Source organism: Engystomops pustulosus, chromosome 7 (genome assembly GCF_040894005.1).
Source record: "Engystomops pustulosus chromosome 7, aEngPut4.maternal, whole genome shotgun sequence".
Lineage (NCBI taxonomy): Eukaryota > Metazoa > Chordata > Amphibia > Anura > Leptodactylidae > Engystomops > Engystomops pustulosus.
The window spans coordinates 67,784,873-67,929,051 of NC_092417.1; the positions used below are offsets into that span (position 1 = coordinate 67,784,873).

The 144,179-nt window shown below is 42.6% G+C and overlaps 2 protein-coding genes across 6 annotated transcripts; both read left to right on the plus strand.

The window, feature by feature from the left end:
• The first annotated feature begins 2,034 nt into the window (after positions 1-2,034).
• CLMN (calmin) lies at positions 2,035-88,872 on the plus strand. Of its 3 annotated transcripts, none has more exons than XM_072116261.1 (13): positions 2,035-2,314; positions 59,385-59,446; positions 64,724-64,819; positions 65,205-65,288; positions 66,996-67,088; positions 70,181-70,371; positions 72,538-72,731; positions 72,931-73,013; positions 73,354-74,553; positions 76,328-76,479; positions 81,306-81,366; positions 81,447-81,502; positions 83,735-88,872. In XM_072116261.1, the coding sequence occupies exons 1-13, from the start codon at positions 2,050-2,052 to the stop codon at positions 83,919-83,921; spliced, it is 2,724 nt and encodes a 907-aa protein (XP_071972362.1). In that variant the 5' UTR covers positions 2,035-2,049; the 3' UTR covers positions 83,922-88,872. The 3 variants fall into 3 exon arrangements, with proteins under 3 accessions (XP_071972362.1, XP_071972364.1, XP_071972363.1); XM_072116263.1 differs by lacking the exon at positions 2,035-2,314 and adding an exon at positions 30,138-30,294; XM_072116262.1 differs by lacking the exon at positions 2,035-2,314 and adding an exon at positions 30,149-30,357.
• An 8,703-nt stretch (positions 88,873-97,575) lies between these two features.
• Positions 97,576-126,830, plus strand: DICER1 (dicer 1, ribonuclease III). Of its 3 annotated transcripts, XM_072116264.1 has the most exons (29): positions 97,576-97,731; positions 99,411-99,470; positions 99,722-99,784; positions 99,989-100,159; positions 101,278-101,440; positions 101,961-102,091; positions 103,348-103,482; positions 103,866-104,026; positions 105,008-105,176; positions 105,722-106,197; positions 107,510-107,642; positions 110,343-110,585; positions 110,665-110,819; positions 112,622-112,754; positions 112,901-112,976; positions 113,664-113,803; positions 113,992-114,171; positions 115,076-115,289; positions 116,321-116,474; positions 117,119-117,301; positions 117,527-117,632; positions 117,716-117,891; positions 118,610-119,294; positions 120,570-120,725; positions 122,203-123,034; positions 123,209-123,477; positions 123,762-123,924; positions 124,381-124,456; positions 124,578-126,830. In XM_072116264.1, exons 4-29 carry the CDS (start codon positions 100,046-100,048, stop codon positions 124,741-124,743), a joined length of 5,589 nt encoding a protein of 1,862 aa, XP_071972365.1. In that variant the 5' UTR covers positions 97,576-97,731; positions 99,411-99,470; positions 99,722-99,784; positions 99,989-100,045; the 3' UTR covers positions 124,744-126,830. The 3 variants fall into 3 exon arrangements, with proteins under 3 accessions (XP_071972365.1, XP_071972366.1, XP_071972367.1); XM_072116265.1 differs by lacking the exons at positions 118,610-119,294; positions 122,203-123,034; positions 123,209-123,477; ... (1 more) ...; positions 124,381-124,456; positions 124,578-126,830 and having other exon boundaries at positions 120,570-120,664; XM_072116266.1 differs by lacking the exons at positions 115,076-115,289; positions 116,321-116,474; positions 117,119-117,301; ... (7 more) ...; positions 124,381-124,456; positions 124,578-126,830 and having other exon boundaries at positions 114,056-114,171.
• Positions 126,831-144,179: the final 17,349 nt, after the last annotated feature.

Sequence of the window (144,179 nt, forward strand, 5' to 3'; positions counted from 1 at the left end):
CTCCTTTTAAGGCAGGCCTGCAATGAAATTGAAATGTGTTTTGGGGGAAAAAGTTCATTAATTAAGCTGTTAAGCTGATCATTCTTTATAACATTCTGGAGTATATGCAAGTTGCCATTATAAAATCTGATGCAGTAGACTTTGTAAAAATTAACATTTTATCATTCTCAAAACTCATGGCCATGACTGTACAGCCTGCAACCTACCCTTCCTATTCATTTCAACTGAAATAATAATGCAGTTTTTCTAAGTGACTGGTGATGGCAAGAATCATGCTTTTATGGAGATTTAGAGGAAATCTACTCCAAGCATTACAATCTGTTGGTAAAGAAATGCAGTGTGGTTTAAAATAAATTAGTTTTTTTATCCATTATGTTGTTGCTGGGAAATTCACATATTAATCCATATGCTAATCAGGCAGTTGGTGCACCAAGGTCATGTCCTTAGCATGTGAAGCTCTGTTATTCCTGCCTAGACTACAACCTCTCTGTCAGGTAAGCAGGAAATGTATCTAATGAGAAACATGGGGCCACAGTGGGAGAAGAGGGAGGTGATCACTGTACTGAGCCCGGGCACCATAGACGCCTATGGTGGACGTATATCCAGCCGCAAATTTGCACCCTAAAATAGAAGTGTCATAATGGACACAAATGATAACTGTATATTAGAAATCACAGTGCATCTTTCTACAACTGTGTTTCTCAACCCAAGTCGACATCTTTGGGGGTTAAACGACTGTTCCACAGGGGTCTTTAGAACCAAGACAGTGCATCACACATGTGGTAGTGGAGCACAGGGGGTTTCAGCTGCTCTGTGCCTAGATGTGGCACAGGCAACATGTGATGACTCATAAGCCTGCGTCAGATCTAAGTCGGCAGATGCTGATGGCTAGAGATGACCCAGCATCGGAGAGCAGAAGGTGGCAAGAGCAGAGAAAAAATGCAGAGAGAGACAAGGTATTTTTTTCATATGATACTGGCGGTATCACGGTATCACTGTGACTGCTGGCTACTGGGTGCATGCCTGTGACTGGTGGGGGCAATCCTGTCACTAGTGGCTACTGTGGGGGATCGCTAGTGGGAGCATTCCTCTGACTGCTGGATACTGGGGGAACTCCAGTGACTTCTGAGGGCATCACTACGAATACTGGCTCCTGGGGGCAGGCGCTGTGACTACTGGAAGCATCATTATGACTACTGTAGGCAAAACTGTGACACCTGGGGTCATCACTGTGACTACTGGGGGCAGACACTGTGACTAATGGGGGGATCGCTGTAACCACTGGCTATTGGGGGCTCACGGGGACTATGATTACAATTCATTACAGTAGTCATGGTCATCTAGTAATATCTGTTTTCTTTTATTATTTAGCTTTTTACCAACATCTCCTTTCCAAGCTCATAAATTAATAATGCGACTCAAATGATGCACACAGAATTCTGTATTAGGCTGTGAGTGTGGTTTTTACCTAACCGGTCTGCTTACTAGAAACCCTCAGTATCCTCCATCATGTGCACATTAGAAGGGCTTGCTGGGAGTTGTGGTGTAACTACAGCTAATGTCATTTGCTGTGACATTTCAGTGTTTATGCCAGGAATGAGCCTGTCCTCTCTGTGTGATACTGCTTCTGACTTGGTAACAGCTTGAGCAATGATGAGGGTGGCAGCTTATAACACCTGAGGTAGGTGTGCATGATGTGGGGGGATCCTGTACACACAGGAGCTGCACTGAATCTTTGGCAGGTAGGTAGTTGTCAGCTAATGACCACTAGTTGCCATGCAGCAAAAGCCTCAGCTCCACACAGACATGTATCCCCATGATGTGTATCCCCATGACGTGTATCCCCATGATGGGTATCTATGCCATGCTGGAATCAGATAAATTATGGATGAACACGTCTCACACATAATGGTAGAAGAGCTGGAGATGGCAGAAGGGTGACCCCAGGGGTTTCTGTGGGCACATGGGTTCCTTCCGCCCCTGAGCACATGCCACCCCAGGGTTCAGTGGGCATCCTGCTGTGTGTAACGTGTTGGGCGCCGGTGTGTGATGGCACAGCTGGCAGAGGAGGCCGGGCACACGTGGAGTCTCCCCTCCTCCTGCCCACTCAGGGCTCGGGAGGAGGAGCCGCTCTCCCTCCGCTCTGCTCTCCACTTCCTCGGTGAACTTGTCGGCTGGAGAGTCGCCCTTGCTGCCGGCGTGTGTGCAGACACCGCGGGGGACCCTGCGCCCATGGCCGGCCACGAATGGGACTGGTTCCAGCGAGAGGAGCTGATAGGACAGATCAGTGACATCAGGGTGCAGAACCTGCAAGGTACAGACCCCCGAATCTATGGGGTGGGGGGCACATTATCCCGCCCCCCGGGGAGGGGGCGCATCATCACTACCATGCAGATGGGCACGGCTGCTGCAGAACCTCCAGCCCTGTCACAGATTCTGTCAATCAGTATTCATCACCTTCACTTATCTTCTACTATGGATGAAGCAGATGATAGCATCAAGCCTCTGCCACTTGTAGCAGTAGTACGTTGTCATTCTGAGAGTTGTTGTTCCCCAAGAACTAGGGAATTTCCACTATTGTATTTGTATAATTCCACTGTATCTAGTTACCTGGCACAGCTGCTGCAGAGCTCTTTAGTATCTGGTCTGAGATAATAACTTCCACATCACTTGGGACTGTCCATGTTAAGGCTGTGTTTCTATACTAATCCATGTGGAATATGGATATATGGTTATATTGGAACTGTTGTCCCTACATCAACAGGTTTCCTACCCTGGTATACAGACAGGTGCACAGAATACAGTCACATGTTTTGAGTAAAGTTTCTGCCCCTGGGCACCGTGTTTACATGGATCTGGTGCCAAGTGTGTAATGCAGGGAACCAGGACACTTATTCCCAAGATAGCAGTAACTTCTTCTAAAGCCTGTAGTAAGAGGATATTTTCTGACAGAATACGAATATGAATTTTTAATTTCTTCTTAATGTCTGTGTCTGAAAAGCGGGATGTCAAACATTGTGGCCGGAGACACCGTGACCTGTAAGGGGGGTCTATTTCACTATTCTGATACTCACTAACAGCAGACCTGCCAAAGTCTGGAGTGATCTGGGGGACCAGACTTTATGTTATACCAAAGCAACTTTTGGGTCTACTTCTGGAAGCGTTTGGTTACAACCAATATCCAAAAATTAATTGAAATCTTCCTTTCCCAAGCACTGAAACAGATTTTATTAAATTAAGGAAATACACCCTGTGTTGCTCTATTACAGCAATACTAGGGAGATATGCAGATCACACATTTGGGAAAGCTGGGTATAACTTCCATAGACGCTGTGCTGATGGCCCTGATAGCAACTGATTGAACCGATTGCCTTTTTAGTAGCAGACTTTGCTGTGTCATGTGCTCCATATGCTGCAGCAAAGGGTTAACCAAGCCAGGACCTTTACTATCTGTTTAGTACAGTTTGTTCTACAAGACATCAAACAGCTGAAGGTTGTGGTTGAGTGTTATAGGTTGGGTGTAGAGGGACCGACATCCCACACCTAGGTTATTACTGGCTGACCACAGTCATAGGGCCTCTACGAGAACAAAGCAGGTGCGAAATCATGAAAACCAACCAATGGCGTAAAGATTTTATCACGACAAGAAGAGGCATCAAAGTGTATTCTACCTTGTATTGACTCATATTGTCTACATTAATTCCCTAGAGACAACTGCAGTAGTGGATTAATACAGAGGGGGCTTCAAAGCACTAAGTGGTAGGGGGCTTCCTCTGAAGTTGTCATGCTTTCACATCCCACAATCCTGGGATAGCATAGCCCTAGGGTTAATGGGGTATTCTCATCTGAGCATTCACACTCAATTCCATTAATCTGCCATATATATACATTTCTTCAATTAGATTTTGTTAAAATTTTTTACCTGTGCAAAGATAATTTCCCATAAATGTAGTGATATAAACAAGACTGTGTCCTTGGATACGGCCACCTCTGCTGGGCTGATTGCACAAAGAAACAAAAGGTTTTGAAATGTCTGGGAGTTACTGTATATCATACAGCTGTCATGTGGTAATGAACGCTGCAGCCAGGAGATCAGGCAGGACTCTATAGCGCAAGTCTGGCCACCGCTGCCAAAATGTGAGGTGGTCGTATCCGAGGAAGCTGTCTCGTTTCAAAGGGACAACATGACTACATTTATGAGAAATTATCTTCACACAGGAACATTTTTTTTAATAACATCCAATTGAAGAAATGTTTACATTTGGAAAATTAATTAAATTAAATGTGAATGCCCAGATGGGAATACCCCTTTAAGAACTGTAACCCGCTGGTTGTTGCCCTTTTTTGCATGGCAACTTGGCCACTGTTGTTTATATAAGGAGCCAGACAAAATGGGGAGTGGTGAGCCTGAGTCGGGTTCCAACTTTTGATGGGCCTTGAGGGTGGTTTCACATTGCTGTTTTTTTCACATCAGTGATTTTTCCCTGAACCCATTTTGGTTTATGGACACATACAGTTATTTTTCACTGATGCCCTACTTACCCATTTCTTTCAATGGGCTTTTTCACACTTCAGTTTTTCAGTGATCAGAATCTGTTCTTCTGACAACAACTGATCAGTGGAAAAAAACCAAAGTGTGAAAAGGCCCATTGAAAAGAATGGGTCAGTAAAGCATTAGTGAAAAATCATTGGAGCTAGGAGGAAACCCTGAAAAATCACTGGTGTGAAAAAAAACATCCACCCTAAAGCATCTGTATTGACTATATACACTTAAAAACACGCCTTGAAGGCTGTGAATGGAGGTTTGTATGAAGTCATTACCCATACATGGCCTGTGTGGTACTCTCTCCTTGAAATAAAGTTGTTGGGGGGCATTTGTCATTGGCTTTCCGATAGTTTTTTGGCCTGGTTTGTGTTGGTTTTCCACTCTATGAGGGTGTTTATCAGGGCTTCTGTGTCACGCCACCTTATTGCTAGCACTTGCAATTATTTTCCCCTTTCCAGCAGGGGAACGTAGAAGGAACATGAAGGGTTGGCGCGGACGGCTCGTGGTGTTCCTGTCCCCAAATCTGCGCACTTGCTGCAGCCGGTGAATTTTCATATGTGAAAAATTTTTATACATAAAACTACACTGCGCAGGCCCTCTCTGGATACATGAAGAAGCCAGAGCCTCCTGATGTATCTGGATGGGCCAGCACAGGGGCAAGGCTGTCATTCGCCAGTGCATGATAAGTAACCCCACCATCAATGTATCACCTTGTATGGGGTCTTGTTATGTATGGGGTCATGTCATGTCATGGGGTCAGGAAGCTCCATCGGGCCAATGTTGTATGCCGGGATGGCATCTGATAAAGTTATTGTGTGTGAGTGGAAACTACGGTAGAAATACACTCACCGGCCACTTTATTAGGTACACCTGTCCAACTGCTCGTTAACACTTAATCAGCCAATCACATGGCGGCATGTAGACATGGTCAAGACAATCTCCTGCAGTTCAAACCGAGCATCAGTATGGGGAAGAAAGGGGATTTGAGTGCCTTTGAACGTGGCATGGTTGTTGGTGACAGAAGGGCTGGTCTGAGTATTTCAGAAACTGCTGATCGACTGGGATTTTCACGCACAACCATCTCTCGGGTTTACAGAGAATGGTCCGAAAAAGAAAAAACATAAAGTGAGCGGCAGTTCTGTGGGCGGAAATGCCTTGTTGATGCCAGAGGTCAGAGGAGAATGGGCAGACTGGTTCGAGCTGATCTAACAGTGACTCAAATCGCCACCTGTTACAACCAAGGCAGAAGAGCATTTCTGAACACACAGTACGTCGAACTTTGAGGCAGATGGGCTACAGCAGCAGGAGACCACACCGGGTACCACTCCTTTCAGCTAAGAACAGGAAACTGAGGCTACAATTTGCACAAGCTCATCGAAATTGGACAGTAGAAGATTGGAAAAACGTTGCCTGGTCTGATGAGTCTCGATTTCTGCTGCGACATTCGGATGGTAGGGTCAGAATTTGGCGTCAACAACATGAAAGCATGGATCCATCCTGCCTTGCATCAACGGTTCAGGCTGGTGGTGGTGGTGTCATGGTGTGGGGAATATTTTCTTGGCACTCTTTGAGCCCCTTGGTACCAATTGAGCATCGTTGCAACGCCACAGCCTACCTGAGTATTGTTGCTGACCATGTCCATCCCTTTATGACCACAATGTACCCAACATCTGATGGCTACTTTCAGCAGGATAATGCGCCATGTCATAAAGCTGGAATCATCTCAGACTGGTTTCTTGAACATGACAATGAGTTCACTGTACTCAAATGGCCTCCACAGTCACCAGATCTCAATCCAATAGAGCATCTTTGGGATGTGGTGGAACGGGAGATTCGCATCATGGACGTGCAGCCGACAAATCTGCGGCAACTGTGTGATGCCATCATGTCAATATGGACCAAAATCTCTGAGGAATGCTTCCAGCACCTTGTTGAATCTATGCCACGAAGAATTAAAGCAGTTCTGAAGGCAAAAAGGGGTCCAACCCGTTACTAGCATGGTGTACCTAATAAAGTGGCCGGTGAGTGTATTCTCCTACTACATCTCCCTGCATGCTATCTATAAACTGTGTTTGTAGGATTTTATGAGTAGATGAGTCATGTTGTGCATTGTACTTCAATGAGGTTACCAGTGATGCCCTGTGTTGGCAAAAGTTTTGTCTAGTGTTAGCAACACCCTGACAAAATTGCTGTAACCCCTTCATGGCCATACAGGTTCTAGTACAATTGTTACGTAATGTGTCTCAGGGTACACTGAGGATTCTTATTATGTTAGAAGTCATGTTATTATCTTAGGTGTCAAGGTAGATGGCACCAATTCAGAGTTAAATGGGCTCTTACTCCTTTGTTATTAATGGATAGTTACTGATTACAATAGAGACAATACGCTTCACCTCACCTACTCACCAGCTGGATCGCCACATGGTCTGCTGGCAATATTGAAAGGTCAGTAACAAGACAAACTTTAAAAAGGGTTTCAGTACATTAATAGAGACATGTACACATGAGATTTCACTGCTGTTTATATATTTAGTGGAATTTATTTTGACTGAATAATGAAAATAATTCAGTGCTTTTAGCATGCAGTATAATATTGACAAATTATCGTTATGATCAGTAAGAGTGCAGCATAAACAATAAAGAGAACATAGGGGAGGATTTATCGTGCCGGCGTATGATGAAAAGCACATGGCATGGTGGTGGCGTAGTCGCTGGATAAAACTAGTGTAGAAGCACTGATAAATCTCATCCATAGTGTCACGGTTCGGGGTCAGTGGACCTCCAGGACCTCCGCAGGGGATGGTACTAGCCGACACCTGGGACCGAAGTCTAAGTGGCACCTGGTGTTCACCAGAGCCCGCAGCAAGACCATCCTTCTTTGCGGCGGGCTCTGGTGAACACCAGGTGCCACTTAGACTTCGGTCCCCGGTGTTGCTGCTGCGCTGAAGTCCGCTGGAGTTCGCCGGTGTTCACTATCCTATCCTGGGTGCAGGTAAGCGCGTGTCAAGCCACACATTTTTTTTAAAATACAGCGTTTTTTCCGTATCCGTTAGGTTTTCCGACGGCCACGCCCCCCGATTTCCATTGCATGCATGCCGGAGCCAATGCACCATAATCCGTGAGCCAAAAACCCGGGCAATTCAGGGAAAGACGGCACAAATCGGAAATATTCGGGAAACCCGACGAAAAAGACCTTAGTAAATGACCCCCATAGACTCTATTGAAAGATAAAATATTTAGTATTTGGTGTTTATCCAGGGGTTTTAGAATCAATGACATTCCTTAAAATCTCTTAAAAATTGCTGAACTTCTCCAAAAGGAACATTAGGGGAGAGGTATTAGTATGATTTTCACAATATCTCTGTGGTCTTGTTACAAAAAACACCATAATGAGACAAAAAAATTTTTTCGTGCATTTTAGAAAGCTGAAAAATAAAATGATGTGAAAAAGATGAAATCTGGCATCAATTTAGTAAATGTTCTAGAATATCGGACAACCACAGAAAATCAAATGAAGCCGTTCCCCAATACACTGTGGGGCAGATTTACTTACCCGGTCCATCCGCGTTCCAGCGGCGGCTTCTCTGACGAGGATTCGGGTCTTCCGGCGATTCATGAAGGTCCTGCGCCCGATGTCCACCAGGTGTCGCTGCTGCGCCGGGGTCCGCTGAGTTGCGTCGGAGTTCACTGATCTCTTCCTGGTGCATGTGAGTATGGCCCGTGCGACCAATTTTTATTTGATAAATGCGGCGGTTTTTCCGAATCCGTCGGGTTTTCGTTCGGCCACGCCCCCCGATTTCCGTCGCATGCATGCCAGCGCCGATGCGCCACAATCCGATCACATGCGCCAAAATCCCGGGGCAATTCAGGGAAAATCGGCGCAAATCGGAAATATTCAGGTAACACGTCGGGAAAACGCGAATCGAGCCCTTAGTAAATGACTCCTTGTGTATCAACTAAACATATCTGCGGACATATCACTACCTTATATTGATTTGCTGCTCTTCCCATATGTGACAGATTTAGGCTGGCATCACACAGCCCTCAATCACTGATTGGGCATATTTCATGGACCCACCACAGTGCAGGGGAGGGGACTCTGAGCAGCTTTGTGATATCTGATGTTAGGAATCCCTGCTTCCCAGCAAAACAACAGCACTGTACTAGGATCATGAAGCAGGGACTACTTGTATATGATGAGTACCTTCCTCTGTGCTGTAGTCAGTCCATGCAAGTCCTGCATCGGTGGTTGGGGCCATTCTGCACAGTATATGTTTCTGCAGCATTGTCTGCTCACAACATGTTGTCATTCCACGTCTGTATAGTTTCCTGGGTGGTAAGAGGGAATGTTTGTATAAGAAAGAGCTGACAGCAGTCTAGGCCTGGAGGTCACAGAGCAGTCAGCAGGAGCCTCTACTGGGGTGGTGGTGATTATCTGTAGCCCCCTAGGTCACCCCAAGGCTGGAGGCCTATTGAAGTCAGTGACCTGTGACACCAACATCTATGGAGGAAGGGAGAAGGAGAGTAGGAGTAGGAATGTCCCCAGAAACAATGAGGTCTGTTTGTGATGAGGAGGAGCTTGTCCTAAATAGCTCACATTGTTCCAGAAGCCATGGATCCCATGTATAGTAACTTCAGATAATCAGTAGGGAATTGATTGTTGTATCATTTGTTTGCAGGACATATCCATAAAAGTAATGATCCAGAATTCATTCTTTATACCAGCAGCTACATATATATATATTCAGCAGCTACCAAGAACAATATTCTGCTGGTGGAGTCACTATGTACTGTACTTAGATTATATTATATGTCCTGTACTGATCCTAGGTTACATGATGTATTATACTCCAGAGCTGCACTCTGTATTCACGGAGTTCATACTTCAGTGTACTGAACTGTGTGAGATGTCATTTTCTGCAGGCTGAGCTGACGTTTTCTTTGCTACCATTTTGGTATGACATTTCTATTACTTTTTTATAAATTTTTTGATTTGTTGCAAAATGGTGTAAAAGTGTTGTTTGTGGAAGCCCTGAAATAATTGCAATTGCTAGCGCTTGTGTTTATTTAGAGCGACGTGTTACTGTCCCTGCGCCTGTGCACTCGCTGCTACAGGGCGACTTTTCACATGGGATAAGTGCGTTAATTTCTACGCCAGACATGGCCTCTTGATGTATCGCGCTGTGAAAAAGCACGAGCGGGGGCGTATGATAAATATCCCCACAGACTCTATTTTCCGTGTAACGGAAAGGTTTAACGCGAGCTATAACCATTACTGTATATTTTGATAGATCAAACATTTGGGATGTGGCGATAACTAACATGTTTATGATTTTATTTCTTTATTTTTATATCAGTTCTTGGGAATGGGGGTGATTTGATATTATTTATTTATTTTTTTTACTATTTTTTATACCCCCTAGAGTACTTTAAAGGGGTTGTCCTAGACTTATTAAAAAAACAAAAGGATTCAGCTTCCAGCCGGAAGTTGAATCCAGCATACTCCTGCCCCCTCCCGGCCACCTTTTGTTTTTTTTAAATAAGCCTCGGACAACCCCTTTAAACCTAGGAAGTCTGATAGATCCTACCATATACTGCCATACTACAGGGTCAACACCTCTGATTGGTGCTAGCACTGATTGCAGGTGTAACCGGTGTGTTTGCTGCTATATGCAGCAAACACTGGCTTGTATGTAGAGGGCTGAGCCCTTGAGCCTTCTCCATATTCTCTTAACCAGCATTTAGGGCTTAGGGTGAACGTTTGCATGGTCTTTTTAGTGTGTAGGCAAAGGGCAGGAATGCACATAAATTACTTATCCTGTACTCATCCTGAGTTGAATCCTCTATTATACCTCAGAGCAGCACAAACTATTCTGCTGGTGGAGTCACTATGTACATACATGCCATTATTTATCCTGTATGGATCCTGAGTTACATAATTTATTATATTTCAGAGCTGCACTCACTATTTGCTGGATTGGTCATTTTGTGCATACAGTACATTACCTTACCTATGCTTATATCATCCAGCCTACAGAGCTACAGATCAACTTCAGAGCTAAAATGTCTCTGGATAACTCATTGGATCATGTTTTCCAAAGCAGTAGTATGCAGACATTACACTTTTTACATTCATTCCAATACTTCTTACCACATCCCATGCCCCTTTTCATTATTATCTGTTGAGTTTAATAATATTTTCATAATGTGGATGTTGAGGGCTGTAATTAATTATATTATTATTATTGTTGAAGGTATAGAAGTATAATGAAGGGAATTGCCTCCAGTGTCATCCCACACTTCTGTTTAGTCAAGTTCATACATCCTGGTTATACCTGTAGGTACAATGTAGGATAAAATACACAGTTCTGATATCTGCTATATAAGCCTACAGGAGGAGGAGGAATTTCAAGTTATTTTGATGAAAGTCTATCTTATTAGGGTTATTTGACATCTTTGTTATTTGTCAGTGAATGGAAACAGTTTTATATAAACAGAGTGAAACTTATGCCTGATCTGGTCCTGCTTTTGTTACCATTATATCCAGTCTGATACATGTATTAACTACACAAATCTCTATTGATCATTTTTTATAATGTTTTTATGTAGTTAAAATGCAAATATTAGGTGTAAGCAAATATTATTTTATTGCAGAAATGAATAGTGCAGGTGAAAATAGTAATTAAGTAATAAAGCTTCTCTGTCCCACTTTCTTCTCCTATAGTGAGCAGTGTTTTTGAAAGCCTTCTCAAATCTGCACACAGCAGATAAGGAAATGACTGAAGACGAACTCTTTTCAGACCTAGAGCATATTTTACTTTAATTTAGCTCATTAAGTAGTTTAGACTACAGTATACAGGGACTGTATGTAAAAAGTTAAGCCATTAGACACTTTATTAGGTACCTTTAACTCTGATCTGTCAGTAGAGAACAGGACAGAAAGATGATTTACACAAACTGCTTAAAGGAAAACCTGAAATCCACCTACCAGAGTAGATCCAGTGGCAGATTCCAATGCAAATGTGATCCAAAGGTTGTCTTTGATTGCACACAGTTTTACTAGGTTTTCTGGACGATTTTGTGGTTGGTTGTTGGGCACCAATCACATGGCCTTATGGGCTGGTGTAGATCAATCACAGGAACACAGATTACAAATGGATCAACTTTGCGGACGTACAGTTGTGACACGTGTAAAATACAGATTACACATGGCCTACAAATACGACCACTGCAACTCCAGATTGTTGACAAAGAAAGACAATGGAGGAGATTTATCAATCTGTCTATGCCAGAAAACTGTTTTCCAACTCCCACTTACGAAAAAGGGCGTGTCCTCGATAAAAGGGGGCGTGTCTGCGCCAGAACTAACACGTGCACCACAAAATTCAGTCTATGACCAGAAAATTCAATATCAGATCAACTTTGCAGATATACAGTTGTGACACGTGTAAAATACAGATTACACATGGCCCACAAATACGACCACTGCAACTTCAGATTGTGGACATAGAAAGAAAATGGAGGCTATCCCTCCCCAATTTACATAAATTACTGGACTACTACGGCACGCTATCGGGATACATAATATGAGCAAAACTGAGGCACTACCTATTAACATCTCGAAAGAGACTCTGGCTCAGCTCCGCTCTTCTTTTAACTACAGATGGCAGACATCCGCCCTGACATACCTTGGGGTTAAGATTTCCACCTCCTATAGAACCCTATTTAACCAAAATTTCCCACCCCTCTTTACATCCCTGAGACAGCTCCTGAACAGATGGGATAAACTGCCCCTCTCGTTCTTTGGCAGGATCGCAGCGGTAAAGATGACAATCCTACCAAAACTCTTATATTACTTTGAAACTCTTCCGGTTCCTATCCCCATGCGCATATTAAAGACCTTTCAGAGTTCTTTGCTACAATTCATTTGGAATCATAAATGCCATAGATTATCTATGGGCCCCATGACCCACACTAGATCAATTTGGGCATGCTGCGCCTCAAAATTCAAATTACAGTTGGAGCGCTCTCCAATGACTTCCTTCCTCCTTAACCCGGGACTACGGTCCAGCCTAGAGGGACAAATGATCAAACCATGGCATGACAAATGCTTATTTATATTTGCAGACATAGTGGATTATCAAACGAGGGAGATAATAGACTTCCCAGATCTACAAAACAGGTTCTCCTTACCTTCCTCCTCCCTATTCAGCTATATACAAATCAAATCCTTCCTATTCACTACATATAGGGCAACATCAGTCTCAGTGCCAACCGAGTTTGAAAGACTATGCAAAGCAGGTACCTCTACCGCAGGCCTTATATCAGCAATCTATAGGATATTGTCTGACCCTTACACTAAAGAACCACCCCGTCATAAGTATATGATTAAGTGGGAACATTTCCTGGGCAGATCCCTACCCCCTCCTGTGTGGAACTCCATATGGGATAGAGCAGCTAACAGTACTGGGCAGCAAAATACCCATGGACCCTGCAACGTATTTACTTAATGTCTTTCCTATGGGTCTGCGGAAACAAAACGCCAAACTTTTACTTCATCTTCTAACAGCGGCAAGATGTCTCATTGCTGCCAAATGGAAACAAGCTGCCCCGCCGTCACGGCTCGATTTAGTTACGCGTATTAAGGAAGTGAGAACAATGGAGCACCTGGCGGCGCTTTTACAGAATAGAGTTGACAAATTCGATTTGGTTTGGGCTCCCTGGGATGAGTACTGGTCCAACAAATCCCAGGTATAAGTTAGCCTTTCTCATTGGCGTGTCCGCTCCCCCCCTCCACGCGGCAATAGTGAGATCCAGGACCTGTATTACTTTCCCTATTGTTTGTCCCCTTGTCTTGTGATTGTAAGTCTAATGTTTCACCTGAAGGCAGGTTTCAGGGGTTCTAAAGTTTACTATATTTCTTATGTTAGGTCGCAGGCTGAGCCAACTGCCTCTAGCCCCCCCAGAGGGGATATAGAGATTAGAGAAGTAGATTGCACAGTGCTAATGCTCTATTATATGTTCCTCTGACATCGATGTAATGTTCTACAGAGTGGGTACATTATATGTTACATGTCTTATGCTATTGTATTCAAAAAAGACAAAATTCTTCAATAAAAATACAGTTGACTAAGAAAGAAAATGGAGGAGATTTATCAATCTGTCTATGCCAGAAAACTGTTTTCCAACTCCCATTTACGAAAAAGGGCGTGTCCTCGATAAAAGGGGGCGTGTCTGCGCCAGAACTAACCCGTGCACCACAAAATTCAGTCTATGACCAGAAAATTCAATATCGTGGTTCAGCAAACTAGAACAACTAATAGAAGGTGCAAAGTACGACTCATCAGTCTTATCCTGCACCAGATTAATAATCCAGCATCAAACACAGGAATTAATCTGGCGCAGCAGAGAATTTACTTCTACTCTGCACTGGTCTAAAGACCAACACATTAATACATCTCCCCCAAGGAACGTGTGCAGGTAGCCTTAATGTATATAACAGTTTACTCTTATCGTCTGCACTTAAAAGTTGTCAACTACTACAAGTATTAAGTTAGAATGGGTGGTAACAAGTACAACATTTTAGTGCTGCAGACAGAGTGTTCCCATTCCAACCAGAATGACTGGCCCTAGACTCTCAAATTCATCTCAATATAACAATAGTAGTAGGTACAGCCATGTAGAAAGCACAAGAAGTTATAGGTAATATGGATATATCCTATAGGACCCTCGTGTTAGAAGACATACAGGTAATTGTAACATCTTATTTGTCCAAGTTATATCACATTTGGAAACTAAATGTCCTGACTATATACATCATAGCTAAATGTAGCTCCCAAATCCAGTGACAAAGAGTTTGTATGTTCTCTGCATGTTTGTGTGTGTTTTCTCACGGTCCTCTGGTTTCCTCCCACAGTCCAAAACATACTGGTAGGTTGATTAGATTGTGAGCCCCATTGGGAACAGGGACTGATTTGGCAAGCTCTGTGCAGTGCTGCGTAATCTGTGTGCACTATATAAATAAAGGCATTATTATTATTATAAAGAAGGCTATATGACATGTCCACTGAAATAACGAACCAGAGAAGGGTATATGATGGTAAAATGCATCCTGTAACAGCCACACAAAGCTATAAAAGCAAATACCTCACTGGTAAGGTATACAAGGATAACATTCAGAAGGACAGCATACTACCTGGCGTCCCTCACCGACGCACGTTTCAACCGCAGCTGATCTTTGTCAAGAGGTCATTGTATTTTTGATAAAATTTATGATTAGACTGGTTTTCTCTCTAAAACTGTTTGGGTGTATGGGTGTTAACAAGTTTCACTGACATCTAGCAGAGATCTTGAAAATGGTTATAAAACCAAAAGTACCTGTATTATGGAAATCATAGGGCACATATACAAATATAATATTACATTACAGAATGCAAACAGTCATATGGAAAAATAGGAGTGAGGATGAGGAGGTGACACAAAAGGTAAAGTATAATAGTCCGGTCATTCTTTATAAGGGAACAGTATATAATAGTTTAATAAATAAAAATTCTTCTGCTTGAACCAGCCATCAGCCGCCATCTTATATACAAGGTCCAAGGCGAAGGTGAATGCAGAGAAGCCTGGAGCTTGGTATATATTTGGTGTTTGCTGAATAACAGACGGGAGATAGGACATAGGATGGATTAGTAAAGGGAGAGTTGACATTTACTGATGGGTTTTAAGAGCATGTTTAAAACTTTGGAGGTTGAGTATTAGTTTGATAGTCCGGGGAAGGTTATTCCAGAGAATTGGTACAGCTTTGGAGAAGTCCTGGAGCTGTGCATGAGAGGTTCAAATTAAAGTAGAGATTAATTTTATATTACTGGCAGACAGAAGAGCATGTGTTTGGCGACTGAGAAGAGAGATAGGGAGGTGTGGCATTGGGCAGAGTTTTGTGGACAAGGGTTATTATTTTAAACTGAATGCGGATGTAGAAGGGCAACCAGTGCAGTGATTGGCACAGACAGGAGGCATCTCTGAAGCATTTGGTCTGAAAGACATGCCTGGCTGCTGCCTTAAAGGAAACCTACCATTTCAAATGGTAGGTGTAAGCTGTAAACACCGAGCACCAGCTCAGGGTGAGCTGGTGCCGGTGCTTAGTTTCGTTAGTGTTAAAACCGCGGTATCGCGGTTTTAACACTTTTTAAACTTTATAGCAGAAGCTGCTTCGGCGCTGCGCGCGGCCGTGTGCGCGCAACGCCTGCGGCATTTCCTATGTAAGCGCGCGCACGATCGTGCTCACGCAGCACCGAAGCAGTTTCTGCTCTAAAGTTTAAAAAGTGTTAAAACCGCGATACCGCGGTTTTAACACTAACGAAACTAAGCACCGGCACCAGCTCACCCTGAGCTGGTGCTCGGTGTTTACAGCTTACACCTACCATTTGAAATGGTAGGTTTCCTTTAAGAATAGATTGAAGAAGAGAGAGTGCGTGAAAGAACGATTAGTAGGGCGTTACAATATTCTAGTCGAGAGTGAATCAGAGCAGCAATTAGCATTTTAGATGTTTCAATTGTAAGAAATGGGCGGACTCTGGAGATGCATGCGGCACGACCGAGCGAGAGATTGAATATGTGGTGAATAGGAGAGGTCGGAGTCCAGCACAACCCCAAGACAGCGGGCCTGCTGCCTCAGTGCTATAGTGATCCCACAGACCAAAATAGAGAGGTCAGAGTTGGATCGGTTAGTAGATGGTAGAAAGATAAGAAGTTCAGTCTTAGAAAGATTAAGTTTCATGAAGAGAGAGGACATGATCTTAAAAACGGCAGAGAGACTATGGCTAATGTTCTGGAGTAAGGCAGGGGTGATGTTATGTGCAGCTTGGTATCATCAGCATAGAGATGATACTGGAATCCAAAATTGCTGATGGTTTGTACGATGTGGGAAGTATAGAGGGAGAAGAGAAAAGGACCTAGGATTGAGGAACCCCAACAGTGAGTGCAAGAGAAAAAGAGAAAAATCCAGAAGAGGACACACTGAAAGTGCTGCCAGAGAGATGGGAAGAAAAGCAAGAGAGTGCAGTGTCCTTTAGGCCAGTGGAGTGAAGCATCCAGAGGAGGAGCCACATCATCAAACGCTGTGAATAGAACCAGAAGAATGAGGAGAGAATAATCACATTTGGATTTAGCAGTGAGGAGATCATTGTAGACTTTAATAAGAGCAGTTTTAGTGGAAAGCACAGTAAAAAAAAACAGATTGTAGGGGGTCAAGGAGGGAGTTAGCTGAGAGAGTGGGTTAGTCCAGAATAGACCAAGCGTTCCAGGAGTTTGGAGATGAAAGAGAGATTTGAAACCAGTCGGTAGTTAGCAGCTCTGGAAGGGTCCAGAGAAGGTCTTTAGTAATTGGGCAACAACAGCATGCTTGAAAGAAGAGGGAACAACACCAGAGATTGATGACTATAGTGAGGTGAGAAGTGACTGCTGGGGAGAGAGACTTTACGAGATGTGAGGGGATGGGGTCACTGATGCAGGTAGTGGGGCGAGCAGAGGAAAGGAGCCTGGACACTTCTTCTTCTGTGACTGGTTCAAAGGAAGAGAGTGAACAGAGTGAGGTACTGGAGGGAAGGGAATTAATAGAATGAGTGGATTGAGAAACTATTTCCTGGCGAAGGCAAACAATTTTATCTTTAAAGTTGGTGGCCAGATCTTCAGCCCCAAGGACTGTGACAAGTGGCTGTACCTTTGGTGTTAGTAAGGAGTGAAAAAGTATCAAAAAGCCTTTTGTTGTTAGAAAAGGGGGATATTAGATTGGTGAAATAGACCTATTTAGCAAGGGCAGAGTTATAGGTTTTGAGCATAAATGTGAAATGTAGAAAATCTGTAAATGTGTGCAATTTTCTCCACAGACATTCAGCAATCCTAGACTACTACCAAAGGAAACAAGTTTTGTCTTTGTGCCAAGGTTGCCTGCGTCTGTGTTGAAAATTTTGGATAGAGAGTAGTGCAATCTTATCTAGGGCACTTCTGACAGTATGATTATAATGGTTAGTAGCCAGGTTTGGACAGGACCTGTAAGGTTCTGTGAGTTGGTGAGCATCAATGGCACATGAGTTCCATTATGAACAGTGGCTGTAGGGTTTCTGAGAAGTTTACGGATTATTGAAAGTAAAAGAAGGTTATGGTCTATGGTTATGGTTGGAAAGTGAGGGAGCCAAAAGGCAAAGTGGTCAAAGAACTAGCAGGGTGAGCCAGGAGGACGGAATACTACAGCCACATGAAGAGAGAATGGGCGGAAAAGTATGAGGGAGTGAACCTCAAAAGATGGGAAAGTGAAAGAAGGTACAGGAGGAATGACCTGGAAGGTGCAACGTGGAGAGAGGAGTATGCCTACTCCTCCTCCCTGCCTATTTTCAGGTCTGGAGCAGTGAGAAAAGTGAATGCCACCATAAGACACAGCCGTGTGGGAGGCAGAGTCACCCTGCTCTATCCATGTTTCAGTACTGGCCTGCAGGTCGAAGGACTGAGAAAGAAAAAGGTAATGAACAGATTCTAGTTTATTGCACATAGAGCGGGCATTCCATAGCGCACATTTAAAAGGGGTTACGGGTGGAGGGGGAGAAAAGGAGATACACTGAATCTTGACAAGATTACCAGGATTTCTGTATGAAGTGTTAAAATAAGCAGAAGTTGGGTTAGGAGAGATGTGCCCTGCAGCAAGCTGGAGGAGAAAGAGAAGAGCTAAAGATGCTTGAGAGATTTATAAGAATTTATTTCTTGCTTCATAGATAGTTTCTTATACAGGCAGTCCCTGGGTTACATACAAGATAGGGTCCGGAGGTTTGTTCTTAAGTTGAATTTGTATGTAAGTCGAAACTGTATATTTTATAATTGAAGTTCTAGACAAATTTTTTCTTTTGCCCCAGTGACAATTGGAGTTTCAAAATTTTTGGTGTAATTGGATCAAGAATTATCAATAAAGCTTCATTACAGACACTTTACAGATGATCATTGCAGTCTGGGACTATAGTAAAGCTTCCAGAGAGCTTCACCAGAGGTCAGAGTGGGCAGAGGGGTCCGTCTGTAACTATGGGTTGTCTGTAAGTCAGGTGTCCTTAAGTAGGGGACCGCCTGTACGTGCATATATATTATGAGTTCAAGTGTGAACATGTATTATGGTGTGAATGCATTTGATATGCACCAGGGCTGGGATTAGACCTAGAAATCTGGTCCATGCGTCAGGTGCATTTCCCTGGATGCTAGCAGTATTGCTTCAGCTATACAGTACAGCATCATAGTACAGCACTGTGTACAGGATAACTGTGGTAATTCTGAAGCTCACACCATGGATTGTAGGTGTTTGTTATGTTTGTGTTCACTGTGTGTATGTTATGTCCATGTAGTTATATTATGTATGATGCAGACTTTCCTGCAGAGTGAATTCTGCTCAGTGATTTGGAAGCGATTGTGGTCCTTCAGGGAACGTGTTTATTTTTAGTCTGCCTGTGGATCAGTCGCTATTGCCCAGCGCTGCTCTCTCTCTTCTCAGCCATCCTTATTCTCAGGTAGGAGCAGCACAGGCAGATCTGACAGCCGGGGAGACTACAGCTAATTGGAATACATTTAGGAGAGGAGGATGAATAACATTTAGGTTAATAAGAATAAAACTGCAAATAAATCTTGTACTGGTTGGCATAACAAGGTCACCCAATGAGGGGTGCAGGCAAGTCTAGGGGTTATCTCATTTGTGGGATGACATGTCTTGTTTGATCTTGCTTTTTCCCCAGCAGATAAGCGGCTTTAGAATAATGGTGGCTAACACATTCTCCTTTGGCCAGGCCAAACATGCTTTGGGTGAAGTAGGGAGCTACAAAACCAGGAGTCTATAGAACTAGTGATAGATCATTCCCAAACGAGCCGCCTCTAAAAGCCGGGCCCATCAGCTGAATGACAGGAGCTGGCTATTGCCTGAGAGATGATGTCTCACTTACCACCACCTCAAACTAGATAACCATGCCACTTATCATGTGACCATGCCCCCTTAAAATTTTGGGTTAAAAGTGGAATGAGGATGAGTAGCTAACTACTGGAAAACCTTAATCTATATCATTACATAAAGAAACATTCTTTTAAGTACAAGTTTATTTATGAAAGCAACATTTCTAGTCCCAGCAGTGTTGAAAATCTGAATTGCAAGACAGAGACTCCATACTACCATTTCACTATAGGGATTTTCGTTTCTGTGATCATATTCTGACTTCTAACCAAATGGTCCATTGGCCCTCAGAAAATGTGGAGGCCCATATGTGTGTGTGCTTGGGCTTGCGGCACAATTTGAAAGTTAAATCATGTGCTCAGTCCGAATCAGACGGACTGTCTGACGACATGCCCCCTAATGTGTGTTGTGTGTCAGTGCGCCAAAATCCAAGCGCACACTCTTTTTAAATACCCGTGCAAGCCGTGTAATCCCCGAAAAAGGTGAACAGTCCGACGAAAGTGAGCAGCATGACCCTTAGTAAATGAGCCCCACTGTTGTAATGTTGCCCCAACAACAGCACCACGGAGTGCCAAATCATAGTCTTACCATACTATGTTTATGTAATAACGCCATACAGTTCCTAAGTGACACCTCTACCTTTTTGTTTAGACCTTTTTGGGAGCAGGGTTGTGTGAGCTAAATGGCACTGTTATACATCTGTCTAGCTATACTTCTACACTCAGGGAGAGATTTACCAGTGTGTCGCACAGTAGACAAGTGCAGAGTGTGAATATCTAAACTGTCTGGTCGATTATAAATCTTGTGTAGTATAAGGCTATATTCACACTGCCACAAGGGGGACGTAGATGCGGCCGATGTATACGTCCCCCCATAGACGGCAATGGGCGCACCTGCGGCATCGTACCGCTCCGTACCCAGGAAAAAGATAGGACATGTCCTATCTTTCCCCGTATTACGGCGCCGTGCACCATACACCCCAATGGAATGGGGCAGGGGTGAGCAGCGCTCACCTCACTCCCCGCACGCTTCTGTCTGCCCACCGTGCTACGGTACGGCGGGCAATGGCAGTGTGAATATAGCCTAAGACTGTCGAGTCGTACTTTGCACCATCTATAAGCTGGCCTAGTTTAATGCACCAAACTAATCAATTTTTTGGCTCACAGACTTTTGGAGTGGAAACATGCCCCCTATTCAGAGGTCATGCACCTACAACCTTGAATAAAGGTGATGCATGGTATTTTGGTGCAGATTACTCCAGAATTCTGTGCCAATAGCTTGATCTCCCCCATAGTGTCCAAGGCCCCAGGGAATTTATTGATGTGTAACAATGTAGTTCATGCTGGCAGAACATGCTGAGATCTGTAGTACACAGCTGGAGAATAACAGGTCTGCCTTTATTGTAGGTCTTTGCACGTGGTAATGCAATTTTACTCAGTCCGAGTAGATCAATATTTGCTTCCAAAGTTCAATCCGGATGTGACTGTAGATACATATTTTGCTTTATTGTCCTTTTGAAGACTAATTGAGTGGAGCAAATCCCCTGGTAAATGCTGAATGTTATATGTACGCAGATTCCATGCAGACCTTGGTGTCTCCATGGTTACAGACTCCAAACAAGCCCAGTGTCCCGCCAGCAAGTACTTTATGTGTTACTCCACATTCACTGCCTCTTTCTCTTCATATTCTATAGACAGTAGGAGAGGGGCTGGGGTAACCTATGACAGCAGGAACATATAGATTTACATGAGGGCTGCATACACAAGATGAAAGAGAATTTGATCAAGATTTATATTGATTCTTTATTATTACTGTACTACAGTAATAAAAGTTTGCAGATGTCAACACACTAATGACAATGACAATATATTATTATTTTTGTATTTTTCTTTTCCATTATGCATTATTATTGTCCATCATGTGTAGTTTCCTCCTTTTTTGTGGAGTTGGCTCCTTTCACTTATAGTAAGTACTAGTGACATCTCGTCCCCTGTGATGCCAAAGATAGAAGTTGGCACATCATTTTAGAGAACCCTTCTACACCCACTTAATGAGCGGATAACAAAGAGAGCAGACATATTCAGTGTCAGCAGTTTATCCTGCTGTGCTGACAGGAGGCTACAAACATCTCCAAGCGTCAATGGCTGCGGAGGGGACTGTTTATCTATGGGGAGTACACATAATAGAGGAGGGAGGGGAGTCTGTCCTGCTTCTGATGTAAGTAGGTGAAGTGGAGGAATGAACTGGGTGACAATAAGTATGGCCACCATCTCCCACTCAGATTCTCACCCAGCTTTTCCAGTTTTCTCAATAGAAAATCATTTTCCTTTCAGGAGTTTGGACAGGGGAGGGGGACTCTTTGCACTGCAGAGATATTGGGGCTCATTTACTTACCCGGTCCAGTTGCGATCCCGTGGCGCGTTGTCCGACGTGGATTTGGGTTCTGCCGAGATTCACTAAGGTTGTGCGCCCGATATCCACCAGGTGTCGCTGCTGCGCCGAGGTCCGCAGGAGTTCACCTGCTTCTTCCCGGTACATGTGAGTGCTTGATCTTGCAGCACAATTTGGTTTTTAAATTTTCCGAAAATTTCCGAAAATTTTTCGGCCACGCCCCCGATTTCTGCATTCTGATTGCACTGCAATCCGATCCGGTGCGCCAAAATCCTGTCTGAAATCGGAAAAATTCGGGAAACCCGACGAAAGTGCGGCCGCGGAGCCCTTCGTAAATGAGCCCCATCATCACCCAGCTTTCCAATTATAAAACGAATGGAATTAAGAGCAGCCCATGCGCTATACCAGTGGTCTCTAAGCTAGAACTCTGTACGGCTAAGTTCACACTACTGTCAGGATTTCCGTTTATTTATCTCTGTTACAAAAAGATAACGAATGGTAAATAAAAGGTAACACAACAATACAAACACTTTACTTTCACTTTCAAGATGTTGATCTATAGCTTCTATATCTGTATATCTATCCATTCCTCAAATATATCTGTCTGTCTATCACTCATAGATGTCATGTATAGATTTCTCATTTCTACCTACCTATCGATCTCGCTTGCCTGTTATCTACTCATCTATCTACCTATTGATCTGCTTACCTATCCTTCTCTCTATACCTCACGTTTATCTATAATCTATCCATCATCAATTTTTTTATCTATATATTAACTATTAACTTCATCTAAAAAAACATAAAAACTGACACTTCGTATGCATTGACTTCAATTCAAAAGATAACTTAAAGAAAACCTACCATTTGATTTGATGCATTATGAACCAAACATACCTTGAGAATGTTGTAGCTACACTGATGCAGAATCATATGTTTAATCCCTGAGTTGAGTGGTTTTGCTGAAAAAACAATTATAAAAATAAGGACCTTGGGAAAGCTGAATCCACATTACACACTGAGCTTTCTGAACAACCAAGACAGGACTAATCAACCTGAACAGGATCACTTATACACAGCAGCTGGGGGGATGGTGCAGCAATTGATTATTCTGCCTGGCAGGGAGAACAGTAATTACATCATCCTCTGGTAAAGTGCATAACTAATGTGAAAGGAAAAGCTCAGAGCCCAGGCACAGAAGCCACAGAGCTTCATTGTCATCATTGTATAATTGTTTATTCGGCAAAACCACTCAGCTCAGGAATTAAGATCCTGCAAGATACACTGATCCTGCATCAGTTTAGCTACAGCATTCTCAAAGTAAGTTTGGTTCATAATGCATGAAATCAAATGGTAGGTTTTCGTAAATGTCATCTGTTATGGTGAGTTAGGCATCATCTGAATATTTTTTTTTTTTATGGAAAAAAGTACTTCAAACTCCATAATCTTTTTCCGTACAAAAAAATCAAAGAAAAACAGATGACAATGGAAAATATCAGGAAGGCGCTGTTTTTGACTCGCACGGAGATGCGGTGTAAAAATGAGCTACTTTATTATAAAAAGATTGCGGCACGTTTCGGCTCTGGACTGGAGCTTTCGTCAGGTATAACATAACACAAGTAACACGCTGAAATGCGTCGCGATCTTTTTATAATTAAGTAGTTCATTTTTACGACGAATCTCCATGCGAGTCAAAAACAGCGTCTTCCTGATATCTCCTCCGGGTTGCTACTCATCTGCTCCACACCATTCCGGGATCCTGGTTCCTTGCCGAACGTGGTCACCTAGGATCGGCAGCTGGACTCCTTTTCTTGGAAAATGCCTTTTATCATCTGAATTCAGGCGAGAGTCCAGATTTACAGTGAAATTTTTACCATTTATATTTAACTATACCACCTGATAGTTGCACTTTTTTCTTTTGTCCATCTTGCACCCTTGCTTTCTTGATACCTTGGGGTGCTCTGGTTTTCCTCCAGCCCTCCATCCCAGGTTCTGCTAACAGATGACATTAAAAATTGCATTGATTTAAATGAGATCTATAACGGATCCGTTCAATTTTAGTTTCTTACTTTTTTAAGCAGAAAAAGAAATATGAACGGTAGTGTGAACTGAGCCTAACTGGGACTACAACACTCATCATACCCTGGCAGTTTGTTATGAATGGCTAGATGATTCATGCAGTAAGAGGTACTAAAAGCCAACCATGAACAATAAGCTACTGAAAAGTTACTGGAAGAATGGAAGGGTTTTTTTCAGACACATTCTTGGTTAGATGTTTAGCCAAGCAGAAAGTGAACAGGGCAGGTCCAAAGGCTTCCTTACGACAATGGTCTTTTAAACTTTCTTAAAGAGACAACAGCTCTGTATGCAAAGATGCATAATAAACCTAAAAACATCCTCCTATTGGGGTATGAGTAATATATCAATTCATCCAGGGCTGCCTGGTGCATTAATTAATTGAATACAGTATAGACAGGAACGAAGTGGATATAGATCTTTACCACTAGATTTATACAGATTTATATTCTTGGTAGAAACTTTACCTTATTTGCTGGAATACAGCATATTACCCTCTTCTTTAATCATCTCACATAGTATAATGCCTCCCTAATTGGACCTAAGGTTCCTTTTTTATGGTCCTCTACAAACCCCCTTTTAGATAGACAGCCCCAAACTTCACCATTGTGCTGTCAGGACATATCCCTCCCCCTCCAGGACAGCGGTACAGCATTCAAAACCTGGCATTGTCCTGCTGAATCCAGGATAGTGGAAAGGTAGGTTGCTGTATGTCTTCTTGATGTTTGTAGCCTCTGAAGCTTTTAGGTCAGTGCATTCTCTGAACAACTTTGCATCTTGATAACAGTGACACCTGCAGGCCAAGTGAGGTACTACATACTCCTTGATCCTATGCATAAGATTTGTAACATCTGACATCCCACCACTGGAATAATTATTTTCTCCACCACCGCTTGACATTTCCTTATTTGTCCTTTTCATTTACTTGCACTCAGTTTTAGTCATGGTATCTTGAGACTTGTAAACTGCAGAAATTTGTTTCCACAACAAGATTTAGTATCTGTTTATTAGAATCTTGCATTGGATGTGCAATATTATCTCCACAGTATGGGCCTGGAATGTGACATTATGTGCGGCCATTTATCTGAATGAAAACGGGATTAGTTGTGAGGCATGAAATCAGATTATGTATTATGTTGTTTTAAAGGACACCTGTCATCAGGTCTCTGCCACTAGTCCTGTCACCTCTACCTGTAGGAGCAGCTCACAAGGATCACATCCCAGCCTTTATCTAGTTATTTTATACATTATTCATTGTAAAATCATCTATTCTTTATCATATAAATGAGGCTGGTCACATGATCAGAGGCAGTGATGTCACCCCTGTTACCCCTCCCCTCTCCTCCCCCTGCTCATGTCTGTGTGTAATGTATAGTAAAGCATGGCTAGTGTCTGTGCTGCATCTGCTGACATGCTGCATCCTCCTAATACACAGGTGAGAGACACAGACACCAGCTACACATGAATCTGACATGTTCTGCTATAACATGGCTGCCTGGAGCTGCTGTATCTCTCCTAAACACACACACACATGCACACACAGGCTGCAGGGGGCGCCAGCACCAGGAATCACATCATTATACAGCCTTACATCATTATACAGGCTGTCAGTCATGCACTGGGGGAGTGGCTGTGCCTCCCACTCATGAATAGAGTGGACAGCTTGAATATGCTAATGCTTCATTGGACATTTCACAGGTCATTTGCATACAGCTTTAGGACCTCATTGCTTAGGTTTACAGGCATGTAGAGGGGCAATGAAGGGATAGAGGCAATGCTCTCTAATGGCAGTTTATGAAAATATATTTAGTTTAAGGGGGTTATTTTGCATGATGGGTTCTCTTTAAGATATTTAACATTGGATGAGCACTTCCCCCACTTTAAGCTCTGTTCCTTCTTTAAAGCAACGGAAGCCTGAAAAAATTATAAATTGTAAATTAAAAAAAAAAAAAAATTCTTTTAAATGTTTGTTCTTTTCTTGATCTAAGGATTTAGGCCAGAAGTGAACACCATTAATTGGTCCAAAGGCCTCACTAGATACACCAACAACCACAATACAGTACAAAATGCCAACCCAGAAATGATAAATGCAACAGTACAGCAATAAATAGCCCCCCACAAACCAAATACTGCATTCAGATAAGATAATAAAAGTGCAGACCCCAGAGAAGATAATAATAGTACGAGAGATCGCAGAGCAGACTTACAAGAGATCCCCAGAGCATAAAACTACTAATAATGGATACCCCAGAGCAGGAAAATACTGGAGACCCCATAGTAGATAAAAATACTGAAGACCCTCAGGGCAGACAGTAAGCAGGTCCTGTGATCCCCTGGAAATTCTGCTCCCTGTTATCAGCCACTCTCATGCTGGAATGTGGCAAAGTGCTGGGAGGTGAATGGAAGCTGTTGTTCTCTATCATCCGCCATTTTAGTCTAGGTAGAGATTGGCAGTAAAAACATTGAATTTCACTTGTGCCCATGCAAAACATGCTTGTTCCCGATCACAAGCATTTCAAAACACAATCTACCGCTGCGTGTGAACACCGTCGCAGGCAGTGAGACTCGCTATAAGGAGATAAGTGTATAAAGTTGGTACCTCTCATCTACCAGTCTAGGCTGGGGAGATCCTATAGTACAAATGACCTGCAGAATATTGTTGGTTCACTCTGTTTCTGGGAATGCTTAGTAGTAAACAGTATGACCAGTATTTAGTGTAGCTCCTATGTGGTTTGCCATAAAATTTTACAAAACACATGAATGTCAGTCAGTATTGTCTGGTTATGCAGTGATATATCTTCCTGTTCCACTTTAAAGGACATCTACCATCAGGATTATGGATTGGAAACCTAGTACTTTGTTTTTACGTAAAAAGGGTTCAAAATGAGCCCGAGGGGCTCCACACTCCTTAGAAGTTAATGGAGCCTTGAGCCCCTCAATCTCGTTTGCACAGTTTTTAAAGCATATTTTCTTAAAAATCAAGGGCATAAAAAGTTAAAAGAAGAGCGGATCCGGACAAAGGGGGCACACACCAGTATGTAAGTGTACTAGGTTTATAATCCATAATCCTGATTGTAGATGTCCTTTAATAGTTAATAAAGTGTAAATATATTGGTAGATTACTTTAAATGCAGTTCCAAATGGATTTGTTGATCAAGAGGATAGAAAAGCTGGGTACAAAATCTGTGTATGGGCTGACTGATCACCCAGCTTTCCTATAACCAGAAGAGGCTGCTTAAATATTCTCCTGCTTTTTACTAAATACGAAGACCATCCTCTGTGATAAAATACTATTTTCCGCCACGAAATACTGTGAAATCGTAATTCATCAATATCATCACTGTCATCATTTTTCAGCTTTTCTAAGATTTTTAAAGGGATGGTGCCTGTGGCAACAAAATCTGTTTTTTCCCAATAATTCTTGGATATGTGTATTATTTTCCTTCCCAGGCTGGGTCAGGACCTTCATTCTGACTGTTTCCATGGTAACACATATCTTCTAAACCAGGGCCCGATGAACATGGGGAAAACAACCGCACCAACCTTATAGGGACATGTGTATGGGAATGTTCCCTTCTGATGTGCTTATAAATAAGTGCAGGCTCCTGCCCATCATCATCATCATCTACCCTGCAGTCTATGACAAACACAGAAACATTCTTTCCCCTGTCAGCCATCACATATTGTAAAATACAATCCTTACTTCCTACTTTCTGGAGGCTAAGATTGTCCTTTTATGAGGACTTATATAAGTATGTGAAGGGTTAAATCCAAATACATGCAACCGCGTCATCCTTTTAGAGCAAACAACGCCTAATTTTTTGTAAAACATCCGGCTGCAGTGTGCAAACATTGGCCCCAGCAAAGGATTATGGGAGAGCAACGTAAATAGATATCAGTTATACAGAGTCCACATGTCTGATGTGTACTCATTTAAAGGGGACACGCATAACAAAGGATATAGATCTTACCTGTGTAGGATGTAATAGGAGCAGTATTATAGTAGTTATATTCTTGTACATAGGAGCCAGTATTATAGTAGTTATATTCTTGTACATAGGGGGCAGTATTATAGTAGTTACATTCTTGTATATAGGAGGCAGTATTATAGTAGTTATATTCTTGTACATAGGGGGCAGTATTATAGTAGTTATATCCTTGTACATAGGAGCCAGTATTATAGTAGTTATATTCTTGTACATAGGGGGCAGTATTATAGCAGTTATATTCTTGTACATAGGGGCAGTATTATAGTAGTTATATTCTTGTACATAGGGGGCAGTATTATAGTAGTTATATTCTTGTACATAGGGGGCAGTATTATAGTAGTTATATTCTTGTACATAGGGGGCAGTATTATAGTAGATATATTCTTGTTCATAGGGAGCAGTATTATAGTAGTTATATTCTTGTACATAGGGGGCAGTATTATAGTAGTTATATTCTTGTACATAGGAGCAGTATTATAGTAGTTATATTCTTGTACATAGGAGCCAGTATTATAGTAGTTATATTCTTGTACATAGGGGCAGTATTATAGTAGTTATATTCTTGTACATAGGGGGCAGTATTATAGTAATTACATTCTTGTACATAAGAGCAGTACTATAGTAGTTATATTCTTGTACATAAGAACAGTATTTTAGTAGCTATATTCTTGTACACCGGGGTCAGTATTATAGTAGTTATATTCTTGTACACAGGGGGCAGTATTATAGTAGTTATATTCTTGTACCTAGGGGGCAGTATTATAGTAATTACATTCTTGTACATAAGGGCAGTATTATAGTAGTTATATTCCTGTACATAGGAGCAGTACTATAGTAGTTATATTCTTGTACATAGGGGACAGTATTATAGTAGTTATATTATTGTACATAGGGTACAGTATTATAGTAGTTATATTCTTGTACATAGGGGACAGTATTATAGTAGGTATATTCTTGTAAATAGGGGGCAGTATTATAGTAGTTATATTCTTGTACATAGGGGGCAGTATTATAGTAGTTATATTCTTGTACATAGGGGCAGTATTATAGTAGTTATATTCTTATACATAGGGGCAGTATTATAGTAGTTCTATTCTTGTACATAGGGGTCAGTATTATAGTAGTTATATTCTTGTACATAGGGGCTGTATTATAGTAGTTATATTCTTGTACTTATGGGTCAGTATTACAGTAGCTATATTCTTGAACATAGGGAGCAGTATTATAGTAGGTATATTCTTGTACATGGGGGGCAGTATTTTAGTAGTTATATTCTTGTACATATGTGGCAGTATTATAGTAGTTATATTCTTGTACATAGGAGCAGTATTGTAGTAGTTATATTCTTGTACATAGGGGGCAGTATTATAGTAGTTATATTCTGGTACATAGTTGACAATATTATAGTTGTTATATTCTTGTTAATAGGGAACAGTATTATAGTAGTTATATTCTTGTACATAGGGGGCTGTATTATAGCAGTTATATTCTTGTACATAGGGGGCAGTATTATAGTAGTTATATTCTTGTACATAGGGGGCAGTATTATCATAGTTATATTCTTGTACATAGGGGGCAGTATTATCATAGTTATATTCTTCTACATAGGGGGCAGTATTATAATAGTTATATTCTTGTACATTGAGGAAGTATTATAGTAGTTATACTCTTGTGTATTTGGTACAGTATTATAGTAGTTCTTGTACATTGGGGGCAGTATAATCACAGAACAAAGCTCGTTCCTGGGTAATGGGAACATAAATGTTGGGTATCCTGAGGCATGGTGTGAAGGTCAGAGTAAATAATTGATAGTATGTAGTTTATAGTGTCTTCTCTGTATCCATGTTATAATAGGTTGTGTTGCCCTTTTATAGCCGGCTCAGCTCTGCTGTGTCCTGTGCACGCAGCTGCTTATTTTCTGTAGCAGTGTGACAGCTACTATCAGCCCGTTTGTCCCCATTGCACTAATTACTATTACATAAGAGATGAGTTCCTGTAGCATTTATAGAGCAGAGGATCCTGGGAGCTGCTCCACTTTATTAATGTGCAGTAGCAATATTGTCTCTACTCATTACCCCTGATATATAAACAGCGAGGTCGGTGCTGGCTGCACATGGTCTGTGACTGGTGTTGCACAGCTATGGTGTATCACTGGGTGTGGATGCCCTGATTAAAAGCTCCCTTCTACATGGGCAGGGTTACAGCGGGTGTACATTAATGTATGGTATTTACCTGGCTGACAACACCTTCATTCCAGGCACATTACTTGTGCACATTACATCTCTGCTGCCTGGCTATGGACCACGGGAAAGCTCGCTGGGGTAGGAAAACTCAGTCTTACTATCTGCCTGACGTTCCTGAGCACCATGGGGGTTGTAGTTCAGGTATATACAAATGTATCACTGGTGTATTATTCCTCTCTTGGATTCTACCCTGTGAATTACTGGCCTAATAGTAGAGTGTGTGTGTATCATAGGAGTTGTGGTAACATATAATAGTAGAAGTAGGGCATATCTAAATATCATAATAGTTGTAGTAACAACATACATAATACTGGGATTGTTTAAGCAGTACAGACAGTCCCTGGGTTACATAGAAGATAGGTTCTTTAGGTTAGTTCTTAAGTTGAATGTGTATGTAAGTCGGAATAGGTATATTCTGTAATTGTAACTCCAGACAGAATTTATTTTTGTCCCTGTAATTGACAATTGTATTTTCAAAACTTTGGGTTGTCATGTGGAATAATAAATAACAATAAAGCTTCATTGCAGACACCTTTGATAACTGTTACAGTTAATTATTGCAGCTTAAGGGTAAAGTTCAGTAAGCTACCAGCATCCAGAGGTCCTTCTGTAATTAGGAGTTTTCTGTAAGGTGGGTGTGCTTAAAGGACATCTACCACCAGGATGAAGGATAGTAAACCAAGCACACTGACATACTGGTATGTGCCCCCTCTGGCAGGATCCACTCTTATTTAGCTCAGTGTGCTTTGAGAGAAAAGGGCTTTAAAAGTATGCAGAAGAGGAGCTTCAGGCTATGGACCCCGTAACCCCTAAGAATCATTTGCATAATTTTACATTTAAAAAAAGCAGGGCCATAAATAGATAAAATAAGAGTGGATCCCGCCAGAGGGGAACCCAATAGCATGTAAGTGTGCTTGGCTTACAATCCTTCATCCAGGTAAGTCAGGAATTGCATGTATTGTAGTTGTATTATATGTACAGAGATGAAGTATCATGGAATCTGTAGCTAGGACACATTATAAAACTATACCTAAAATGCAAAGTCTTTTTTATACTGTTGTTAAAAACCTGGAAACCGTGTCAGGTCTTGAGACCAAGCCTTACTCCAAAAACGAGCACAGAAAATGAGCGCAGACCCTTGTGTAATACTGTGACATAAAAAATATATCCAGAAAAAGAGATGAATTGGACTCTCACCTTGGAATGAAGATAGATAAGCATTTAATTGGTCAGCAGGCAGACTCCATAGTACGATTGGCTATACTGGTCCCAGGTCTCAGGATAAACCATATAGATTAGCGGTGATCCCACAAGGTAAACATGCTCCTCAATACGGGGCTGAGACAGAACAACCAGGGCAAGTCCAACAAATACATTTATCTAATTATTGATGATAAAAACACGCTACGCGTTTCAGTCCCGTACCAGAACCTTCCTCAGGCACACATATATGTTTTTCATACTGTTATGTATCATTCCTTCCAATAATATGGTATAGGATTAATTATTGCATCTGTAGTAAAGTAGTTGTGAATATAATACAATAACTTGCATGAAAACACATTTATATAACATATTTTTCGGATTATAAGGCGCACCATCAATAAATGCCTGCTAAAACATCTAGGTTCATATGTAAGGCGCACCAGATTATAAGGCGCACCTGATTATAAATCAGATAAATGACTAGTAGGTGGCAGACCTGAGCAAAGTTCAAGGCAGCTGTTGTCTGTATGTATGGTTTTTATGTAAGGCGCACCGGACTATAAGGCGCACCTTTGATTTATGAGAAAATCAAAGGATTTTTTGTGTGCCTTATAGTCCGAAAAATATGGTAGTCCTTTTTTATTATACTGAGCTGTCTTTTTACAAGTTGTAATATAGAAGTCCCAGGCAAATGACCCCGTATAGCTTAAGGTATCGCCAGTCTTGTGATCTCTATGTGATAACTAGAGACTGTTTCATGTAGGTCACATGTGCTCTGTAGTACATACTTTCAGCTATAGTCAGCTTCTTAAGATTCCACCTTGAAGTTTAGTATTAATCTTCTGGATGGCACAGAATTGTCATAAAAACTAATGAATGAGCATCAGCGGAAAAATATTTACAAAAGTTAGAAAAGAAATCTTGCATAACCGTGCGCACATAGTCAGAGGCGACTGCCTACTTTACGCAGGAATTTCTGTTACGAAATAATACGTTATACTCGAACTTTTCTTCCAGAACTATATATACAGGCAGTCCCCGGGTTACATACAAGATAGGGTCTGTAGGTTTGTTCTTAAGTTGAGTTTGTATGTAAGTCGGAACCGTATACTTTATTATTGTAACCCTAGTCAAAAATTTTTTGGTCTCTGTGACAATTGGATTTTAAAAATGTTGGGTTGTCATAAGAACCAGGATAAACAATAAATGTTAATTACAGACACCATTGATAACTGTTAAAGCTGTTTATTGTAGCCTAGGACTAAAGTACAGTAAATTACTAAAATCCAGAGGTCCGTTTGTAACTAGGGGTCGTATGTAAGTCAGGTCTTCTTAAGTAGAGGACCGCCTTTATATTGGATTGCTCTTCCTTTTAATAGAATAGTGAATAGACTCAAATGGTAAATTAGTAAATATATAAGTGGGAGACTACGCAAGCTGCAAAATGGCACCCATAATAATTATTCATGATCTTAATAAAAGTAAAAGCTGCCTAAAATATTCCTGGGATATTAGTGAGGGAATAAACAGCCTATAAACCAGCATAAGTGGTAAATAGTCATGAATATTAATAAGAAAGCTAACAGTCAATATATTAACATGAATAGCAAATATTTCCGTATATGAAGAAGAAATCGGTAAAAATAAATTATATTTTGGAGTCTTTATAAAAGTGTTTAAAATGACATTAATAGAAAATAGTCATGAATTGATTAACCCACCCATTAACCATTATAATTAGTGCATATTGGTAAATATTTCATAGAGAACAGCACATTTATAGTTCTCAGCCTATAACATACATCATGGAAATTCTGGAGATTTGCTGCTACATATTTATTTTATGTTTAACCCTATATTAATAAATGCAATGGGGTGGTGGACCTGTGAATGATGGTGTGCTGGTGGACCTAGGCCCAACGATGTATCCTATGGATAGGTCATCAGTATCTTAAAGGGTTGGTCACTTGGCCTACCTCATGTTTTCTTTGTAATGTGTGTGTAAGTATAGGGGGACGGATATTAGGTAGTTTACCAATATACATCTATTAATAGTTCTGCTCTGCTTTTTTGATGTGTAAAGTGAAGCCTCCAGTCTTTTACCTCTTCAGCCCGAAATTCCTGACCATTAAATGGCCACAGATGATGATGTGATCTGTCAGTCCATGAACAATCTGGCAGGACGATTGTTCATGGACATGGACTGACCCTCCATCTGTGTGACATCACATGACCAGGGACAGATTTCTATCCACAGGAAGTAAGCAATGAAGCTTCCAGTTGAACGGCTGCAAGCAGGGATCTAGAAAAACATCAGGAATTGATAAAGAAAATTGTCTAATTTTTAATTACGCAAACAATATTAATAATTTGCTGCAAGTGGACAACCCATTTAAGAGAGCAGTGCATAAATGATTGGCCACAAACCTTTGAACTGAAGTAACGTTGTAAAGAAGAGTGGCACAGAATTCCTTCACTACGGACATTGTCAGAGTGATCCAGAAGATGATGGTCGCACGATATAACTGTAGAGGTGGTCCTACAAGCTCTGCATTCATGGGGTGCACTTTTTAGTAAATAATGATGAGTGTATATATCAATGGTGATGGGAGCTGTCCCATTGCTTCCCTCTAATGATATCCCTGCTAGTATCCCTGGTGAGTCACACGGCTCAGAACAAGATCACAGGAGAGAAGCTGCTCAGGGTGTGGAAATGTGGGTGTAGCCAGAATATTTAATAATGTCTAAACATAACTCGACTAAAAATACAAGTATTGCCAAACAATACCAACGAGTACAGTGCCCTCCGATTGTTCAGGGTTCAGTCCGAATATTTATTTTGTGTTATCATTCTCTATTACTCACTGTTATCAGTCTCGCTCAAGAACAGGTGAAAATAGACTATTGCTTCCTGTTATCCGTCATTACATTCTGTTGCTTCCTGTTATTAACCATTTAAGGCACGTTCAAGGCCGACTGTTGTACAGGTGAAAACAATTGCTTTCTGTTATCAGCTTTTTCAAGCTGACTATAATATTCTTAAATTCCTTACATGATCAATACTATGTCAAATTTTCTGTACTGTACTGTAAATCTACCTAAAAATGCATATGTTGGGTGATAGTCTTTTCGGAAGCTATAATGATGGCCATACTGATTGTCAACCAACTTTGCTAAATCTGATATAGGTAAGAAACATGTACCAAATGTATTTTTAAGAGCCTGAAAATTTGGAAGGGGGTTAAACCATTGCATGGCCCCACAGTGTCAGGGGGCCCTGTCTTCCGACCTGACACTAAAGAATGGAGGAAATGTACCATTTCACATTGTAAAGCATAACATGTATATAACATATATATGATGTGTACATGCTGTATATGTGTGTATCTGTGATGTGTATGTGCTACATGTGTAGATGGTGTATGGTGGGTATATACTGTATGTGTGTATATATGCTGTAAATGGCACTTTATGTGTGTGTATATGCTCTTTATGCATGCAAGTTTGTATAAATGTATTTATGACTGTATAAATGTGTGTGTATGAGTGAAGAACTGTATGTTTGTATTCTTTATGTAAATGTGTGTGGGTGTATGTATGCATATAATATGTATATTTTAAAGCAGGAAGGGAGCCCCATTCAGAAGTCTGCTATGGGCCCTGCTTCTTCTAGTTACGCCACTGGAGTGGTTTGCTGTTATGAGTGACAGGCGCTCTACAACATCTATCTCTGTTGGACATCCTGATGGTGACAGATCCTCTGCACTACTGTGGCCCCCAGCACTGTAAGTCTCGGCTTTCGAGTGGCCCGAGGGTGATACTACTGCATAGACATTTACATTCCTATTACGTACAGCTGAGATGTTTCATCTTACATTTTGTACAGCTGTATACTGTACAGTACCTACAACTCATACCGTTTTTATCTTATTTGGCCTGTGATCATGTGATCAGTCTGTCCAAATAACTCTCCTATCCCCATGACCATAGAGAGGAATTTCGGGGGAGCCATGAGATCGGAACTATAAGGGTACATTCACACAGACGTATGCTGTGGCCGGGAATAGTGCTGTGCGCTGGAGAGTACAGCGTACAGACCCCTACATAGAGAAAAGCGCGGACACGGGCGCCCAAATGGGGAAAGATAGAGCATGCTCTTTCTTTTCTCCGTGTACGGCACCGCCATTGCCTTCTATGCGGACGTATATGCAGCTGCAAATTTGCGAGCCCATATACCGGTACATCCCCCCAGACGGCCGTCTGAATGTACCCTTAACTGAAAGACACTGGGGTCCTGCCGTGGATAATATTTACAGGCTGCTGCATCTAGATAACCCCTGTTCTAGATACCATAGTGATTAGGGATCTCCATGGGTGGATTGAGAGAGATATATCACCTATTTATGAAAGAGAAATGCAGTGCTTTCCCCCAGGAATTTACTGTAGTGCAGCAGGTGAGGCCAGGGGGTTCAGACTCACTTCAAGTGGTTGTTAGGCAATTGAAAAACATGGCTGCTTTCTTCTGAAAACTGCGCCACACTTGACCATGGTTGGTGCTGATTTTGCTCTTAAGTTTAATAGAAATGTTGCAACACCACACATGCCTAGGTGCCTAGGTGTGGAGCTGTTTTTTGAAGTGAGCAGCCATGTTTTTAAAACCTAGACAACCCCTTTAAATCTCACACCGGTTTTTCTATGCCTCCTAAATGTGTTAAAGGAGTTGTACCAAGTTTTAGTAATATCCCACAAACACAGGCTGTAGGCCAGTCACATTTCACAGAATTGAGCATCATAGTTCTACATGAATCAGGGAGAATTTGCATTCCTGCATTTGGACTCCTGACACCAGCTCAGTGTTCAGTTCTGTGAAATGTGACTCTACACCTCACTGGGTCTACTAGCCCTGGGTCCATGGAGAGAATGTGAGGCACTCAGGGGAGATTTACTTCATCCAACAAGAAATGGTGTCCAAACAAAAGAAAATGGCCCACCTTTCCAAGGCAGCCATTACATGCAAGACAGGAAACATTTAAGAGTATAACAATACCAGAATAAGGGGTGGGTGACACATGTGTCTTATCTCTGCATGTATGGTTGGGTGCTCTAGAGCTGCTCCTGGCTGGACATTACACACTATGCTGTATATCCGAACAGGTGAAGGTTTCTCTGTATGTGAGACCTGTTCCTGCTGCACAATAACCCTCCCCCCCCCCCCCCCCGCACCCCTTGGGCAGGGGAAGGTATGGATGGGGTCCCGTTTTTTTTCTCTTTTCTAACATAAACACTTCTCCACTGCTCCCTTCAGCTGGCTGCCCTAGGCACTGTGTCCAAGGTGCCTATCCATAAATACAGCCGGCACAGGGCAGTGCCTGCGTACTTACTATCAGGACCGACTCCAGATTTTAGTGGGCCCCTGGGCGACAGAGCCTTAGTGGGCCCCTTTGTGTTTTCCCCTCAAGTAGCCACACTCCCCCCCTACCCAACGTAGCCACACTGCCCCCCCTCCTTCCCCTGTGGACACACTGCCCCCCCACTGCTCCCCTTGTGGAAACACTGCCCTCCCTCCTCCCCCTGTGGAAACACTGCCCTCCCTCCTCCCCCTGTGGAAACACTGCCCTCCCTCCTCCCCCTGTGGACACACTTACCCCCCTCTTTGTAGACACACTGCCACCCTCCTGTAGACACACTGCCCTCCCTCCCCCTGTGGACACACTGCCCCCCCCCTTCTCCTCCAGCTACACTGCCCCCCCTCCGGAAAAGAAAAATAACTCACCTTTCCTCGTTCCCCCGGCGCAGCACCTGCAGCCGCCTTCCTTCTCAGGCATGTGCCTGCCATACGCGCCAGCTCTTTTGATGAGTAGTTACGAGAAAAGGTGAGTTTGGATTCTGCTTCTATGCTGCACTCCCGACGAGCACAGCATAGGGGCAGAAAATTAATCAAGCCAGATGGTGATCATTTTTACCAGTGTCTTGAAGCGACACTGAAGCGACACTGGTACAATTGAGTGGGCCCCGGCACTTGCCTAGGTTGGCTGGGTGCTGGCACGGGGCCTGCATACTATAGCCTGTGCCAAGAACCTGCATAGGCTATACTGCAATTCTACGTCAGGCTGGACCTAGCATAAATCTGCCTAATGGCACAACTCCTGCCTTATATATCACAAGGCCAAAGCCAATTGAAAGATGGGGGGAGGCTTGGGGGGGGGCGGGTTTCACATGTACTGGCACATGATGATAACCCAAGCTCCCCCCCCCCCCCCACCGATATGTTAAGCTAACAGAGGCTTGTGTAGTAAACCTTCAACTGTGAGAAATGTTACAATTGTACAACCGTAAATGGAGTAACATAACAGAGTAATTGGCAAAACATGAGAATTTAGCTGTTGGTAACAGAGATTCAGAATTGGGAGGGGACACTGTACAACACCATTGTGGCTGGCATTATCACAATGAGCCACTAAAAAGTGTGTCTCAAAACAGAAAAGGATGTGTTGAACATGACTAAATGACTCCATCCAATAGTCCACATGATGTATGTGCATTACAGCCCCTGACCTTTGAATGATATTATTAGATTGTGAGCCCATTGGAGACAGGAATTGATTTGGCAAGCTCTGTGCAGTGCTGCATAATCTGTGTGCACTATATAAATAAAGGAATTATTATTATTATCCTGTGTTTACAGACACAATGGGGGGGATTTATTAATTGTTGTGCAACCTGGACAGTCAGCATCTGATATCCAACTACGGAAAGCATAGCCCGATACTTTAACCCCTTAAGGACGCAGGGGTTTTTCGCTAATTTCTTGCTCTCCACCTTCAAAAATCCATAACTTTTTCATTTTTTCCGTGTACATGTAAAAAGGTGTAAAAGTCACGTTTCGGACATTTGGGCACCATTTCCCGTCTCGGGGGTCACCGCCGGTTATAACCGTTTTTATATTTTGATAGATTGGGCATTTTGGGACGCTCCGATACCTAAGGTGTTTGTGATTTTTACTGTTTATTATATTTTATATGAGTTCTAGGGAAAGGGGGGTGGTTTTAACTTTTAATATTTTATACATTTTTTAAACTAGATTAACTTTAGATGGTCAGATCGTTCCTACCATATACAGCAATACAACTGTATCGCAGTATATGGCATTTCTGCACACTATACATTACAATGAGCCACTAGCTCATTGTAATGAATAGGCAGAAGCCATTCAGCCTCGGGTCAAACGAAGACCTGAAGCTGTCATGGCAACCGATTGGTGCCCCCTGATGACATTCGGGCGAGCGGCGATCAGAGGTGCAAGCAGGCGATATGCAACCAAGCCCATCTATGTATGAAGAGGGCTCAGCCCGTGAGCCCTGTTCATACACCCTTCATAGCTCTGTGGCTGATGAAAGTAATTAATGCGCAGACGGAACTAATCAGTCGGGCAACATAAAAATGGCGACACTGATGAGATGTTTGCCAAAATCGTACATGGGCTGCGCCTGTTTTTCTTTTGATTTCAGACCATGTTTTCCTGGTCTGTTCTGCGCAAAAATTGCGCCTAAAAACAAACTCCACATAAATGTAGCAGCTGATGTGGAAAATATAGGCCAAAAAAAAAAAAGACAAACAAGTCGGAATAATCAGAAACATCTATTCTTTCTGGCGCAAACGCATTATAAATGATTTACAACACTTTTGCGCAAAAAAAACCATGAGTTCCCCAAACTTTTTTGGCGCATATGCGATAATACATCTGCCGCAATGGGGCACATTTACTTACTAAAGCTGCATGCGGCAATTCACTAAGATCGTGTGCTAGAAATCTTGAATGTGTCGCTTCCCCACACTGGTCAGACAGGATTCACCATGTTTTTTGTGGTGCACCTTTAACAATTTGCAAGCTAAATAAGGTGCTTGGTCCGAATTGGTTGGACCGACCAGCGTCACGCCCCCTAATTTGTGTCGCATGGAGGCCAGCGCAGCTGCGACACAAAAGTGTCACGGGCAACACAATAGCAGCGCAGACACTTCTTATATACCTGTGCAAGCCGTTTAAGCCATGAAGAATGTGCACAGTCTGAATGTGCAGCGCAAAGCCCATAGTAAATGTGCAACAAAGTTCCACATTTGCTAAAAACAGAGTGCACCAACTTTTTTTGGTGCAACATTAACATAGGGAATGCGACATAATGCTGTCTGACTTTACAAGATACATTTGGCGCAAGGTCCGACTGAGCAGCAGAATGCCCCCCTTAGGTGCACACATGTGTAGCGGACACTTCTTAAATACCGGTGCAAGCAGTTTGCACTGAAAATAGCTTGCAAGGACCTTAGTAAATGTGGGCCAATTTAGTGTTATTTACACTAATGCGCCTATATCTTGTGTATTTATATTATCTTTTCATCCTTTTGGGATTGTGTTCCCCGCAGTCAGAGTCTCTGTGTGCGACGGCTGTGACTGTACCAGTAAACTATGGATAATTTTATGCAGGAATCAATATTGTATGAGATTAGCGAGCGCTGTGTGTTTTGTGATATCATTTAGAATAACAACATGAAACTTTGCAGCAGCTGTAGCTGAGGTCTAGACGGTGAGCAGATCATATAGACTGAACATCTGCCGCTCTCCCAAAATCATTACGTGAATAAAGAGGCTCATATGATCATCAAAACATAAATTGAAGCTACTGAACCCCAACTCAAAACTGTAAGGGTGCGGTCACACGTCGCAGTTAAAACTGCATCGCAATTAGTTTTGGGGTGGTTTTAGGTGATATTACTTATTTTAACAAGTGAAAGACATCAAATCAACAGGTGAATGACATTTTTGGAACAGCTTTCTCCTTCAAAATCAAGTTCACCCATTCAGCTCATGTCTTTCACCTGTGAAATTGACAAAACTGCACCTAAAACCACCTCAAAACTAATTGCGATGCAGTTTTAACTGCAACGTGTGACTGCACCCTAACAGGGGCCCTCGCCTGTCATGTGTTAATGATAATAATGCTGGACCCTATATGGCCCAGAGGCTATTTGACCCAATTAAAGGAAATCTATCTTCAACAAGTCAAGCATGATAAACCAGGGACACTTACTCATGGTTCTGGGCACCATGAATGTAGCAATCTTCTTACATTTTATCTATGGCTATCTATATTTATCTATGACCTCCTTCCTTCTAAAATCAACTTTTAAAATTATGCTATTGAACCTGAAGGGCTATGGGTGTTATACAGGAGACCCCTGTGCTCTGGCTTCACAAGCTGTTGTTACACTACAGCTGCATCTACTCCTGCACTTCCTGTTATTCTACAAGGGGGGCAAGTGCTCCTTCAGAATGTCTATTAATCTGCAGCATGGAGGGGCTCTTGTAATGTCCCCCAGATCCTTTCTGGCTCAGTGGCATAATTTTAAAAGTAAATTTTTAGAAGGAAGGAGACCATGGATAAAGCATATAAGATTACCACAGCCACAGTGCCTGGATCTATGAGTAAGTGTCCCTGGTTTATCATGATGGATTTTGAAGGTAGATATTCTTTAAGCACTATTCTACCTCTGCCCTGCTACACCCAGAGATAATCTTCAAGCAATAAATTGTAGAGAGGGGGTCACTGGAACTATTTGAATAAAACTAAGGGGCAAATTTATAAAACTACACTATATAAAAGATAGACTAGTTTTGTTGGCCATTACAACCAATTACAGATTTCATTTCTTATTCCAATTCATTTCTTATTTCATTTCTTATATTTCTTTATATTTCATTTCTTATGAAGAAATTTCATTTCTTATAAAGCGCTGTTGAAAAATGAAAGACAGATTTATAAATCTGGCCAGAACTAATCCTTAGAGAGTTTTACAGTATTTACTCCAGGCTGATGCATGAAAGCAACGTAACAAACTCAGAACATGAGAGAGATTCTTTAAATTTGGCTCACAAATGATTGTTAAAGGGATCTAAATCAATCAACCATCTTCTCCTCTTCATGTCCCATAAATCTTCTCAACAGTCAGCGCTTAATGTCATGTGACGACGGTGATGTCATCCAAGGTTTCTGGGGTCGCACTAACATTTTTCCAGAAGGGTAATAATACTCCTTGTACTATTTTTGAGGAGTATTTTTAGGAGGAGTTTGAAAATTTCAATAATACATATATAGCTGTATATAATGTTAATTATATTGTTTATACAAAAAAAATAATTATTTATTTATAATTATTACATCATGCAGTAAACAAGGGGTACACAAGCTTTTTCTTTGTCTCCTCAGTTTTCAACAAACAGACTATGTCTGACCCTGTCGCTGGTGCCCTGCCACCCTCCCCCTAGTGGCTGATGCCACCAACCACCAGCACACACTCAGTGCACACAGCACTCACTGCACACACTCATTGCGCACACTCATTGCACACAGCTCACACTCATTGCGCACACTCATTGCACACAACACATACACTATACATAGAGTGCAGTGTACCCCCGGCCGCAGCTCACACTCACCCGGCACAGCTCTCAGGTCCCGCCAGGATCACAGACATCGGGGGCTGCGCTCTCGCTCCGGGTCTCTCTGGTAGCGATTGTGCTTATGACATTTCCCTCTTTTGCAGGACGCACCAGACCGCTCAGCCTGCGCGCTACAGGAAATAATTGCCAAGCGTATCTTTACGCAATTATTTTGGGGAGTAATGCCTCATCATGTGTCTATGATGCATGTGCAACACCCTCGCCGATGCAAGGCAGAGCTGTGTTTGCAAATACGTCCCACCATGTAGCTTGCAGCCTGTGTAGGGTCTGATTAGCCTCACAGCATGTCACTACATAACACTAGATAACACAGATGAACTCTGCAGTGGTAGATCCTGCCTGGTAAGGCAGGAGTTAATTGCTTTATGTGATGTAAAATTCAGTTCAGTCAGAGAAGTGAGTCTGACAGGATTCACTCAGAAAGACTAGCCAGTCAGACCAAGCAGTGAGACAGTAGAGTGGAGTGAATTAGTCAGTGAGAGGAAAGGGGTATCATCCTACCTTCCAGGGTGATATCTGAAGCAACCCAGGACAAGCTGAAGCATCCTTCTAGGACACAGCTATCTCCCAGCCTGCCATTGCATCCAGGCTGATGATCCCTCCTGTGGCTCCCTCCGACTGCATCTCAGCACTCCACCATTTTGTTAAGGCACGTTGCTGTGGTTCTTGTCGGTTCCAATAAAGAACTGTAAGTTGTTTTTGTTCAACCTCTGCCTCTGTCTGGTCCCTGCTACTTCAGCTGCCATCATCACAGGCACCCTGTCCACCACACAGAGACTAATACTCTAGACACCAAAGGGTTGCCCCAGGGAGAACCGCTATAGCAGCCTCTCCCTCATCATTTCTTGCCAACACCACCCTGCTGGAGACCTGCCAGGCTGTAGGACAGCCCTCCGGTTCCCCCATACCAAGCACCGTGACACTAGCGTGCCTAGGCCGCAACCGCCAGCCACTCAGGTACTGTGGGCCCCGGCTGACTCCAGGCCCCGAGAAAAGGCTAGGCCCCGGTGGGGGATGTTGCACATGGTAAGGCGTTAATGCGACCTCTGCAAGGTCCTTTTACACAGCATGTCCTAGCCAATCGGGAACAAGGAGGCAGGGCAGTGCAAGTAAATTTACTATGCAGGGATCACTTTGTGTGATGGACTCACATCAGGGGATTTGCATACAAGTTTGGTCAGCCTTGTTTTGGCTTTCATTGGCACACATGGGCAGATTACGCATTTATGCAGGCTGGTAGGTGGACATTCACAGAAATGTGAATGTATGTTATAGTGACTCCCTACATCATCATTACAGATTGAAGCCTAGGACAAACCTCCTGCTGCCTGGTTCATGTTAGCTTTGATCTTCCATTTCGAGCCCTTGCCAACTGAGCTGACCTATCATGTTCAGTTCTGATGCTTAGGGTTTGGCTTGTAGATCTGGCTGATATATTAACTGAGTTTCACGCTGTGAAGATGACTTGCATATGTTACATATATATCTATAAGATGATGATGTTGGACTAGGGACATAGTTTATACCTTATTATGGGTTGTATGGCTGACCCTAGCCCCTGTTAGATAGATTTATTCTCCATTCTGACAGATGTTGCTTCCTAGAAGGTATTCAGTGCCGCTTTAATGAGCGCATCCTGTGTCTGAGAAGAGCTCAGGCTCTAATCTCTGGAATCATGCAAGCCCCATGACAGCCAGTCAGACCAAAATGAGGGTCAAGCGAGGCGCACTGTGCAAATCCAGGATTGTGTGGAATTTAAGCAGAAGGATAAAGATTAACAAAAAAAATCCTTTCGGCTGCAGCAGCGAACGCAGAGTCTGGTCATTTAATATAAAAGGATGAGGATGTTCCCCCGGAGTCACCTACACTCACTCCTACTTTCCAAACACAAGTCACATGACTTTTTCTTTAGTTTTCTGTGTGTCCAATCTGTGAAGCGCAATGTGTGAACACAGTCTGAGTAGATTTCCTGAATTGTCCTTTACCAAGTTCAAGTGGTTTTTAAGAATATCTCACTAGAATGGCTAGAGATGCCTGTGATTAGGGAAACTGCATGACTGTGCTGCAGTGTATCTGGAACATAAGTTAATGGACCACTCTTTTAAGTGAACGGTTATGTCCCTTTCTGAAACTTAACAAAATGTTATAGCTGCAGTGTCACCTTTCCAAATGTTTTACACTACACATCCCAGCACGCTTTGCACTGCTGTCATTCCAAAATCTGGAACACACATGTGACATAAAAGTCTCACAAAATTTAATCCCCATCCCCCGAGTGTTCTCATAGGTGCCAACTGCAGTAAAACCATTACAGGATCCTATTCCCACTAATTCTGTTATTTCAGGTGTAGTAAGAGGAGGAATTTTTGTAAAATAAACATTCTGCGCTGAAGATTTACAGTGGCAAAAAACTGGACACAAGAGACTCGTAAAATGGACCATGTCAATGTCCACAATGCAGGTGTAAGGATGTGAAATATTAATGGTGGTCACCAAAGGGTTCAAACATTTCCAAAACTCAGGTGTTTTATATGATTTTAAATGCTTTATTTATTTAATTTTTTGTCAGTCATTATGTATTTTTTAATTTCTTTTTGCTTTATTTAAATATTTTATGCTTTAAATCATTTTATTCTGCTTATTATCTTTTGGAACTTTTGTAAAGTCTTTTGATATTTAGTCATTGGAATTGGTTTGATCATGGAATAAGAGATGATTGCCTGCCTTCACATTGCCAGGGAGGACTTTTCCCACACCCAGAATATAAACATATAAAAAAGTGCATATAAAAATGAAACTTTGTCACTTACCGAGATGTGAGTCCAATAAGGCACATCAGACTGACATCAGAAGCTCCTGTATTGCTGCCTCTTCTCACAATGCAGTATCCCAGCTTCACTGCACATGTGCCATACCTACGACACTTGCCCAGTGAAGCCAAGGTGTAATTCTCTGGCTTCACTTGCCGGAACGAGGGAATAGGTGAGTATTAAGTTTTGGGGTTTTTAAAAATCAAACTCTGCGATTTTGGACACTAAACCACCAGTACATAATGACCTGCGGGTGGTTTAGTGTCCCAAATCTCCCTTCCATGTTCCCTTTAAGTTACACATTTCACAAACACAATTCAATATCCTAAGCCTAAGGCCCCGCACATGAATTGGCTTGGTCCTTGGAAACTTGTATCAGTCCTTACTGTGTTCTGGGATTCTATTCAGTAATATACCATAAACCAAGCCATACATTTGCGTGTCAAGAGTATTTGTAATGGTTTTGCCTCAGATACAGCCACATTTTGTTTTTCTATTTGGTCAGTCACCTCTATGTATTGTGATTTGTAGCTTTGTTTTCCCTCCCTTCATGGAGGTATCTTATCGGTTCACGCTGTGACTAACATGGAATGTGCAGGATTTTGTTTGGTTTTTCTATGCTTTCTATAATATGTAAATTTAGTAACACATTCCAGGCTTCTGATTACATAGAAATTCTAGAGATTGGAGGTCACGGTTCAGTCACGGAACAAGTAAAAAAAATCTAGTTGCGCCTCTCTCCAATGTGTGTATAAATGGCATAAAAAAATTGCACAGCCAGGAATTGCGCATTTCTTCCCACTCTCACCACCGCCATCCCAATTTTTTGAAAAGTGATAATGGGGTAGCCGGACGGGCCAGGGTGCAGGGACAATCCGCTCCCAAAATTTTCATTAACCATTAATCAGGATTGCGGCACAGGTAATAGCTGATTTCTACACCAAGCAGGACCCTTTTAGTATGTCTGGCTCGTCGTGCGCTGGTGGAGAGAATATTAAGACGATGCTGCAGCCTTAATTAATCCCCCCAATGTGTTTATTCCCATTAAGGTTTTTTTTGTGACGGATCTGTGGTCCATGGAAAAATATTTGGAGCATGTTCTTTTTTTACATAGAAATCCAGACTCCTATAGAAATCTATGGTCCCACAAAAAAACTGACATTTGTGCTGTCAGCTTTTTTGTCAGTTATTCTTAATTAATATAAATCATAATAATTTTTTTGTGAATGTGGAAAAAAACCTACTGTACAGCAGATGCCACATGGACGTGAAAAGAAACCAATGTAGATACAAAACCAATAGATGGATCTGTTTTATTTATTATGGACATGTCTGTGTGAATTACCCTTCATGCAGTGGTATTCGTAATACTCCGGCCACTTCCAGATCTGTAAATATAATTCTTCTGTTTCTACAAAGATTGTGCGGATTATGACAGAATAGATTAGTTTTATAAATGTCATTACAACTCCCGCACTCCACCTGCGTCTAGGTCACAGGTGACTACAGTAAAACTTACAATTTATTTCAAATGATAATTAGTGTAATTATTATTCTTATATTCATTATGGTGTGGAGTGCATATATCATTATAAGTTTGGCTCAGGATCATTCAGTCATGCTTTAGTAGTAGACTCCACCTAATTTTGCCAGACTTATAAACAATTGCCTCATAAGGAGGACACCAGACTATAGGAGCTTAGTACTAAGGGATATCAGCTTCATGATGTCATCACATGCAGCTGGGATATCTGGTCCGTAAGAATATAAGAATATAACTACTATAATACTTCCCCCTATGTACAAGAATAAAACTACTAGAATACTGCCCCCTATGTACAAGAATATAACTACTATAATACTGCTCCCTATGTACAGGAATATAACTACTATAATACTGCCCCCTATGTACTAGAATATAACTACTATAATACTGCCCCCTATGTACAAGAATATAACTACTATAATACTGTCCCCTATGTACAAGAATATATCTACTATAATACTGCCCCCTATGTACAGGAATATAACTGCTATAATACTGCCCCCTATGTACAAGAATATAACTACTATAATCCTGCCCCCTATGTACAAGAATATACCTACTATAATACTGCCCCCTATGTACAAGAATATATCTACTATAATACTGCCCCCTATGTACAGGAATATAACTGCTATAATACTGCCCCCTATGTACAAGAATATAACTACTATAATCCTGCCTCCTATGTACAAGAATATAACTACTATAATCCTGCCTCCTATGTACAAGAATATAACTACTATAATACTGCCTATATATACAAGAATATAACTACTATAATATTTACCCCTATGTACAAGAATATATCTACTATAATACTACCCCCCATGTACAAGAATATTTCTAATATAATATTGTTCCATGTGTAGAAGAATATTTCGACTATAGTACAATTAGTGTCCTTAGACTTACAGTGACTGTAGGAAACTTATTTGGCACATTCCCCCTTTTTGTGATCTTCCATTTCCAAAGGTAAGGAATGTGTCTAGATGGATTTTTCATGGCGTATTCTCGAATTTTTTAAAATGTGCTTTTATGGAAAATCTCTTAAGGAGGGGGCAGTGGGTTTGTACAGAGTTAATTAATGGCTCATGGTGGGCATTGACTGGTTTTAATGTAGTTCTGGATTATAATAGTTGATATTGCTGCAGCCTCGCTCTCTATATGGTCTGCCATCATAAACACCACTCCTTCCACTGAATGGTTGGCAGCTCTGGGCAATCACTCCTCATATGAGCCATTTATGAGAATCATAATAATAATGTGTGGTCTACTGAGTCCTGTGGGCACAGGCGGGCACTTAAGGTATTGTTGTCTGTGTACGTTTTTCCGACTTTATGAGATTTTCTTGCCATAAAGTTTACTGCCCTCTCCAAATGCAGGTTCCTCTGGTATGGCTCTGCCATGTACTATGCAATATGTGGGACATAAAATATAACAGTGTGATATTCCCTGCTGGCTTCTAATACTCCATCCATGAAATGCAAACACATTTGTGGGAAGTTCATGTTACTAATGTTACTGTAATATTGGAACTTGGAGGTCGTGTACAGCCTGGACTAGTCAGACTTTTCTACGCCAGGTGGGCTGTGTGGGGTGATGGGTACAGGCACAGGATCTGTCATTGGGAAAGCTGGGTGACAACCAATATGCTTGCTATTATTGACTTCCCTACACAGATTTGCTGGTAGATTCCTTAATATTAAATTTGCCTAACTAGTCAATAATATTTCTCATACTTGAGTCCATCTAGAAATATTTGCCATTTTAGAATCATGAAAATCTTGGTAATGACTGTTGTAGCTCCTTACAGCCATATTGATTAACACCCCGCTTACCTAGAAGGCGGCTTATCTTATTAATTACATTCCTGGCATCCCGCATGTTGCGTCGGATATACTAGGAGGCCCTGCCGGGAATAGAAATGTGTTGTAATCTGGAGCCCTCCCTATAGTCCGGCCCTGCCCCCCCTACCCATTTCCCCCATACAATATTATATCTTTTTGGTTGAACTGTAACAATCTTCCATGTGAGAATTAGTAGGTTAAGCCTTAGCTTGTACACAAAAACGATCCCCTTCACTGATGTGAAAATAATGACATTTTTAAGATATCAATTTGCTGTCAATGAACTGAATTTAGATAATCTGAGTGCTGAAAATGTCAAGAGATTGCATTGTAGTTTACCTTACACTATATGAAATCTAGAAAATTCTTTGATTATCCTTATCAGTTTTTTTTGTCCTATACTATTAATGAGTGGAATGTGAGCCGCGCCTGTAGGACTGCTGGACAGCCAATACGCCATGGATGGAGCTGTGCTCTTCTGTCTCTGGTGGGAGTGTATAACAGGGGTGATCTGTGTCATACACCCCACCAGATTATTAGCAAAGATGTTTGTAGATACAAATGTGGCAAATACTCAGCTGTGAGAAGTCCTACACGTTTTGAGATGTGAACCAAAAATTCCAAATCACTTGCAATGGAAAGCACCTAGACAAAACCAAGATTCATGTGCAAGGAGTTAAAAGACACAAACATAAAGTATATTAGAGAATATGAAGATGAAAATCAGATCACTGTATATATTCAGTTGCATAGCTCTCTGCTAGGCTGGTGTGACAGTTCACCAGGCGGCTGCACTTTACACAGGGTCAGTGGCGTGCCGCAGATATAGGTGATCAGTGACATCTAAACAGCGTCTTTGTGTGGAGAATGAAAGCTTCCATTGTCAGGAGTTGTCTAATGTCAACATGGGCTGGTATTGTGGGTGCAAACACTTCCTAGGCTGTAACGCTTATCACACAGGGCACTCCCAGTCCTGCCCGTCTCTGGTAGTTGGGGAGGAAGGAGTCTGGAGGAAGCTAAGCTCCATTAGGCAAAAAGTTCTATGGATCCAAAAGTACTTCTTGCTTCTTTGAGAAGCTGCTTTTTATTGGGTGTCCTTGGATAATGATAAGCGGAAAAACTGTTTAATATTATCTCAGCTCTCTCTATTTACTACTTTCTCCTAACAAGAAACCAGTGGAAGTCTCAATTTTCCTTGAGATATTATTTAACTAAAAAAATTTGGAGTGTAATTTATCATTAGACTGGATGACCGCAATAGCATGAAGTTCTGCTGCAGTCAGACTCATGAAAGTGGCTTTGGCCCTTAACAAATCTGCTTATTCTCCGTGGGTTGTGTGATAAGTCACAACATAGACCAGGGTGTGGACTGGCGTAAATATGCTCCAGAACTTCTACCTTAAAGGGAACCTGTCACCGCTGTTCCAAAAAAATGAAACTAAGACAGGTTCCCAAAGGGCCCTTTAGTCCTGAGGGCACCCATTTATCAACTAACACTGGCGATGCATAGAAAAGCAAAAAAATCACATTTTATTCTGTACCTGGTAACCAGGGAGAACTCAGCGAGTCCACGTGGGAGGATCACCGCGGCTCGAGTCCTCGCCCTCCTCTGTGCACATCAGCCAGCGCACGCCTCCTGTATGATTTTTCCTACATCGCACAGCCGAGTTCCCACGCACGCGCACTGGCTGCTCTCAGCTGTGTCACTGCTTATCAGCGAGCAGGAAGCCAGGGAGCCGCGTGACGTAGGAAAGATGGAGGCGTGCGCTGGCTGATGTGCACAGAGGAGGGCGAGGACTCGAGCCGCGGTGATCCTCCCACGTGGACTCGCTTGGTTCTCCCTGGTTACCAGGTACAGAATAAAATGTGATTTTTTGCTTTTCTATGCATCGCCAGTGTTAGTTGATAAATGGGTGCCCTTAGGACTAAAGGGCCCTATGGGAACCTGTCTTAGTTTCATTTTTTTGGAACAGTGGTGACAGGTTCCCTTTAAAGGAAATTTTGCAATCTTCTATGTTCATTTGGCGCAATGGAAAGTCGCAAAACAGCATTTGAACCACAAGTGCGCCAAAACAACGCCAAAGAGACAAGAAAAACAATGATAAATTACCCCCATGGATTTTTTCTTCTATAAAAGTTTGTAGCTATATGCACTACTAGTATGTAGTCCATGTGTTATCAGTGTGTTCATGGTCACACCAGATCCTTGTCTCATCTCTGTGCGTCTCGCCCTCATGTATAAGCAGATAACTGAGTGTATACACATCTGCTCTTGAGTTAGCAAAATGTTTATGGCTTTACCTGTTTTAGCTGTTTTAGAGGCGGAAATCCACACACATTCCTACAGAATATGTATAGGGGACTATTGTGTGACATATAGAGGTATAGCAGTGCTGAACATGAGGCTATGAACTGCACTATGTGTACCTAGCTGTTAGGATACATCACATTTCTGCTTTATGGGCGGCACGAAGCTGAGTGGGTAGCACTACAGCCTTGCAGCGCTGGGGTCCTGGGTTCAAATCCCATCCAGGTCAACATCTACAAAGAGTTTGTATGTTCTCTCCCTGTCTGCGTGGGTTTCCTCCCACACTCCAAAACATACTGGTAGGTTCTTTAGATTGTTGTGAGCCTCATGGGGACAGGGACGAATTTGCCATGCATTGTGCAGCTCTGCGTAATCTGTGTGTGCTATATAAATAAAGAATTATTACATATTATTATAATATCAATGGTCATTGCGTCAACTTATTTGGCATTTTCAGGGCTCTGCGTTGGTAGCTAGTTTTGGGTATATTAATTATTAGTTTGATCTAGTCTTGACATTATGGGGGGGGGGCATTCATTATTTTCCGCGCTAGTTGTTCTTATTTTGTACCCGATTTTAGCAGTATTTAGCACTGTGTTTATATATTGTATACAGGCCCTTAAAGGGGTTTTCCCACAAACAAGTGTCAGAGAGATTTGCATCATTTAATTTGAGTCACAGAAGTGCAGAGCTCCAGGAAAATATAGATGTAATTGTGACTGGGTTTGAGAAATGTGAGATGTTTCTTCACCTCCTGCAGAGCCGAACGAGCTGTTCCTCAGTTTTTAGTTTTATCTTTTTCTGGATACTCATCTCAAATCAATGAGTTGTATTCACCCACTAACCACTGGGGGCAGTGTGTAACTTTCCAGTAACCTATTCATTGTACAGTTATATACATGAGCATGTTTCTTAGTACTGACACTCAGTGGTCATTGTTGGTACTGAATGTGATTTGTTAAAATTTCTGTATAACCAGAAGTCCACATTCAGAAAATCATAGCGCATCCACGTTATAACTGATGTAGTTTTGTTCTGACCATAAGTCTAATGACCCGAACTAGAAGAATTATAGGGAGTTATGGCATTGCAGGTTTGGAGTATTTGACCTGCGGTCAAACTGTACCAATTTCCTCATATAATCCTTTTTTCTTTTAATAAGGCAACCCATAAGGATTTGTAACAAGCATTTGGCTGTGTTTCGAGGCCCCTTTCACACTAGCGTCTTTCATGCACGTGTTCTTTGCATGTTTTTGATGTGCAGAACTCGCATTGCACTCTGTCCCATTGTATTCAATGGGTTTTGTCAGAAAAGCATTTTTTTTTAAACACAAATGAAAATCTCAGCTTGTTCTCATAGACATACAAGTCTATGGAGACGCATCAAAAACGCATGGAAGTGCGTTTTTCACTGATCAATTGCCATAGAATAGATACACCACGGTGATGAATGAGTCTTTTTCTTGTGCGTTGTCTGCGTGTGAAAAATGCATAATGCATTTATGTATTTGCGTTGATTTCTGCACTGGAATTCACAGCAGATAAATGACTGCAGATCATAAATCCACACACAACAATAAAAATGGTCTACAGTATGGGGGAGAGTGATCAATCTGTCTATGTCAGAAAACCAGAGAAATTTACACCTGAAATACTGTGCACCACATTTATTAGAAAATTTAGACCATTTTAGGCAGTTTTTATAACTTGACCAAAAATAGGAGTGTGTCCATGGCCTAGCAGGAAATAGCCCACACAGCTGAAAAGTTTGCACCAGAAAATTTTATATAGTGGTGCAGCAAACTAGAACACCTAATAAGAGGTGCAAAGTACAACTGCCCAGTCTTATACTGCACCAGATTAATCATCCAGCATCAGACACAGGGACTAATCTGGTGCAGCAGAGAATTTACTTCTACTCTGCACTGGTCTAAAAACAAACACATTAATATATCTCCCCTATTGTGTATAGGTGGATTTTTATCAAAGGTGATCTGAGAAGTGGGAAGCCTTATGATGGGCAGTCATATATTTTGGCACAGGGTGCGCTGGAACCGTGCTATATTTTTCAATGGGATGTAAGTTTTTGGCACATGAGATTAATGAATTGGCGCACGGACTAAAAGGTTTTAAACTCCCTAGACCAGATTTTTGTTGCTCTCTTTTTGTATCACAAATTGTGCAAAAAAAGTGTCGAAAAAATAGACGTAGATTCACCAGCGGTGCCAAGATTTAGAGTTTTGTGACTTTTAGTGTGGTAAAAGTGAAAAATTCTGACATGAACCATCTCCCACATGAATTTAATGAGCCTTGTCCTCCAAATCATCCAAGATGAAGATTAGAAATCCTTATATTTTGGGGGTCATCTACAGCGTCTATGCCACATGAAACATTTATTTCGATTCATAGTGAAGCCCAAATATAAGATTACAGAAATGCTCCTTTAAGCTCGTATGTTCAGGTGTTGACATCACTGACACAATGGACTGGGTTGGATCCCGCAGCGACAGCAACCAATTTGGTTTCAGAGGAAAACACATTATCAGTTTGTTCATCTTCAGGAGAAGCTTTTTGTTGTCTTGATTTCCTTGGAGACGCTCATAACACAGAGTTAAGATCAGAAACTCATGAGAATCTGGGTAGGGAATCCCACAGGACCCTTCTGGAGAGGCCTCCTTAATTGTACCTAACTCTTTCAAGCCTGGCAGAAATTCTTTACTAAGTGTCCTTCCTAATGACTAGTGTGCTTCTTCATTAGGCATATTTAGGGTGCCTAATGCCATAATTAGGCATAAATACTATCAGAGGCGTAACAAGACACCATTGGACCCCGATGCAAACTTTGAGGTCCCATATACACTCACCGGCCACTTTATTAGGTACACCTGTCCAACTGCTCGTTAACACTTAATTTCTAATCAGCCAATCACATGGCGGCAACTCAGTGCATTTAGGCATGTAGACATGGTCAAGACAATCTCCTGCAGTTCAAACCGAGCATCACTATGGGGAAGAAAGGTGATTTGAGTGCCTTTGAACGTTGCATAGTTTTTGGTGCCAGAAGGGCTGGTCTGAGTATTTTCAGAAACTGCTGATCTACTGGGATTTTCACGCACAACCATCTCTAGGGTTTACAGAGAATGGTCCGAAAAAGAAAAAACATCCAGTGAGCGGCAGTTCTGTGGGCGGAAATGCCTTGTTGATGCCAGAAGTCAGAGGAGAATGGGCAGACTGGTTCAAGCTGATAGATAGGCAACAGTGACTCAAATCGCCACCCGTTACAACCAAGGTAGGCAGAAGAGCATCTCTGAACGCACAGTACGTCGAACTTTGAGGCAGATGGGCTACAGCAGCAGAAGACCACACCGGGTGCCACTCCTTTCAGCTAAGAACAGGAAACTGAGGCTACAATTTGCACAAGCTCATCGAAATTGGACAGTAGAAGATTGGAAAAACGTTGCCTGGTCTAATGAGTCTCGATTTCTGCTGCGACATTCGGATGGTAGGGTCAGAATTTGGCGTCAACAACATGAAAGCATGGATCCATCCTGCCTTGTATCAACGGTTGGTGGTGGTGGTGGTGTCATGGTGTGGGGAATATTTTCTTGGCACTCTTTGGGCCCCTTGGTACCAATTGAGCATCGTTGCAACGCCACAGCCTACCTGAGTATTGTTGCTGACCATGTCCATCCCTTTATGACCACAATGTACCCAACATCTGATGGCTACTTTCAGCAGGATAATGCGCCATGTCATAAAGCTGGAATCATCTCAGACTGGTTTCTTGAACATGACAATGAGGTCACTGTACTCAAATGGCCTCCACAGTCACCAGATCTCAATCCAATAGAGCATCTTTGGGATGTGGTGGAACGAGAGATTCGCATCATGGATGTGTAGCCGACAAATCTGCGGCAACTGTGTGATGCCATCATGTCAATATGGACCAAAATCTCTGAGGAATGCTTCCAGCATCTTGTTGAATCTATGCCACAAAGAATTGAGGCAGTTCTGAAGGCAAAAGGGGGTCCAACCCGTTACTAGCATGGTGTACCTAATAAAGTGGCCGGTGAGTGTAGTTCTTGCTGCCACCTGGTCCTGCACATTACACTTGAGAATACACATATATGCCACATTGACATATACTCACAGCACCATACTCATATACCTTATATATACTGTCCAGCAGATTCCTCCCTTAGTAATATACTGCCTTCCCTTAATAAAATATACAGGCACATTTATTAAAAATCCTTTTGACTTTTAACAAATCCCCCACTTTACCAGCACCAAAGCCACCCCAGACCATCACATGACCTCTACCTTGCTTGACAGATGGCATCAGGCATCTTCTAGTATCTTTTCAGTTGTTCTGCATTTCACAAATGTTCTTCTGTGTGATCCAAACACCTCAAACTTAGATTCATCTGTCCATAACACTTTTTTCCAACCCTCCTGTGTCCAATGTCTGTGTTCTTTTGTTCCTATCTTTTCCTTTTATTAGCCAGTCTCAGATATGGCTTTTTCTTTGCCACTCTGCCCTGAAGGCCAGCATCCTAGGGTCGCCTCTTGACTGTAGGTTGTAGGTTGACACTGACATTTGAAGGGTTATATTTAATAAAGCTGCCAGCTGAGGACATGTGAGGCCTTGGTTTCTCAAACTAGAGACTCTAATATACTTGTCTTAGTTGTGTAGCGGGGCCTCCCACTTCTCTTTGTACTCTGCTATATAAAGCGGCCTTAATTGGAGAAATCTTACTTCCTGACCCTACTCTAGTTAGAGTCTGTTTGTTCTCTCCTGTGAAAGGAGTAGTACACAAGAAACTTCAGTTTCTTTACAATTTGTCGTATGGAATGGCCTTCATTTCTAAGAACAAGATTAGACTGTTGAGTTTCACATGACAGATTTTTTTTCTGGCCATTGTGAGAGTTTAATTGAACAAACAAATGTGATGCTCCAGATTCTCAACCAGCTCAAAGGAAGGATAGTTTTATAGCTTCTCTTATCAGCCAAACTGTTTCCAGCTGTGCTAGCATACTTAAGCAAGGGATTTCAAAACATTAATTAGCCTTATTACACAGTTAGCAAACACACTGGGGCACATTTACTTACCTGGTCCTGTCGCGATCCAGCGGCGCATTCTCAGTCGAGGATTCGGGTCTTCCGGCGATTCACTAAGGTAGTGCGCCCGATGTCCACCAGGTGTCGCTGCTGCGCTGAAGTCCGCTGGAGTTCGCCGGAGTTCACTATCCTATCCTGGGTGCAGGTAAGCGCGTGTCACATATTTTTTTTTTAAATACAGCGTTTTTCCGAATCCGTCGGGTTTTCTGTCGCATGCATTCCCAAAAACCCGGGGCAATTCAGGGAAAGTCGGCACAAATCACAAATATTCGGGAAACCCGATGAAAAAGAGCGATTCGGGCCCTTAGTAAATGACCCCCAGTGTACCATTAAATCACTAGTTGTTGAAAATGGGCCTTTAAATGACCCCAAACTATTGAGCGACAGTGTATCTGCGTATTAGCCCTAGATTTTTGCAAACTAGCCCTTGACCTCCTCTCACATGTATCTTGGAATCTGATGATACAGTGTATCAAAGGTTTAATTTTCAGTTGTTAAAATTTATTTCCTACATAAATATACCCTATTGGTAAGTTCCCCATAAAGATGCTGACAAACCAGGTGAGCAAAGCAAGGGTTTGAGACTTATCCTACGACTCGGCTTTGTACAGTTTACGGTGCCCTGTGGAACCTGTATCTACATCCTGGACTATAATATGATTTATAGGAAGGAAAGAGGTTTTCCGCACCGGCAGCTAGACGGCGTGATCCCAGCTGTGTCGCTGACACCCGCACTTAACAGGAGTGATGACGTCATTGCGAAATAAATGCTGCGGATGTATGAGGACCCTGCTTTTAAGCTGTATTCATCACCTCTGTGTGACTAAGATCAATGTTTTGGGATACAGGGTTTTTGGATACATAGAGTATTTACCTTTACCTGCAATGTGTTGCAGTCTCGGCCAGTGCAAACCAGCAAATACAAAACCTTGAATTAATAGACCTTCTGTTTAGCTGCATTATCTGTCTTTTTCTGGAAAACCTGTGCCTGTAATAATAGAAACTAACATAAGTGAGGACTCCTGGAGACAAATTTAACTATTTAAGTGTAACTAAACTTTTGACAAAATTGCATAAATCAATTGCAGATGATAATATTCAACTTTGTAATATACCTTATGAAAGAAATATGTTCCCGTGCCCTTCTTTTTCCACAGCTTTTTTTTGTTATTTAAAGGAAATCTACTATTAAAATAAATCATTATAAATCAGGGGCACTTACTCATAAGTCCAGGCACATTGACCGTTATAATCTTCTTTTCATTCTAAAATCTTATTTTAAACTATGCTGATGAGCTCTGAGAGGCATAGCAAGAGCCCCTCTACATTCTGCAGCAGCATTTCCCCCTCCCACTCACTGCTGCAGAGATTTTAGGAAGTGCTAAGGGAGGGTGAGACTGAGACGTGCTGCTGCACAGTGTAAGAAAAGCCTGTGAAGCCAGGGTAACATGCCCATAGCTCTTTGGAATATAGAAAGATTACCACAGTCACCCTGCCTGGTTCTGTGAGTAAGTCCCTGGTTTATGCTTGATCTTGATGGTAGATTTCTTTTAGAGGGAACCTGTCACTACAACCCCCATTTTTCACAATGCACATGTTCCAAAAGCCAATAACATCACAATTGTACAGTTGCTTTGGTCATGTTTGTAAGTAGTATAGGTGCACTATAATCATAGTGGATTTTACCTGGCTCCCTGCAAAGTTGCCATGCTGAGTCCTAGGGGCGGGAATTCAAAATTGAACAGACGTCTGCTTCTAGATCTTTTCCCCAGCCCACTCGCTCTAGTCCCTTTCCTCAGATATCACGGATGGGCAGAGGAAGCAGACATCCCTTCCCTGATTTCTAGCTGCCGCCCATCCATTAACCTAACAAAGTGATTTTGAGATTGTTTTTTTCATGACAACTTGTATTTCATGTCTGTGGTAAATTTTTGATTGATGTGTTCAAAATTTTAAATGATCTCCTTTTCAGACAGATAGTTACTAATTTGGGTGGAAAAATTAACATTACCCTTATGTCTGCTTTATTTTTTCATAATTTTTGGAATGTCTTTATATTTTATCACAATGTCAGATACCTTACAAATGCCTTACGTAATGCAGAAGGAAAGGAGGGCCCGGTAGTAGCCACTTTTGTCTCCTATGATGTAATGGTTTTTAGTAATCTATAAAATATTTGATTTTCCCATTCATGTGGACATGTGAGGGGGATGAGATGCATTTTTCAGTGATACTATTTTGGGATGGCTATGCCCTAATGAAGAAAATGTATTCACTTTTTTGTGGGGGTGGTCAGAAAAACATCAATTCTTTCTTCCTTCAGTGGGATTACGGTGATATCATATTTCTACATTGTTTATCACATTTTACAAATAGAACATATTGGCCCACATATAACAATAGTGATGCACGAAGTGCCGACATAAATGTGGTGCACAGTGCGAATGCACGCCGGAACGCCCCTTTATGTGCACAGTGCAGCCGCAACACAATACTGCCGCACAAGCTTTATAGAAGTTTGCACAAGTATTTATGTGAAAAGACTGCAGAATACTGGTGCAAAAAGCATAATAATTGTGGGCCAATGTTGGGAAAAATCTATACATACATATATCAAAAGTAGTGAAGTTTGTATATGGAGTGTGCAGGGTGCACCAGATTCATCAAAAGTGGTGCACGATCTTCATTAATCTGGCGCACTCTGCACTGCTCTGAAAGTGTGAATACATTAATTAGGTGCACCTTCAACAGAGAGCAACATGATTCTGTTGAGTCGCTGTATGAAATGTGGTGTACCGGAACACCCCTTTAGGTACAGAATTTTGTGGCATGTTGGGCATAGTGCAGCTGTGGCACAATACTGGTGCAGACACTTTATAAATATATGTGCAACCAGTTTGCAGCAAACAGTATAAATAGTCTTCTCCTCAATCCCTCCTCCTCACTCAGGGAGCTGGAGAGAGGCTGAGGGAAGAGAGCGGGTGGCCAAGAGTGAGCAGTAGGAGATTAAAGGGGTTATCCGGTTATAAAAAATTACTTATGGCAGGGCTGGGGCAGGCTATTTAAAAATAATAAACTTTTATTTACCTCCTCCGACGCTGCTGATGTCCCGCGCCGCGGACTGTTTGCGGCCGGAGAGGTGGCCGACTCCTCCCATCCGTCCCTATATCTCAGCGTTGTAAGCGCTGGGAGATGGTGTCAGATGCGCCCCTGTATACAAACCGCCGCACATAGGAGAAGGACCATCGCGGGACATCAGCAGCGCCAGACGAGGATAGTACACGCCCGGCCCTCAGTAAATTTTTACACCCAGATAACCCCTTTAAGGAGAAGATGACTTATGCTGTTTGAACTGCCCCTACCCCAGGACTCACTACACGCTGCTGTCAGGGAGCTAGGTAAGGTAAAATAATTGAATAAAAAGCATTGGATTTATTTATATTGCTGACAAAGCAATTTTTATAAGACATAGACTATTGGAATCTATCAACAGGTAAAAATGACCTCCCAGATGACAGGTTCCCATTAAAGAGCCTGTCTTTATCTGTATGAAGTAGATAGACCTCAAAAGGCTTGCAGATGCACTGCTCAGTGAAGGAAAAAGAAACAGCACAGAAAAAAATTCTTAATACTGAATTTTAATCTTAAAATTACAAAGTTTAATATTGTCACCTGCTCTTTAAATTTCTGGAATAAAAAAAATGCTTTAGAAGTTTAGTTACAGAGTAAACTGTACCTCTGCTTTTTTTGGAGCTTGACAAATATAATTGTATTGAAATTGCTTAACTAAATGTAAATTTCTTTTATGTCTTTAAGTTGAACGGGAGAATGTGCAGAAAAGAACGTTCACCCGATGGATGAACCTGCACCTAGAGAAGGTAAGAAACATTGGTGACTGAGGGGGCTCGGAGACTCCTCTGCCGAATAGAAATGATTGATTAATACAACAAATTAAGTACAACATAGCTGAAGACCCTACCGTATATTTTTGACTTGGAGCCTCAGAGCTTCTGGTTAAACAAATTACTGTAGAAATCCCTCTACTGGTTCATGCATGTGCCAGCAGACGTGTAAGGGTATCACTAAATCATTCACTTCAAAAATCTAACATGATTCTCTTCAGATGTAGAAATTAAGCAAAACCTCTTATAGAGTCCCTCAAAACTGGACAATTTAATGTTAATAGTCAACATATCTTGCGCCTTCAATCTTTTGTTTCTCTATAAGGTCTATAAGGTCAGTTGAAGGCCCTTTGCAGATTGTTTTGTATCTTCCATGTAGAGTTTTGAATGCAGCTTTGGATCTAACTACAATATGAATAATGATATAATTCTACATGTTACAATAGACAGTTGTGACATAACTGTAAATCATATCCTGGAGGAGATCTCCTTCAAGAACCCTGTCCTAGGCTTTGCTGCCTTCTGCTGCTTGGTGGTTTAAGGCTTTATGGTGAGCAGGTCTGTGCTCCGGTGTCTACCTGTTGCTGACGGCTGTCAAAGGTTTATGAAGTATTTGGCTTCTGTAAAAGCCATTAGTGAATGGATGATAATTAGATCATGCAGAAACACTCTGCTCTGCTCCTTCTCTCATACCAGGTCCATGACGTCTCATGAACATTGCAAGCACAAAAGTTGTTTTGTTTGGATCCCCCTAAAAAAAAACGTAATTTTTTTTTTAGCCAATGCATTGCATAGTGCCCCTCCCCCATCACCTCTGGTACCCTTCAGCTGTCAAGTGAAATCATTTATTGGAACTTCTACACTTGGGATCGGCCAGAGCCAAAAACCTTTGCTTCTTTTGGCTGTGCTGATGAAATGGAACATAACGAAGCATTGAGCATCCGTTTAGAATACCAGTGGGACAGGTTGTTAAAGACTGAAGGAGTTAATAACGCTCCTGCTCCACGGGAAGAAACAAAGCAGCTTGAGGTGTGTGCGGGTCCATGAGTTATGGTCTCCTGCACTAATGACAGCAGCAGGTCACTTGTTCTTGACTATTGGTCTACAGTCGTTGCAGAACTTCAACTCCCAACTTACTATAAGAACATAGTGGGTTCAGCAACAGCAGGATATCATAAGGATAAATAGTACGGTACTTGGTTTTTCATTTTCTCGTTGTCATTAAGATATGCTTGCTGTCAATGAATGAGAACTTTTTTTCTCTATTCAAATGCTGAAATCCCACCACAACCTAGCATGACTGCTCAGCTGAGACTAAGCTGAGATAATTACGTATATCTCTGGTTCTGTAGCCCGATCTGAAGGATGAGATTCTTATCTTTAATATTACACCAAATGTGTATTTGTAGGTGCCATAGACCCGAAGAGAAGAGTGTCTGAAATTACATTTCCCCTGCAGCCTCTAAGAGTGCATTCACACTTTGCAGTTAAAACCGGCATTCACACGTGGCATTTACATTTTGTTTTGAAACGCTATACAACAGGAGAGAAGCTTTATTTCCAGTCACTGAAAAGTTTTTAATAAACAATATGGCCGTTATTCATAGCTAACATGTTTAGTTATGGTGTATAAATACATAACTTGGCAGAGATGTCTGGAACCCTAGGGAAGATGGAGGACGATCACTGGCTATAATGGCGGCCATATTGGTTGAAACCCAGCAATATGTATTTTGAAGGGCGCCATGCACCTGGGTGCCTTTGAAGCCATGACACTTTTTCCGCCATTACTGTAAATGGAGCTGGTGGTCTGTGAAGTCTCACATTTACTAATAGCTTTCTCCCCAGCACAAATACTCAGACCCAGGCCTCCTGGACTGTGTCATCTGCAGGGTCTCCGCACTGAGGCCCATTTACCCCATGTTTACACAAATGTCACATGACATTATTGTAGGCCGCACTCCGCTCCGACGGACAGTGATTGATCACATTAAGAGCTGCAGTATTTAGCATGATAAAGCGACCATGTCAGCGGGGGCCTGGGATATGTGAGAACAGTGACATATCTGCCGCTGCAATGGAGTCATATGTTATAACTGTTTACATCACAGGCGCGCAGGTATATCCCAGAATTTACGCCAAATGTAAGGAAAACATAAGTATGTGTGTAATAAGCCGTTGTTTTACTGATGAATAACTGAAGGAGAAGATTAACCCCTGTCTTAAAGGAGCTGTTGATTCTCATGCAAATAAAGCTTAATCACTGTACAATGAAAAACTTGCAGATATATTTCTCAAAACTGTATCAAGTTACAATCCAGGTTTAATTTCTCAAACTACAGATAGTCCCCGGGTTACTTACAGGATAGGTTCTGTAGGTTTGTTCTTAAGTTGAATTTGTATGTAAGTCGGAACTGTATATTTTATAATTGGAATCCCAGACAAATGCTATTGGTCAGTGAATGGAAGCATTCTTTTTAAGGGTGCCTTCACATGATTGTGTTTTGAAACTGAATCGTAGCCCCGGTGTCTTGTATTGTCTAAATGCAAGACATTGGGGGCTGGTTACCAATTGCACACGTTCCCATAGAAACGGATATGCGATCGCCCGTGGAACGCCTCTGGGCACTTAGATTCTGTGGGATAAGAGTAGTCTCTTATAAGTAGTCTAGTCGAGAGTGAATCAGAGCAACAATTAGCATTTTAGATGTTTCAGTTGCCAGAAATTTGCGGATTCTGGAGATCTTTATGAGATGCATGCAACAAGAGCGAGAAAGAGATTGAATATATGGTGAATAGGAGAGGTCGGAGTCCAGCACAACCCCAAGACAGCGGGCCTGCTGCCTCAGTGCTATAGTGATCCCACAGACCGAGATGGAGAGGTCAGGGTTGGGTCGGTTAGTAGATGGTGGAAAAACAAGAAGTTCAGTCTTAGATTAAGTTTTAAGAAGAGATAAGACGTGATGTTAGAGACAGCAGAGAGACAATCACTAGTGTTTTGTAGTAAGGCAGAGGTGATGTTAAGTGCAGAAGTACATAACTGGGTGTCATCAGTATAAAGATGATACTGGAAACCAAATCTGCTGATGGTTTGTCCAATGGGGGCAGTATAGAGAGAGAAGAGAAGAGGACCTAGGACTGATCCCTGAGGAACCCCGACACTGAGAGGGAGATGAGAAGAGAAAGATCCAGAAAAGGAGACTCTGAAAGTGCGGTCAGAGAGATAGGAAGAAAACCAAGAGAGTGCAGTGTCCTTTAGGCCAATGGAGCGAAGCATCCTGAGGAGGTGCTGGTGGTCCACAGTATCAAATGCTGCCGAGAGATCCAGGAGAATAGTAGGAGAGAAAAGTCCTTTACAGAATAGAACCTTTGGATTTAGCAGTGAGGAGATTACAAAAACCAAATTGTGGGAAGTCAAGGAGGAAGTTAGCTGTTAGTGGAGAATAGACCAAGCGTTCCAGGAGTTTGGAGATGAAAGGCAGATTTGAGACTAGTCAGTAGTTAGTAGCACTGGATGGGTCCAGGAAAGGTTTCTTTAGTAATGGGGTAACAACGGCATGCTTGAAAGAAGAGGGAACGACACCAGAAGAGAGAGAGGTTAAAGATTTTAGTGAGGTTTGAGGTTGTAACAAACTTTCAGAAGAGGGAGATTTGTGTTCCTGGTATTTTTATATACAGGCAGTCCCCTACTTAAGAACACCGGACTTACATACGACCCCTAGTTACAAACGGACCTCTGGATGTTGGCAATTTACTGTACTTAGACTACAATAAACAGATATAACAGGTATCACAGGTGTCTACAATGAAGCTTTAGTATTAATCTTGGTTCTAATCACAATCCAACATTTTTAAAATCCAATTGTCACAGAGACCAAAAAAAATTTGGCTGGGGGTTAGAATGACAAAGTATACAGTTCCGACTTACATACAAATTCAACTTAAGAACAAACCTACAGACCCTATCTTGTATGTAACCCGGGGACTGCCTGTACCAAAAACTTTCTAGATTGGACACAACGGTGGCAAACCTTCAGCAACAGGATTGATTTGCAGACTGTAATAAAACAAAATGTTATCAAGTAAATATATCACGATGTGAGGTTGACTATATAAAAATAAGAAAAAAAACTAAAGAGGGCATCCTGTCACATACTTGACCGCTCTTGGTTTTTACATTTCATGCTGGCAGATCCTGATTTCAGTCACATTTAATATACCGTAGTGTCTTTGGAGTCTCTATTTATGGATTGGAATAAAAGACAGGGAAGTCATTAAGGGGGCGGGCACACAATTAACATAAATCCCTTAATGAAGGAACACAGTTGTGGGGGACATTAAATATTTTGCGACAAAGGTCAAATGTCAGCAATCAGAATTTTGAGCATCTGTGTGCGTTTCAGTCAATTCCACTTCCAGAAACAAACATTGTGCTGGCAGAGAGCGGCACGGCCTCGGGCTGTTTTATATACTCAGTGATACAGATCCAGATGATGGTTTATCCAAGCAACATTAAAGGAAATCCGTCAAGAGGAAAAGGCTGATGAAGACATTTGTCAATAATGAGGATTCTCAGCAACTTTTACTAAAATTTGGATAAGAAAAAGCACTTGACAATTGTCAAGCAGACGCTTATCATTACTTAAGATTGCTCCAGCTCGAGTCACATAATGCAGACTGTGCTCCCATCATCTCTCTATGGAGAGGGGCAAAACTTATGGGTCCCACGACTCTATGGTACCACATGGCTTGTATGACATGTTTCCATATTGTTTGATATCTTACATAATATCAATGAAAGGTTACTTGTATAATATATGAGTATAGGAGCCATCAGCTTACCTACAGCTTATTATTCAGTTGCATTCTCCTAAATTTTTCATGCAGGGCCTTTAGAAAACCCAAGTGCGTCAAGCCTATAAAAGGGGTGGTAAAGGGGAACCAGGGGTCAAAGGTCAATCTCATCCTTCAGCCTGCAATTTAATGAAGTTGTCAGTTTTATTAGAGCTCAGTAAAGAAGCTTCTATGGATGACAAAGAGGTCAGATCTGATGGAATCCCGAAGCAGAACTAAAGAGATGTGGCTATGGCTCCCTACTATGGAAAAGTGGATCCACATTGACTCAGGAAAGTTTAAAGGTCAAGGCTAAAAGCAAAGTAGACTAATGTCGATATTCTATCAATGTATGCTTTCATTTTCTACAATGCCCAGATTCTAATTACTTGGATAACACTGTATTTATTGTTCGTACAGTGCAGTCCTCCGCTGGAAGTTAAAGATTTGTTTGTTGATATTCAAGATGGAAAAATCCTGATGGCGCTACTTGAAGTGCTGACGGGACAAAGTCTGGTGAGTGCTTAGGGCTACCTGAGGTTAAAGTTCATTCAAGAGCTGTTCATTGTATACATGAAAGTAATGTAAGTTTCTAATAGCTAAGGAAGTCTCTCCGATTTAGAAATTATTGTGAAAATATTTCCTCTTTATTTATTACTTTCCTATGGAGAAGGATCTAAAATGCTAGATAGATAGTTGTTCCCTGCTCAAATATTATGAAGTCTTAGAATGGGTTCACATCTTGAAATTTGGCAGCGGACAAATTCCATGACAAAATAAATATATCCTAGATAAATATCCTCTCATTTATCAATTTGAGTTTCCACTGGGATTTTTTGCTTAATTGTATCATATTCTAATGTGTGGATGCAGCCTTAACCTACTTTCTGTCCATCATCAGCTCCACGAGTATAAGTCATCAACTCACCGGATCTTCCGACTGAACAACATAGCCAAAGCCCTGAAGTTCTTGGAAGACAGTAATGTGAGTAACTGGTGGTTATTGGATATTTGGTGTCTCGCTGCTTGTGGGAAGTCTCTGAGCAGTGTCACTTAATTCGAGTATTCTGTGTGTTCAATCCTTATTTATGGCTCCTACCTTTTCTAAATGATAGATACAAAATGGATTTATGTTATAGTCAGGGCAGGATTAAGGTTGGTGGAGGTTCCTGGGCGCAAAATGTGGTGGGGCCCCTCACTAAATGTGGCCCACAAAGTGATACACATTATTATTCTAAATTATAATTAATATTCTAAACTTTCTCCTATTTACATATTAGCCTACCTGCTTGCCCGGCTGACGTGGAGGCAGTAGTTCTTACTACTAGTCCAAGTCCATGCGCTACTGCTTTCCTGAGAGTTGTCTCCCCACCTTTCACAGATCACTCGACGGGTGGGGGGATGGTTGCCTGAGTGATTGTTATGAAGTAAACCATACACTGGCTAGGACTTGGCTACCAACAAGTTCAGCCAACCAGTGTTTGGTACTAAGGGGGTAGGGGTGTCAGGCAGTGCAACTCCCAAAAAGTATGCTGCATGAAGATTGAGGACAGCTGGATTTGTGTGAGCAGTGAGCCACTGTCACAGTGTGGAGGCAGGGAGTTGTGTGGCACTGCGGTAGTTCATCGCTGACAACTGTGAGCTGACTGTCGGACATCACTGGTAGGGGCCCCATTATGAGTAAAGTGGTGGGGGCCCACGGGCACAACCCCGCACCCCCGAAACCCTCACCATAATGTGGCCCTCGTTGTAGTCTCCAACCAGTTGCAGAATAAAGAGTGCAGATCTGGAGTACAACACAGAATGTAATGCAGGATCAGCATTCATATTATTGAAAGGTGAGGCTGTACTTTAATAAGTGTCCTGTTCAGTGTAATATTTCCCAGTAGATTACTCATTACCTTCATGTTTTCTGTGCCTGGAGCCCCTCGCTGTGAGCACTGCTGACTTTTCAATCACTAATCGGATTTATGAGATTAACAACCTTCTTGATTATGACTAAATTTTTAAGTTGGAGCCGATGATGTGGACACATTCCAGATTACGGACACATCCTGAAGCACCACTGGGCTGTGTATTTTGACTTGCTGTGTGTTATAGTGAGACAGGAGCCTGGTGTCTCAGGATATGTTTGCTGATATCCTGTTTCCCCGAAAATAAGACAGTGTCTTATATTTATTTTTGCTCCTAAAGAGGCACTAGGTCTTGTTTTCAGGGGATTCTTATTTTTCCATGAAAAAGAATTTACATTTACTGGTGAACAAAAAATTAACTTCTCAAACATCCTTAAAACTCTCCAAACTCTGAACTATTGGAATATGTGGCCACAATCTCTCATGTGCAATAGCACTTTCCTTAAATGGCCACTTCATGTCCATGTAGCTTCTTGTAGCGCATTTGCTCTGCAACAGCCACTGATTTTATTCCGCAAATTCTTCATCCGTGTCACAACCTATTGCAGCATGTAAAAGATCTACTAATACTAATATATGGCGCAGGGGAGCTGTAGCAATGGCGGCCACTAGGTCTTATTTTCAGGGGAGGCCTTATATTTCTAAGATTGAACAAAATTGTACTAGGTCTTATTTTCGGGGGATGTCCTATTTTAGGGGAAACAGGGTATCATTCACTCTCAGGGTTTTTCGTATTTGCCTGTTATTTACAATGACTTAATAGACTATGTTTCTTATAGGTGAAACTGGTCAGCATTGACGCTGCTGAAATTGCAGATGGAAACCCCTCACTGGTTCTGGGTCTAGTCTGGAACATTATATTGTTTTTACAGGTAGATATATGTCTTCATTCTATATTCTTCTATAAGATATCTATAATGGGTTGGTCATTTATATGGATACACCTAGATAAAATGGGAATGGTTGGTGATATCAACTTCCTGTTTGTGTCACATAAGTAAAGGGGGGAAACTTTTCAACATGGGTGTTGACTATGAGGTCCATTTTGAAGTCAGCCATTTTGAATTCAACTTTTTTTTCCAATGGGAACATGATCATGTTTTTCACAAGAAAAACAATGGTGTGCTTGGTTTTAACGTAACTTTATTCTTTCATGAGTTATTTACAAGTTTATGACCACTTATAAAATGTGTTCAAAGGGCTGCCCATTGTGTTGGATTGTCATTACAATCCTCTTCTCCCACTCTTGACACACTGATAGCAACACCGCAGAAGAAATGCCAGCACAGGCTTCCAGTATCCATTGTTTCAGATGCTGCACATCTTGTATAGCATAGACAATTGCCCTCAGATGACCATAAAAGTCCAAGCATTCCCACATGGACAGTTCTCTGTAAAGTGGATTGGTCGTTTAGGGCCAGTTGAATGGCCACCTAGGTCTCCTGATGTGACCCCCTTAAACTTTTATCTTTGGGGGCATCTGAAGGCAATTGTCTATGCTATGAAGAAGCGAGATGAGCAGTATCTGAAACAACGGATACTGGAAGCCTGTTCTAGCATTTGCTGTGTTGCTATCAGTGTGTCAAGAGCAGGAGAAGAGGATTGCATTGACAATACAACACAATGGGCAGCACTTTGAACACATTTTTTAAGGGGTCATGAAAATAAGTCATGAAAAAATAAAGTTAGGTTAAAACAAAGCTCATCATTTTCTTGTTAAATTATCAATTTGTTCCATGACCCTCTTCCCATTGGAAAATGGCTGACTTCAAAGTTTTCTTAAAACATCGCAAAATTAAGTTTATAAAATAAATTGGGGCTCATTTACTAAGGGTCCACGAACCGCATTTCTGTCGGGTTTCCCTACGATTTCCGTGTTGCGCTGCATTTAACAGGTTTTTGGTGCACGCGATTGGATTATGGCGCATTAGTGCCGGCTTACAGGCGACACAAATCGGGGGGCGGGCCATCGGACGATCCAACAGATTCGGACAACACGCGGGATTCAACATCGCAAATTGTGTCGCAAGACATGCACTTACATACACAGGGAAGAAGAAGGTGAACTCCGGCGAACCTCAGCGGGGAAGCGACAGATGCAGGATCTCGGGCGCACGATGTTGGTGAATCGCGTTGGACTTCATCTTCGTCGGACCGTCTGGATCGGGGATCGCAACAGGACCGGGTAAGTAAATGTACCCCAATATGGCAGATTTATGAAACTTTCTAAAATAAAATCTGTGTGGCAACCTACTATGACATTTAAGCTTTTATTTTTCAAGAGTAGAATAAAATAATGACGTCTGTGGTCTGATTGGATACTGTGGACACCAAAGACTGTTTTATAAATATGCTCCTTTGTGTTACACATAATTTTCAAGATCTCTGCCTGCTCTTGGCAACTACATGTTTTTTTCCAAAGGCTGAAAATTTATACCAGTGATGGCGAACCTTTTAGAGACAGAGTGTCAAATGTGTCTATAGTGACTGAGAGACAGACAGACAGGCAGGGAGATTGACTGAGAAAGAGACACACAGACAAGCAGAGAGTGTGACAGAGAGAGCCAGACAGGCAGGGAGAGTGACTGAGAGAGCCAGACAGGCAGGGATAGTGACTGAGAGAGCCAGATCTGCAGGGAGAGTGACTGAGAGAGAGCCAGATCTGCAGGGAGAGTGACTGAGAGAGAGCCAGATCTGCAGGGAGAGTGACTGAGAGAGAGACAGGCAGGGAGAGTTACTGAGAGAGCCAGATAGGCAGGGAGAGTTACTGAGAGAGAGCCAGACAGGCAGGGAGAGTGACTGAGAGAGACACAAATAAGCAGAGAGAGTGACTGAGAGAGAGCCAGACAGGCAGGAAGATTGACTGAAATAGCCAGACAGGCAGGGAGAGTGACTGAGAAAGCCAGACATGTCATTTGGTGCGCACAGTGAAAGCTGTAAAATCCAAGCCCACAAGAAAACGTCGCAAATGTGTTTTTTCACCATTTTCACTGCATTTGGAATTTTTTTCCCGCTTCCCAGTAGACGGCATGGAATATTAAATACCGCCACTACGAAGTGCAATTTCTTACGCAGAAAATAAGCCATCACAGAGCTCTTTATGTGGAAAAATAAAAAAGTTATAGATTTTTGAAGGTGGTGAGTGAAAAATGGAAGTGAAAAAACTAAAAAAGGCCAAGTTGTTAAGGGGTTAAAGGAGCAAATTACAAAAAATAACTGAGCTACATATGGTAAATTTTGTAGGTGGGGAGGGGTGTAGCATGTCAAAGAAATAAAAATTTTAAAGGAAGAAGCTAGGTGTTGTACACCACCCTTAAGCACTAACAAAACTGCTCATTCTGTGAAGAATGAATGAGGATTGTGAACAGAAATGTGATGGCTCTCTTCAGTGTGTATAATGCAGATTTTGTTTTAATGCTGGTGTTTTACTTTAAAGTGGATTAATGAATCCAAGATTTGAATAGGAACACTGATTGTCATGTCTTTTCCACATAAGCCAGGCCCCCCTCCGAAGCAGCATCCATCTGTCATGATTTTTCCCCTTTAATTTTCCCAATGCCTTTGAGATATACCAGAAGTGTAATCCTAATCTACAGCAGAACCTGTTACTCAAACAAACAGTTGTGCACCAGGATATCCTAAAAAAGTGGCCTCGAAATGTCCCTAAAATTCCTATTTGGGACCATATTAGCCATCCAGATAGACTTCAGAAGTATCTAAACTGCAATATGCTATATTATGATACACACCTACACTCGGAACTTGCTGTTTTGTAGCACACTTGGATCTACACTTGGATCTTGCTGTCTTGCAATGATTGACCAATGAGAGATGAAGCATTGCCTACAAATACCAGTCTGCACTATATCGCTTACATGTTTAGAAGCCCCCAACTAACTATGTTTTGTTATATTTTGGCCATATAAAACACATGAACAGTCATTGACTCTATTTTGTCTTGTAGATTAAAGAACTCACAGGAAACTTGAATAGAATGTCGTCCTCTTCCAGCCTGTCCTCACTGCCCAGCGGGACTGAGTCTGACATGTCTCATCCCAACACGCCAAGCACTGAGAAGAGCATGTCTGTTTCAATTAGGGATCAACGCAGAGCGATCAAAGCTCTTCTGAACTGGGTTCAGCAAAGGACACGAAAGTAAGAACTGAGTATTATGGAGAATGAGTGTCTGCACAGCCTCTCCACAAATCATCACAGATAAGACTGTACAGTGCTGCCCCTAGTCACACCAGGAAGTGTCAGCAGGGTCATTAGTGGGATTAGTGGTTAGTAGACTGCCATCACTCAGAAACATGAAAATGGCAGTCATGAAAAAGGAAGTCATAATGATGGGAAACAATTCTATATTTTCTTAAATATAGAACATAATATTGTTTTAGTTGTACTCTTGCACATAAGAGGGGTGGTATTATAAAAGGTATATTCATGTACATAGGGGCAGTATTATTTTAGTTATATTATTGTACATAGGGGGCAGTAATTTTAGTAGTTATATTATTCTACATGGGGCAGTATTATAGTAGTTATATTCCTGTACATAGGGGGCAGTATCATAGTAGTTATATTCTTGTACATAGGGAGCAGTATTATAGTAGTTATATTTTTGTACATAGGGAGCAGTATTATAGTAGTTATATTTTTGTACATAGGAACAGTATTATAGTTGTTATATTCTTGTACATATGGGGCAGTATTATAGTAGTTATATTTTTGTACATAGGGGGCAGTATTATAGTAGTTATATTCTTGTACATAGGGAGCAGTATTATAGTAGTTATATTTTTGTACATAGGAACAGTATTATAGTTGTTATATTCTTGTACATATGGGGCAGTATTATAGTAGTTATATTCTTGTACATAGTAGTTATATTCTTGTACATAGGGGGCAGTATTATAGTTGTTATATTCTTGTACATATGGGGCAGTATTATAGTAGTTATATTCTTGTACATATGGGGCAGTATTGTAATAATTATATTATTGTTTACGGGAAAGCATTATACTAGTTATATTCTTCTATTTAAAGGCAGTATAATAGTTGTTATATTCTTGTACATAAGGGTCAGTATTATAGTAACTATATTATTGTATATGGAGCAGTATTATAGTAGTTATATTTTATACATAGGGGCAGTATCGTAGTACAGTAGTTATTTAGTTACCGTATTTTTCGGCCTATAAGGCGCACCGGACTATAAGGCGCACCTCTAATAAATGCCTGCTAAGACATCTAGGTTCATATATAAGGCGCACTGGAGTATAAGGCGCAGGATCAAATGCAGTACCTAAAAATGACCAGCAGGTGGCAGACCTGTGCACAGTTCAAGCCAGCTACACTTCCCGGGAAACTTGTCTTCAGCGTGTCAGAGAGCTCCGATCTCAGAGGTATGGGCTGCTGGGGGTTAATGCAGGGTGATGCAGCAGGGGTTAAGCGGTCTCCCTCTGCTCCCTCTCCTTCCCTCAGCCAGGGTGTTATTCCTGTGGGGTTCCCTGTGGCTCCTTCTCTTCCCCCTGTTACAGGGCTGTCAGATATGTGGGATTGTTACTGATGATGATGATCATTGGCCCGTGGTCATATGGCAGCTCCTGTCTCTCCGTGCTAGGGGAGGGCAGGATGGGCACAATGTTAGTTGTGGTGCCAGGGCACTTCAGGAGCTAGGGACCCTGTATACTGTGTGGGAAGGTGCAGGAAATTTCTGGGGATGGAGCTATTAAACACTGGTAAATGTACAGTACATCTTGTCTGTAGTACATTTCTGTATAAGTTCATATATAAGGCGCACCGGCCTATAAGGCGCACCTTTGATTTCTGAGAAAATTAAAGGATTTTTGGTGCGCCTTATAGGCCGAAAAATACGGTATATATAAATTCAATTATGTATATTTTATGTGTAACTATGTCCATTGCTGCACTGAATTGTGGCTGGAGCTTCTGTTTCCATCTTAATGATATCCTGGAGTGAAATAAATGAGTATTATCTATGTAGTAATTAGTGACTTCATAATCAGTGGTGTCTCATTTGATAACATAGCAGAATAATTTGCTTTCAAGTAACTGTTTCGCTTTTAGCCTAGAATGCAAATGCGACTTAGACAAAGGGTCAAGCTGGTAATATTCACTTAGAACCTTGTTCATTAAATTGTTCATCTTACTTCGAGTCAGTGGAACATAGCGATCAGAATTTTCTGCAGATTAGTGCTATCAGCAGGTGCCCTGGAATATCTTGTGTTGCAAGATCTTGCTTTAATTATTTCACAAATCTTCTAATATGAATGCAATGTTCTTCTCTCCATAAACAAGGTACGGGGTTGCGGTACAAGACTTTGCCAGTAGCTGGAGAAGTGGACTTGCATTCCTTGCTATTATTAAAGCAATAGACTCCAGCCTGGTGGACATGAAGAAAGCATTGGAAAGATCACCTAGAGACAATCTTGAAGATGCCTTTAGTATTGCCAAAAAGAGCCTCAATATACCTCGGCTTCTAGAACCAGAGGGTAAATTATTTGTAACTCCAATGCAGTACAATGAGCTGTATGCATAAACAGATGCATTTTTTGAATAATCAGAGATTCCATTGGTGAAATATTTATACAGAATTGTTTCTAGACCCTAGAAGAAAATCACTTTAATTATGGTCCATTGTAATGTTATCTGCCAAAAGTTTGCTCACCTACATGTTTTGTCTAATTGTAGATGTGATGGTGGACTCTCCCGATGAACACTCTATAATGACTTACATCACACAGTTTCTTGAACACTTTCCAGAGCTTGACCCGGTAGGTTCAGGTTTTTTTTATTCTTCCATAACAGCTTATCATAAAGTATCAAAATCCAGTTTATTCATCTAAATAGCGTTGATTGGGTCATGGCCCCATGTATGAGCCAGATGCCCAAGCTGCAAAATTATACAGGAGGTCCTATTCCTGCACCAAATAGTGGACCTTACACATTGATCATATCACGAGTTGCAAACAATGGATCATGGACATGTTTGTGTGCACAAGGCTTTGATATGATATCCATGGTATCATGTCAGACCTAATATAATTTAGTATTTAATGACATTAGTGGTAAGAACAGCTTATCTTGTCCTATTAAAACATTCTTTTTCTACAGGATGATTTCACAGAGCAAAATGAAGAAGCGCCTCTAGAGATGACATATGTGAGGTATAAAGATGGGCCGACTGAAGAAGAGGGTAAAATTATTACTGTGAGTAGAGATGAGGATAAAGGCTATACATTAGAACTTCAGACAAGACCTCTTACACCACCAGAAACACATGCCTATGCTGAAGTAGATATTCCATATGATGATAAGATAAATGTGGAGAAAAGTGAGAACAATCCTTTCCAGATCCCAACAGAAAAGAAACTTAATCAAGAAATAAAAGCGGAAAGTAGTGGCTTCAAGTTAGATACAGTCTTACGGCGGCTGGAAATGTCTCCAAGGAGATCCGAAGTTTATAACAAAACTATCAATGGTGATGGGGATATTCGCAGTGTGGAAGAACCGGTTGACTCATTTACAAAATTGAATGGAAATAATGCTCTTCCTCATACGGACTTTGTAGAAGATGTCCAACCTGACTATAATTCAATTCTTGGACTCACAAATAATAGTGAATCATTTTCATCCTTTTCCTCGGTTTCTGATAAGGAACCCAGTGAAATATTTTATCAAACAGAGGTTGGCCATAGTCAACTGGAGCCACACATGATATCAAATATAATGTCTACTCATACAATGATTGAAGATAATGATAACTACAAGTATGTCCTTCATCACCCTGACGTAGAAGGCAATAACACCAAACAGTTAACAGTCTTCCAAGCATATAAAGCTGGTGACATGGATCGACAAGTCCAGTCTTTGGACAGTGCTCTTGAAGGAGATGGGACTGATGGCACATCTGAACCAAAGATTTCTATCATCCCTCATGATTTATTCTACTATCCTCATTATAGTGTGCCCATTGCAGATGTCTTGCATGCTTTCACAGACAGCTGTTCAGATAGTCTTATCGAAAAGACTTGCACTTTTGATGTTTCCTCTGAGGATCAAACATGTGACAATGAGACCCTCAGTAGTGGAGTATACTTGGACACAGAGTCAGCAGAAAGTGATACTTCAGTAGAAGAATGTCATGAGATGATATATGCTGTGGAGGACTCTGTACAAAATGTTAATTGTGCAAAAACAAGTTCACTGCATTCTCCCGTGAGATCATTGGCAAATGGATCAATAACTCGAGCTATGTGTGATGTATCAGGTGGTGGTTTCATCCCTCATCCTGGCTATAACAACTCATTTCAGGTAATGTTTATTTTAAAGTTGCCTTTATTAATCTTCCAGATTATGTTTTATTTAGAACTAGCTGTAGCTACTGGGAGCTCCTGTTGCTCGGGATAGTAAATAACTGCTCTTGGCTGTCAGGATCAGTGGTAGTGAATCCTCTGTACCACCGCGATTGATGACGTAAGCCGACACCTGGGACTGGAGTCTTTGTGGTAACCGGTTTTCATCAGAGCCTCCCCCAAAGCAGGTTGCACTTGTTGCGGCGTGGTACCACCAGGTCATTCCACAGCTGCGACTTTGTCCGTGGTGGCGGCCATGACAAAGTACAGAATCGTAAGGCAAGGTCTTGGTTGGGGACAGGCAGGAGGTCGAGACAGGCAGCACAGGATCAGACTCGGGGATGTAGCGGAAGGTCAGAAAGGGCAGCATAGGAGCAAGGTCAGGAACGGAATCGAGGTCACAACGGGAAATCAGGATTGTCGCACAGGGCATCAAACAAGCTTTCTCTAAGGCTATGAGGCACAAAGATCCGGCAGGGGACACAGGAAGGGGCTGGAAACCTAACAGGGAAGGCGGCTGGCCAGCACCAATCATCGGGGCACTGGCCCTTTAAATTTTACAGAGCCGACGCGTGTGACTGTCTGTCGTCGCCACTCTCATTCCATTGACTGCCTGTCGCTGGCACTCTCATTGCAGATTTATCAGGAGTGTCTGAGAGCAAAACTTCTCTAGTAGTTTTACCTCAGACAATCCCCCCTATCTCTGTATCCCTATCCATCTTACCTCACATATAACTATCTTCTACTCATTGCCTATAGTAACCAATCACAGCTCAGAGTTCATACTAATCCCCGCTGGCAGAACAGCAAACCAATCATGGCTCAGCTTCCAACTGCCACAGCAGTAGAAAATGGCTCCTGTATATGGTGGGTAATAAGTGGATTTTGGAAAGCGCGGGGTGAAAATTTCAGCTCAAAACATAGTCTATGACATCCCAGGCAACTGTGCAAAATTTGGTGATTGTAAATGCGATGGTACAGATTCCTTTAGCGGACATACATATGCACACACACACATACATTCAGCTTTGATGAAACATTTATCCTAGTATGAGGCCAAGGAGATGGAGGCGTCATAAATGAACCATATCTGCCTAAATGGCTTATGGGCTAGGACAGTGGTGGCGTACCTATCGCACGGGTGCCAGAGGTGGCACTCGGAGCCCTCTCTGTGGGCACCCAGCCCATCACCCAGCACAAAGGTCACCATTCAGGACTCCTCCTCCTGCAGTCACAGGCAGCCCAGAAAGTGCCGCGTTCAGCACTATTTTATAGTGACTTGACGTATAGGAGGAGCAACGAGGTGTGGACAGAGCTGGATTATGATTGAAGCCCCTCCTCAGTTCCTGTGATTCATCCTGTTAAGGGGATCTTAGATGGAATTTCTCCATCTTTCTACTGTATTGGTGTCTTCAGGACACCAATACGTTCGAATCTGTGACACAGCAGGGAGCAATAAGTTACTTTAAATTGGCATTTGGCACTTTGGCAAAAATATGTGGCTTTTGGTTGTAGTTTGAGCACTTTCTACAAAGGCTCTCTATTGCTGTTTATTGTGGTAGTTGTAGCTGATTTATATCATGGGACCAATTTAGATTTTGCTTTAGGCCCTACATTCTGTTGGATCCATTTATTTAACTTCTTTGGTAGATGTATGGACCTTTTGATATATCTTACACCAGCCTATGTAGCCCATCACATCCTACTGTATCCTTTACTTCTTATTTCATCAGGATTTTGGTACGGATAGTTCCGATGAGGAGCGGAAGGAGGATTGGTCAAAAAGAGTCTGTAGACAAGTGGATTTGGAGGATGATGACATAGCAGAGGAAGAGGAAAGAGCAGACCAGCAAGCTGCAGAAACTGAAGGCTTCTGGCTGTCAAGGTAAATACCATAGTTAGTAACACCTTACATGAGAGATAATTGGACTCCTTTCCTGGAATACTCTGTGCTGTGTAAGGGAATTAGCTCCGGGGATCGTCGTCTCCTAAGCAGACGACCAGCACACACAGGGAATTCACACAATGTGAGTAAGGTTAAAACTGGCCTCAGCCAGCTTTATTTGGCAGTACACAAACTCAAAACATAAAATAACACCTAAGCCTCTCCGGCACTAACTACACATCGAGGTTCCCTACCTCACCAGGTGCTGGCCTACTGCCAGCCACCCCAAAAACACAGTAACAGTTCACTGCCACCGCTCCACAGGCCTTTGCCGTAGCCTGTCTCTTCCCCAGGGTGGAGCCCAGTGTGAAGTCTGCCCCATCTATTAGTGCAGCCCCTCCAGCTGAAAACTAATCAACTTAATTAGACAGACCCAACTTTTCCAGGTCTGTCTTCTACTCAGCTTTTCATAAGGCAAAATGCACATTTTATGCCCAAAAGCTTCTCTAGTGGCAGCCACCCTGCCACATATCCTCCCCCTGTGATCAAGGCCGTAGGCCTGATCAATAAACTTAATTCTCCCTCCAGGGTCAAAGCTCCTATATTGGGGTCTAATCCCTACGGTTCCTAAAAGCACTGTAGAGACCCTACTATCTACTACATCTTCTATGCCTGGAAAATGACAGCTTTTTTCCTTAACTGCAGGAGACACAGACAGCTCAAAATTATTCCCAGCATCTCTTCCTTCACACAACTGATCATCTTCAATCATGTCTCTATTAACAATGATAGATTTTCTTCTCCTCCTTCTCTTGCCTTTTACTGGAGACTCCACATACCCCTCAGGGCTTGGCATGGTTAGGCCCCATCTCTTCATCACCTTGTGGATGCCGTCACACCGGTTACCATCCACTGAGGCATATGCACTGTGCTTATTCCCCTTAGCATTGCACACGACACGCACGGGTTTGCCTGTTTTCCAGTCTTCAGCTTCGGCACCTTCTTTGGCATTGAAGGGGGCATTACCGTTCAGAACCAGGGCACGATTCACATTGGTGAGCTTCTGGTCACATGTCTGCAAAGCTGTGCGCTTGCTACCTCTGAGGTCACAACCTCCGCTCTCGGTGTAGGTGAAACCCATCTCAACATCAGCATCATCCTCATCACCTCCAGCTAACACTTCGGACTTCGGACCCAAGTCCTGGCATGGACTTTCCACAATGGCAGCCTTAAGCTCTTCATGGCTTGCACTAGGTTCCTGGCTGACCTCTTCCTCGGTCAGTCCTTCATACGCCTTGCTGGCCAACACCTCAGTCTTCACCGAGTCTTTCCTGTGTAGGAATTTCGAGGGCTCTGTTGACATTATATCAGACACCGTCTCCTCACATCCACTGCAGTCATCACCCGGTATACCTTCAAGGCACTTCTCACCATCCAGACCATCTTCACTTTCGCTCTTCAGATGATCAGGCAGATCTACCGTTGGGTGCAGCTGTGCTGGAGTCTCTGTAGGGCCCATCTGGGTATTCCTCCACTTGCCCAGAGAATGCTGGCATGCACTATGACAGAGACGAGACGACAGAGCTTCCACACGTACACAGCAACTCGGCTGGTCCCTTTGTTGTAGACTTGGCGCCACTTCAACCTTCTCCACAGGTTCAGCAGGCTGAGACAGCTCTTCACCTGTCTTCGGGAGGTAACCATCAACCCATTCTTCGGATTTTCCCAAGACTGTATTCAGGCTACTGGTTATAAGCGATCCCACTTGGGTGGCCATCACATTTGGGACTACAGACTTAGTCACACCCACACCGCCTTGTACTGCACCAGCTTCCCAGCCCAATATACCGGACATCGCACCTGTAACAGTGTCTCGGGCACCAGTCACTGTATTTGTCTTCAATACGGCTTTTCCAGCTGGCTGCTGAAGAAAAGCCAGGTTGGACTCCTGTTTCCCCAAACCTTTGCAAGCAAAGTCATTACTTGTGGCAACCGGTGGCTCCAGAATGCCTATGAGAGGCCTTGATCCAGTCACTGTAACGTCAGTCAAGGGCTTCTCCTCCTTCTCAGCAACATCACGATCACTGCGGATGCATGGGCGACCTTCCCTCACAGAGTTGTAGACTGCACTCACCACACTGCAGGCTGAACTACCAAAGGGCTGGTGCATCACATGTTCCACCACCTTCTGTGGATCCGGGGTCCCCTCATCCGTAGGTGTATGATTAAGAGTGGCGCTTCCACCCTGTTCACACACAATTTCAGTCAGCACGCCATCATGCGTATTCTGCGGTTCATCAGCAGGTGTACAGGGGTCTGGTTTACGCCTGGTCTCCTTCCTAGGACACTTCTGGTGCCACATCCCGACAGAACACACCTGGAGGTCGGCATCACCATTTTGGCACTTTCTTTTGTTCCCCGAACACGTACACATGTGAACCTCCCATTCACTTTTCTTTGCAAACACTGTATCACAGAAAGGACAGTACGAGATATCAATCTTCAACTCATGTTTCTGTAATATATGTCTTTTTAGGTCATCTTTTCTTCTATAAGACACGTGACAATTGTAGCATTTATACCAGTTATTCCGCAAACCAGTATTCACATGACGCTTCAGTTTATTGATGCTTCTTCTGGCCTTGTTCATACATGAACTCAGTACATCAATCTCCTCAGAAGCCTCAGGTATATCAGATGTCTGGTCTCCCCCTGACATTTCCTGAACACTGATGTGAGACTCCTCCACAGGTGACTGACACAGGCTATCCTCACCTCCTGCAGGTTCTGAGCGAGTAGCTGCTTCTCTGGGGCTCTGTTCACACTCACTGTTTGTGTAACTCTGGGCTGAAGGGAAACCACTAACAATCAGGATCTCATTATCTTCACCTGCCCTTGCTATGGCGGTATCCCTATCTGAACTGCCATTAGCTACATTACACATCTCAGGCTCGCTACCTGTGTCATTACAACTCACAACCTCTAGGGGCACCTCTGAGCTAACTCTCTCAGTATCTAGGGCTGCACCTAGTTCACATTCTGCATAATTCTGAACAGACATTGTAACGCTATCAGATGTTATCGGCATTGCAGTATTGTCACATGTTACAGGTAGTGTCATATAATCACAGTTAACACTATAATCACAGGTTAGAGGCAGATTATGCACAACATTACACTTTTCTGGTTTAACTTCAGAAATTAAGGCATCACAAATATTATCATCATCACATAGTCCCTCAGACTTTATCAGTCTCAGTGGCAGAGTCTCCTTCTGTGGGATCAAGACCCCTTGGTCACAGTTCAGACTGCAACCTGTTGAGACTCCACCCACCATCACCTCAGGTCGCTGAGACTTCTCCAGATCGTCCTTTGGGGAGATTGGGACTGTACCCGATGTCAGAGGGGTCTCCCAGGAAAAGCAGCTATTCCCCCCACTTGGAATACTTTCCCACAAGTCCCAGAAAAAAGGGAAGTTTTTCCCCAGGATGAACTCCACCTCCAGATCTGCACAAATCTCCAGCTTATGTGTCACAATCGCAATATCACTTTCAAAGTCAATCCAGACAGTCTTACCCTTCCCTGGCTGGTACTTCAGGAACAATAAGATGTCCGGATTAACTCTGGAGACATCCTGAGAACAGTCCAGTTCCACCATCAGCGGGATTCCACCCACTATCATCTCACAGGTCTTGACTGGCAACTTCTCTGGTCTCCTGACCAGAGGACAATGAGGTGCACTGACCTCACATGGCACAGCCGCATGCTGTCGCCGTTGGTTGCCCCTAGCAACCACATCTTTGCGCTGCTGCATACACGCTGCAACACGTGGCCACTTGGCCGCAGGACATTCCGCCACACACCGGTTCATCCGTAGACATCTGCAAGGCTGCTCCCGTCTGTTGCCCCCGGCAACGGCACATAGCAACCTCTCCTCAGGAACTGCAGATCGATCACAGACATCTCGAACCATCGGCTGGGAACCGCTCGGCTTGGCATTTGGGGTCTCCATAACCCGAATGGCTTCTGGCATTCCAAGGTCCTCCCACATCATCTGCCGGCAGCGTCTCTGGAACTCATCCATCGGACCCATGGCGATTACTCTCACAGCAAACCAGCAGTCTCTGTATCTCTCTCACACCAAGACAAATCTTCCCGTGACCACAGCGCCTCCAGCAGCAGGAACAACAGTCTCTCACATGAGGGCTACTGGCCCTTTAAATCTCGCTGTGTGTGCTGATTTCCATGCCATAGCATACCGCCACCATATGTAAGGGAATTAGCTCCGGGGATCGTCGTCTCCTAAGCAGACGACCAGCACACACAGGGAATTCACACAATGTGAGTAAGGTTAAAACTGGCCTCAGCCAGCTTTATTTGGCAGTACACAAACTCAAAACATAAAATAACACCTAAGCCTCTCCGGCACTAACTACACATCGAGGTTCCCTACCTCACCAGGTGCTGGCCTACTGCCAGCCACCCCAAAAACACAGTAACAGTTCACTGCCACCGCTCCACAGGCCTTTGCCGTAGCCTGTCTCTTCCCCAGGGTGGAGCCCAGTGTGAAGTCTGCCCCATCTATTAGTGCAGCCCCTCCAGCTGAAAACTAATCAACTTAATTAGACAGACCCAACTTTTCCAGGTCTGTCTTCTACTCAGCTTTTCATAAGGCAAAATGCACATTTTATGCCCAAAAGCTTCTCTAGTGGCAGCCACCCTGCCACAGCTGTTATAATGTTATAATGTAACTATCAAATGGTGAACTCTGACAATCTAAATTTGAAAACATTTATACCATAAAATGATAACTCTCTCTTTCACAGAGATACACAGAATGCCAGCAGTGCATACAAGAGGCGAGAACTGAACGCTCCTAAGCAGCCAGTGAGTCCCCCACCATTATTACTGTCTAATTCTCTACTTTTCTGTGTAAAAACAACTATCAAGTTCTCTTTCTTTTCCAGAATGTTGGAGTTTATCTTAATTTCAGTGAAGAAAGACACCATCTTTTAGGATCTGGGTAAATGTTTTTCTTCTACATTTTATAGAATACAAATAGAATGTTGTTTTGTAAGGGGGGGGGGATTAGGTTTTGTGGTCTTGAGGACAGCCATATCAACTTCATACAACAACGTTATGTCTGCATGTTCAACATGCATGGAGGACAACAGAGAAATTCATATACATATACAGATGTATCAAAACATAAAAATATACTACAGTCAGACTACGGTCAGTGTCCAGGTCACAACATTTTTTTTAATGTGATTTCAATTAATTATTATGGTTCATCCATTTCTATCAGTTACTCATCAGCTCCCCCTGCAGCTCTGATTTGGAATTCCAATGAGACAGATTATAGCGCTGCCTCTTTGCATAGTTTTATACAGCATTTCTATTGCTCTGGCTCCAGTAAAGAAAAGTCACTACTTTACACCACTTATTATGTACTCATCCTGAATTACATCCTATTTTATACTTCAGAGCTGCACCCACTATTCTGCTGGTGGTCGCCGTCTACCTACTTTACTATAACTTATTCTACATCCTGTTCTGCCAGTGGTGTTACATAGTGTACACACATTAATTTACTTATCATGTACTGATGTTACATCATATTTTATACTTTAGAGCTTCACTCAATATTCAGCTGGTGGTCACGGAGTAAATATGTTACTTATCCTCTGTACTGAAATCCATCCTGAATTATGCTCCAGAGCTGTACTCGCTATTCTGCTGGTGAAGTCATTGGGGCACATGTATCAAACTTATGCCTTTTTCTTTCATTTTTGTGAAAGCACATCTGCTCATTTGTGTCTTTCTTTGAATCTAAGGCAGTCACATTACAAAGTTTGCCATTGTCTGGTTTTCAGCTTGTCCGGAGGAGGGGAGGAACGAAAGCAGGTTTGGTTGGGCTGGAAGACATTACAGGGCCATGTGATAGTAGCAGGATGGGAGCTGGCAAATGGCTTTTTTTTACCTGGTTCTGCCAAACTGTGGAGCAAAGGAGCAGGTGTGGCTGAAGTTTGGCAGCCGCACAAACTGATGAAACAAGTGCAGACTCCAGTGTACTAGTAATATACACACAGGACCTTTGGACCCAGCTCGGGCCTGTACACATTATAGCCCCCTGTGGCAGTGTCCGGTCACAGGGCTGTGTATGTCAGACTCAGGCTGATGACAGGTGTTGTCAGTAATGTCCGGACCAGACACCACACACTGATCTTTGGACCCTTTGAGGATTACCCCCTGCCTGACCCCATCACCCTCTCCCTCATACACCCGGTGTTTACACTTACTGGAAGGAAGTATTGGGGATCCCCCCCAGCACCCGCCGGGTCTCCCATGGCAAGACTAATCCATCCGCGACACTATGCTGCAAGAAGATACACCGACCCGACCAATCTACCGGTGCTACTTTACAGCCAATACATGCTGCTTAATACTTGCAACGTGAAAGGAGCTTTGTTATTGGTCTTGTGAACACTGCATCATGTGCTGAGCAGTGCCCGCATGTGCGATCCCACACCGCAGCGTGTGTCGGACTGCTTATCAAGCACTTCACAGGGCATAATTGCCAAGCGTACTTTTGCGCATGGCAATTAATCTGGGGAGTAATGGTGCCTCATCATGCATCTATGACGCTTGGTGAGGAGTTAATGCGACCTCTGGGCCTACATATGTATATGTATCAACAGGGAAAAATAGATCTGACCAGCAGAAAAAAATAAGGGATGGACAAAGCCAGACTTATGATACATGTGCCTCATTGTCTACATACATGACATTAGCTATCCTGATGCAACAACCCTGCCAATGCATAGGGCAGGTAGTTGTTGTGTACAGCGCAGTCTCAGGCCGCTGCCTGACACCGTGACCACAGCGTGCACCAAGCCGTATAAGCCAGACACTCCAGTATTCTGGGTCCCGGCAGTCTAAAACCACAGAAGAAAGGCTAGGCCCCCCCATGGGGGATGTTGCACTGACCTGGGGTTTTTTTTTGTATTCAGAGGCAGCACTATGCTGCTGGTGAAATCACAGTACAATTCTGTAGGAGTAGGATAAGTAATGTATGTAGATAGTGACTACTCCAATATATGTAATAGTAAGTACTGTACTGAAGTATAATACAAGACGTAACTATTAGTTAGTAATGCCTTAAATATGGAACGTTCTTTCATTTTTATATAAACTGTGCTTATAGATGGATAAAGCTTTGTATAAATAAATCATTACCTCATCTTCCCTATAGAACACCAGGGACCTTTGAAGACACTGCTCCAGGAAGAATTGCTGCGACCTCTAGGCTCCCATTCTCCAGTGACCAGTCTCCAGATACCTTCTACCTGCTCATCCTTCTGTGGCTCCTCTGCTACTTCCTGCTGATCCTTCCCGAGTTGGATATCAGCAAAGTTGCATTTTTTGTAGACAACGACTAAAGACTTTTTTAACGTACGGCCATTTCACATGGAATCTTGGGTGCATTGAACTTGATCTCCAGCAATAACTACTAAACCTGCTTCTTTTATAATGATGAAAAAAATAGGCAGCCGAGGTGCATAGGAAGAGAACGTCATTTTGTGCCTATAGGTCTGAAACAAAATTGTTAATGCTTGTTCTTTGTATGATTATAGCTCGTATTTTATATTAGTGATCTTAAAACCAATCTAGATGCCTCCTGCAGATCAGCTAGCAATACCTGAGGCATGCATAGAGAGGAGAGGGCAGAAACATGTGGAAGGACTCTTCTTGCATTGCTGTATCACAAAGATGACTAACTTTGGAAGTAATCAAGGTTCCAGTTCTCCCTAACCTTCTCTATATAGACAATGGTGGCAGGAGGCCAGCTATTTTTCCAGTTTTGAGGACCATGGCTATGTAGAGCTCCATAGATGGAAGGAATAGTGAATTATCATAGGTAGCTCTCAGCACTTGCATGATCTATAGTTTTTGCTGAGCCTTTACTTGTCAAACACTGCCACAGACGGATGCATCATATATATAACATTGACTTTGATAACAAATCTTATTTTTAAAGGTTGCTGACTACTTAAATGGGGTGTCTAGTTTTCTACTGACAATTTTGTAGGGGGATATTTACCTGATATAAGGGCAGCTCTCTTTCCAGCGCAATGTCAACATGCCAGTGTCCACTTCTTCACAGAGTAAATTCTCATCCACACCTTCAGACTGGAAGGAAAGGGCCATTTCAGATGCCCCTATCTTGGGCTCTGTAGCACCTAGAACCTAGATGCTTCTCATGTTGTTTTAAAGATAATTTCAGTTTTACAGAGTCAGCCAGGATCTTAAAGGGGTTGTCCACTTTCAGCAAATAATTGATAGTTTGTTAAAAGAAAAATTATACAATTTTTCAATATACTTTCTGTATCAATTCCTCATAGTTTTTTAGATCTCTGCTTGTTATACTTCTATAGAAAGCTTCTCTAGTTACTTCCAATGGTAAGAATCTGTCCATGATGACATGCAGGTGCGTGAGCTGTTAGTATCACACAACTTCTATTACTCTCAGTGATGATAATGACTCCATCACATAAGCATAGACAGATTCTATCCACTGGAAGTGAATAGAGAAGCTTTCTATGAAAGTATAGCAAGCAGAGCTCTAGGCAACCATGAGGAATTGATACTGTATATTGAAAAATTGTCTAACTTTTCATTACACAAATAATATCAATTATTTACTGAAAGTGGACCACCCCTTTAAGGTTTGCATGTACAAAAGGACTGTTAAAAAGACATAGCTGGTAATGAAACATAGTTTTGCATTTTTAATTCCAGCCCTTTAGCACACAAAAGTATGATCTTTAGAATCATATTTCAATAGAGCCCAAGATAGGGGCAATTTAGGTGACTATTTTTAGGCAAGCACTGATTTTATTCGGCATGTTGGCATATTTTTTTACATAAAAAAGGCTATACTCAAAACATATATTTCATAACCTACCCAAAGGTGCTATTAGCTTATTGGTCAAAATGTCACTGACATTTTCCTTATACATATAAAATGAATCTACAGATGAAGCTGAGTCAATATGTACAGTTTAGCTATTTTATTACTCATTTTGGATTTATCATGAGTAACATATATTATACTCCATAGCTGCAAGCACTGTTCTGCTAGTGGAGTCACACCTATCCTGGACTCACCCTGAGTCTTAAAGGAAACCTACCACTTGACGTGGTAGGTGTAAGATGCATATACCAAGTACCAGCTCAGGGTGAGCTGGTGCCGGAGCTTACTTTCATTAGTGTCCTAAACCCATGTATCGCGGTTTAAACACTTTTTATTCTTTACAGCCAAAGGAGCTTTGGCGCACCATGCCCGGTATGGTGTGCCGTATGGTGTAATTAAGGATCAGCACAGGATAAGTAATGTCATGTATGTACACAGAAGCCCTGCGATTTATATAGATTCATTCTATGTGTAGATGGTTTTGAGTGGGCCAGAGCTATAAGTATGAGCAATGCTTTTTACTGACATACACAACTTCCATAATAACTAATAATATACAGGTAAATGGGGTTAACTAACATATTATGGGGCTGTTAGTTTGTCAATTGACTCTTACACTAATATGGTAGTATGCACTGTCAACATTAAAAGAAATTGTGAAATGCTAAAGGATCTGGGGATAGTAGGGAGGATTGTATATTGTAACATATATGGAGATGTCATTGTACTATGCCAGTAAATACTAAATATCTTCCATTGTTGCCAAAAAGGAGCCAAACCTTTGGGAAGAATTTGGGATTTTATCTTTGCGATACCTTTAAGGTATTTTATATATATAGCAGGATGGAATTATGTATATATTACATTGTTTTTATATTTATACATCTAGATTCTAGGACATGCACATACATTAGTAGAGATCTTATTAAGGAAATACTTATAGGGATGTGCACTAAAAATTAAGGTCATCTTAAGAGTTTATGATTTGGGGCAATAATATAGCATATGTCATTTGTAATTCAAGAACAGCCAAGAGCAAAATGTAGGTGTCTGATCTTGGTATAGTAACTCAAGATGGGTTTATAATGGGCACCTCTTTTATGTCACCCTAGGACCTAGGTGATCCCTGTTTAAGTATATATTTTCCCATATTATTACATTTCTTTAGATACCCTAATTTGAAGGGGACAGATTCCCTCTTAAAGTGGACTTTTTACCTACACACTGCCTACCTGAGCTGCTATCATTCAAGATAATCCAAATGTAAAAGGATATACAGGATCTCACCTCAGAATCTATGTGTAACTTACCTTATAATCTTATTTTGGGAGTTTATAATTAGACTGTCATTGCTGTAATGGAATCATTTCTTCATGTATTCTGGGGACATATTAGATCGTGCAGCTCAGCTGGATCATTACTTAAGGCTGAGAGATAAAGCAGTTATAAAGTAGCTGCCTGCAATACATAGCAGTTCATCTAAAAAATGAGAAATTTGCTTTAGAGGAATGAATATAGTTTGCATTGGCTTTCTCTACTATAAATAGAAAGTTTATTTTATATTTGCATAATAAAAAGCATAAAACCTATTTATTTATTTTATAATTATCACAGTGTATGTAGTGTCAGATGTGTACAGGGATATATTTATCTACAGCAGAGGGCAGATGATATGTATGATTTGTATTATAGTATAAAATGATATGTGTGGAGCGGCGTGTGACAGTAACGTGGAATACAAGTCTGATAGTTGTATGGTGAGTTGGGCAGTGGAGATGGTGAAATGTGTTTTCTTTCTGTAGTATGACATTCATATTACACACACTGCTATATACAAGACCTAGAAGACACAGTTCATACGTAGCATTTGTACCTGCCAGGCTTCAGTGAAACAACATAAAGCCCTACATATTTAGCAACTAAATTATTTTGTAATGCAATGGTATGGGGCTTGTCTGTGAAAATATAGAAATGAAAGGGAACCTGTCACCAGGAAAGTCATTTTTAGCTGTCATTTTCCAATAGCCTATGCCAGTGATGGCAAACCTTTTAGACACCGAGTGCCCAAACAACAACCAAAACCCACGTATTTTTCGCAAAGTGCCGATACGACAATTTAAGCAGTAACTTATTACTCCATGCTCTGTCACATGTTTAAATTGTATAGGCACCTGAGGACACCAATACAGTAGAAGGAAGGAGAAGAAGTTTAGATCATCAATGTATCCTTCTAAGGTCCAGGGCTGCCTGGGACTGCAGGAGTCCGTGAGTCCTGTCTGGCGAACTCTGCTCTAGGGTGATGGCGCAGGTGCCCATAGAGAGGGCTCCGAGTGCCACCTCTGGCACCCGTGCCATAGGTTCGCCACCACTGGCCTATGCTATACTGATATAAAAATAGCTTTAGTCAGCATTCTGAATCATTTTAGTACATTATATAAGTTTACTTTACATTACCTGGCTCCCTGCCAGCAGCATGTGGTGAGTCCCTTGGAAGGGAGCAGCTGTGTGTGCCTGTGACAGTCTCCGCTATTCCACACTCATCTAACTCCCTCACCCCTCCCCACGTCCTGTCATGTGCAGGGTGGTGAGGAGGAGAGGAAGAATGCATGAAGAGACACAGGCACACACTGACTGCAGCTACCCCCTCCCCAGGGAATCACCAAATGCTGCTTACAGGGAGCCAGGTAATGTACATTAAACGTATATAAAGTACTGAAATTAGTCAGAATGCTGACAGAGGCATCAACATAACATAGGCTATTGGAACCTGTTTCCAGCTAAAAGTTACAGGTTTGCTTTAAAGGAGAAAACAAGATCATCTACATTTGATAAACTTTTCGAACAATTATATGTCTTAGGAATCACTGAATAAAGATGATTATAGCTCATACTGATCTCAATAAAAATATGAAGAAATAGGGGTGGCTGTAGGCAGATTTTATATTTCTATGACTGTGGTAGGGGAAGCAGGGATAAGGGCTCTGTATTGGAATACTACAACTCCATCCCCTTTAACTATGTAAAATAAATGTAATCTTCAAAAAATGTACCTATTATGATAAATGTTTTGGATACATTTCCAAGCTCATGTGAGCACTATTAGGTATAAGAAAAGGGGAAGGCAGCCTTTCCTCCTACAGCCATATATCAGCTAACTACTGAGACCTTCCCAAATGCACTATTAACCAGTTCAGTAACCGGTGGAGATTCATTGACAGTTTTCTAACTGTTTATTACCCTTTATTACACTGTTCCTGCCCTAGTGAAATCACTGAGCAATGCACTAAGAAACACAGCGTGGTATGCAATGTAAATAAGATGTATGAAGAGGCAGATCTATTTGTGGAGATAATTGTCAGAGATCAATTGTATATTATTTTGTGTTCTAATAATCCTAATAAAATACACTTCTGGAACACCATGTGTATATGTCTTCTTCATGACACAACATTTCAAGTAGCCATGATGGCTTTAAAGGAAATCTACCGCTATTATTCAGTAATGTTTAAAGTACAGAAACTTACCTATAGCTGCCTTCTCCTTATTCCTGGTGCTGGTTTTCTTTAACCCCTTCCCGCCCTTTTTCGTTTAAATTTTTCACTCCCCACCTTCAAAAATCTATAACTTTTTTATTTTTCCATGTACAGAGCTGTGTGATGGCTTATTTCACTTATTACACTTCAAAATGTTGGTATTTAATATTCCATGCCGTGTACTGGGAAGCAGGAAAAAATTCCAAATGCAGTGAAATTGGTAAAAAAAAAGCATTTGTGCCGTATTCTTGTGGGCTTGGATTTTACGGCTTTCACTATATGCCCCAAATGACATGTCTACTTTATTCTTTGGGTCGGTACGATTTGTATAGGTTTTATAATGTTTTCTTACATTTACAAAAATTGCTCCTGTACAAAAAAATTTTGGGGGATTTTGCCATCTTCTGGTGCTAATAACTTTTTTATACTTTGGTGTACGGAGCTTTGGGTGGTGTCGTTTTTTGCGGCTTTTGATTACGTTTTCCCCATAATGGCCCATTTTTGCACCATTTTTTGTGCAAGTTTGGACTAAAAAAAGAGTGGCCCACATTTATTAATAGTCAGGTTGCCTCAGTATCGAGCAGAATGTGCAGGATAATTGATGTCCGGAGCATGGTCTTCATGAATCTGGCGCACCCAAAGTGCATGAACTGAGTGCACCAGTTTTTTTTCAGCTGCATTCAGTTTACAACATAAGTGTGGTGCACGGTGTGAATAAGTACTGGAACACCCCTTTCTGGGCACATTTACTAAGGCCTTTGCGCCAGTTTTCTGTCGGACTTGGCACCTTCTTTCTAGTGAAAACTGCTTGCACGGGTATTTAAAGGACACCTGTCATCAGGTCTGTGTCACTAGTCCTGTCCCCACTACCTGTTGGAGCAGCTCACAGGGATCCCATCCCAGCCTTTATCTAGTTTCATAAATTTATCATTATAAAATCATGTATTCTTTATTATGTAAATGAGGCTGGTCACATGGTCAGAAGCAGTGATGTCACCCCTGTTCCCCCTCCCCCTGCTCATGTCTGTGTATAATGTATAGTAAAGCATTGCTAGTGTATGTGCTGCATCTGCTGACATGCTGCATCCTCCTAATATACAGGTGAGAGACACAGACATCAGCTACACAAGTACCTGACATGGCTGCACCCTGGAGCTGCTGTATCTCTCCTATACACACACAGGCTGCAGGGGGCGTGGCCACCAGCAAGCACATGGAGCAGCCATCACATCATTATACAGGCTGTCAGTCAAGCACTGGGGGTGTGGCTGTACCTCCCACTCATAAATAAGCTGGACAGCTTGAATATGCTAATGCTTCATTGGACATTTCACAGGTCATTTGCATACAGCTTTAGGACCTCATTGCTTAGGTTTACAGGCATGTAGAGGGACAATGAAGGGATAGTGGCAATGCTTTCTAATGGCAGTTTATGAAAATATATTTAGATTAGGGGGGTTATTTTGCATGACGGGTTCTCTTTAAGAAGTGTTTACACCACAAATGTGTTGCTTGTGACTCTTTTGTGGTGCAGCTGCACTAGGCACCATGCAACACAAATTAGGGGGGAGTTCCGGTGCTCAGTCAGACCGAGCGCCAGATTTATCATGCAGAGCCTGTTGCACAAGGTGCACCACAAAAACAGTTAGTGAACTTTGTCAGGCCAGTGCAAGGAAGCGACAGATTCATGATTTCTAGCACACGATCTAAATGAATCTGTCTCACCGAGCAATATACACAGGCAGTTTGCACGACTCTTAGTAAATGGTTTTGTATGTTGTGGCCTTCATAGTGCAGCTAGTAGCATGCACATGTATGTATGCACAGGCTATGACACAATACTGGTGGTAACGCTCCATACATCCGTGTTCTAGCAGTATGTATGCGCAGGCTATGACACAATACTGGCAGTAACGCTCCATACATACGTGTGCTAGCAGTATGTATGCGCAGGCTATGACACAATACTGGTGGTAACGCTCCATACATACGTGTGCTAGCAGTATGTATGCACAGGCTATGACACAATACTGGCAGTAACGCTACATACATACGTGTGCTAGCAGTATGTATGCGCAGGCTATGACACAATACTGGTGGTAACGCTCCATACATACGTGTTCTAGCAGTATGTATGCGCAGGCTATGACACAATACTGGCAGTAACGCTCCATACATACGTGTCCTAGCAGTATGTATGCACAGGCTATGACACAATACTGGTGGTAACGCTCCATACATACGTGTGCTAGCAGTATGTATGCACAGGCTATGACACAATACTGGCAGTAACGCTACATACATACGTGTGCTAGCAGTATGTATGCACAGGCTATGACACAATACTGGTGGTAACGGTACATACATACGTGTGCTAGCAGTATGTATGCGCAGGCTATGACACAATACTGGTGGTAACGCTCCATACATACGTGTTCTAGCAGTATGTATGCGCAGGCTATGACACAATACTGGCAGTAACGCTCCATACATACGTGTCCTAGCAGTATGTATGCACAGGCTATGACACAATACTGGTGGTAACGCTCCATACATACGTGTGCTAGCAGTATGTATGCGCAGGCTATGACACAATACTGGTGGTAACGCTACATACATACGTGTGCTAGCAGTATGTATGCGCAGGCAATGACACAATACTGGCAGTAACGCTACATACATACGTGTTTTAGCAGTATGTATGCGCAGGCTATGACACAATACTGGCAGTAACGCTCCATACATACGTGTGCTAGCAGTATGTATGCGCAGGCTATGACACAATACTGGCAGTAACGCTCCATACATACGTGTGCTAGCAGTATGTATGCGCAGGCTATGACACAATACTGGCAGTAACGCTCCATACATACGTGTGCTAGCAGTATGTATGCGCAGGCTATGACACAATACTGGCAGTAACGCTCCATACATACGTGTGCTAGCAGTATGTATGCGCAGACTATGACACAATACTGGCAGTAACGCTCCATACATACGTGTTCTAGCAGTATGTATGCGCAGGCTATGACACAATACTGGCAGTAACGCTCCATACATACGTGTGCTAGCAGTATGTATGCGCAGGCTATGACACAATACTGGTGGTAACGCTCCATACATACGTGTGCTAGCAGTATGTATGCACAGGCTATGACACAATACTGGCAGTAACGCTCCATACATACGTGTGCTAGCAGTATGTATGCACAGGCTATGACACAATACTGGCAGTAACGCTCCATACATACGTGTGCTAGCAGTATGTATGCACAGGCTATGACACAATACTGGCAGTAACGCTACATACATACGTGTGCTAGCAGTATGTATGCACAGGCTATGACACAATACTGGTGGTAACGCTCCATACATACGTGTGCTAGCAGTATGTATGCACAGGCTATGACACAATACTGGCAGTAACGCTACATACATACGTGTTCTAGCAGTATGTATGCGCAGGCTATGACACAATACTGGCAGTAACGCTCCATACATACGTGTGCTAGCAGTATGTATGCACAGGCTATGACACAATACTGGCAGTAACGCTCCATACATACGTGTGCTAGCAGTATGTATGCACAGGCTATGACACAATACTGGCAGTAACGCTCCATACATACGTGTGCTAGCAGTATGTATGCGCAGGCTATGACACAATACCGGTGGTAACGCTCCATACATATGTGTGCTAGCAGTATGTATGCGCAGGCTATGACACAATACTGGCAGTAACGCTACATACATACGTGTTCAAGCAGTATGTATGCGCAGGCTATGACACAATACTGGTGGTAACGCTCCATACATACGTGTGCTAGCAGTATGTATGCGCAGGCTATGACACAATACTGGCAGTAACGCTCCATACATACGTGTGCTAGCAGTATGTATGCACAGGCTATGACACAATACTGGCAGTAACGCTCCATACATACGTGTGCTAGCAGTATGTATGCACAGGCTATGACACAATACTGGCAGTAACGCTCCATACATACGTGTTCTAGCAGTATGTATGCGCAGGCTATGACACAATACTGGTGGTAACGCTCCATACATACGTGTGCTAGCAGTATGTATGCACAGGCTATGACACAGTACTGGCAGTAACGCTCCATACATACGTGTGCTAGCAGTATGTATGCGCAGGCTATGACACAATACTGGTGGTAACGGTACATACATACGTGTGCTAGCAGTATGTATGCACAGGCTATGACACAATACTGGCAGTAACGCTACATACATACGTGTGCTAGCAGTATGTATGTGCAGGCTATGACACAATACTGGTGGTAACGCTCCATACATACGTGTGCTAGCAGTATGTATGCGCAGGCTATGACACAATACTGGTGGTAACGCTCCATACGTACGTGTGCTAGCAGTATGTATGCACAGGCTATGACACAATACTGGTGGTAACGCTCCATACGTACGTGTGCTAGCAGTATGTATGCACAGGCTATGACACAATACTGGCAGTAACGCTCCATACATACGTGTGCTAGCAGTATGTATGCGCAGGCTATGACACAATACTGGCGGTAACGCTCCATACATACGTGTGCTAGCAGTATGTATGCACAGGCTATGACACAATACTGGTGGTAACGCTCCATACATACGTGTGCTAGCAGTATGTATGCACAGGCTATGACACAATACTGGTGGTAACGCTCCATACATACGTGTGCTAGCAGTATGTATGCGCAGGCTATGACACAATACTGGCAGTAACGCTACATACATACGTGTGCTAGCAGTATGTATGCGCAGGCTATGACACAATACTGGCAGTAACGCTACATACATACGTGTGCTAGCAGTATGTATGCACAGGCTATGACACAGTACTGGCAGTAACGCTCCATACATACGTGTGCTAGCAGTATGTATGCGCAGGCTATGACACAATACTGGCAGTAACGCTCCATACATACGTGTGCTAGCAGTATGTATGCACAGGCTATGACACAATACTGGCAGTAACGCTACATACATACGTGTTCTAGCAGTATGTATGCGCAGGCTATGACACAATACTGGCAGTAACGCTACATACATACGTGTGCTAGCAGTATGTATGCACAGGCTATGACACAATACTGGCAGTAACGCTCCATACATACGTGTTCTAGCAGTATGTATGCGCAGGCTATGACACAATACTGGTGGTAACGCTCCATACATACGTGTGCTAGCAGTATGTATGCACAGGCTATGACACAGTACTGGCAGTAACGCTCCATACATACGTGTGCTAGCAGTATGTATGCGCAGGCTATGACACAATACTGGTGGTAACGGTACATACATACGTGTGCTAGCAGTATGTATGCACAGGCTATGACACAATACTGGCAGTAACGCTACATACATACGTGTGCTAGCAGTATGTATGTGCAGGCTATGACACAATACTGGTGGTAACGCTCCATACATACGTGTGCTAGCAGTATGTATGCGCAGGCTATGACACAATACTGGTGGTAACGCTCCATACGTACGTGTGCTAGCAGTATGTATGCACAGGCTATGACACAATACTGGTGGTAACGCTCCATACGTACGTGTGCTAGCAGTATGTATGCACAGGCTATGACACAATACTGGCAGTAACGCTCCATACATACGTGTGCTAGCAGTATGTATGCGCAGGCTATGACACAATACTGGCGGTAACGCTCCATACATACGTGTGCTAGCAGTATGTATGCACAGGCTATGACACAATACTGGTGGTAACGCTCCATACATACGTGTGCTAGCAGTATGTATGCACAGGCTATGACACAATACTGGTGGTAACGCTCCATACATACGTGTGCTAGCAGTATGTATGCGCAGGCTATGACACAATACTGGCAGTAACGCTACATACATACGTGTGCTAGCAGTATGTATGCGCAGGCTATGACACAATACTGGCAGTAACGCTACATACATACGTGTGCTAGCAGTATGTATGCACAGGCTATGACACAGTACTGGCAGTAACGCTCCATACATACGTGTGCTAGCAGTATGTATGCGCAGGCTATGACACAATACTGGCAGTAACGCTCCATACATACGTGTGCTAGCAGTATGTATGCACAGGCTATGACACAATACTGGCAGTAACGCTACATACATACGTGTGCTAGCAGTATGTATGCGCAGGCTATGACACAATACTGGCAGTAACGCTACATACATACGTGTGCTAGCAGTATGTATGCACAGGCTATGACACAGTACTGGCAGTAACGCTCCATACATACGTGTGCTAGCAGTATGTATGCACAGGCTATGACACAATACTGGCAGTAACGCTCCATACGTACGTGTGCTAGCAGTATGTATGCACAGGCTATGACACAATACTGGTGGTAACGCTCCATACATACGTGTGCTAGCAGTATGTATGCGCAGGCTATGACACAATACTGGCAGTAACGCTACATACATACGTGTGCTAGCAGTATGTATGCACAGGCTATGACACAGTACTGGCAGTAACGCTCCATACATACGTGTGCTAGCAGTATGTATGCACAGGCTATGACACAATACTGGCAGTAACGCTCCATACATACGTGTGCTAGCAGTATGTATGCACAGGCTATGACACAATACTGGCAGTAACGCTACATACATACGTGTGCTAGCAGTATGTATGCACAGGCTATGACACAATACTGGCAGTAACGCTCCATACATACGTGTTCTAGCAGTATGTATGCGCAGGCTATGACACAATACTGGTGGTAACGCTCCATACATACGTGTGCTAGCAGTATGTATGCACAGGCTATGACACAGTACTGGCAGTAACGCTCCATACATACGTGTGCTAGCAGTATGTATGCGCAGGCTATGACACAATACTGGTGGTAACGGTACATACATACGTGTGCTAGCAGTATGTATGCACAGGCTATGACACAATACTGGCAGTAACGCTACATACATACGTGTGCTAGCAGTATGTATGTGCAGGCTATGACACAATACTGGTGGTAACGCTCCATACATACGTGTGCTAGCAGTATGTATGCGCAGGCTATGACACAATACTGGTGGTAACGCTCCATACGTACGTGTGCTAGCAGTATGTATGCACAGGCTATGACACAATACTGGTGGTAACGCTCCATACGTACGTGTGCTAGCAGTATGTATGCACAGGCTATGACACAATACTGGCAGTAACGCTCCATACATACGTGTGCTAGCAGTATGTATGCGCAGGCTATGACACAATACTGGCGGTAACGCTCCATACATACGTGTGCTAGCAGTATGTATGCACAGGCTATGACACAATACTGGTGGTAACGCTCCATACATACGTGTGCTAGCAGTATGTATGCACAGGCTATGACACAATACTGGTGGTAACGCTCCATACATACGTGTGCTAGCAGTATGTATGCGCAGGCTATGACACAATACTGGCAGTAACGCTACATACATACGTGTGCTAGCAGTATGTATGCGCAGGCTATGACACAATACTGGCAGTAACGCTACATACATACGTGTGCTAGCAGTATGTATGCACAGGCTATGACACAGTACTGGCAGTAACGCTCCATACATACGTGTGCTAGCAGTATGTATGCGCAGGCTATGACACAATACTGGCAGTAACGCTCCATACATACGTGTGCTAGCAGTATGTATGCACAGGCTATGACACAATACTGGCAGTAACGCTACATACATACGTGTGCTAGCAGTATGTATGCGCAGGCTATGACACAATACTGGCAGTAACGCTACATACATACGTGTGCTAGCAGTATGTATGCACAGGCTATGACACAGTACTGGCAGTAACGCTCCATACATACGTGTGCTAGCAGTATGTATGCACAGGCTATGACACAATACTGGCAGTAACGCTCCATACGTACGTGTGCTAGCAGTATGTATGCACAGGCTATGACACAATACTGGTGGTAACGCTCCATACATACGTGTGCTAGCAGTATGTATGCGCAGGCTATGACACAATACTGGCAGTAACGCTACATACATACGTGTGCTAGCAGTATGTATGCACAGGCTATGACACAGTACTGGCAGTAACGCTCCATACATACGTGTGCTAGCAGTATGTATGCACAGGCTATGACACAATACTGGCAGTAACGCTCCATACGTACGTGTGCTAGCAGTATGTATGCACAGGCTATGACACAATACTGGCAGTAACGCTCCATACATACGTGTGCTAGCAGTATGTATGCACAGGCTATGACACAATACTGGGCAGAATGAGTAGTACCGTAGATGTGGCCCAGTGTTATATTCTTGCACATGTATGTATGAAGTGTTTGCGCCACCTTTGTGTCTCAGGCGCAGTTTGTCTTTGAGCCCGGCGGACCTAAAGGGGCAGGTCGTGCTTATGCGGCACAGTGCCACAATACAATGGCTGTCCTGCCTGCTCCCGAGGCGAGGGCGGGCAGCATCATCCACCACACCACGGGAACCCTGTCAGGTCCAGGCCAGGGTTAAGATCCACTTCCGTGTATTGTATCTTTCTTAGTGACTTCCACTCCCGGCTCCTCCCTTTCCGGTGGGTCGCGGTCACATGACCGTGACGTCAGGCGGCGAGCTGTTGGCGGCGGCCGGTGGATGGGCCCGTCATCCTCCCGTAGCTAGGATCGCACGCTCTGGGAGAGGAGCCCGGTGGCCGGCCTCGTACCTGGCAGTGCGGGGTCACATGAGCGCGGCCCGGGGGTAAGAGCTCTCCGCCTGTCTGTGCGTGCAGCGGCCCCGGCTCCATGTGCCCGGTCATCTGAAGCTGTCATGTAATCATGCCCGGCATATGGCCGCATCCGGGTGCCAGGCCCCTGCAGGCAGCCGTGCTGTGACATCATGATGGCTGGTGTGTCCCTGGTTTGGGGGTGATGTAGTGCCCAGCAGCTGGGTGCTTGGGGTCTTGGCTGGCACAGTGTTCCCGGCTGCAGGTGCTGGATGGGTTGTATGTAGTTTTCCATTATTGGGGGACATATGCTTTTATATCTGTCATTTATTAAATTGGTTTGTCCACAAGGGAAGATTTAGGGGGGGGGGACTGCTGCAATCCCTACTGCATTAATTTTGATTTATTCTATACTAGATGCAGTGTTCCTGTTATTCCTACATAATCCACATTTGTAAGGGGAAAAAATTAAACCAAATCTCTTTCAGACCACTGCCTGTGTAAAACCCTGTCTCCCATGGAGACCCTTTGGTACCCCACATTTTCTTTGTTAAACTTTTTAAAAGCTGTGATTGTAGCTTTTTTATGGCTTTAAGGGGTTTATTTTAAAGAATAAAAATCTAAAGCTTCTCACCTTCCCAGTATAAACAAATGCTATTTTCTCATGGGTCCCCATTACAGATGGTGCTTAGTCACCCACTGCTATTGCTGTGAATTTAGATTGGGATAGTACAGCTGCACCCTCGAATTGTGGGGTGTTGCAGAAGCTTATACAGAATACAGTTCTTAAAGGAAATCTACTATCAAAATCCATCATGATAAACCAGGGACATTTACTCACAGATGGTGGTAATCTACTTGTATCACTTACCCATCCTTCCTAAAATCATCTTTAAAAAATATGCAAATAAGCAAAAGTGCTGTGTTTGTTACCAGAGCCCCTCTGTTCTGTCACAGCACAGACTGTTAGTGTGCCTGGATCTATAAGTTGGTGTTTATGGTTTATCTTTTATTTTGATGGTAGATTTCCTTTAACAATCCGATAGGATTACAGTAGAGATGAGATGGCACTGATATACTGCAACAATCCATAAATCGTCAGGATGGGTTCTTTGCCACTGGATGTAAATTAAACATTTCTTAGTGACTGTAAGCCGAGCTTTTCAGTAGCACCTCAAAGAACTGCAATAAAAAGTCTGTGCCTCTCCACCTCACTCCTTATTGAGAATTTCTGTTTTATGAGACCCATTAACTCTAATTTTTTTGCCTATTATTTTTTACTTCACGGTAAACTCCTGGGTAGCATTGTAATTTCTTTAGAATTTAAAATATGGTGCTTCACTGACCGCAAAGATATCAGGCCTTTTAATAGCTGTTTCAGAGCAGAAAGCATAACCATTGTAAGCTCCCGTCTTTAGACTTGGCACTTCAGCTGAATTAAAGGTTCCCCTCCTCCACCAAAATGTATGAATGTGGGGGGGGGGGAGCAGTAAATGTTGGAGACCATAGTTACTGCGCGACCTGGCTGTTCATGCTGCTCCATTAGAATCCGCTCAGTATGTTCAGCTTTCCGCCTACGCTAATTGTTCTATATTCCGGCACTGCTCACATCCAAAGAAACACCACCTGCCAAAAAGGACTCATTGTCTTCAGAGTTTCTGCAGAGGCGCAAGTGTTGGAAACTAAAACACTCACTGTATTTGTTTCTCTCTAGGTAACTAGGTCTGGCAAACTCTGTGGCGGCTCCTAATCTGCTCTAAGGTGAATTACTCAGGTAACTCCCCCTGGCAATACCATACACTGTACCCCACTGTAGAAATCCAATTTGCTACCTATTACACATTGTTTTGGGAAGTTTGGTACATAAATATGGTGCATGATACATAAATATTGATTAAAAAATACAAGTTTGGCCTTAAAGGGGTGAACATCTATCCCTTATTGGGATCCCTTGCTGTACGGTCATAAATAATATTTGGACCTCTCCTTGGGTTATTATATATTGCTCTCTTGTCATCTTTGCAGTTATGACGATGTTACAGGATGGTTCAAGCCTTTTTGCATTTGTGAGCTATCAGACAGAAAGAGGTGAGTAACTTGCTGTTCTCTGCAATTATCTCAAACTTTCCATTGTCCACTATGGGTCTGGAATTCTACAGCAAAAACATCCAATCCGTGTTTCCTGGACTTTTGGATTGTCTTTTATGGATGTTTCAGATAATCCAGCATCTTTATGCTCCTACAGTGAATGCTTCATTGTTTTTTGTGTTTTGTGCTATTTTATATTTGTAGAGAGCTGTGCTGAACCGGAACTGCAATGATCTGACCACTGGATGAAAGACCGTCAGCATGGCAAGCCTGCAGCTCATGACCCCGGCCTCCTCACCCATGGGTCCTTTCTTTGGACTGCCTTGGCAGCAGGAGGCAATTCATGACAATATATATACCCCAAGGAAATATCAGGTACTGTCAGTGTTTTTCCTGTTGAGATGGGTATATTAGGAGTGCACTGGGTGCTCGCTATGTGTGTATATTTCATAAAATGGCAGCACTCCAGTATTCAAAGCAAATTTTTTTGGCGTTTAACATGCAGAGCCTTTCTCAAGCCTTGAGAAGGGATCTGTATGTTAAGAGCCGAAACGTAGCAGCTTATGGTGAATAGAGCACAATGGCTTTCACTTTGAATCTTGGAGTCCTGCTTTTTGTTTTTTTTTGTTTGTTATTTTTCAATTTGGATGGACGGTGTCTGAGCTTGCTTGTATTTGTGTGCACTCACTAAGTAAAGCTATGGGGAGCACAGACGGCAGCCTCCAACCTGCCTCTCCCCAGCATCCTTTCCTGACAGCATCAGACTTGAACCCCGTATAAAAAGTAGTTCCATCTGCATAAGGCAGAATAATGAAATAAATTTGCAGCTAATCCACTGGTTATATAGGTGCATTTGTGGTGAATTTCACCTCGCTTGTTGCATTTACCAGTTTGTATACATCTATATAACTGATCATTTGGAGCAATTCTTCAATTTCCTGTTTAACATCCTTGTTGTATTCATCTGCCCATTCCATGTGATGTGATGTGATTTACAATGACTAACCTTGCTAAGCAGCCATTTCTCTTTACTAACCCCTCAGCCGCAGAGGAGGCCAATTTAAATTACATCACATTATATGGCAGTCATGTCTTTGTTATTTCACCGTTATGGGGAACCATGATTTGTGATGCCCATATACAAATGGTACACACAGAGGTCCACATCACTTCATTAGGGGGCACAATTGACCCACTAAGCAGTTGCTTTCCGAGTGTTAAAGGGGAAGGTTCTAAGAAATCATGTAGACTGAAAATGTTCCTAGGAACTATCATGCAAGTCTTTGAGTCATTTAGTCAGCACTAAAACCCCTTCCAGTCCTTGACTTGTACACAACCTTCTCTAAGATATCCACATACATGAGCATTACGGAACACAGAGCCAGTAAGTAATGACATGAATCCTGGAAAACTGTATTTTGGAGGCATTGAAAGAAGTATTGCTATGTTTGTAAAGGGTATTATCTGGTCATCTTCCTTTGCTTCTCCTGCAGGTGGAGCTGCTGGAAGCCGCTTTGGACCACAATACAATAGTGTGTCTGAACTCTGGCTCAGGGAAGACGTTCATTGCCGTACTACTTACTAAAGAGTTATCCTATCAGATCCGGGGAGACTTTAATAAAGCTGCCAAGAGAACAGTGTTCCTTGTCAATTCTGGTAATTGTCACCAATTAAAATAGTAATCTTCTGTTATTACACATGAGGGAGTTGTGTATATTTTAGGTGGTGCTGAAAGGATGTCAGGGCTTGATCTTGTCATACAGTTTGTAGAATGCTTTGTGGGATTTTTTTTATATCTTCAATTTTGACCTGTAGCTTTAAAGTTATTTTATTATAGATACCTGTTTTTTAGTTTTCAGCATTTTCAGTGATCTTGGCCTTCATTTTTTTTTTCTGGTCTTCATGGTTACAAAATAGTCAAGAAACCATTGAGATATGGTTTGCAGCACACACCTAAAGATTCCATGGGGACAAATGTACATGTGTAGGAGTTGGGACCGTTGCTAGAGCTACAACAACCAGAATAAAATCTTATAATCCTAACATTCCAAAGTACAATCGGAGAACTGCTGCACAATCTATTTATATGCTTTATGTATTGTTTTGTTGGGACCAATTTAGTCACGGACACTAAGTGGACAGAGTTCTATAACACTATGTTTTGTTCATTTTCAAGCTAAGCAAGTTGCCCAGCAAGTGTCTGCCGTACGCACTCATTCAGATCTGACAGTCGGTGAATATTCCAGCCCAGAAGTTGTGGAAAGTTGGTCAAAGGAAAAATGGCAGGAGGAGTTTGTGACTCATCAGGTACTGTCATATCACTGGGACCTTGATAAGATCTATTAATGAAAACTTCAATTTATTGCAAGAGAAAAGCTCAGTGATCCCGTTTCTTGGCTACAAAGGACACCTGCCATCAAAATAAAGCATGATAAATCAGGGACACTTACTCATAGATCTTGGCACCTTGACTGTGTTAATCTTATATCTTTGTTATCCATGGCCGCTTCCTTACTAAAATCAACTTTAAATTCTAATTATGCTAATGAGTCTGTGTCACTCCTGGGGGTGTTCCCAGAGCCCCACCGTGCTACAGATTCATAGGCTGTAGTGTGCAATCAGCAATCCTACATTCAATCCACAGTGTGCTGAAACTCTCTTCTGCCATGAGATTGCAGGAGATTGCAAGAAGTGCTGAGAGAGTTTTTAGCGTAGGAGGGTGAGAATAGACCTGCCCTGCATAACATCCTATGAGGCTACAGTACTGTGAGGCCAGATCTCATTAACATATTATAAAAGTTCATTTTATATAACAAATAAAAGAAGATTACCACAATCACGGTGCCTGGTTCTATGAGTAAGTGTCCTGGGTTTATCATGCTTGATTTTGATGGTAAATTTTCTTTAAGGCCCTTATCTAAATGGAAGATTTTACTTGATGTAGAGTATGTGCATACAAATTGGCTTTTTCTTTTTCTATGAGGTAGCCAACCAGCTTTCCCGGGTACCAATAAATAGGCAATGCCATAAAGGCTTATAAATGATTGGGCATTGTAGTTTTAAGGGTGGGAGTACCTGCATCAGAGGGTTTAATTGGTGGTTACATTCTCAATCTCCAGATGATGTGCCAAATGCTGACATATTCTTTATCAGCAGTCATAACAGCAATAGGATTATTTCCTTGTGTTAAAACATCTGTCCTCACTGCTCCTTTAGGTGGGGGAAGGGGTCCAGTATCTCTCCTTATATTCCAAGATTGGTGTAACACATTTACCCAAGAAGCAACTGTAGGGTGGAAAATGATTGTTACAAGGTGTCTAATAAAAGGGGCAGTAATTTAAGTCTATTGCTTTGAGTTTTCGCTAGAGCACTTGTCAAACTTCATTCTCTAGAAACATATAGCACGAGAGAGATTTGGTGCGTGTCAGCCGCAGGACGTGATGGGAATTGTCAGATAGTTTACAAAGGAATCATTGAAAACATGTGAGCGTCGAAATTCAAACCAGACGTCCGCAGGTTCTTGACGGGATCTCCAAGGCTTGACATGCTGTGTTTTGTTTCAGATTCTGGTTATGACTTGTCACATATTCCTCCATGTCCTAAAGAGAGAGAACCTGTCTTTATCGAACATCAACCTCCTGGTGTTCGACGAATGCCACCTTGCCATCCAGGATCACCCATATCGTGAGATCATGAAGGTATGGGTCACTGGTTATATAATATTCTTAAGTTAGATTTCCTGAAACCATGAATCTTTGTTATGCATTCACAGTAGGAGTCTGATTTTTGACTGTGACAAAGGGTTAAAATGCTGGGGTTATGGATTTCTTTGATCCTGGCAGTAAGATGAACATGCATGTCACGAGTGCGTGTATAGTCTGTCATACGGCAAGTACAGGCTCTCATTGTACAGGTATGGGTGTATGTAGCATAGTACTTTTCTGTAGTGTTGGAGGTGTATGGACCCCATTGTACAGGCACGGTTTATATGAAATGATCTTGGCCTGTATGTATTTTTTTTTTTTTTTTTCCTCTCAGTAATAAGCTTATTCATAACCTGCTCCTCTCTCGTCACACACAGATCTGTGAAAGTTGCCAGACATGTCCACGAATCTTGGGACTGACCGCCTCCATACTGAACGGGAAATGTGACCCCCGCGACCTTAAAGAGAAGATCCAGAAACTAGAGGAAATTTTGAAGAGTAATGCTGAGACGGCAACTGATCTGGTGGTTTTAGACAGGTAAATGCTGTGCAGAACGCATGACCTCATCTACTTCTTGTAAAGGATTTATGTATGCGTGGATGAATATTTCTTGAAACGTTGCTGTAGCCCCCAGAGGACCAGTCTATTTGTGCTTTTAGGAGGAGACTTTTTTAATTTTTAATTTTTTTTTTTCTTTCCTGTTCACCGAACCAAGAATATTTTTTGTGGTATAAGTGGTAGGGGTACACATACACTTATATCAATTTTATGCATACTTAAATTCTTGGAAAACGCAGGACGGTGGGCTTGCAAATCGGCCAAAAGGGGGTTCCCTTCTTTTTAAACATCTTAGGGCTCTAGCATACTTTATAGTTTACCACCTCCTGACAGCACCCAGCCCCATCCCACACAATGAGCTCATGCGTATTTCCCGACAGCAGAAATTGATAACTTGGATTCTGGCACTAACAGTAATTTTTGGCTGTATTTTACAGTTTGTTTGCTGATATCATTGGCACATCCCAGAGTTAATACTTTCTAGCATATAATTGGGGCACATTTACTAAGGGCTTTGCACATTCTTTTAGGTGTAAACTGCTTGCATAGGTATTTAAGAAGTGTCCGTTCCACTTTTGTCGCACACAACCATTTTGTGGCCACCATGCGACACAAATTGGGGGGGGGGGCGTTCTGGCGCTCGGTGGGACCGTGCGCCTGATTTAATGTGCAAAGTCTGTCGCACACCCTATGATAAAGGTGCACAACAAAAAAAAGTTGGTGAACTCTGTCGACAGATTCACGAAATCTAGCGCACCAAGCATTATATACACGGGCAGAGCACTTTTAGTGCAGTTTCCCACATTCTTAGAAAATATGCCACATTATTTGCTAGAAAGCATTAACTCCTCAAACATCTGCTGCACTTTTTGACATCTGAGTGTAGTTGTATTATTTTGAATGTTTTTCTAGTTTACATTTTTATTTTCATACTGTTGTGTTGTCCATTGCTTGGTGAAGGTATGCCTCGCAGCCTTGTGAGATTGTGTTGGACTGTGGCCCCTATCATGACAGAAGCGGACTCTATCAGAGGCTCCTATCTGAACTGGACGATGCACTTCACTTCCTGGATGACTGCAACATTCCTATTCTTTCTAAAGAGAGAGATTCAACATCAATCTCCAAACAGGTACGAGAGGCCCAGTAGACTTGTACCTAACATTATTTGGGAAATTTTAGTCCATAGATATTGCAGATGGACAGATTTGCTAAAGTGCACATAACTAAATATAAACTCAGTAGGAGAGACTTTATAGTGTGTGTAGTATGGATAGGCAGTCTCATGTGTTTACAACCTAGAACGTGCTGTGACTGCTGTGTCCCAATACTTATAAGTGTTTATTGAGCTAACTGTCACCTAAAGTACAACTCCCTACAGAGTACTGTACACTTTTATCTTAAACTGCACTGCAGCCCCACTTCTTTTTTTTTTTTTAGCTCTTGATTCACTTGAATATTTTTCAACCTAATATTGTTTAAACATGAGAAAAAATGGCTAAAAAGAAATTTTTTCCATGAGATGGTTAAATAATGACATTACCAGTGCCGCTCCTCAGCAGCTTTGTTTTCAGTTCATTGTAAATTCACTTCCGCCCCAGTAGAGACGACCCACTTGTTTGCGATGCCATAACTTGGTTATGACCAGCAGTAAATGTTTTTCCCCGTCTCTCCTAGATCCTGTCAGACTGCCAGGCAGTTTTGCTCGTTCTGGGTCCGTGGTGTGCTGATAAAGTTGCTGGAATGATGGTGAGAGAACTGCAGAAATATATAAAACATGAGCAAGAAGAGCTGCATCGGAAGTTCCTGCTGTTTACAGACACCACCCTGAGGAAGATCCATGCTCTCTGTGAGGAGCATTTCTCCCCAGCATCCCTTGACTTGAAATTTGTCACCCCCAAAGTCATCAAGCTTTTGGAGATCCTACGGAAGTATAAACCCTATGAACGGCAGCAGTTTGAGAGTGTGGAATGGTACAACAACCGCAATCAGGATAACTATGTGTCATGGAGTGACTCTGAGGACGACGACGATGAAGATGAGGAGATAGAGGAGAAAGAGAAGCCAGAGACTAGCTTTCCCTCTCCATTTACCAACATCTTGTGTGGAATCATCTTTGTAGAGCGAAGATACACCGCAGTTGTCTTGAATAGGTAAATTCATATGGATCTCACCTGTTATAGGATAACGTCGCACACAGTTATGCTGTGAGGTTACTTTACCAGGGCTTCAGAGGTCTTTAAAGAGGCCTCTCTCCTCCATCCAATTTCTGAATCTTCAACCTTTGACCTCTCTGGCCCTTACATGGCCAGATTTAGATTTGGAAACTTGATAAATGTGTTGGCTGGCTCTGACATGACGTTGTTGGGTTAGCGGTTTCACATTTCGGTCAGTATAGCTGCCTGAGAGGTGGACACAATATCCTAGGCCATTCTTTGTCATTCTTCATATCCCCTCAACCACTGTGCAACCACTGAAATGTTGTGGTTTAGCATTTACCACAGAATGTCAGGGGTTACCAACCATTTTAACCTTTTAAGCAGGCCAGGGAAAAGCCCTTAGTTGGAGATCTTGGAGGGATGATTTTTTTTGTCTATGGTACTATACAGCAGAGAAACGCACAGGCTTCATGTTAAAGGAGACATACACTGTCATACACTAAAAGGAGAGACACTGGGCATGTAATGCTGACCTCAGCTTATTGCTTATTAACAGAGTACAGTTAATTTACCCAAGCTTTACTTTATTTTCTGTCTTCTAGAGGTGAATGAGTATTTTATACCATCACAGCTTGGGAAGTAAAATTTTTAGTTCTTTGGTTTAAGCAGTTGCACTGTGCCGTGCACCCCTGCATCACAGAAAGCAGCGCTATCATAATCGCTGACCTCAGTGACCTCAGTGCTTCATCTTGTTTTATAGTCGGTTCATAGTTTCAGCTATAGTCTGGTACGTGGTGTTTCATTGCACTATATTCCATTGTCAACACACTTGTACAATACTCTAAGCAAATAATCGGAGCAAAGTGCTCTTATACTACATTGCTATGCTATCTATCCTTCCTCCTTACCATTTCGCTGTCCAGTCTAGAATCTCTGCTAAATTTTGTCTGGCAAGATGGACATTATCTCACAGAGGGTACCGACTAAAAGTTTTAAGCAGGGAGGTAAAAAATGAGTCACCGCAGTTCTGTCTCCACTCAACGACACAGAATAAATGTGCGGCATATTGACAGCCAGCATTGCTCCTCGTGCGCACACTCTGGACTAATGCAAAGTTGGGCGCGCAATGCTCAGGCGTAGCTTTAAACAGCCGCTTCCATGTATCTTATCATATGTTAGAATGTAGAGGAAATGATCATCTTGTAGCTTCCTCTGTTCTTTTTTTTTTTTTTTTTTTTTTTTAGGGGGGGGGGGGGTTAGTTGTCACATCTGTAATATAAGTGATTGCTTTAACCTAACATTACAGGTTGATCAAGGAGGCCGGGAAGCAGGACCCTGAGCTGGCATACATTAGCAGCAACTTCATAACTGGACACGGCATTGGGAAGAGCCAGCTCCGAAACAAGCAGATGGAAGTAGAGTTCAGAAAACAGGAGGAGGTAATACTGGCATCGCTCTACCCATTCCTACCGCCCCCTAAAATATTTGGAGATGAGCACTTTTCCTTTTTGTTCATGGCACCACCTCTGTGCTCAATCTGCTTTGTGTCTGTTCCCTTCCATGGCCTGGACTCCCTCCAGCCCAAACTATAATTATGTGCCATTATAGACTCTGAGCTATCACTTCTTAGGCCATTACAGGTCGAGTCTGCTTTCCTTGCAGCTTATTGACCCTGACAGTTAAATACCTCCATTTACTGCTTGTAAGTAAATAGGAGACTGGCCGGAGATTGGAATAGACTGTCTGAAATCCTAAGCTGCCCCAGCATGGTGTCCTGAGTACGGCTGCTAGACCCCGATGTCATTCAAAGCTACATATAAATCTCTAGAAATGGTCATCGTGGAGTTTTTCTTACAATCGTGTCCTGATTGACATTAGAGGAGGACTAGATTCTTGTTTGAGATTTTGATCTGTGTATCTCAGGGAGGTGGAGTTGTAATTTACAGGTCTGACTCGGATTTCCCAGTTTTGTAATAAATATCAGTCATATAGGTCCCAAATTTAAATCTATTAAAACGTATGTAAATATGATAGCTCTGTGATAGCTCACAAAAAATAGTGTAAATTGGAGCGCAAAATGAAAGCCATAAAGAGTCCACAAAAAAGCCACAAATTTTAGTTTTTTTGGGGGGGGTTTTGTCAATTTCACTGCACTTGGATTTTTTTTTCCAGCTTTCCAGTACATTGCATGGAATATTTAATGGCACCACTAAAATGTACAATTTGTCCCACAGATAAGCCCATATACATCTCTGTAAATGAAAAAATATAAAGTTATTCCTTTTGGAATGAGGCGAGGCAAAAACAAACGCAGAAAGGAAAATTTAGTTATTTACCGTAGTCCTGTAAGGGTTAAATGATATTTCTGGAAAAGCTTTACATATCATAAAAAATTCACTTGCAATTTACTTTTATGTCAAGTGAGAATAAATTTATTATTTTTTTCATGGAATTAGAAGACAAAAATATGCAATTTTTTTTTGTCATTTTTGTAAAATTGTATAAACCTTTACCAACAATGTGACTGGTGTCAATGCAGAACTTGTGCATGTACTTTCGCAAAATGTTTTCTGCAGCACTTTTTGCCTTCTGTCTGGAAGGGGAAGGGGCCTCAATTCAAAAAGGTGCCTCCCCTATGGAGATATGACTATATGACTACGAGCGCAGGGGATCATCGTTCTACAGGGGAAGGCTTTGCAAGCTCCTTGTCGTGAAATTTTTTTCAGTTCACGTGATGAGGGGGGCAGATGTGGTGGTATAAAGCAAATGCTTCCTGTTCACCTTCATCTGTTCACATTATACACGGCTGTAATAAAATAATTAAAGGAAATCTACCATTTTTTTATGCATTATGAATCAAACATATCTTGAGAATGCTGTAGCTACTCTGATGCAGAAACATATCTTGCACCAAACCCTAGCTGCTATGAGTCATCTAGCTCAAGTTGACTATTCCTGTCTGGACAGTTCAGGAAGCTCCATGTAATTTGTTAATGTATGGCAGCCGGCAGCACCCAGCTTTCCCAAGTTCCAGAATTTTATAATTGTTTTTTGAGCAAAACCACTTGGATCCGGGATTAAACAAGATATGGTTCTGCATCGGTGTAGCTACAGCATTCTTAAGGTATGTTTGGTTCACAATGCATAAAAACAAATGGTAGATTCCCTTTAAAGTTTACATTTGTAAACTTTTCAGAGAAAGTTAGATTATAAAACAGAACTTTGTAACATCCCATTAGTTGTGGAAGCAGGATTTTTTTATTTTTTATTTTACATTTTATTGCTATATATATATATATATATATATATATATATATAATCGCCATCATATTCTTCAGCAATGTGTCGTGACTTTCTGTGCCCGGGAGGGCTGACGCATATCCGTGTGAGAAGTAGCTCCCAAATATGGAGAGGCCATGCACACTCAGTCAGTGCTGATATCGCCTGATTGCTTGACTTTGTTGTCTAAGTTCTGGTTACTATAACATTTGATTTACAAATATATATAAAAAAAAAATATATACAAATATATATAAGCAGACTTTTTCGGCACAAAAAATGTGCTTAAAAAACGCCCCCTCGGCTTAAACACGAGTCAATGCACAGGTAAAAAAAAGTTAAAAAATAAACTTATATACTCACCCTCCGGTGGGCCCGATGTCTGCGCGGCTCGTCTTCTTGCTTCCGCACCCGTCTTCTTTCTTCTGCTGGGCGCCGCCATGTTTTTCTCCCGGGCGACGCCTAGTGTGACGTCAGCAGCGGCTCGTCATTCTATGCGCCTGCCGGCTGGGGGAGTACAGTGGCGGCGCCCAGCAGAAGAAAGAAGACGGGCGCGGAAGCCAGAAGAGGAGCCGCACGGACATCAGGGGAGCAGCGCGGCACATCGGGGCCACCGGAGAGTGAATATATGTTTGTTTTTTTTTTTTTAAATGCTGGGCTGGCTGTATTACCACTGGGGGCAGGCTGGCTATATACTGGTGGGGGGTCTGTGATCAATGCATTTCCCACCCTCGGCTTATACTCGAGTCAATAGGTTTCCCTGGTTTTTGGTGGTAAAATTAGGGGTCTCTGCTTATACTCGAGTATATACGGTAGTTTTACTTTTGATACCATTGACTATCCCTCCTCTCCATTTTCAGGTTCTCCGTAAGTTCAGAGCTCATGAAACCAACCTGCTCATTGCCACCAGCATTGTGGAGGAGGGGGTGGACATCCCTAAATGCAACTTGGTTGTCCGATTTGACCTGCCAACAGAGTACAGGTCGTATGTTCAATCCAAAGGACGAGCGCGGGCCCCCATCTCAAACTACATCATGTTGGCAGACACAGAGCGGATAAAGGGGTTTGAAGAGGATCTGAAAACCTATAAAGCCATTGAGAAGGTACAACATAAAGATAATACATGGGTGGATGTGTAGACTGACAGAGGCACTGAGGGTTTACTCTCCCTTTACGTTACAGATCCTGCGCAATAAGTGCTCCAAGTCCATGGATTGTGGTGACACAGAGCCGGACTCCACTGTGGATGATGACGGGATCTTTCCTCCATACGTGTTGCGGCAAGATGACGGCAGCCCCAGAGTTACCCTAAACAATGCTATTGGTCACATCAACCGGTAAGTGTCATACTGCCTGCAGTTGGTTTCATTTTAATTTTCATATCTGTGCAATAGAAGTATAATAATTGTAGCTTTTTGCATAGTATACTAAACTAATAAGAACTACACTTATTCTCCCTGTGAATTTTTCATTAAAGAGAACCTGTCAGACAAATCTACCTCCAAATATTTTCATAAACTGCCACTAGAAAGAATTGCCTCTATTCTTTCATTGCCCCTCTACATGCCTGTAAACTTGAAGGACATCTACCACGAGGATGAAGGACTGTATGCAAATGAGGCTAGGGGTTCCAGGCGCATTTGCATAAGTCTTTCATCCCAATGGTAGATGTCCTTTCAACAATCTGTACTAAAGCTGTATGCAAATGATCTGAGAGAGGTCCAATGAATTGTTATCATATTTAGCATGTCAGGTGCTTGTGTATGGGAGAACACGGCATGCCAGGTGCTTGTGTATGGGAGAACACGGCATGCCAGGTGCTTGTGTATGGGAGAACACGGCATGTCAGGTGCTTGTGTATGGGAGAACACGGCATGCCAGGTGCTTGTGTATGGGAGAACACGGCATGCCAGGTGCTTGTGTATGGGAGAACGCGGCATGCCAGGCGCTTGTGTATGGGAGAACGCGGCATGCCAGGCGCTTGTGTATGGGAGAACGCGGCATGCCAGGTGCTTGTGTATGGGAGAACACGGCATGTCAGGTGCTTGTGTATGGGAGAACGCGGCATGCCAGGCGCTTGTGTATGGGAGAACGCGGCATGCCAGGCGCTTGTGTATGGGAGAACGCGGCATGCCAGGCGCTTGTGTATGGGAGAACGCGGCATGCCAGGCGCTTGTGTATGGGAGAACGCGGCATGCCAGGCGCTTGTGTATGGGAGAACGCGGCATGCCAGGCGCTTGTGTATGGGAGAACGCGGCATGCCAGGCGCTTGTGTATGGGAGAACGCGGCATGCCAGGCGCTTGTGTATGGGAGAACGCGGCATGCCAGGCGCTTGTGTATGGGAGAACGCGGCATGCCAGGCGCTTGTGTATGGGAGAACGCGGCATGCCAGGCGCTTGTGTATGGGAGAACGCGGCATGCCAGGCGCTTGTGTATGGGAGAACGCGGCATGCCAGGCGCTTGTGTATGGGAGAACGCGGCATGCCAGGCGCTTGTGTATGGGAGAACGCGGCATGCCAGGCGCTTGTGTATGGGTGAACGCGGCATGCCAGGCGCTTGTGTATGGGAGAACGCGGCATGCCAGGCGCTTGTGTATGGGAGAACGCGGCATGCCAGGCGCTCTTGATCTCTGTTTGCTGTCAAACTGAATATGGTTGTAGCAAACTTTGACAGCAGGTAGAAATCGTAATGACAATGAAATGAAAATTGGTCATATTGCCAATCAGAGCTGTATATTGTCACTTGTAACAGTATTTGATTGCACAGACAAAGTGATTTTGTTCCATTCCAGTAAAACTCCCAGTGAACTCCTGATCAAAATGTCGTCTTCTAGAAAAAGAACTTAGAGCTGGAGAGCTGCGGCTCTGTTAGCGAGATCAGTGGATATCCCAGCAGTCAGACCCTCATCAATCTGTTTTTTTGTCTTTTGTTGTTTTTTTTATTTTTTTATTTTTATTTTTTTCTCATTCCTAACCTATGAAGAGGGGTTAATGTGCTTCATTGTTGCAACCCTTTTAAGCACCCATTACATGCACCCATTTAATATATTCAGTGGGGTTGAAGGGAGGACTACATAATGGAGCCTAATGTCTTCTTATGCTTTACCCCTCTAATATAGTGTCTTCCCTCTCTACACAGTTATTGTGCCCGGCTGCCCAGTGACCCATTCACTCACCTCGCTCCAAAATGTAAAACTCGGGAGGTGTCCTGTGGTGTCTGCCAGTCAACCCTTTACCTGCCAATCAACTCCCCGCTCAGAGCCCCCATTGTTGTAAGTACCTGGTAAGAAATATGTGTCACAGCTGATGATTTTTGCTAGTGAAATTTCCGTTAACTTTTCGTTAGCTTTGATGTCTCTGCAATTTATATTTTATAATTATGATTTAACCCTTCTCCTTATGTTTTTTTCCATTCCAGGGCCCATCCATGAACTGTGCCAGGCTTGCCGAACGAGCAGTAGCCCTCATATGCTGCAAGATGCTGCATCAGATAGGTACGTGTGTCTGTTATGCAGTGCATGGTTAGAAACATTTAATTTCTTAGTATAACATAAAAACAAATATTTTTATCTGACTCTGCATAGAGTAATGTTCAAAGAAAACAATGTTTAGCAAAAAGGCATTTAGTTAATGGTTTAGTTATAGGAACCTGTCACCAGCTGTATTTCTGAAAAATGTAACCGGTTCATTTTAAAGGAAATCAAAATCAAGCATGATAAACCAGGGGCAATTACTACACTTGCGTTATCTGAGAGATAACAGCAGAGGGAGGGGGATACAGTGTAACAACCTTTGAAGTTACAGCACAGAGAGGCTCTGGAAATCCACCCCCCCCCCCCCCCTACAGCACTTCTGGCTCATTAGCATACTTTTAAAACTTGATACTAGGAGGAAGGAGGTTATGGATAACACATATAAGAAGATTCCCACAGTCAGTGGTTTATCATGTTTGATTTTGATGGTAGATTACGCCATCACTGGTCAAGTCTAACTTTTGAACACTTTTGTTAAATTTGCTCATCTTCCTTTTTGAACTCCGTATCTGCAGATTGTTACTCTTTTTGGTTTCTGTAAAAGTTGTATTTGCAACCTATCCACAGTGGTTGCTGTAGATACATAATTACAATGTAAACCTTTTAGAAGAAATAATTTAATATGCCAATCTCATCTGTTTCCTGCAGGTGAACTGGATGACCATTTGATGCCAGTTGGCAAGGAAACTGTTAAGTATGAGGAGGAGCTTGACCTTCACGATGAGGAGGAAACCAGTGTCCCAGGCCGACCAGGCTCAACCAAGAGGAGGCAATGCTATCCAAAAGCTGTACGTTTCAGATCCGTCCTTAACCTTAAGTCAATGGGTTAGCTGGAAGTGACACTATGTGCTAGAAGCAGCATAAAAGGGGGGGGGGGTGTCAGTGCATGTTTTTTTATAGGGTTTGATTTATGCATGCTTTGTATGGATAGATAAGAGACTGGAAGAGAAACAAACTTCTTTTATTCTTCTTTCAGATCCCCGAGTGTCTGCGGAACAGTTATCCCAAGCCCGGCCAATCATGTTACCTATATGTTATAGGAATGGTGTTGACAACCCCTCTACCCGATGAACTGAACTTCAGGAGACGGAAGCTCTACCCACCTGAGGACACAACTAGATGCTTCGGCATCCTGACTGCCAAACCCATACCTCAGGTATAATAATTGGATAAGATAAAGGGAACCTGCGTATAGGACCTTCCCTTCTGTAAGCATTTGTGTGTATACATATATATTATAATATGTTCTATACCTGGCAACCTCAATAAGGCCTCATTCATGTCACATATTTTGGATATGTTTGACATACACACGAAGAAAACTCCCGGCATACATATCTATAGACATACTGGCATATGGAAACCTCAATTTTGCCCAGTATATGTCACATCCAGCAGGAAACGCTGGATGGAAATAGGCAGGTTCCTGCTGCAGAGGATGTGCCTACCTCCTACTATGCTGGGAACAACCAATTATCTCTTCTTCCATAACCAGCTCCTCTTGTGTTTAACAAAGACCCACAGTTGAAACGACACATTGTTCATTGCTTGCAGAGAAACTTTGAGCATGAATATGGAGTGTTTGGAGTCCCCAGTCCATATAGCAAACGTGACATCTCTGGGGAAACACTCTAAATATTGTCAGCAGCCAATCACTGGCCACTGACTATGTTCACTCCTCCTACTTTCAGGTGGGGGGGAAGACGCAGGGTTTGTCCCTCTGTGCGCATAAAGTGCATGTCCTAGCCATCCTTTTTTTTTTTTAGCATAAGTCGGTAATCTTCCCAATGTATCCATACAACTGACAGTAAAAACATGATATGGAAGCAGCCTAAGTAGCAAATGTCTCAGCAGTGGCCAGATACTGTACAGTAAAGTTGAAGATTTTGAAGAACCAATATCCTTCTGCGTTTTAGGATCACAGCTAAGTTGTTAGTCTGTTACCTAACTTGCTGACTGTTTCCACTAGAAACCAGCAAATATTTTAACATTAGAAAAGGTTGGAAGGTTGTTTTGAATACCCCATTTCTCTTTGTAACCATAAGTAGTGTCTTTTGTAGATCCCACACTTCCCTGTCTACACCCGTTCTGGAGAAGTGACCATATCGATTGAGCTGAAGAAGTCTGGATTTACTTTAACATTGCAACAGCTTGAGCTGATCACCCGGCTGCACCAGTACATATTCTCTCACATCCTTCGTCTTGAGAAACCTGCACTAGAATTCAAACCCACAGCAGCCGATGCTGCTTATTGTGTTCTACCTCTTAATGTTGGTAAGCAGTCCATCGTGATGGTAAATTATAAGCGGGAGCTCCTTTTCACTGTGGGGTCAATGCTGCAGCCCCTGTTAACCAACTGTGAGACTAGTGTTACATGAGACACACTTATCTTCAATTCTGTAGCACCTAGTAACATGCTTTCATAAAGATAAGGATCTCCTCATATCCAAAAGATGATATTCTTCTATAATACAACACCAAAATCTTGTTACTAGGTGCTATAGAACTGAAGATAAGAGAGATAAGGGTGTCTGAAGTGACTACCAAACCTCAGAAACCTATAACTTGGCTTAGCTTATTTTCACATGACTTTGGAGATTTTATATTATAGGTAGACGGGTGAGATTTCACATACAAGGTAATTCTAGATGGGACATTTCATCGCCTATAATTCTTCCCTAATAGTCGTTTAGTCGGGTAAAATCTTTTTAAATGGCCTAATATAGTTCTGACATTAACTTGGTATGATGCCACATGCTCATATTGTAGAGCAATGTGTATTGTTTGGTGCAAACACGGTTTACTCTCTTAAAAACTAGATACAGGCAGTTCCCGGGTCACATAAAAGAGAGGTTCTGTAGCTTTGTTCTTAAGTTGAATTTGTATGTCGGAACTGTATACTTTAAAATTGTAACTCCAGTCACAATGGTTTTTAATCTCCATGACAATTGGATTTTAAATTTTTTTTTGTTGTCAGAATTAATAATTAATCTTAATTGGTCACATTTCATAGCTGTTAGAGCTGATCATTGTAAGTAAAGTAAATTACCAACATCCAGAGGTCTGTTTGTAACTAGGGGTCTTCTGTAAGTCAGGTGTTCTTAAGTAGGAGTCTGCCTGTATATATACCGACTTTGTGGTAACTACAGAGCAATCATCATTACAGAAGGGGCAACGTCTTTTGCCATTGCATAGCCAATGTCACTTTATTGTCCACTATAGGGATTCTTTATTACTAAACCCTTATTTGTCCAGTAAAAGACCTATTGTAACATCACTTTATTATCTTTTTTTTCTCCCCTAAGTTAATGACTGCGGCACTTTGGATATAGATTTTAAGTTTGTGGAAGATATTGAGAAATCAGAAGCTCGTACTGGCATTCCTAGTTCACAGTATTCAGCTGAGAATCCTTTTATTTTCAAGCTGGAAGACTACCAGGATGCAGTTATCATTCCAAGGTGGGTCCTGTGCCTGAAATGGTGGGTGGATAGTGAAGAACTGTATTATAAATCACTAAAGACAACTGACTGTTGCATAGAAGCAACGCTTAATTGCACCAGGTGACCGCTTAAAACCTTCATAGAGAGTTCCTCAATGCTGCCTCTTGTCCTTTCCAATGATCTATTGAGCTCTCTCCTAAAGGTTAGTTCTTGAGTTCTCCAGCACCTCCTAGCCATACCAATGCTTTAGAGAATATTTGCTTGTTAAACTTGGGCATAGTTTTGGAAATTCTGATTTTCCATCATGCTTTGCAATTTGGACCTGTATTAAGTATATGCCTTCCTTGAGGAAAGCTGTTCCCCTGTAGATCAATGCTTGACTTTCAAGAAGCTTAGTGACATGACTTGGTTGATGGTGAAACTAGTAAGTCGTTGCTCCTCATCAATTCAGTGTAGGGACCTGGTTTGACTAGGTGGGAGGCCATAGATCTGGGTTTGTAGATAGTTATGCCTTGGTGGTCACTTGGCACTAGATGACATTAAGGCCGTTTTGCTAAGTAATTGTGAAGTATCTATTGGCAAGTCATTTTAAATATTTATTATAAGTGTACTGGAAAGCATTCAATTTCAATAATGTTGTCTCTTAATTCTTTCCCTATCAGATATCGCAATTTTGACCAGCCTCATCGATTTTATGTTGCGGATGTATACACTGACCTAACTCCACTCAGTAAATTCCCATCCCCGGAATATGAAACATTTGCTGAATATTATAAAACAAAGTACAACCTCGACTTGACAAACCTCAACCAGCCACTCTTGGATGTTGACCACACCTCATCACGGTACGCAAAACACAAGTCTGTAAAACATCTCTATCTAAGCTGGACTGTATTTTGTCAGCTTGCTGGTGGGGCATTTTGTATATCATTGAATTGGTAAGACCCTTGTGTTAATGTGTGTATAGAGCACCTTTTTTTTTTCTCTATTCGCTGGCTGCAAGCAAAGACATTGAAAATGGTTTATAATTTGGAAGAAAGTGTTATGAATAATCTGTTTAATCAATTTAGACTGAACCTGCTGACCCCACGGCACCTGAATCAGAAGGGGAAGGCTCTACCTTTAAGCAGTGCAGAAAAACGCAAAGCCAAGTGGGAGAGTTTGCAGAACAAACAGGTAACTTTCCACAGTGTTGGAAGTTGGTACCCGGATAATTGTAGGTTTTTCTCCAGTAAATGCTCCTTGTTTCTGTTTTAAAGATCCTTGTTCCAGAGCTCTGTGCTATTCATCCCATCCCAGCGTCCTTGTGGAGGAAAGCGGTGTGCTTGCCAAGCATTCTATATCGGCTGCATTGTCTCCTGACAGCCGAGGAGCTCAGAGCCCACACAGCAATAGATGCAGGCGTTGGAGTGAAATCCCTTCCTGAAGATTTCCGGTAAGGTCTACTTGGACATCTTTCTACATTGCTATACACTAATTAATGCTCCGCACCAAATACTTCCAGCTACTTCAAGGGATTTTCAAGTCAAAAGTGAAATCGTGTTGGTGCTTTAGCTTAGCCCTGTAACAGAACCTAGAAGGGGTTCATTAGCACAACAACCTATCCTAAAGACCAAAATGTACAGTGCTATACAATAGTTGATAGTGCTATAGAATATAACACTATATAGTGTTTGCTTTCGTCTATGTTAATGGGGTTGTAACAATTTGATCAGTTGGGAACCGACAGCTGCCGATCACTTGTCCATTTTCTATGAACACAGCAGAGATGAGCTGAGCCCTGTACTTGCTATAGAACTGAATGCAATGGCAGGAAGCATCAGCCTCTCACTTCATTCAATAAGTGAGAAGAGGACCCCCATTCTCCAGATTAACTGAGGATCCCTTCTTGTGATCAGTACAGGTCACAGCTGGTTCAACCCTGTTAATCAGCTGATCCCCAGAAGTTTCTAGGGTCCCAACTGATAATCCTGCCCTGACAATAAGCTTTTTGTATTGTAGACCTGCGGAGCCCTTTTCAGTACTAAAACCTACACTACTGAAACCTAAATATTCTGCTGGGATTGGGTTTTGCCTGAAATTACAGAATGCAGAGGTCATGGTCATTACACTTGGCGGTAGCTTAATAAAAAAAATTTCTCCCATTTTTGTAGATATCCTAACTTAGATTTTGGATGGAAAAGGTCCATCGATAGCAAAACCTTCATCTCGAACCTCAACCCCTTAGCATCTGACCCAGTAAGTGACTGTAAACTGGATGCAATCCCTGAGGATGGTGCCAAACTGGAGGCCCCTGCAGAAAACCATGACCAAATGTCTGTGAACTGTTCAGTATCCTGTCCGAAATCTCCCAGTGTTCTCCAGGCGGCTCATGCGTCAGATGTGTTTAATGGCATCTCCTGTAATGGTCTTACTAATGGTGATGGCGACTTTTGTCCAGGGAGTCGGTCAACTTACTGCAAACAACTACCTGTTCAATCCTCTACCTCATTTCCCCACAAGTGTATACCCAACCAGCCCACAGCCAGCAGTGAATGTACTGTGAGTGACAATAATGCTACCAAACCTACCTCAGGTGGGAGTCCCATGCCCTCGACTAAAGCACAAGATGCAAAGTGTGAACGTGGGACGTCCAACGGGTATTCCTCAAAGACTCTCGGGCCAAACCCCGGTCTTATCCTACAGGCTCTGACGTTGTCCAATGCCAGTGATGGATTTAATCTGGAGCGTCTTGAAATGTTGGGTGATTCCTTTCTAAAACACGCCATCACCACCTACCTGTATTGCACCTACCCAGATGCTCATGAGGGGCGCCTGTCTTATATGAGAAGCAAGAAGGTTAGTGATTCTAATTTATTTATGCAGTTGGCCCCAAGGTGCACGGAATTTTGCAAACGGTCCTGATTTAAGTCTGTTTTGTGCCTTTCCTGCATTGGATCTGGCTCATGTTTAAGACCTACATAGATTGCAGAAGCTTTCTTCAATTTCCCAGCTGTTTAAATTGTATTAAAGGGGTTATCCAATGTTGCCATTTTATCTCCTATCTTCTGTAAAGGAGAAAAATGCAGATATGTGCTGATATGAGACCCTTTGCAATAATGAAAACTGGGTCTCTTTCCCTTTGATGAATGAAGAGACCGTTTTAAGAGAACCTGACATTGCCCTTATGCCTAAATGGTTCCGTTCCATGGCTGCAATGTTAAAAAATCAGTTTGGACTCGCATATGAAGAGTGGCATACATGTCTACAATCACACTAATTGGGTCCAATGAGGTCCTGCATATTCAGTGGTTATTGGGTTGCCCTGCCTCCTTGTTCCTCATTGATAGGTCTCAGTGCTATGAAATAATGCTGCGGTGTGGAACATTAAGAGAGCTCTGTTACAGCATTGGCCACTTATAGTCATGTGGCCAGGGTGATGTCATCGAAGGTTCTGTTACATCTGCAATGTTTATCCCATGTATGTATCTGATTGCATGAAATCGCAGCATGCCTCAATGGAGTATGGGAAGGTGTAGAAGTCCATGGAGTTATACTGTGATTTCATGTGAACAGACACATTTGCAACGTCATGTATGTAATAGGAGCTTAAATGACATCATGACATAAAATGCTGACTACTTAGAGACATGGGGCATCGGGGGTAGTAGATGGGAGGGGACAAGTCCTCTATCATTCCAGGGAACATAACATAAACTTTATTTATGGGGATGTGAGTGAAATAATTTTTTAGCTAAAAGGAGGATGCGAGTTAATGTGGCTATTTAGGAACCTGTCACTAGCTGTATTTGTGAAAATGTAGTGACAGGGTGAATGCTTAAAGGAAACCTAACACCCCCATTCACTATCTGGGAGCGTCATAAAGAATGAATAGACTTTGCATGCTTGTCCTGGTACTTATGATCTGTGGGGGGCACAACATTGTGGAACCCTTGCCATGTGAATAGGGAAAAACCTGGTAACTTGGGGAAACCCCTTTCAGTAGGTTTTTAGACTTTTAACTTTTACAGACATTAAATGGTGAAAATTTAGAAAGCCGTGTATAATAGAAAGTAATAGAAGATTGGTTATGGGGAAAATAAAAATATGTATTTTATGACTGTTTCCATACAGGTGAGTAACTGCAATCTTTACCGTCTTGGAAAGAAGAAAGGATCACCAAGCCGCATGGTTGTGTCGATATTTGATCCACCTGTCAACTGGCTCCCTCCTGGATATATTGTGAACCAAGATAAAAGTTCCTCTGAGAAGTGGGAAAGTAATGAAACTGTGAGTAAGAAGCGAAATATTGTACCAATCACTAAAACAGGCGGTGTATTATGAAATGTAACACTTGCATGGCCCCTAGAGACCCCCCACACCTCGTATGGCGCAGGTTAGCCCAGCATTTAATTACATGTCATTGTGTGAAAACATGTAGCTGACTCCACAGAATGAGTTTCTGTTCTGTGAAGTTTTAAGTCGCTTGCCATTGGTCCCATCACCCATCAGTCTATTTCCGGATTAGTCAAAATACTAAGATGGTAAAATTTTACCATTTCTTCAGGCATTTAAATGGGAGGAGGATATCACCTATTAGAATATGTACATTGAGAGTCCAAACATGTCCCCATACTAAAGTAAGATGCACAAAACCATGGTCAGTCCCTGAGTCTTGGTCCATGCACTGGCCAGATTTCATTAAAAAAAAGACCACAGTGTGGAGGATGGGCCTGAGCATCATGGGGATATACAATGCAAGGTGTCCCTACTGTTCCATAAAAACAGCGGCACTGAACTGCACATGGCCCCTATTACTTTCTCTAGGCTTATGCCCACGGCTATGGATTTCATTACCCCATGCACGAGCCAACTGTTGGGCATATTCTATTTCTGCCCGGTATGGTGCCTTGAGCGTTCTTTGGCACACAGGCTGCTAACAAGTGATCAGGTTCAGGTGCATGAAGCCCTAAGTTGCATGTTTTTTTCATTTGATTTTTGTCTTGATGTGTTTTTAATTTGTGACAGCTTCTGACTGTAACTTTTGGGTTACATGTGACTTTGTATGATTTACAATGGTCATAGTGATAGCGGTGTCTATAGTGCATTGCCATGGCGATTCAAACAATAAAAATCCCCTGAAGTCCCATCCCATGTAATAAAATAAAACCTAAAAAGTGAAAATCGCCAAAAAAACACAACATATTGGGTATCACCATGCCCGTGAAATTAAATTCACTGAACCCGTACAATGAACGCCATTAAAAAATTAAAAAAAAAATGCAAAAAAGGAGGAACATTTACCCTGACATGTTAAAGCATTAGAAAGGTATAACCTCATATAATGACACGGGGAAGATGAAAAATTTAGGCCTGGTACTAAATCCCTAAAATGGCTTTGACGTGAAGGGGTTAAATAAGAGCGGATCCTGCCTGAGGGGCACTCGCCAGTATGTCCGTGTATTTGGTTTACAATCCTTGGTCTTTGTAATAATTTCCTGTAATACATTGCAGCAGGTGGAGCCTTGTCAGACATCCTTTTATGCCTCAATGTGTTTAGATCTATTACAATATCTCTTGGGTTTTGGGACCTGGTATGAAATGCACTACATGTCCATCCATTGCAGTGTGCTCCCACTGTGTTGTCTTACATCTGATGCCCTCTGCATAAGGTGCCGATGCAGTTCCTGCACCCATATCTATTTGTTACTTTAGTCTATAGACGGGTAACATGGGTCACATCCATAATTGTTTTGTTTGTCTCCAGGTAAGTGATGGGGCGACCGCCAATGGTAAGATGGATGACGACTTTGATGACGAAGAGGATGAAGACCTAATGTGGAGAAATCCTAAAGAAGAAACTGACTTTGATGATGACTTCCTGGAATATGACCAGGAGCACATAAAATTCATTGACAGCATGCTGATGGGGTCTGGCGCCTTTGTGAAGAAGATTCCTCTTACAACCTTTTCTACCCCTGACCCGAGTTTTGAATGGAGAGCACCAAAGAAAAGTTCCTTGGAAAGTTCCCATTTTCCCCCTGATCTTGATGACTTTGATTACAGCTCTTGGGATGCCATGTGCTACCTTGATCCCAGCAAGGCTGTAGAAGAAGACGACTTTGTGGTAGGTTTTTGGAACCCATCTGAAGAAAACTGTGGGGTAGATGCTGGGAAGCAGTCCATCTCTTACGACCTCCACACTGAGCAATGCATTGCTGACAAGAGTATAGCGGATTGTGTGGAAGCCTTGCTGGGCTGCTACCTGACAAGCTGCGGTGAGCGCGCTGCTCAGCTCTTCCTCTGTTCTCTGGGCCTGAAAGTACTCCCTGAGATTAAGAAACAAGAGAACGGTGTGGACGTATGGAAACGCAACAATAAGACAAGTGTTGATCTTTCAACCTGCAAAGGGGTGGAATACGGTTATTTGCAAATCCCCCCTAGGTGCATGTTTGACCACCCAGATGCAGAGAAAACTCTCGACCACCTGATATCGGGATTCGAAAACTTTGAAAAGCGAATTAACTACCCATTTAAGAACAAGGCTTACCTTCTGCAGGCCTTCACTCATGCCTCCTACCACTACAATACCATAACTGGTGAGTAGACGGCAACTTGTCCTGCCCTCTGAGTATATACCAAAATACTGTTACTGATATTACTATGGGGTAATAAGAACTTTATGGGGAACTTGATGTAAGGTGTTATATAATCCTCTGTGCAGTAATATGTAGCTTGCATCATGGGTTTTGTCTTTCATTCTTGTCTTCAAGACTGCTACCAGCGCCTAGAATTCCTCGGAGATGCAATTTTGGACTACCTCATTACTAAGCACTTATATGAAGACCCCCGTCAGCACTCCCCAGGAGTACTGACTGACCTGCGCTCCGCCCTAGTCAACAACACCATATTTGCTTCATTGGCTGTCAAATACGACTACCACAAATACTTCAAGGCCGTCTCTCCTGAACTGTTCAATGTCATAGACGACTTTGTGCAGTTCCAGCTGGAAAAGAATGAGATGCAGGGGATGGACTCGGAGGTAGGAACATACATGATTTGTCTTGGAAATTGTCGTCACATTTGGTTGGTTTCCCCCTGCCTTTGTCAGTATAGGATACATGGCTCCTATTTGGTGTGTTTGCACATGTGTATACATAATGATAGAACATTGGGGAGTGCCACCATATAAATGTAGTGTACCAGCTTAATCTTTTATCTAGAGTTGCAATTGCAGATTCTTCCCATCACGTTTCTGGTTCCAGAACATTTAGTAAAAATTCCTCTACCTCTATAATAACTTTTGCATTCACTTTTTCTACTCAGTTAAGAAGATCGGAGGAGGATGAGGAAAAGGAAGAGGACATTGAGGTTCCGAAGGCCATGGGAGACATATTTGAGTCCCTCGCGGGAGCTATTTATATGGACAGTGGGATGTCGCTGGAAACTGTGTGGCAGGTGTATTACCCCATGATGAGACCATTGATAGGTATTTGTAAAAATTTTACAGGAATCTGTTTTATAAAATGGGAAAATTATATATTTCCAGTAATATAGCATTGGCATATCTCTAACTGGGACCTCCATGGCAATAAATTGGGAATTTACTGCTGCGTTTCTTATGGGTCTGGGAAGTACCGCATGACCACTGTAAAATGAATGGAGCCGGCTGTATTTCCTACCCTGTCGTGTCCACAGGCAAAGGGGACACAACACAAAAACACTTGGAATAATAACACTTTGCTTACGCACAGCAGGATTGGTAATTTTTTAATTTTTTTAAGAAAATGTAAAATGCTTATAAAATCCCAAAGCAGAGCAGCATTTTCCCTGATACAACTGGAAAAACTCCCTTATTTATTTTAACCAGATTGTGTTTTCAGGTTTATTTTTGTAAATTTCTTGCCTTCAATATTTAATGAAGTAATGATGCTTTTTATTACAGAAAAGTTTTCGGCAAATGTTCCCCGATCCCCTGTGAGAGAATTGTTGGAAATGGAACCAGAGACTGCCAAATTCAGGTGAGTGAGTTCTCTAAGGCCCCGGTTAAATGTCTGGTTTATTCTAGTTTAGCCTTTTTTGGAATATTCTCCACAGTCATTTGTAGCTTTGTAGTACAAATATATGTATTTTTTTTCTTAGCCCGGCTGAGAGGACATATGATGGCAAAGTTCGTGTCACTGTGGAAGTTGTAGGAAAAGGCAAATTCAAAGGGGTCGGCAGAAGTTACAGAATTGCCAAATCGGCAGCTGCTAGACGAGCCCTCCGCAGCCTCAAAGCAAATCAACCTCAGGTCGCAAGCAGCTGAGAGATGTCATCGTCCACTGTCATGGCCAGTGCTCGGCCATAAGAAGAGATGCACAACCCTATGACAACGAGCAAACCACATCCAGCGGAATCAATCCTAGAATATCCATGTGGATAAACACCTACCATGAGGGATCCAAGCCTACAGCAACGAATTGTAGAAGCGTGCAGACACAGTGGGGGTCATCTCACCTGCGTATACCGTAATCTAGCAATCTGATCTTTATTGTCTTAGAAGATGTCCACTTTTGGGGTATAGGGGCAGACGTTAGATTTTGGGCTCTCAAGAGGGAGAAAAGAAAATGTATGTACCTGTGAATGAGATCTATAGCTATATATTCACATACATTGAATATTTTATTCACATTTTGAGGGCTTCTTTTTGCTGGGTTTTTTTTTTGGGGGGGGGGGAGGAGGCTTATAAAACTTTTATTGGGACTATCTAATGGGAATTTCCAGGTTTTCCTCAGTGTCATGCAAGAAAACTGTAACATTTACAATATACATTGCACTTACAGAGGGACACAAAGTTTAGTGTCAAGAAGCGAATAATGGGCTAAGTGTTACAGATGATTTATTATCATACATGTTCTTTCATTTCTCCCCAAGAAAATTGTTACCAATCCCTACTGCCTTATAGACATGCTAATCGAAATGGGTCTAGTAATTCTGGATTCTGTGCCCATTCAGAAGTTCTCCTAGACGTGTTTTTTTTTTTTTTTTTTTTTTTTTCTTCTCCTTCCCTGATATGTATGTTAGGCGGTGGTGGAAATCATTTTGTAACAGATTTTATCGTACTCGAGCAGATATTAAGAAAGAAGTAAAATATTTACCTGGATGGACTCTCAGACCTCTGACATCTTCAGATGAATGCTGCATATACGGAGCATGTATGGCCGTCACAATGTCATATATTTTTATCTATATGGAGACAGAAGACTTCCTGGAAGACTTTCTGCTTTGTTAGGTTGCATTTGCCGCCAAACCCTTTTGCCGTAAGCAAAAATAATTGTGACCTGAATGAGACTGCTGTCATCCCTCTTGTGTTCTGTCATTTCATCAAAGCAATTTTGTCTTTTATTTTGTGATGGGCAGAGAAAGGGGAGGTTGTGGTATGTCTGTTGTCTTTAACAGTATATGTGTGTGTATATATATATTTTTTTTTTTTTTTCTTATGGGTTTTGGGGTTTTGCCTAAATTTCTAATCAATGTAGGCAGTCTTCACTTGAATACCTCATTTATCATTCCCCCTCCCCCGCATGCTTTCTCATTTTTGTCTCGGTGCTATGTGTATGTATTAAGCTTGAAATGCGTATTTTTATTTGCACTGTAACTATATTACCTCTTTGATTTACGTGTTTCTTGTGTTCCTATAAAAAAAAGAGAAGAAAATGTGGGGTTCTTTCAGCCATCGTCATATCATCAGAGGTTTGCTGCAGATTTTTTTTTTTTTTATTTTCAATTGATGCTTGAAGCCTGGAAACAAATCAAGGGTTTTGGCGTAGATTAAGGCTGGTTGGGGGAGACTGTCAAGCTGTCATGAATAGACGCATCTGCTGCCCTTCAGTTTTCATCATAGGATTTTTTGTTTGTTTGTTTTTGTTTCTTAGTAACCCAGCATGCTTTATGTCGCACCACTCTTCTCCAAAATTACTGCCTATTGATTACACCCATGTCCCTCTTCTGTTTTCACACCGTTTTATTTTGTTTCTGTTTTTGTAAAATTTTCGAGAAACAAATTGGAATAATTTACCCGGTGAATAACCACTTGTTAAATCTTCAAATAATGGATATCATCTAAACTTATTTTACCTTATTTGCTGGAAACTGCAGAATAATGGCACATTTTGCAAATTATTTTCTGCTTGGAGTAGATTCCTCCTTCTCTAACATTTTCTTTCAATTTGTGCAGATTATTTAATTTTATAATGATAATTTTCAACATAAAGATTTGGCCTCTAAAGGCAGTCAGACGACCCCCAGTTACAAACTGACCCCTGGATGTTGGTAATTTGCTGTACTTTAGCCCTTATGCTTCATTGTTAAAGGGGTATTCTCGTCTGGGCATTCACATTCAGTTTGATAAATCTGCCATATATAAACATTTCTTAAATTAGATGTTATTAAAAAAAATGTTCCTGTGTGAAGATAATTTCTCATAAATGTAGTCATTTTGTCCCTTAGAAACGAGATACCTTCCTCGGATACGGCCACGTCTGCCGAAGGGATTGCACAAAGAAACAAAAGGTTTTTGTGTATGAAATGTCCGGGATTTATTACATGACCCACAGCCATCCTGTGGCAATGATTGCTGAATCCAGGAGGTCAGACAGGACTCAATAGCACATGTCTGGCCACCGCTGCCAGAGTGTGACGTGGTCGTATCCGAGGAAGCTATCTCGTTTCTAAGGGACGACACGACTACATTTATGAGAAATTATCTTCACACAGGAACATTTTTAATAACATCCAATTGAAGAAATGTTTATAAATGGAAGATTAGTGAAACTGAATGTGAATGCCGAGACGAGAATACCCCTTTAATCCTGGTTCTTATGACAATCCAACATTTTTAAAATCGAATTGTCACAGAGACCAAAAAAATTTTGTCTAACTATAAAAATTACAGTTCCCACTTACATACAAATTCAACTTAAAAACAAACCTACAAACTTATGTATATATAGATCCCATATGCCCAAATTGATGACCCTTAAATATGTAACTTGCTGTTGTTTTTAGACTTTGTTTTTTTTTCAAGTAGAAACAGGGGGTAAAATAGGTCTGTTGGAAGGTAAAGCATTCCTGATGTTTTCTCCTCCACCCACTTTCTCCAAACAAATCCCAAATATATATTTTGATAAATGTTAAAGACTCAAGTATAAAACCTGCAAATGTCATGTTCCTTTCCCAAAAAATACCCTAATGTAGAAGTAATGAAGAATACAAGTTATACAGAAATACAAGAAGGTAGGAGAGAGATTTCACTGGAAAATGCATGAAAAATCCAGTTGGAGTCAAACTATTGAAAACGAGAAGAAAAATTGTCACGTTTTTAGTCGGAAAAAAAAAATTATGAAATGTGTTAGGTTTTTGTTTATTAAACCTCATTCAATTTTTTTTTGCCCACCAAATTTTTTTTTTTTTTTTCTTTTGCCCTGTAAATGCCTCAATGTTTGTACACCGCTCCTCATTTTGAGCCCTCTTGCATACAAACTGCAATTGTAGTCAAGGAGTTTTCATAGGGGCTGGATAAGAAATGCAAATATACTCGGACAATTTCAGTGCAACTAAGTATGGAAGCATTTTATTATACATGAATAATGACGTGACCCAACAGCATTCTGGAGATGTTATCTGGTAACGTGTATGTTTTTTTACCATCTTAGATTTACAATACTGTATTTTGACTAGACCTAACTATGCTGCATATATGTGTGTTAAAGCTTTTTGGTATTTTTTGTTTTTTCTTTTTGCTGTTTTATGTAGCACAAATAAGCCTTGCACTTGGTACCGTGCTTTACCTCATTTCAGAATGACTATTTGCTTAACAGGGAGGGGGAGGGGAATAATGTGGTTTGGATTTCGCTGTCATTTTGATCACAAAATAGGATCATTTTTATGCCTGCATTATGTCATGGTCTTGCACAACAAACAACCATGTACCTTATGTAATGTGTTGGTTTTTTTTCCCCTCGGTTTGTGGCATATTTTTGTTCATTACACCATCTGGTCATTGTGTGGGTTTTTTTTTTTTTTTTTTTCCCCAATTCTGTATAAATGAAAAGTCTGTATGCAACATTCCCATATTTTTTGCTGCAGCTGCACATAGATAAAATATATTCATTATTTTTTTTCTTTTGCTGCATGTTTAATTAAGTTGCGCTCATACTTTTTCTTTTTCTTCAAAGTAAAACCTCTCCTTGAGATTTTACATAATTAAATATAATAATGAAATTTAAAAATTGAATTTTAATAGCAAAAAAAGGTCAACCACAGACCAGCCAAACTGTGCACTTGTCATGTTTTTCCGGCGGCTAATTCTAGGGGAACTGTTTGTGAACAAGGTAATGAGAATGTGCAGGCAGTCCTATTGTAAATAAGAAATGGGGAGGGTTGAAATGAGCGAAATTGTAATCCGGACGTGAAATTGTCAGTGTCACATGCTGCAGCTGTCTCAATGACTTTCATACTGTAATCGTACTGCAGGAATTTGCAGTCTGCACCTTATGGATCACAAATACTTTTAATAGTTTTTGTAATAACTGTAGCTGAATATATCTCCAATAAAGTTATGTTCTGGTTGTTGAAACATTTGTGACTTTTTTTTTTTTTTTTTTCTTTTATGATGGGATTCAATCCAATTTTTGGCAAAGAAATTCAAAATGTAAATCTGATTTACCCTACAATGGGACATATTTCTAATCCATGTGGCAAAACTAATGTTGTAACCAAAAGACAATTGTTGGCAAATTGTAACCCAATGATATTTGTCAATGCACCAATGTACATAATTAATTATTACATGGTAAATGAACTTTTGACTATATGATTTGAGCTGCTGTAAGGGTCCGGCTCTTGGTATCCTGATTTCAGCATACCAATTTTTCAAAACATTAGTTTGTACTTGATGATGTGCTGATCTGATCTGGATGCTGGACCAGTACAGATGTTACACTGTGGACAGACCTTACAGAGGTCACAACATCAGCCAGAGCAGGTCCCTGCTGGCTCCTACAGCATGATGTCATCACAGGTCCTGGTCACTACTTCAGCATAGGAGATGAGGTTGGCTCCCATCCTTACACTCCTGTTCTGTGGGCATTGTGCGAGTACACAGCTGAAAGCGTCCTTTTGTATTTAGCGGTGGGAAGTAATAAATGTCAATATTTTTCTATTAAATTAAAATAATAAAGAAATTTTATAAACAAACTTGCATTTATCCCCTTAACATCCTCGGAGGTAAATGCACGGCCAGGGTTTTAAAATGCACACTAATGTGGATGTGCATTTACCTCCGATGTTTACATCCTGCACTGCTGTCACCGTGACCACTGTTACTCCCATGCAACATCTGGGATCGCGAAGGCTGCAATCCCAGTGGTTTATCCCTTTTAGGTGCTGCTGCTCCTATAGGGATTCTAGGTTTGTCCCAGTCATAGACCACTCCCGCCCCTCCTTGCCGTGCCATTTTTGGGTGGTGCCGATAATCACTATGGCAGCCCTGGTAAGTCATTGTGTGTGTCAACCTATGCATCTGCATAGGCTTACTCTGTAATATACTGCCTGTTGTGTGGCAGTATTACTTTGAACGAGCGATCAGATGATTGCATGTTCAATTCCCAGTGTGAAACGGTAAGAAAAAAATTAATTACTAAACCCTTGGAGTGAACACCATAAAAAAAAATAAACTGCCAAAAATGTGGATTTTGGCACATCCAACCGGACAAAAAAAGCAATAAAATGTGATCAAAAATTCCCATTTATGCCACAATGATTCCAATAAAAAGTACAACTCTTCACACAAAGTATAAGCCCTAATACAGCTCAATCAACAGAAAAATCTAAATGTTACACCTCTTAGAAGACGGCGAAGCAAAAACTAGTGATTATTCTCTTCAAATGTGATTTTATTCAGAATTATCAAACATAAGTCTGTATAAATTGTAATTGTACTGACCCATAGAACAAAAATAAAATGATACCTATGCTATAAAGTGTATAAAACAAAAATAAGTTGACCCCTTGCCGATCATGGACAAAAATGAACGTCCAAGTTGCCCGGTGGTTCCTGCACCTGGACGTTCGTTCTTGCCCTGCACAAAACTAAGTGACAACTTTAAATGGTGACTGTGTGCAGGCACACAGATCTAATATATAAAGCTGTGTGTGTATGTCCGCTAAAGGAATCTGCACCGTCGCTTTTACAGTCACTCTGTGAAACTTTTGATATTTTTACCCCGCTCTTTCCAAAATCCACTTATTAACCACCATATACAGATACTGCTGTTGAGTTGAGGCGTGATTGGTTACTATAGGCAATGAGCATAATACACTTATGTGAGGGATAAGATGGATAAAGACAGATATAGGGGGATATTTATCAGAACTGTCTGCGGTAAAACAGTTCCAGTAGCCCATGGAAGCCAATCAGTGATCAGCTGTAATTTTATTAACGGCTGTGCAAAAATGAAACTTGAGCTCTGATTGGTTGCCAATCTCTCCATGGACAAAGTCAGACACAGTCACCGGTATGAGCGCGCCTGAGACGGGCAGTCAATGGTATGAGCGCACTCAAGACGGTCTATAGATACATATGGGGCAGGACGGCGGCTTAGTGGTTAGCATTACAGCCTTGCAGCACTGGGGACCTGGATTCAAGTCCCATGGTCAACATCTGCAAAGGGTGCCCATAGCAAGCATTGCGAGTGTGATACGAGTTCATCACATCACACTCGCAAGTGTAGAAAGGGCCTTAGTCTTGTTGGTCTTGTTTTTCGCATTTGTTTATTTTTTTCTCCTTTTGGCTCTTCTTTGTGTATTTTCCCTTTGCTAAGGGGCCCATTCCTATCTTCAGAGAGGAAGAATTTTGCACTTGGAAAATGTATGACCGTCTTCACCAAGTATAGTAAAGATGTCTAAGCTTGACGTTCTTCCATTACAGCTGCCATTCCCTTACTTTGTGTATATATACTTAGCTATGGTCATGCTCTGTAGATTGCCTGTATTGTTCTGTTAAAAAAAACTAATATAAATATAATTTATTTTAAAAAAAATGGATATTTGGCTAAATTCTTGATTTTCGAAATTTGAACATTTTCTACTTTTCTGACGCCTAATAATAACACAAAAATAACTTGATAACTAAAATTTACCAAATGTCTGCTTTACGTTGACATGGTTTTTTATGCGTCCTCTCATACTTGTGAGGGACCTGCTCAGATTTCAAGTCATGTTGAGAGGTCTTAGTTATAGTAAAAACCCATAAATGTCACCATTTTGGAAACTACAACCCCTCAATGTAAGTAAAACAACTTTTATGAAGCTTGTTTACCCTTTAATTGTTTTACAGAGGTTATAACAATTGGTGCAATTTTGAAATGTACATTTCTCAATACCTCTTCAGGGCAGATTCTAGCCTTTTTGCTGCACAGCCTCTTACCCCCCCCCCCTCCCCCTTTTTACACAGCCTCTTTCCCCCTTGTATACACAGCCTCTGCCCCCACCTGTATACAAAGCTATTCCTCTCCACCCTGTATACAAAGCTATTCCTCTCCACCCTGTATACAAAGCTATTCCTCTCCACCCTGTATACAAAGCTATTCCTCTCCACCCTGTATACAAAGCTATTCCTCTCCACCCTGTATACAAAGCTATTCCTCTCCACCCTGTATACAAAGCTATTCCTCTCCACCCTGTATACAAAGCTATTCCTCTCCACCCTGTATACCAAGCTTCTCTACCCCCTGTATACACAGCCTGTCCCTTCAGTATACACAGCCTCTCCCCCTCCCTGAATATACTCTCTCTCCCCCCTGTATAACCAGCCACTTCTCCTCCCCCTCTCTATACACAGATTCTCCTCCTGAACCCCCCCCCCCCCCGGTATACTACACAGCCACTCCTAGTCTCCCCCCCCCCCCCCTTCCTCCCGGTATACTACACAGCCACTCCTAGTCTCCCCCCCCCGGTATACTACACAGCCACTCCTAGTCTCCCCCCCCCCTTCCTCCCGGTATACTACACAGCCACTCCTCGTCTCCCCCCCCCCCCCCGGTATACTACACAGCCACTCCTAGTCTCCCCCCCCCGGTATACTACACAGCCACTCCTCGTCTCCCCCCCTTCCTCCCGGTATACTACACAGCCACTCCTCGTCTCCCCCCCCCCCCCCCCCGGTATACTACACAGCCACTCCTAGTCTCCTCCCCCCCCCTTCCTCCCGGTATACTACACAGCCACTCCTCGTCTCCCCCCCCCCCCCCCCCCCGGTATACTACACAGCCACTCCTCGTCTCCCCCCCCCGGTATACTACACAGCCACTCCTAGTCTCCCCCCCCCGGTATACTACACAGCCACTCCTAGTCTCCCCCCCCCCCCCCCGGTATACTACACAGCCACTCCTCGTCTCCCCCCCCCCCCCGGTATACTACACAGCCACTCCTAGTCTCCCCCCCCCTCCCGGTATACTACACAGCCACTCCTCGTCTGCCATTGAAGGGAAGCTGCGCCATTCAGAGCAGATTTTAAAAGCTACACTATCTTTATTTCTTTTTTGGCAATTTGGACATATAAGGGCTTATTTTCTGCAAAATTAAACACACTGTACAAATACTTCATTTTAGTGGGTCTTTAACTTATTGATGACATTTTATTAACTCTTGAATTGAATTAAATTTTTGGCAGGTTTTTCTTTTCTGTTTTTTATGGCCTTCAATGAGTAGGTATAATAGTGCTTTTGATTTATGGTACAGATTATTACAGATGCAGCAATACCAAATATGTCTTTTTTTTTTTTTTATATTACTTATCGATTACACACAAAATTATTCATTTTCTCTCTTCTCTAGGTTGTTAGGAGTTTCAGAATTTTGGGTGCAATTTTTCTGAAAATCGCCAAAACCCTTATTTAGAGGCACCTGCTCAGCTTAAAGTGACTTTGGGAGGCCAAAGTAGCAGTAAAACACTGTCAATTATGCCATTTTAGAAACTACATCCTTTCAATGTGTGAAAAATCAACTTTAAGAAGTGTGTTAACTCTTCAGGTGTTTCACAGGGATTAAAATAAAATGGAGGTGTAATTTACAAGCTGTATTTTTTTTTTAGACAATACATTAATTTTGGCCAAAAATTAAACCGTCACAAAGTATTAAATGATAAAGAAAAAAACTCCACAAAGTTTGTTACCCAATTTCTCCCGAGTCTGAGGATGCCCCATATTTGTTGGTGAACTACTGAATGGGCACACGGCCTGGAACAGAAGGGAAGGAGGCGCCATTCAGAGCAGATCTGCATCGTCACATTTTACAGGCTATAAAATGTTTATTTTTTTTGTAATTTGGACCCTGGGGTGCTCTGCTAACAACTTCCAAAGCACTTCAGGCTAATTAGCATTAGCATTTCTAAAGTTAACTTAAATGGCTCCCTCACTAGCAAGATGGGCAGAAGCTCATTGAATTGTCAGATTACATTGAATTGGAGAGGGGAAAGCTTCTAAATGTGGAATGCAAGTCATAGTCAGCAATGGCCTTGTTCCTCACACCACACAATTAATTTATGCAAATCCCAGTAATTGGATACATTTGATCATATCTGCATTATTGTCTGATCCCCCATGAGGTTTAAGTATTGCCATATAAACCTTAGGACTATCACTATTAAGGATGTTTCACACAAGTGTTTACGGTGCGTGTTTACAAGTGGTATGTCGGCCCGATCCCACAGGCTGCACGCAGTGCAGGGGACGGGAGTCCCTCCATTATATATAGAAAAATAATGCAAACACATTAGCTCTGCCGGCCAAACAGCCACACCAGAGCTGTAATAGTGAATACAGTTGCAGTACGGCTCTTTGGCTGGCAGAGGGAACGTCCTTGCATTATATTTCTATATGATGCAGGGCCTCCCGTACACTGCCCCGTATTGTGCCGTCATGCGGCTCGTATACATGGATTGCACAGGTTCGAGTAAAAACGGTTTTCATGACGTCTAACTGCCCTGTTGGATTTCTTCTAAAAAGTTGAGGATCTTTGAAAAGATATTTGGGATACAATGGGGGTCATTAACTAAGGGCCCGATTCGCGTTTTCCCGACGTGTTACCCGAATATTTCCGATTTGCGCCAATTTCCCCTGAATTGCCCCGGGATTTTGGCACATCGGCGCCGGCATGCACGTGACGGAAATCGGGGGGTGTGGCGGAACGAAAACCCGACGGATTTGGAAAAACCGCCGCATTTAAAAAAAAAAACAAAATGTGTTGCGAAAATTGCACTTACCTTCACTCAGCCCGGCTCGGTGTATTCCAGTGCGTTCCGATGCTCTTCAGCGCCACCTGGTGGACGTCGGAGGAACTACCTTAATAAATTCTGGCCGGACCCGAATCCAGTGCAGAGAACGCGCCGCTGGATCGCGAATGGACCGTTTAAGTAAATCTGCCCCAATATGAATACGTGGAGTGATTTTTTTTTTCTCTTTCTACTACCATTGCTTACTCTAAGATTTTTAAATGTGACTGGAAAAATATAGTCGAATAGACTATAAATCTGATAAATGCTACCAGAGATTGTCTGGTCTAAGAAACCCATTATTAGAGCTACAAATAACATGCTCCTATCTCGGAAACCTGACACTACCAGGCATTACATAGACAGTCCATTGATTTCATTGTGTATATGGTTCATTACTGCAGATGAATGAAAACTTGCTACCTAGTTCCTCACAGTTATCGGGACTATAGACTGAAAAACACTCTTTACTGGGCGATTCATACGATCTAAACGTTAAACCAAGTGGTGGCCAGAGGAGGCGTCAAATAAAAAGGCACACTCCCATGTGGCATTTTGAACGCGTTTTTGAGCCGTTTTTAAGCAGTCTGTTAAAATATGCATGCGTTAAAAAACGCATCAGTTTTTGACAGGTTTGACCAATTATCTTAATTCAAACCTGTCAAAAACTGATGCGTTTTAAAAAAAACGCATGCGTTTTTTGACGGACTGCTTAAAAACCGGCCCAAAAACGCTTTCAAAACGCCACTTGTCTCTGACAGACCAAAAATGATGACTCTCATGTGGCCAATCACTGATCTCTGCATTCCAATGTCCAAGATTTATTGGGATAGGTTCAGCTGTGGTTTCACTGGTTTTAGACACGTGGCTTCTGAGGCCAGTGGGTGCAGCAGTTGAGACTTCAACATTTCCTGTAGGGCATGGGGCAAAAGCAAAGGGGGTGTTGTAATGCCGAACAAATTGTTGCTTTCTCACAGCCACCATTAATTTTTATTATTCACAGTCACGGTGGGGCTGTCATGTCTCACTGCACAGCAACCAAGCCGGGAGGCCACGTCGCAAGTTTGAGAGCAGGTCATATCCCTACCCGTATGGCCTGGCAGCCTCGCAGCTCCTATGGTTATGGGAGGGGTGAGTACTGCTCACCTCTCCCATCTCCACCCAGCTGAAACAAGTCAGCTTAAGGTAGCCTAAGCCTAAGATCCCACCTGCGTTCAACAGGTTCCTTTCCTCCTTCTGTTATTAAATGTGCAGCACCAATAGAGAGAATGCGAAAAATATTGATCACAGGCGCTCCCCAATGTGTGAATACAGTGGATTTGTATTTATTGATATGTCTGCCGCAGGTGAAGAAACTAGGTATCCCTTCCCCAGTACCAGTATAGTAATAATGGGGCTCACTTTACAGAAATCAAATTACCCAAATTTTTTTTGTGTATACACCTGCGCTGACTGGAGGGATGTATAATTATCCAATAATTGGCATTCTACCACCCATCAGTATAGGTAACAAGTTTGTGTTAAAGGATTGCAAAGTGGGTATTTTACATACCTGTAACACAAACTTGTTATCTATACTTATGGATGGTAGAATGCCAATTATTGGATAATTATTAGAGATGAGCGAACATACTCGTCCGAGCTTGATGCTCGTTCGAGCATTAGCGTACTCGAAACTGCTCGTTGCTCGGACGAATACTTCGCCCGCTCGAGAAAATGGCAGCTCCCGCCGTTTTGCTTTTTGGCGGCCAGAAACAGAGCCAATCACAAGCCAGGAGACTCTGCACTCCACCCAGCATGACGTGGTACCCTTACACGTCGATAGCAGTGGTTGGCTGGCCAGATCAGGTGACCCTGGGATAGACTAGCCGCTGCCCGCGCTGCTCGGATCATTCTGTGTCTGGATGCCGCTAGGGAGAGAGCTGCTGCTGGTCAGGGACAGCGTTAGGCTGTTCTATTAGAATAGTGTTAGGCAGGAGTGATTCAACAAGAACCCAACAGCCCTTCTTAGGGCTACAATAACGTTATACTTTTTTTTTTTTTGTTTGCTTGTGGCTGGGCTTGCTGGCACTAGTAGTGCAGCTAGTACCATATTGTGAGGAATTTGCAGGGGGACTTGCTACCGTTGTGTTTAGCTCTTAGTGACACACATATCCACCCCAAAGGAGAATCCAAACGGCTTACTTACGCCTACAATAGCGTTATATATATTTTATTTCTGGTTGATCTGCTGGTGGCTGTCCTTGCTGCAGTGCATATACTAGCCAATTGTGAGGAATTTGGAGTGAGACTTGCGACCGCTGTGTTTAGCGCTTAGTGACGCACATATCCATCGCAAAGACCGAAGTGGGAAAATTTATTAGGGGTTGGATTTCAATTAGGCACAGTCTGCCATTTCCTTTTTATTTTCCTTTTATTTTTTCATAACTCAGCGTCATCTCATCAGTGTGCTTTCATACTTGGCTAGAAAATAGCCAAAGGAGAATCCAAACGGCTTACTTACGCCTACAATAGCGTTATATATATTTTATTTCTGGTTGATCTGCTGGTGGCTGTCCTTGCTGCAGTGCATATACTAGCCAATTGTGAGGAATTTGGAGTGAGACTTGCGACCGCTGTGTTTAGCGCTTAGTGAGGCACATATCCATCGCAAAGACCGAAGTGGGAAAATTTATTAGGGGTTGGATTTCAATTAGGCACAGTCTGCCATTTCCTTTTTATTTTCCTTTTATTTTTTCATAACTCAGCGTCATCTCATCAGTGTGCTTTCATACTTGGCTAGAAAATAGCCAAAGGAGAATCCAAACGGCTTACTTACGCCTACAATAGCGTTATATATATTTTATTTCTGGTTGATCTGCTGGTGGCTGTCCTTGCTGCAGTGCATATACTAGCCAATTGTGAGGAATTTGGAGTGAGACTTGCGACCGCTGTGTTTAGCGCTTAGTGACGCACATATCCATCGCAAAGACCGAAGTGGGAAAATTTATTAGGGGTTGGATTTCAATTAGGCACAGTCTGCCATTTCCTTTTTATTTTCCTTTTATTTTTTCATAACTCAGCGTCATCTCATCAGTGTGCTTTCATACTTGGCTAGAAAATAGCCAAAGGAGAATCCAAACGGCTTACTTACGCCTACAATAGCGTTATATATATTTTATTTCTGGTTGATCTGCTGGTGGCTGTCCTTGCTGCAGTGCATATACTAGCCAATTGTGAGGAATTTGGAGTGAGACTTGCGACCGCTGTGTTTAGCGCTTAGTGAGGCATATATCCATCGCAAAGACCGAAGTGGGAAAATTTATTAGGGGTTGGATTTCAATTAGGCACAGTCTGCCATTTCCTTTTTATTTTCCTTTTATTTTTTCATAACTCAGCGTCATCTCATCAGTGTGCTTTCATACTTGGCTAGAAAATAGCCAAAGGAGAATCCAAACGGCTTACTTACGCCTACAATAGCGTTATATATATTTTATTTCTGGTTGATCTGCTGGTGGCTGTCCTTGCTGCAGTGCATATACTAGCCAATTGTGAGGAATTTGGAGTGAGACTTGCGACCGCTGTGTTTAGCGCTTAGTGACGCACATATCCATCGCAAAGACCGAAGTGGGAAAATTTATTAGGGGTTGGATTTCAATTAGGCACAGTCTGCCATTTCCTTTTTATTTTCCTTTTATTTTTTCATAACTCAGCGTCATCTCATCAGTGTGCTTTCATACTTGGCTAGAAAATAGCCAAAGGAGAATCCAAACGGCTTACTTACGCCTACAATAGCGTTATATATATTTTATTTCTGGTTGATCTGCTGGTGGCTGTCCTTGCTGCAGTGCATATACTAGCCAATTGTGAGGAATTTGGAGTGAGACTTGCGACCGCTGTGTTTAGCGCTTAGTGAGGCACATATCCATCGCAAAGACCGAAGTGGGAAAATTTATTAGGGGTTGGATTTCAATTAGGCACAGTCTGCCATTTCCTTTTTATTTTCCTTTTATTTTTTCATAACTCAGCGTCATCTCATCAGTGTGCTTTCATACTTGGCTAGAAAATAGCCAAAGGAGAATCCAAACGGCTTACTTACGCCTACAATAGCGTTATATATATTTTATTTCTGGTTGATCTGCTGGTGGCTGTCCTTGCTGCAGTGCATATACTAGCCAGTTGTGAGGAATTTGGAGTGAGACTTGCGACCGCTGTGTTTAGCGCTTAGTGACGCACGTATCCATCGCAAAGACCGAAGTGGGAAAATTTATTAGGGGTTGGATTTCAATTAGGCACAGTCTGCCATTTCCTTTTTATTTTCCTTTTATTTTTTCATAACTCAGCGTCATCTCATCAGTGTGCTTTCACATTGTTTGGTTTTAAAAACTAAAAAACACAAAAAAAACAAAAAAACACAAAAAAAAGTTAAAAAAAAAATTAAAGTTATATAACTTTCATTTTCAAAATGTTTAACCCGAGGGCTAGGGGTAGAGGACGAGGACGAGGGCGGGGACGTGGGCGTCCATCTACTGCAGGGGTCAGAGGCCGTGGTCCTGGGTGGGGTGAGACACCTGCTGATGAGGGAGCAGGGGAACGCCGCAGAGCTACACTCCCTAGGTTCATCATGTCTGAAGTTACTGGGACTCGTGGTAGAGCACTGTTGAGGCCAGAACAGTGCGAACAGGTGATGTCGTGGATTGCCGACAATGCTTCGAGCAATTTGTCCACCAGTCAGTCTTCCACGCAGTCCACCCATGTCACCGAAATCGGCACTCCTCCAGCTCCTGCACCTCAGCCTCCTCCCCCCCAGTCTGCCCCCTCCCAGGAAAATTTGGCATTTGAACCGCCATACTCTGAGGAACTGTTTTCTGGACCCTTCCCACAGTTACAAACCACTTGTCCGGTTGCTGCTGAGCAATTTTCCGATGCCCAGGTTTTCCACCAGTCGCAGTCTGTGGGTGATGATGACCTTCTTGACGTAGTGGAAGAAGTGTGTAAAGAGGTGTCGGACGATGAGGAGACACGGTTGTCAGACAGTGGTGAAGTTGTTGTCAGGGCAGGAAGTCCGAGGGGGGAGCAGACTGAGGGATCGGAGGATGATGAGGTGACAGACCCAAGCTGGGTTGAGAGGCCGGGTGAACACAGTGCTTCTGAGACGGAGGAGAGTCCTATAGCAGAACAGGTTGGAAGAGGCAGTGGTGGGGCCAGACGGAGAGGCAGGGCCAGAGCAGGTGCATCAGCGCCAAATGTGTCACGTAGTGAAGCTCCCGTGGCGAGGGCTCCCGCGGCAAGGGCTAGATTTTCAGAAGTCTGGAGGTTCTTTAAGGAAACACCGGATGACCGACGGACTGTGGTGTGCAACCTTTGCCAAACCAGGATCAGCAGGGGTTCCACCACTACTAGCTTAACTACCACCAGTATGCGCAGGCATATGAATGCTAAACACCCGAATCAGTGGCACCAAGCCCGTTCACCTCCGGCCGTGCACACCACTGCTCCTTCCCCTGTGTCAGCTGATAGTCAGCCCCCTGCCCAGGACCCTGGCACAAAAACCCCATCGTCGCCTCCACGATCCTCCACAGCATCCACCAGCGTTCAGCTCTCCATACCCCAGACGCTGGAGCGGAAAAGAAAATATAGTGCAACCCACCCGCACACCCAAGCCCTTAATGTCCACATCTCCAGATTGCTTAGCCTGGAGATGCTGCCCTATAGGCTAGTAGAGACCGAGGCCTTTCGCAACCTCATGGCGGCGGCCGTCCCTCGGTATTCGGTCCCCAGCCGCCACTACTTTTCCCGATGTGCCGTCCCAGCCCTGCACCAGCACGTGTCAGACAACATCATCCGTGCCCTGACCAACGCCGTTTCTGACAAGGTCCACCTGACCACGGACACGTGGACGAGTGCTGCCGGGCAGGGCCACTATATATCGCTGACGGCACATTGGGTTAACTTGGTGGAGGCTGGGACCGAGTCTGACCCTGGGGCTGGTCATATACTGCCGACGCCGAGGATTGCGGGGCCTACCTCGGTCCAGGTCTCAAAGGCCTACTATGCCTCCTCCTCCTCCCACCCCTCCTCCACCTCCTCCTCCGAACTACCATCCGTGGGCATGGCGCCATCAGTCGCTAGCTCTAGGCACAGCAGCAGTGCCGTCGCTAAGCGACAGCAGGCGGTGCTCAAACTGCTGAGCCTAGGCGATAAAAGGCACACCGCCCAAGAACTATTACAGGGCATCACGGCGCAGACTGATCTGTGGCTGGCACCGCTGAACCTGAAGCCAGGCATGGTTGTGTGTGACAACGGCCGTAACCTGGTGGCGGCTCTGCAACTCGGCAGACTGACACATGTGCCATGCCTGGCCCATGTGTTAAATCTGATAGTTCAGCGTTTCCTCAAGACATACCCCAATCTGTCAGATTTGCTCACGAAGGTGCGCCGCATCTGTGCGCATTTCAGGAAGTCCAGCACAGATGCTGCCACTCTCAGGGCAGCGCAGCGCCGCCTCCAACTGCCCGCTCACCGACTGTTGTGCGACGTGCCCACGAGGTGGAATTCAACATTAACCATGTTATCCAGAGTTTACCAGCAGCGCAGAGCGATTGTAGACTGCCAGATGTCAACTTCCACCAGAACTGGTAGTCAGGTCAGTCAGCTTCCTCAAGTCTACAATGAGGAGTGGACGTGGATGTCTGATATCTGTCAGGTGCTGAGTAACTTTGAGGAGTCAACACAGATGGTCAGTGGCGATGCCGCCATCATCAGCCTCACCATCCCGCTGCTTGGCCTGTTGAAAAACTCTCTGATCAGCATGAAGTCGGAAGCTTTGCGTTCGTCACAAGAGACGGGGGAAGAAGATTCCCTTGTTGATAGCCAAAGCACCCTCAGGTCTGTTTCTCAGCGCATATCGGAGGAGGTGGAGGAGGATGAGGCGGAAGAGGAGGAGAATGTTGGCGAGACACAAGAGGGGAGCATTGCTCAGACCTTCACTGTTCAGCGTGTATGGGCAGAAGAAGAGGAGTTGGAGGAGGAGGAAATGGGCAGTCAGGCCAGTGAGAGGAGTGAATTCTTGCGCGTTGGGACTCTGGCGCATATGGCAGATTTCATGCTAGGCTGCCTATCCCGTGACCCTCGCGTTCAAAGAATTTATTCCAGCTCCGATTACTGGGTATTCACTCTCCTGGACCCACGGTACAAGCAAAATCTTTCCACTCTCATCCCTGGAGAGGAAAGGAGTGTGAGAATGCATGAATACCAGCAGGCCCTGGTGCACAAGCTGAAACAGTATTTCCCTTCTGACAGCGCTAGCGGCAGAGTGCGTAGTTCTGCGGGACAAGTAGCGAGGGAGAGTAGGCGAGCAGGCAGCTTGTCCAGCACTGGCAAGGGTACGCTTTACAAGGCTTTTGCCAGCTTTATGTCACCCCAGCAAGACACTGTCACCTGTCCCCAGTCTCGGCAGAGTAGGGCTGATCTTTACAGAAAGATGGTGAGGGAGTACGTAGCTGACCATACCATCGTCCTAAATGATCACACAGCTCCCTACAACTACTGGGTTTCAAAGCTGGACATGTGGCACGAACTGGCGCTGTACGCCTTGGAGGTTCTTGCCTGCCCTGCCGCTAGCGTCTTGTCCGAGCGGGTTTTCAGTGCAGCTGGTGGCATCATCACCGATAAGCGTACACGCCTGTCGACTGACAGCGCTGACAGGCTGACGCTTATTAAGATGAATAAAGCCTGGATTTCTCATAATTTCCAATCTCCACCAGGTGAAGGAAGCTCAACCTGAATAATTTATGCACTCCTCCTCCTCATTTTCCTCCTTCTCCTCCTCTTTGTACACTAAAGCAGAGGAAACTGGCTATTTTTTGACAGGGCCCACTGGCTTTAGCTATAGTACTTTATGCATTTAATTTTTCTGGAGGGCCACCTACCCGGTCCTCTGTTTTAAACAATTTTTGGGAGTGCCACATACAGGCACTCAATCTATTCCATTTTTCTGGAGGGCCACCTACCTGCTCCTCTGGTTTGAAAACTTTTTTGGACTGCCACATACAGGCAATCAATCTATTCCATTTTTCTGGAGGGCCACCTACCTGCTCCTCTGGTTTGAAAACTTTTTTGGACTGCCACATACAGGCACTCAATCTATTCCATTTTTCTGGAGGGCCACCTACCTGCTCCTCTGGTTTGAAAACTTTTTTGGACTGCCACATACAGGCACTCAATCTATTCCATTTTTCTGGAGGGCCACCTACCTGCTCCTCTGGTTTGAAAACTTTTTTGGACTGCCACATACAGGCACTCAATCTATTCCATTTTTCTGGAGGGCCACCTACCTGCTCCTCTGGTTTGAAAACTTTTCTGGACTGCCACATACAAGCACTCAATCTATTCCATTTTTCTGGAGGGCCACCTACCTGCTCCTCTGGTTTGAAAACTTTTTTGGACTGCCACATACAGGCACTCAATCTATTCCATTTTTCTGGAGGGCCACCTACCTGCTCCTCTGGTTTGAAAACTTTTTTGGACTGCCACATACAGGCACTCAATCTATTCCATTTTTCTGGAGGGCCACCTACCTGCTCCTCTGGTTTGAAAACTTTTTTTGACTGCCACATACAGGCACTCAATCTATTCCATTTTTCTGGAGGGCCACCTACCTGCTCCTCTGGTTTGAAAACTTTTTGGACTGCCACATACAGGCACTCAATCTATTCAATTTTTCTGGAGGGCCACCTACCTGCTCCTCTGGTTTGAAAACTTTTTTGGACTGCCACATACAGGCACTCAATCTATTCCATTTTTCTGGAGGGCCACCTACCTGCTCCTCTGGTTTGAAAACTTTTTTGGACTGCCACATACAGGCACTATCCAAATTAAATAGTCTCCATAGCAGCCTCCACACGTTGTCTCCATTGCTACCTCCAAAAGTCGTCCATATAGCTGCCTCCATACATCGTCCCCTTATCAAACGAGGTGTGTCAGGCAGAAATTTGGGTTGTTTTCATGGATTCCACATCAAAGTTGTTAACTTTGTCGCCACCCTGCTGTGTTATCCACAAAATATACTGGCAAACTTTTATGATTAACCGATATTATTTCAGCGCTTCTTGCGCATCTGTTTACATTCCCCTCACCCGCCATATCCTAAACTTATAAGAACGCTACTACACTTGATCTTATACAAAAGGTTCTTAGAAGTGCTGTTTGGGGAGTAGCCTAGAGACAGGGGCTTGGATTGGCGAAAGCTCGCCTGGCAGCGGAGCGCCAGCTCCATGCCAAGATCCAACTAACATAGTTTTAACTGCAGCACCTTTAATCTACTACTAGTTCACTGCCTCCATACATGGTCCCCTTATCAAACAAGCTGTGTCAGGCAGAATTTTGGGTTGTTTTCATGGCTTCCATGTTAACTTTGTCGCCACCCTGCTGTGTAATCCACAAAATATACT

Excerpts from the sequence above, each read along its gene's own strand:
- DICER1 (XM_072116264.1), top strand. The coding sequence starts at position 100,046 with ATGGCAAGCCTGCAGCTCATGACCCCGGCCTCCTCACCCATGGGTCCT. Across the intron at positions 104,027-105,007 it reads GATCTGGTGGTTTTAGACAG|GTATGCCTCGCAGCCTTGTG; the intron begins GTAAATGCTGTG and ends TGCTTGGTGAAG. Across the intron at positions 112,977-113,663 it reads CAAGATGCTGCATCAGATAG|GTGAACTGGATGACCATTTG; the intron begins GTACGTGTGTCT and ends TGTTTCCTGCAG.
- CLMN (XM_072116261.1), top strand. The coding sequence starts at position 2,050 with ATGGCACAGCTGGCAGAGGAGGCCGGGCACACGTGGAGTCTCCCCTCC. Across the intron at positions 65,289-66,995 it reads AGTTCTTGGAAGACAGTAAT|GTGAAACTGGTCAGCATTGA; the intron begins GTGAGTAACTGG and ends TGTTTCTTATAG. Across the intron at positions 81,367-81,446 it reads TGAACGCTCCTAAGCAGCCA|AATGTTGGAGTTTATCTTAA; the intron begins GTGAGTCCCCCA and ends TTTCTTTTCCAG.